At 34.3% G+C, this 135,689-nt stretch overlaps 15 protein-coding genes, 1 long non-coding RNA gene, 1 other non-coding gene and 6 pseudogenes across 23 annotated transcripts; 12 read left to right on the top strand and 11 right to left on the bottom strand.

Moving 5' to 3' along the window:
- The first annotated feature begins 4,878 nt into the window (after positions 1 to 4,878).
- On the top strand, positions 4,879 to 9,977 carry LOC120183647 (homeobox-leucine zipper protein ATHB-8-like). 2 transcript variants are annotated; one of them, XM_039188315.1, is made up of 19 exons: positions 4,879 to 5,339; positions 5,429 to 5,651; positions 5,752 to 5,911; positions 6,012 to 6,112; positions 6,222 to 6,312; positions 6,607 to 6,702; positions 6,791 to 6,904; positions 7,007 to 7,090; positions 7,172 to 7,327; positions 7,416 to 7,490; positions 7,592 to 7,698; positions 7,771 to 7,963; positions 8,046 to 8,234; positions 8,334 to 8,411; positions 8,526 to 8,660; positions 8,744 to 9,087; positions 9,199 to 9,298; positions 9,435 to 9,584; positions 9,749 to 9,895. In XM_039188315.1, exons 2-19 carry the CDS (start codon positions 5,437 to 5,439, stop codon positions 9,893 to 9,895), a joined length of 2,535 nt encoding a protein of 844 aa, XP_039044246.1. In that variant the 5' UTR covers positions 4,879 to 5,339; positions 5,429 to 5,436. The 2 variants fall into 2 exon arrangements, with proteins under 2 accessions (XP_039044246.1, XP_039044247.1); XM_039188316.1 differs by lacking the exon at positions 4,879 to 5,339 and having other exon boundaries at positions 5,437 to 5,651; positions 9,749 to 9,977.
- A 4,141-nt stretch (positions 9,978 to 14,118) lies between these two features.
- LOC120183627 lies at positions 14,119 to 14,816 on the top strand. The gene has a single exon (XM_039188301.1). The coding sequence runs from the start codon at positions 14,151 to 14,153 to the stop codon at positions 14,706 to 14,708; it is 558 nt and encodes a 185-aa protein (XP_039044232.1). The 5' UTR covers positions 14,119 to 14,150; the 3' UTR covers positions 14,709 to 14,816.
- Positions 14,817 to 17,340: 2,524 nt separating this feature from the next.
- Positions 17,341 to 19,993, bottom strand: LOC120183634 (protein SAWADEE HOMEODOMAIN HOMOLOG 1-like). Its single transcript, XM_039188307.1, has 9 exons — positions 19,760 to 19,993; positions 19,274 to 19,359; positions 19,151 to 19,196; positions 18,878 to 19,016; positions 18,407 to 18,473; positions 18,182 to 18,233; positions 17,932 to 18,075; positions 17,726 to 17,845; positions 17,341 to 17,618 (listed from the first exon to the last, which is right to left on the bottom strand). The coding sequence occupies exons 1-9, from the start codon at positions 19,820 to 19,822 to the stop codon at positions 17,556 to 17,558; spliced, it is 780 nt and encodes a 259-aa protein (XP_039044238.1). The 5' UTR covers positions 19,823 to 19,993; the 3' UTR covers positions 17,341 to 17,555.
- A 4,373-nt stretch (positions 19,994 to 24,366) lies between these two features.
- Positions 24,367 to 25,446, top strand: LOC120183577 (histidine-containing phosphotransfer protein 4-like). The gene is made up of 6 exons (XM_039188253.1): positions 24,367 to 24,466; positions 24,626 to 24,756; positions 24,838 to 24,906; positions 25,000 to 25,071; positions 25,233 to 25,305; positions 25,411 to 25,446. Exons 1-6 carry the CDS (start codon positions 24,407 to 24,409, stop codon positions 25,444 to 25,446), a joined length of 441 nt encoding a protein of 146 aa, XP_039044184.1. The 5' UTR covers positions 24,367 to 24,406.
- Positions 25,447 to 26,677: 1,231 nt separating this feature from the next.
- Positions 26,678 to 28,073, top strand: LOC120183615 (mitochondrial import inner membrane translocase subunit TIM17-2-like). 3 transcript variants are annotated; one of them, XM_039188291.1, is made up of 2 exons: positions 26,678 to 26,757; positions 27,110 to 28,073. In XM_039188291.1, the coding sequence occupies exon 2, from the start codon at positions 27,145 to 27,147 to the stop codon at positions 27,853 to 27,855; it is 711 nt and encodes a 236-aa protein (XP_039044222.1). In that variant the 5' UTR covers positions 26,678 to 26,757; positions 27,110 to 27,144; the 3' UTR covers positions 27,856 to 28,073. The 3 variants fall into 3 exon arrangements, with proteins under 3 accessions (XP_039044222.1, XP_039044221.1, XP_039044223.1); XM_039188290.1 differs by having other exon boundaries at positions 26,714 to 26,757; positions 27,091 to 28,073; XM_039188292.1 differs by having other exon boundaries at positions 26,717 to 26,757; positions 27,124 to 28,073.
- Positions 28,074 to 30,519: 2,446 nt separating this feature from the next.
- LOC120183616 (oleosin G-like) lies at positions 30,520 to 31,033 on the top strand. Its single transcript, XM_039188293.1, has one exon. It carries the CDS (start codon positions 30,562 to 30,564, stop codon positions 31,021 to 31,023), a length of 462 nt encoding a protein of 153 aa, XP_039044224.1. The 5' UTR covers positions 30,520 to 30,561; the 3' UTR covers positions 31,024 to 31,033.
- Positions 31,034 to 31,762: 729 nt separating this feature from the next.
- LOC120183614 lies at positions 31,763 to 43,626 on the bottom strand. 2 transcript variants are annotated; one of them, XM_039188288.1, is made up of 22 exons: positions 42,604 to 43,626; positions 41,639 to 41,754; positions 41,062 to 41,270; positions 40,611 to 40,730; positions 40,053 to 40,181; positions 39,844 to 39,969; positions 39,190 to 39,245; positions 38,971 to 39,070; positions 38,767 to 38,884; positions 38,051 to 38,260; positions 37,181 to 37,514; positions 36,256 to 36,349; positions 35,760 to 35,868; positions 35,336 to 35,607; positions 35,064 to 35,191; positions 34,686 to 34,920; positions 33,786 to 33,974; positions 33,408 to 33,697; positions 32,897 to 33,110; positions 32,560 to 32,802; positions 32,158 to 32,249; positions 31,763 to 32,066 (listed from the first exon to the last, which is right to left on the bottom strand). In XM_039188288.1, exons 1-22 carry the CDS (start codon positions 43,425 to 43,427, stop codon positions 31,919 to 31,921), a joined length of 4,356 nt encoding a protein of 1,451 aa, XP_039044219.1. In that variant the 5' UTR covers positions 43,428 to 43,626; the 3' UTR covers positions 31,763 to 31,918. The 2 variants fall into 2 exon arrangements, with proteins under 2 accessions (XP_039044219.1, XP_039044220.1); XM_039188289.1 differs by having other exon boundaries at positions 31,768 to 32,066; positions 41,639 to 41,759; positions 42,604 to 42,734.
- Positions 43,627 to 49,535: 5,909 nt separating this feature from the next.
- LOC120183597 (RNA polymerase sigma factor sigC-like) lies at positions 49,536 to 53,551 on the bottom strand. 2 transcript variants are annotated; one of them, XM_039188274.1, is made up of 8 exons: positions 53,529 to 53,551; positions 53,316 to 53,409; positions 52,164 to 52,321; positions 51,477 to 52,049; positions 51,156 to 51,386; positions 50,856 to 50,996; positions 50,543 to 50,743; positions 49,536 to 50,054 (listed from the first exon to the last, which is right to left on the bottom strand). In XM_039188274.1, the coding sequence occupies exons 2-8, from the start codon at positions 53,401 to 53,403 to the stop codon at positions 49,773 to 49,775; spliced, it is 1,674 nt and encodes a 557-aa protein (XP_039044205.1). In that variant the 5' UTR covers positions 53,404 to 53,409; positions 53,529 to 53,551; the 3' UTR covers positions 49,536 to 49,772. The 2 variants fall into 2 exon arrangements, with proteins under 2 accessions (XP_039044205.1, XP_039044206.1); XM_039188275.1 differs by lacking the exon at positions 53,529 to 53,551 and having other exon boundaries at positions 51,477 to 52,051; positions 52,169 to 52,321; positions 53,316 to 53,496.
- A 4,966-nt stretch (positions 53,552 to 58,517) lies between these two features.
- Positions 58,518 to 60,929, top strand: LOC120183599 (annotated as a pseudogene).
- A 1,042-nt stretch (positions 60,930 to 61,971) lies between these two features.
- On the bottom strand, positions 61,972 to 65,065 carry LOC120183598 (vacuolar-processing enzyme-like). The gene is made up of 9 exons (XM_039188276.1): positions 64,808 to 65,065; positions 64,431 to 64,595; positions 64,191 to 64,347; positions 63,990 to 64,075; positions 63,696 to 63,895; positions 63,337 to 63,385; positions 62,889 to 63,098; positions 62,492 to 62,698; positions 61,972 to 62,411 (listed from the first exon to the last, which is right to left on the bottom strand). Exons 1-9 carry the CDS (start codon positions 65,048 to 65,050, stop codon positions 62,229 to 62,231), a joined length of 1,500 nt encoding a protein of 499 aa, XP_039044207.1. The 5' UTR covers positions 65,051 to 65,065; the 3' UTR covers positions 61,972 to 62,228.
- An 11,475-nt stretch (positions 65,066 to 76,540) lies between these two features.
- LOC120183600 lies at positions 76,541 to 80,393 on the bottom strand (annotated as a pseudogene).
- A 603-nt stretch (positions 80,394 to 80,996) lies between these two features.
- Positions 80,997 to 83,589, top strand: LOC120183602 (PITH domain-containing protein 1-like). The gene is made up of 9 exons (XM_039188277.1): positions 80,997 to 81,156; positions 81,354 to 81,434; positions 81,689 to 81,738; positions 82,141 to 82,218; positions 82,501 to 82,558; positions 82,641 to 82,690; positions 82,883 to 82,991; positions 83,086 to 83,147; positions 83,418 to 83,589. Exons 1-9 carry the CDS (start codon positions 81,073 to 81,075, stop codon positions 83,458 to 83,460), a joined length of 615 nt encoding a protein of 204 aa, XP_039044208.1. The 5' UTR covers positions 80,997 to 81,072; the 3' UTR covers positions 83,461 to 83,589.
- A 5,079-nt stretch (positions 83,590 to 88,668) lies between these two features.
- LOC120183603 (uncharacterized protein C6G9.01c-like) lies at positions 88,669 to 89,581 on the top strand. Of its 2 annotated transcripts, none has more exons than XM_039188278.1 (2): positions 88,669 to 88,776; positions 89,064 to 89,581. In XM_039188278.1, the coding sequence occupies exon 2, from the start codon at positions 89,067 to 89,069 to the stop codon at positions 89,463 to 89,465; it is 399 nt and encodes a 132-aa protein (XP_039044209.1). In that variant the 5' UTR covers positions 88,669 to 88,776; positions 89,064 to 89,066; the 3' UTR covers positions 89,466 to 89,581. The 2 variants fall into 2 exon arrangements, with proteins under 2 accessions (XP_039044209.1, XP_039044210.1); XM_039188279.1 differs by having other exon boundaries at positions 89,059 to 89,581.
- On the top strand, positions 88,847 to 88,930 carry LOC120183676. The gene has a single exon (XR_005521958.1). It is a non-coding gene; the product is annotated as a small nucleolar RNA R38 (small nucleolar RNA).
- A 563-nt stretch (positions 89,582 to 90,144) lies between the features above and the next one.
- Positions 90,145 to 92,462, bottom strand: LOC120183623. Its single transcript, XR_005521955.1, has 3 exons — positions 92,376 to 92,462; positions 91,391 to 91,591; positions 90,145 to 90,369 (listed from the first exon to the last, which is right to left on the bottom strand). It is a non-coding gene; the product is annotated as an uncharacterized LOC120183623 (long non-coding RNA).
- A 2,916-nt stretch (positions 92,463 to 95,378) lies between these two features.
- On the top strand, positions 95,379 to 97,973 carry LOC120183673 (annotated as a pseudogene).
- Positions 97,974 to 98,438: 465 nt separating this feature from the next.
- On the bottom strand, positions 98,439 to 102,908 carry LOC120183672 (far upstream element-binding protein 1-like). Its single transcript, XM_039188336.1, has 6 exons — positions 102,537 to 102,908; positions 101,863 to 102,146; positions 101,670 to 101,759; positions 101,523 to 101,594; positions 101,227 to 101,343; positions 98,439 to 99,744 (listed from the first exon to the last, which is right to left on the bottom strand). Exons 1-6 carry the CDS (start codon positions 102,850 to 102,852, stop codon positions 98,686 to 98,688), a joined length of 1,938 nt encoding a protein of 645 aa, XP_039044267.1. The 5' UTR covers positions 102,853 to 102,908; the 3' UTR covers positions 98,439 to 98,685.
- Positions 102,909 to 104,128: 1,220 nt separating this feature from the next.
- LOC120183576 lies at positions 104,129 to 105,468 on the top strand (annotated as a pseudogene).
- A 1,920-nt stretch (positions 105,469 to 107,388) lies between these two features.
- On the top strand, positions 107,389 to 110,642 carry LOC120183671 (MDIS1-interacting receptor like kinase 2-like). The gene is made up of 3 exons (XM_039188335.1): positions 107,389 to 107,561; positions 108,277 to 110,012; positions 110,135 to 110,642. The coding sequence occupies exons 2-3, from the start codon at positions 108,302 to 108,304 to the stop codon at positions 110,533 to 110,535; spliced, it is 2,112 nt and encodes a 703-aa protein (XP_039044266.1). The 5' UTR covers positions 107,389 to 107,561; positions 108,277 to 108,301; the 3' UTR covers positions 110,536 to 110,642.
- A 4,418-nt stretch (positions 110,643 to 115,060) lies between these two features.
- On the bottom strand, positions 115,061 to 117,942 carry LOC120183575 (annotated as a pseudogene).
- An 814-nt stretch (positions 117,943 to 118,756) lies between these two features.
- On the bottom strand, positions 118,757 to 125,535 carry LOC120183589 (annotated as a pseudogene).
- A 3,077-nt stretch (positions 125,536 to 128,612) lies between these two features.
- On the bottom strand, positions 128,613 to 131,715 carry LOC120183650 (probable beta-1,3-galactosyltransferase 12). Its single transcript, XM_039188318.1, has 7 exons — positions 131,222 to 131,715; positions 130,993 to 131,145; positions 130,807 to 130,889; positions 130,631 to 130,730; positions 130,434 to 130,547; positions 129,578 to 129,720; positions 128,613 to 129,015 (listed from the first exon to the last, which is right to left on the bottom strand). The coding sequence occupies exons 1-7, from the start codon at positions 131,659 to 131,661 to the stop codon at positions 128,927 to 128,929; spliced, it is 1,122 nt and encodes a 373-aa protein (XP_039044249.1). The 5' UTR covers positions 131,662 to 131,715; the 3' UTR covers positions 128,613 to 128,926.
- An 836-nt stretch (positions 131,716 to 132,551) lies between these two features.
- Positions 132,552 to 135,151, bottom strand: LOC120183649 (zinc transporter 4, chloroplastic-like). The gene is made up of 4 exons (XM_039188317.1): positions 134,965 to 135,151; positions 134,825 to 134,882; positions 133,865 to 134,607; positions 132,552 to 133,090 (listed from the first exon to the last, which is right to left on the bottom strand). The coding sequence occupies exons 1-4, from the start codon at positions 134,977 to 134,979 to the stop codon at positions 132,635 to 132,637; spliced, it is 1,272 nt and encodes a 423-aa protein (XP_039044248.1). The 5' UTR covers positions 134,980 to 135,151; the 3' UTR covers positions 132,552 to 132,634.
- Positions 135,152 to 135,689: the final 538 nt, after the last annotated feature.

Below are 135,689 nucleotides of genomic sequence, written 5' to 3'. Positions count from 1 at the left end.
TGCTTCGTTGCCGAGTTTATAAAGGCTTTTATTAAATTATTACTACAGAGCAAGGGACATGAATCTACCATACATACTTGGACCACACGCTGGTTCTTGTCTACTTGTTTGTTGATTGTAGCACTTGGTAGAATCATATGAATCCCATTATGGGAACTCTATTTAATTGTATATTTTAATTTATTTGTATTGATTGCCATGTTTTTTTATTATATCGGTTTTATTACAATATTTGAATCCTCTAAATCTTAGGGTGGCCGTCCTACAGGAGGAACGGGGGTGTAGGAAAAAAGATATAGAATGTTGAAGGAATGAGAGTCTGACTTAAGATTAAAAAATAGTAGGGAAGGAGCGGAACAAAAAATGTTAAAAATATAATATTTTCGATTGAGTGTAATCGAAAAATACTAAGAATTTAAAATATTAACTTTTCTTAACATTTTTAGTTGCACACATTTTTCATGATATTTTTTATTGAAAATTTGATGATAGTGTTTAAGGGGTTAACTTGAAACTTTTAAAAAATAAATATTTAAATTAAATTTTTAAAAAATAGTGAGCCCAATTTACATTTTCTTTTAAAAAATGGTCTAATTAAATTTTTGGAAAACTTGAGAGCTTAATGAGAAATTTTAAAAAATATGGGAGAGTTTTAATTAAAATCATTTTAAAATTTTAAACCTTAATATGATTTTCTAATAATTTTATGGGGGCCAAATTATATTTTTGAAAATTTTAAGGCTTTAAAATTTCAAATTTATGGGTATGAACCTCACTACGTTCGTCTTTAAGTAAGCAATTTGATATAGCTTAAACAATGTTTCAGGTTCGAGTCTTTATGTATGTAGAAAAATTTCACGAGAAGATTCACCAATCAAAACTAAATGTACGACCTAAATCGTTCTACATTAGTTAGGGTAAAACATTTAAAATTAGAGGACAACCAATAAATAAATGCACACAATCAACCCTATATATAAATAATTAGACAACTTTTTGACCATTTTCCTCAAGCTCAGTGCAATATTTTGTATAATTAGCTGATCTTTATTCGCATATGTAATGGGATAAGGGGGAGGTAGGATAGTAGGTTGTCCCCAACGTCAGGTTAAAACAGCTTCCGTAGGAGACCTCGAATTATGAAATATCTTCCGTGAGACTCAATCCATGACCCAAAATTAAAAACTTTATGCTCTACCAACTAAGTTGGAGGGCCATTTCTCAGTACAATATTTTGTGTATTCATTATTCAACAACTTGAGAAATTAATTCCATTTTGTATTGGAAAAATTTCTGAAACCGCTCACCGCACGTGAATTATGCTCTCCTTTTAGCGGCGCGTGAGGATGGGGGATAAATGGTTAAAGAAATAGGGTACACCTGGGGGGCCTAGTAAGGAGCACGTTGTAAAGCGAACGAGAGGCTTCACGCGTGCGGGGGCCACACATCGTATCTCCCTCGTGTGGACCACAACCTCGGATACGGTCCGCTGCCGTCAACCTCACGTTGCCACAGCTTGTCGGACACCTGTCATTCAGTTATTTGCTACGCCTTGTATTTTTTAAACATTTTTAAAATAAATTTTAAACTTTTAAGTGGTGATTTATTTATTAAAAAATTAACTAAATTTATTTATTATGCGATTCGAGTATTATTTTTATTCTTTAAACTTAAGTTTCAGGATTAATACTTTATATTTTCAAATTTTAAGATATACAATCTAGATTTTAAGTTGAAAATATAATTTATGTAGTTAAATTCTTTTTTCAATAAATTAAGGTTGATTATAAGATGATAGTTGTTCTAAAGATTTTTAAAAAATTAATAGTAAAAGTCAATCATTCTTACAATCTATAGTGCTCGAACTTAAAACATTTAGAGATAACAATGATATTATTTAAGTTTGTTGACCCTATTCCCATATGTAATGGGGTAAGGAGGAGGTAAATAATAGGTTGCCCCCAATGCCAGGTTGAGAGCAACTTTCGTGGGAGACATTCGACAGTCAGAATTATGAATTGTCCACCGTGGGACTCGATCCCACGACCATAAGGTTAAGAGCCTTACGCTCCTACCAACTGAGCTGGACGGGCAACTGCTCTCAACCTGACGTTGGGGTCAGCCTACTACCTTACTCCTCTCACCCCATTACATATGGGAATAGGGTCAGCTAATGATATTATTTAAGTTTGATATTTGATATCATATTTTAACCAACTGTTAGGATAATATAAAAGAAATACATATGGGGAGAGACTAGTTATTTAGAATAAAATTGAGGTAGTTTTTATAATTTATTGTATGTTTAATACTTTAATAATTTGATTATCATTCCAGTTTGGATTGATTTTTGGTTATGGGTTAGCTTGAATTGGCATATTATATGGATTTGGTCCTATTTTGTCTAAGTTAGGGGTGTACAAATTCGATATTTAATCCGAATCGATTAAAAAATTTAGATATTCAAAAATTTCATATACTTAAACTAATTATTCATATCCGATTTGAAAAAAATCGGATATCTAAATTTCTAGATCGGATATTTGAATCCGAATATAAAATTTAATTTGAGAAAAATAATTTTATATTTTGTGATTTAATATAACTTATTCGATACCTCTACTATATATAATTACTCACATATAATAAATAATTAAATATCTTAATTTTTAGTGGCATAGAGCTTTAATAGGGTAGTGAGTTACTCATTTATTGGGCTAAAGGGTATTTAAAATCTAAAAAATTATTTCCCTCAGATTTTTAAATAATCTAAAATTAAAATTTATCTGATCCATATATGATATGATTATTCAAAAAAATTAATATATGATCTAAATTATCATAAAAAAATTGAATATTCAAAATTTCGAATCAAATACCGGATTAGTTCCATTGGATCGGATTTTTTTCTCACCGAATTCTGAGCTCTTCCTCGTACTGCCAACCAAACAGCTACATGCTCATTAAAGACAGTGCACTAGGTTGAAAAACTTGGGAAGAATACAAACTAGGTTAATGTTTTTAGTGCAGTTTGAGACTGCTAATAATTTGTAGTTTTTGAGTTATTGTTCTGTATGATGAAAATAATAATAATAATATTTAATTTTTGAATTAGGTAAAATAATTCAAATAAAATAGAAATAATAATAATAAAAAAAAAATGAGAGCGGACCCATGTTTGATTATTATGTCGCAACGTAAGGGAGGCCGCATGCAAATTCCTTCATAATTTGTTTGTTATCAAACGTCAACCCATACATTCAATTCTTCTTTCTGTAGATTTCATACTACGAGTTTTGGACTGTTTTAGGCTATTTATAATCACAGTTAAATCACATTTTATAAATCTTGATATATTCTTCTAAATTAAAGTACTGATATGTAAAAAACTGGCTTTTTTATTAGAAAATTATTTTTTTAATTTATTATAAAAGTAAACATCGTCCAAAATTATATAAAAAAATGATCTTAAATGGTCCACGTAGGAATACTTTTTTTTTTTTTTTAAGAAAGCGAGATTGGACTTAGACTTTTATAAAACGCGAGATCCATCGACATGGAATAATTTAGATGCGAGAAAAGCACGAAACTCGCTTTGTGCAAAACGTGAGCTCTTTAAACACCTTTTGCATAACCCATGTATTACTTACATGGACCATTTGGCGGTTACTTTTTAAAATAATATTGGTTGAGGTTCATTTTAATAAAATAATAAAAAATATTAATTTTAAAATAATAAAAATTATAATATGAAACACAAAATATTGTTCAAACTAGAGTTAATTGTATCATATATTTCTAAACTACGACTCTCATTTTAAATTAATCCTTAAACTCTTAAACATTTTAATTTTATCCTAAAAACTGTAACTCTCATTTTAAATTAGTCTTTCAATTTTTGAACATTCAACTTTCAACCCCAAACTATGAATCACATTCTAAATTGGCCCCTAAACTTTTAGATCTTTCAATTTCATCCTCAAATTCATCCAAATTTGTAATCCATTTCAACCATAGTTTAACCTAGTTTTTTTCTCAAACATACAATAATATAGTTTGCCTAATAATTTTATTAACAAGAGATGCAAGTAGTATATACGAATAATTTAGGATAAAATTGAAGTATTCAAAAAGTTTGAGGACCAATTTAGAATTAAGAACACAACCTGGGGATGAAAATGAAATGTTCAAAAGTTTGAGGACTAATTCAAAATGATAATCATAATTATAGATAAAATTAAAATATTTCAAAGTTTAAGGATCAATTTACAATAAGAGTCCTAGATTAAAGCCGTGTGATGCAATTAACTCTTAAAATTATCCCCTAAACTATGAATCACATTCTAAATTGGCCCCTAAACTTTTAGATCTTTCAATTTCATCCTCAAATTCATCCAAATTTGTAATCCATTTCAACCATAGTTTAACCTAGTTTTTTTCTCTTTCAAACATACAATAATATAGCTTGCCTAATAATTTTATTAACAAGAGATGCAAGTAGTATATACGAATAATTTAGAATAAAATTGAAATATTCAAAAAGTTTGAGGACCAATTTAGAATTAAGAACACAACCTGGGGATGAAAATGAAATGTTCAAAAGTTTGAGAACTAATTCAAAATGATAATCATAATTATAGATAAAATTAAAATATTTCAAAGTTTAAGGATCAATTTACAATAAGAGTCCTAGATTAAAGTCGTGTGATGCAATTAACTCTTAAATTATCCCATTCGTTATGAATATTTATAGTATTAAATTCATATTAATAGATGAATAGATTAGGTAATCATAATTATGAAGAAAATATGAAATTAGTTTTAGTTTGCAAGGGCAGAAGTAGGAGGAAAAAGAGCCGAGGAAGCTTAAAACGGCAAAAGTTTTAAAAAAGGACAGGGAAACAGAGAAAGGAGGGGTAAAAATTGAGAGAAATAGAACAGTGTTATGATTACGATGTGAAAAACAAGCCAAAGTCTGATATTCTGTATGGTATTAAGGAGTCACTCTTCTTTTAAAGTTTCAGTTTTTTTCCTTTTTCAACAGCCACCATTTTCACCCACTTCACAATCAATCCCTCTCTGTTCTCTGTTTCTCTCCTCCATTTTCCCCCTTAAAAACAAAACAAAGAAAACCCAACATCATATGCTAAAGATCACTTCCCAGACAGCCAACGGAAACAGCTGCTTTTGATATTTTTTGGGAACATGTTTCAGAGGTTTCGTCATACAAAGATCCTCCTCCATTTCTAAAGAGTACCCAAAGTTCAGATTTTGGATGGCTTTTTTGAGGTCTCGCTGTTGATCTTTGTGTTCTCGAAGTTTCCCCAAGGAGTGAAACGGTATAAATAAACTTATCCCATTGCGTTCATGAAATGAACGCTTTGATGTATGTATGTATTAATGTATGTCGTGTTTTGATGGTATATAGAAGCGACGATGGCGGTGAGCTCAGCCTGCAAAGATGGGATCAAGATAGCAATGGACAACGGGAAGTATGTGCGGTACACGCCCGAGCAAGTCGAAGCATTGGAACGGCTCTACCATGAGTGCCCCAAGCCAAGCTCTATGCGTCGCCAACAGCTGATTCGTGAGTGCCCCATCCTCTCCAACATCGAGCCTAAACAGATCAAAGTTTGGTTCCAGAATCGCAGGTCCATAAAGCCCCAAACTTTTTATTCTTCTTCTTCATATTTATTTCATCATATTTTCATTTGGTTGCTGACTTTGGGATATTTGAATCGTGTTTAACAGATGCAGAGAGAAACAAAGGAAAGAGGCTTCACGCCTCCAAGCTGTGAACAGGAAGCTGACTGCTATGAATAAGTTGTTAATGGAGGAGAATGATAGGCTACAAAAGCAAGTTTCACACCTTGTTTATGAGAACGGCTATTTTCGCCAACAAACTCAAAATGTTAGTAAAGTAAAGCCTTTGATTTGCTTTGAACCCTTTCCTTTTAAGCCTTTGATTTGCTTTGAAAATTGACGTTTAGCCCTTTCCTTGTGTGTTGCAGGAGACCCTAGCCACCACAGATACAAGCAGTGACTCAGTGGTGATAAGTGGTCAACACCAAATTACTCCTCACCATCGTCCAAGGGATGCCAGTCCTGCAGGGTTAGTGGGAAATTGTTGTGTCCCTTTCTTTCCCGTTTCTCTATGAAATTCAAGCCCTTAAAATTTGTTTGTTACTGTATTGCTTATGTGCTTTTTGTATGGTTTCTAGACTTTTGTCCATTGCAGAGGAAACTTTAACGGAGTTTCTCTCAAAGGCAACTGGAACTGCTGTGGAGTGGGTCCAAATGCCTGGGATGAAGGTTACTGCTCTCCTGTCTTTATCTTTCTTTTCTAATATTAAACCATACTCCACTATACTTTATCATTATCGATAATGTCGATTATAAAGTGCATTACCTTGCTAATCTTCTAAGCAAAACTCAAACCCTTGTTATTGTCAATTTGTGGGACAGCTCCATTACCCTACTTTCCCTATTGGTTACTAATATTTATTTAATAAAGTAATTAACTAAGTAATGCTAATTGATTTTACTAATCCAATATGAAATATGAATATGCTAATTAACCAAAGTAGTCTTCATTTACCTATGCAGCCTGGTCCGGATTCCATTGGAATCGTTGCTATTTCTCATGGTTGCACTGGAGTGGCAGCTCGTGCATGCGGACTTGTGGGACTAGATCCTACAAGAGTAAGTTTGTTTTTTGCTTTTGGGTGAGAGTACATTTTTCGGTTCATATTTGGTTGAATTGACTGGTGATTATTTGTCCCACCTGTAGGTTGCTGAAATCCTAAAAGATCGGCCCTCATGGTACCGTGATTGCCGAACTGTGGATGTTATAAACGCGTTGTCCACTGCAAATGGTGGAACCATTGAACTGCTTTATATGCAGGTAGATTACAATTTTTCTTCCTTTTAATTTGCAACTGAAGATTTCGATTAATGGTGCAATAGCTCATGGTAAAAGTTTGGAATTTCGGTTCTCTTCTTTTAGCTTTACGCACCTACAACATTGGCGCCAGCTCGTGACTTCTGGTTGCTGCGCTACACATCTGTTCTGGAGGATGGTAGCCTTGTGGTATGTTTCCCCTCGAGCTTCCATAATTTCATTTTTCCTTTGCCGATAGCCCGATCATTATAATTAAGCTATGATGCTTAGGTATGTGAAAGATCACTTAACAACACTCAAAATGGTCTGAGTATGCCGCCGGCAGTAAATTTTGTGAGAGCAGAATTGCTACCTAGTGGTTACCTGATTAGACCTTGTGAAGGGGGTGGATCCATCATTCACATAGTTGATCACATGGACTTGGAGGTATAAATCACATTGCTTTCCCTTGTGAAACACAGAAAATTTTATTGCACTGAGGTAACGGTTTCAAATGTCTTCTTTCTCCACGTAGCCGTTGAGTGTTCCTGAAGTGTTGCGGCCGCTTTACGAGTCCTCTACTTTACTCGCTCAGAAGACAACAATGGCGGTAAGACTATTCGTTGCATTGCAGCTATACTTTGAGTGTAGAGTTGGGTGCTAAACCAAGACATTAAAATGTCTCATGGTATGACTTCGTCATTTGCACAGGCTTTCCGTCATCTGAGGCAGATTTCTCAGGAAATATCTCAGCCGAATGATACAGGTTGGGGGAGAAGACCTGCAGCTCTACGTGCACTTGGTCAGAAATTGAGCAAGTACGTTCGTTCATCCCTGCATTAGTAGATAGATTCTTAATTGATGATAGTCTGACATATTCTATTGTCCAGGGGATTTAATGAGGCTGTTAATGGGTTTACCGATGAAGGATGGTCGATGTTGGAAAGCGACGGTGTTGATGATGTTACCCTCCTTGTGAACTCATCTCCTGGCAAGATGATGGATGTGAACTTTTCTTATAGTAGCGGATCACCTTCTATGGGCAATGGGTTCTTTTGTGCCAAAGCATCCATGTTATTACAGGTCAGTTTCTAGATGTGTCGAAAGTATGTTCATTACATCAGATCTATGGATATTAAACCTCTTATTTTTATTCTACGTGTAGAATGTACCTCCAGCAATACTTCTCAGATTCTTGCGAGAACATCGATCAGAATGGGCAGACAGTGGTATTGATGCTTACTCTGCTGCTGCTGCTGTCAAAGCCGGACCGTGTAGCTTTTCTGTGCCTCGAGGAGGAAGTTTCGGGGGTCAAGTCATTATTCCATTGGCTCACACGATAGAGCATGAAGAGGTGAGTAATTAGATACCGAATTTCGATGCTTACAAAATAATCTTTGCCATCAATTAGCAAAATGTATCCTAAATATTGCTCACTTTTTTGTTGTTGTAGTTCATGGAAGTTGTTAAGCTTGAAAACATGGGCCACTATCAGGACATGATCATGCCAAGTGATATTTTCTTCTTGCAGGTACTTAAGTTTTTACCAACAATCATTCAGCTGATGTTATTTTACTACGCGGGCCGGTATTTTGTTGTCATTTTATTGTTGATTTATGATTTCTTTGTTGTATGAATCTCTCAGCTTTGTAGTGGAGTGGATGAGAATGCGGTCAGCTCTTGTGCTGAACTCATCTTTGCTCCCATTGATGGCTCGTTCTCTGAGGATGCTCCTATTATCGCTTCCGGTTTCCGCATCATTCCTCTTGATTCCAGACTGGTGCGTGTTGTAAGACTCCGTGCTTGATTATCTTTTGTTTTTGTTTTAGTTCCTTACTAAATGAATACATATATCTGATGTAGGATGCATCCAGTCCAAATCGTACACTCGATCTTGCTTCTACTCTTGAAGTTGGGGCTGCCGGAAACCGAGCAACTGGTGATAGTTCTAGTCGTTGCGGGAGCACGAAATCTGTGCTGACAATTGCATTCCAGTTTGTGTACGAGATCCACCTTCAAGAAAACGTGGCGATCATGGCTCGACAATACGTCCGTAGTATCATTGCCTCGGTTCAAAGGGTGGCATTAGCACTCTCTCCTTCCTTCTTAGGTTCTCAATCTGGCTTAGGATCTCAATCTGGCTTAGGATCACTCCCTGGTACTCCTGAAGCACAAACGATCGCTCGCTGGATTTGTCAAAGCTATAGGTTTGTTCGTCAATTCCCCGGAAATCTGGATAAAATGCTTTGTTGTTAACATCGTTTACGCTGTTCGGATTTGTATTGACCGATATTTGCGGGTCGTTTATCTCTTGACAGGTGCTATATGGGGTCAGAGCTGCTCAAACATGAAGTAAGTGAATCCATTCTGAAAATGCTTTGGCATCACACGGATGCAATTCTGTGCTGCTCTTTGAAGGTATTTACTGTTTTCTTTGGGTCGAGTTATATGTTAGACTTGTCCGGGGAGTTGTCTTCTCGGTAACACGAGCTACTAGTCTCCCTCTGCCTAGTCGCTATCGTGCCATAACTGATGCTCGGTAATATATACGCAGGCACTACCGGTTTTCACATTCGCAAATCAAGCCGGACTAGACATGCTCGAAACAACATTGGTGTCACTCCAGGACATCACTTTGGAGAAGATCTTCGACGAGAACGGACGGAAAACCCTATTCACGGAGTTTCCACGAGTAATGCAACAGGTATGGTACAACAATTAGAGCTAAGTTGCAGTGCTACGGGACATTAAACTCGCGGCCGAATTATGAGCGCAACAAATAACAATCGAATGCGTTCGATATCCGAAACTTCTAAAGGAAACAGAAGCAAAACATATGACTGATTCATCTGTGCTGTATGTTTGCAGGGGTTTATGTGCCTTGAAGGTGGTATCTGCTCATCGAGCATGGCGAGGCCGGTATCCTACGAGAGAGCCGTGGCTTGGAAAGTGTTGAATGATGAAGAAAACGCTCACTGTGTCTGCTTCATGTTCATCAACTGGTCTTTTGTATGAAAATCCAAAGAGAACATAGGGTTTAGATATGAAGATGGATTAGATTTGAAGCTCCAAGTTCATTCTGTACTCGTTTGTAGGTCCGAGAAACCTTTCAAGTGATATGATACTGTCACAAGGATGTCGAATCATATGGTACCAATTTCGGTTAAATTTGAATTGATTTCGATCCGAATTCATTTAAAGTTTGTACTTGAAATTAATCCGAACCTAAATTTTATTATATTATTAATGCAATTCTTGAAACCAATTTATTATTAATGCAATTCTAGAAATCAATTTATTATATTATTTAACAAAATTTTATCTTAGTATTTAGTTCGATTAAAAGTATGCTAGTCTTGTTTTAAAAAAATATCAACATTATAATATTAGGTTTCGTTCAGTCGAGTTGAGTTTAAAGTAAAAAATCTCTGATTTATCCTCAGAAAATAGTATAATTATTTCTTATATATTTAAATATTATTATAATAATACTCTGTTCTTTATATTTTTTAATCAGAGTTTTATTTTATATGATAAAAATAAATAATAAATAAATAAATAAATATATATATATATATATATATATATATATATATATATATATATAAAGATCAGATCCACTCCGAATTTTTACCTAAAAATGAATCGAGTTTTGGGTGGAGTCTCCCTAAACCTAGATTGAATTCGAATCTAATTTGAGTCGACCAAAAACACGTTTCGATCCGACTCATGTCAAACCCTTCTCACAAGTGACATGTGTAAGCAATATGATCCTATAACTACAACTTGGAACAATTAGTACAATGCACAAAACAACCAATACTCAAAATTCAAGCTTAAAATAAAAAATTAGTCTTAACGAAACTTATATATATATATATATATGGGTTAGGATCCATTTCCATTTACACAATGCAAAACTCTTTAGTTTTACAGTGATTTAGGATCGCTGAATGAGTAAAAATAGATGGCTGGGATTGACTCATTTTTTTCCAATAAATATATTTATATTTCATACTTTTAATCTCAACCATTTATTTTCACTCGTCCAACAGTCTTAGATCTGTGTAAAACTAAAAAAAAAAAATTGTGTAAGAGGATCATGCCCCATATACATATATATTCGCTTAGATGAGGGAAAATCAAATGGTGAGATTAATAGTAAAAAATAAGAAGATGTTCACTAAAAAAATAATGAGTTAATCTCAATCTTTGATTTCTCCTCATCCAACGATCCTAAAAAATGTAAAACTAAAAGAGTTTTAACAGTGTAAGTGGATAGTATATATATATATGAGTTATGATTCACTTACACAACGTAAAACTCTTTTAGTTTTACATAGATATAGGAGTACCGTTGGATGAGAAAAATAGATGGCTGAGATTGAATCCTTTTTTCTAGTAAATATCTTCACATTTACTACTTTTAATCTCAGCCATCTGTTTTCACTCATCTAACGATTTTAAATCTATGTAAAACTAAAAGAGTTTTACATTGTGTAAGATTATATATATGAAAACCAGAATAAATCTAAACATAATCTATATAAAATAAGACTTTAGCTTGTAATCATAAAGTATTCAAAGCAAAATAAATTAAAACCCCATCGATTCAAACCTTAGATTTAAAATGATTTTAGAAATTATAAATTTATGTAAGAAAAATACACACTACAAAGTAACATCCTCACCAAAATAAAGCAGCCATTATCAAGATCCACCCTAACTTAATGATGATGATAGAGAATGTACATGGATAAAACAGGCATGCTTGTATACAATCCTCTGCTATAGTTTGTTCATAATCCATCAATTTTCTTCATTTGTTGACTTCTTTTCTCCTCCAACCAACAGCTGGTTCTCCCACTCGGAAGGGAGCATTATTAATCTGTTAATTCTCATCACTAATTAAATCAGGCCATAGGGTGTAATCATTATGGAACCCAATAATTAATAAAATAAATAAAAGATAAAGAAATTCTTTGAAATATATGTATTTTTAAATTGCACTCCACTGTGTAATGTAATGGATAAAGTGGGATTACGCCTTACTTTAACACTAATTTTAATACTTAACGGATCGTCGATATTTTTTCTTTTTTCCAACACTTTCCCACCATATCAGTCGGTCCATGGAATTAGCTTTCAATCTTTGCTTCTTCTTTTTTTACCCTCTCGAACTTATCTTAAAACGCACACCTAATTTTCAAACTATGGAACACTTCAATTGTATTATTTTTTATTCGAACCAGATGGCCGGTCGAACATCTAATGCTATATTCGAATAACGAAATCGTAACTAGGTTAATCAGAAGGTTGGATATACATTTACCATGCATTTTAAGCTCATAACTAGGTGTTTAGGGACTATTTTGATCAAATCAGAAGACATATAGGCTAGGGAAAGAATATAAGCAAAGTGCATGCACCAAAGAAGTTTTAGCAAATTTTTTATTAGATTATGTAGTCTAAATAAGTTAAGTTATAACATTAACATGATTAGAATTAACTATAGATAAATTTATAAATAATTCTCAAATAACCTTTTGATGATAAAATTTTAAGATTTGAATTACAAATTTATCTCGAGATTTGAGTTGGAGTTTAGATTTATAAATAATTTTGTAATATAATTTCTAATTATTAAATTTTAAATATGAAAAACATATCAAACTCATTTTTTATTTAAAATCTTGCATTAATTACAATTTAGAATATATATCCCTAGAGACCTCAATGGTTAAGGGAAAATTGTTATCCCTAAAGATCTCGAGTTAAAACACGACGTTTGCAAGGATGTTTGAGTGCTCATTCTCAAATGATTGAAAGTATTTCAAGCAGATACTAAATTGTAATCATCTCATATTAATAATATGTATGCATGTATAATATAGGCTTAAATATAAAATAAGTGCCTAAATTATATCGTTTTTCACGAATAGGTACCTACAGTTATTTTTGACTCATTTTGGTATCTAACATTACAAAAGTTATCATTTTAGGTACCCGGCTGTCAACGACGTTAATTTCTTCCTTTAAATGACACATGTCACACTCAGGTGATTTTAAAATAATTAAAAAAATAAAAATATTATATTTATAAAAAAAATATTTTTCTAAAATTAAAAAAAAATCTCCAAATCTTAACCTTAACTCTAATTCCATCTCCAAATCTTAACCTTAACTCTAATTCCACCTCTGTTTCCGGCCATGGCCACTGTCTTCGACACCTCTCTTATTATCTTCGTAGTTGTACGACGTCTGCCTTCCTGTGGAGTCGTCGTTGCCTTTGCGATGGTCGTCGTTTGTCGCATTCGTTGGAGATGATTTCGTTGTTTTTATGGTGATTGTTCGTCGGGGAACAAGACTTCGATAGAGGCGTGGCCAAGTGAAAGTCTAATCGACAACAACGGTGGCGACGAGATGCGGCAGGCATGGTTATAAGGACTATATTTTTTGTTTTTAAAGTTTTTGGGAGGTTTTTAAGATTTTTGAAAGTTTGGGATTTTTTAAATATACTTTAAGTTTTTTTAAATAAAATTTTAAAAATTACCAGAGCTTGACACGTGTTATTTAACTGAGAAAATTAACGTCGTTGACGTCCCAGTCACCTAAAATGGTAATGTTTGTAACATTAGACACTGAGATGAGTAAAAAAAATACTTTAGGCACCTATTCGTGAAAATCAGTATAATTTAAACACTTATTTTATATTTAAGCCTAAACTATATTCAATTATAAATCAATTATTAGATTTAGCTTGGTGATTTAGGTTCTCTTATGCTTCCCCATAAATCTAAGTTTGAGTCCTCACTTGGCATCCGTTACCCAGAAGATACCAACAAATATCATCTTAGCGTAAATTTCCATGTAAACAATATGATTACAGGTAAGATTCTGATCATCATTCCCCTCTCATTGGCATCCATGATGGTGAAATGATAAGTAAAAAAACAGCACACACCCAGTTGGTCAATTCTATCCAAATCAAACCCTCTTTCAGTAGTGGAAGAAAAATAAAAAGGAAAAACAAAACACTTTTAAATAAAATATTCCAAACTCTCAAGGTTGAAGACAAAGAAACATAATTATACACAAGAAAACCAATACAAAAGCAAAGGTAGAGTAATCATAACACACAGCACCGAAACAAACAACACTCGTCAACTTTTCTTCAATAAATATTAACCCTAATCTATGATCTCTCCTCCTATATTCTTCTCCAACAACAAAGAGAGAGGGGGGGGGAACCCTAAATTTGCCTTTAGATATGGAGCCAAGCCCACCCTTTATCACCAAGAAGCTATCTAACATGATACGTAAAGGCTTCTCAAAGGGCAAGCTCGTGCTTGACGAACTTCATTTCTTAATGAAACGCGGGAAGGTCGTGGGAAAAGAAGCTTTAAACGAAGCTTCGTTGAGTTGCCGGTCGAGAGACGTGCACCTTTCGTTCGTGTCGCCGATGGAGTACGAGTTCAGTTGCCGGACTAGTCCGTCGCATCAACCCTACGTCCCCTTGCATCGTCGAAAGCAAAAATCGGGGCGTTACCGGTACTATGCCGCACGGTCTCGAACACTGGACGGTGTCGGTTTCGGAGGGTGTAGAGATGCGGGCGACTACGAGTCGCCGTTGCCGAAGGCGTTAGCGATACCGAAGGGAAGGAGAGGCAAGAAGATTAGTAGGGAGTCGCCATTGGTGGTGTTAAAGGATGATGATGATGAGTACCGTGTAGACGAAGCGGCTGAGGAGTTTATTCAAAGTTTTTACACGCAATTAAGGTTGCAAAAATGGTTGGCTGTCATGGATGCAGCAGATTACTATGGCTAAAAATTTTCTGTACTTCGTTTGAAAGTTTATATGTTGAGGTTTGATCTTTAGGGGGAAGAAGAAGCATCAAATATGTAAGATATATATATATATATATAACATTTCAGTAGGGTTTTTTAAGGTCAAATTGTACAAAAGGACACTATCTTGTGTATTTTTTCGAATTTAGTGTCTCCACTATAATTTGATATTTTGAAATGTGTTTTTTCAGGTCTGAAATCAATTTTCTTTTTGTTAATTTTGTGAGATAGTTTAGTATGATATTTTTAAAACATATCAAATGTTGATGTGCCTCGAATTTGTTAAGAAGAGTCTTGGGGGTTCACAATCAAGGGTATATCATAGGGATGGACATGGGTCAGATTTCAGTCAATATGATCTGACCCAAAAATTATACACCCTCCACTCGACCTGTATTTTCGAGATAAAACATGAATCCAACCCGACCTGAAATAATATATTTATAATTTTTTTTTCAATAAAAAATAGGGATCTAATTGAAAAAATAATATATAGAAAGGTCTTATTGCAATTATACCTAAATATATAAGGTAAATTTATATTTTTTTTTGGGTTGGGTGGGACATTTTTCACCATAAACCCGAATCTGACCCGACCATAATCTCTAGAAAAACCAACTCGACCAGACCCAAATTAAAAAAAAAATCCGACCTGATCGGATCGGGTCGGGTTCCAATCCTGTGCCCATCCCTAGTATATCACACAAGTCAGATATTGTTCAAATACTCGGAGGTAGGGCTGTAAATGAGATAAGACAGATTGTGAGCTACTTGAGATCGACTCGATCAAAGCTCGATAAATACTCGACTCGAGAGCCAAAACAAGCTACTTGATACTCGACTCGAAAAACTCGTGAGAAACTCAAAAATATAATATATTAAGGTTTTATTTTTAAAAAATCAATGTATTAGTATTTATTAACATTTATGTGTTGTTGTTTTTTAAATTACATTATAAAATTTTCATGTATTTAAGATTCAGGTTCGAGTTTGAGCTTCAATCGAATTAATTTTAAGATTTTTTCATTTAGAGGTTTTACGAGCTTTAATTCATGGTTTCGAGTTCGAATCGAGCTTGAAAGTTTTAGGTTCTTGAGTTTTCAAGCCGAGTCGAACTCCATTTTAGAGTTTTCGAGTTGAGTCGAGCTTAGCAATACTCAAGTTTGACTCGGCTCGTTTACAGCCCTACTCGGAGGAGCTTTCACTCCATGATCAGGATGGATCGAGAGGGGGCATGCTCTCTTGAAAATTTAAAATTACCATATATTTTAAATTTTTTCTATGTATTATTTATTAAAAATTTGTTTTCGCCCCTGAAATTTTACAAGTTCAAGTTCGTTTCCTAACATAAAATCCTACATTTGTCCCTGTACACGATCGTCCTCGGGGAACGGTCGATAATATTGCAGACTTCTGTAGAAAAAATGGACTCGAGATACATCTTGGCATTTTTAGATGCAAGTGAACAAATATTATATAAATTTTATCTTTTTTAATCACACTATCGTATGTTTTAAATTGAACTATTAGACAAAATTAACGAAAATAAATTAACCTCATGGGTCATGGATGAAAATATGTTTATATGGAGTAATAAAAAGGCTAAATTAAAAAAAAATACACAATATAAGAACTACAAATGAAATTTGACCAATTTTAACCACAACTGTTCTTTCGTTATTATTATTATTATTATTATTTGAATTAATCATCGACATCCGATCTCTTGACCAACTAATTCAGATCGGGTACTACAGAGGCAAGGGCAACCCTCCCAACCTAGTTTGCTCCATTCGCAAACGTTAGTATTCGAACCTCCGACCTTGCTTAAGGGACCTAGTACCTCATCCCACTAGTTCAGCTGATTGTTTGTTTGATATTTTTTTAAAAGGACTCGGATTTGGCTTTTGAAGAGAGAGGACAAATGCCTGCTTTTTCGGTGTATTATGCACAGAAATTAGGTTGGGTGATGAATATGGAAACAAGCGATGCTGTCGCGTAAAGAATATATTCTCAGTTTGATTTTAATATATATATGATAATCCTTATCGTATAGATGTTGTAATTAAAAATCATGCAAATATACGCACCCCATTACGTACCAATATAATAATATGTCGAACTTTACCCTTCAATTAAATTATCAATTGAATTGAAAAACAATTCCCAAACCACAGATGTCACACTTAAATTTGACACGAAGATTCGAATAACTTAAATTTGACTCGAAAATTCGAACCGTTTCGAATGTCATATTCGAGTCTCACAAGGGAACCATGCAAAAAAAATTGAGTTGAAAGTGAAAAGAATCAAGTAAAAGAAATCATTTTCTAGTCGATCGGTTGAACTGATAGTTTGATATATTTGGCATACCCTTCTTCCTACATAACCCCTTTCTTCCCATGTTACCTTTGGAATTTTAAGTTCTGTCAACCTTCAACGGATTCTCTCCTCAACGCCCTCTCAGGTTAGAGTTACGAATTTCGATCGAACACATCTATTATTGTATGCAGTTCCGTTGTGAGACCGAAACCAAAACTTAAACGAATATAATTTAAACTTAAATTATTTACAAAACCACAAATGTAGGAACAACATAGACAAAAAGGGACCTTAAACGAAGCCCGACAAACATCAGAAATATCCCTCAAGACTCGAAATTAGTATATATGCATACATATAGATCGATAGATAGGTCGTTCTACGATGCATATCAGCTATAGATATTGACAAATTTGTAATTCTCTTGTTCAGAAAACTGCAATGAATGAACTCACTCGGAGAATAATGCGACTGTGATCGGAAGATAAGCTCAGATTCAAAAGCATCATGCAAGCAATCTGATTTGTTGGCCTTGAATTTTAAACAGTCTCCTCAATCGAACTCTCTCCTAAAAGGCAAGGTAAAGATGAGAACGGTCGGTATAATCAGCTTAAGAGGAAATAAATTTCTGGTATTTTGGTTAAAAAAGCATATGCTGTGAGACACAATGCTTGCCTCGAACCCGTCATGATCGTATCTGATCAAAAAGATACATCTGCAACCCCTTATGTCATGTGTTTTCCTTTCGATCTCTATGACATGAACATCATGGTAGATTAATTGATCCCTTTTCTCCTAAAAAACAAGAGAGAGACAAGAAAATTAAGCAACAACTTGGTGCAAGATTATTCGAGAAATTTTGGAAGTGCATTTATACTTACCTGCAAGCATAATACAAGATCTCCGACCGCCAACTTATTGCATTCGGAATGTTCAAACGGGATGGATCGCAGTCGTACTGCGTTTTTTACATTAACCCATTCATCCTCATCAGCCCCAAATCCAATAAATCTAGCAAGAACTTCCTACAACAGAGGATATGCTTTATCAAACAACTTGTAAATCATTGTATTCGCTGATGACATGCATCAGTATATACAGCGGATGCAACAGTAGGACCTAGTTACTTACAGCTTCACCAGAACCGAGATGTCGTTGTGTGAGAAACGTATCAACATCATACCTGAACATTAAAATCAACTTATTACAAATATAAGCTTGGTTTAGAAAATATAATTGCCCATGACATAACAGAATAAACACATGTCAATCCACATTTTCTATAAGTAGAGATGAGGATAACAACCGAGAAACGTAGACGGTTTCCGTTGAATTAGTTTAGATTCATGTGCTTACCACGCTCCATCTTTAGATGACTTCGCCTCGAACTGTAGTTCCGAGATATCACGGATCTTTTCTCCCACTTTTGAAATCACTCCAACATACAGGGGAAAAATTAGTCTCCAGAACATAGATCTAAAGGGATGGTGGTTAACTTACATATTGCATTTTCACAGAAAAAGTCGAAATGACGAAGAAACCCGTGTTAAATTAGATACTCTCGGTCTATACTAGTAGAAGTAAAATAAGAACCAGGATAGTGAAGGCCAGTCCACCTCTTTCACCCTGTTGCTTAAAGAGAGACAAAGAATCGATTTTGTTCAAACAATTAGTTTATTTAACTTCACGTTCAAAAACAAGAATGGAGAAACATTTCCTCAATGCTTGTAGGACTTCCAAGTTTTTATGAAATGGGGTAACAAATTGAGAATCTGAAACTTCGCCAATTTTGAACATTTCGATTTTTGAATTCCCGAAAAGACAAACCTTTGAGAAACTGAGAAATTTGAGGTCCATTGTCCAGAGAGCAAGTTTCGGCAATCCTGTACTCGGTTTTGGATGTACCGGCCAAGGAACGAACCTTAGACGTGCTTTCTTTCTGTCTAGCTAAGAACCAACTTCGTACCTGAGAATTAATAATGGAAATTGTGGATCAATAGGAGAGGTCTTAACCCGTTAACCGTTACACCATAACCATATTTTAAGGACAAAAGGAGAAAATAGGTAAAGCTAAAATGGAAGGAGCAGATAAAGAAAGACCTCGATCCATTTAATACTAGGTTTGCCAGTACGATAAGCGGATGAACTGCAGAGACAATATGCATCATCTAAGTCCAAGATAATTCATTGAGGATCGGGGAATATACATGAAATGCAACTAACCTGAAATTTCTAGCAATTTTTCGACAAAACTCCTTAGTCTGCAGTACATCTCTTGGTTCCGTTAACAATTTCTCCAACTTCTTGATCTGTACATAAATATATAATTTTAATACATATGCACGAAGCATCATTCAATGAATCAGAACTATGACATACTAAATCCAGAATCAAGACAACAACTCTAACTTCACATGTTCATGAATTACAAATAGACATCAACACGCAAACAAAAGCTAATCAGAAGCATAAATATGGACAATACATATACTTGTATAGAAAGCTTTCTTTTTTGCTTACATTGGGAAATATCCATATACATACATACATACATATCTATGTGTGTTTGTATATATGTATACATGTAAACATGGCACCATTTGTTCCAGACCTCACAATCTGAAGCTCAATTTCTTAACAAATGGTGAAACTGATAGCTACCCAGATAAAGAAATGCAGTTTAAAAACAGAAAAGAAAGAAATTTTCACCTCAGCTTTGGTAAATCCAGACAAGACTGCTCTCTGCCTCTGTCTCGGTCGTGGACGATCCATCAAACAATACGAAATAGCGGGTGTTTTCCCTCTCTTTTCAAACAGAAGCTGTAAATTTTGAAATCTTCCTACTATAAATTGGTGGATGCAACTGGTAAATGATCTAGGGATTAAGGAAGGTTATGTATAAGATGGAGAACCCTAAAGTCTTGTGAAGTTTCAGTGGCCGCGAATGGCCATTTAAAATATTTTTAAAAATTATTTTCTTGTGTTTAAATGATGTTATGTAATTTATTTTTTATTGGTTGATAATTTTTTTAAATTTTTTATAAACATCAAATACAATGAATAATGTTATTTATTAAAAAATAATAATAATAATTTTAAAATATTAAAATAATTTATTTAATATTATTTATGTTAATATTACTATTAAAATATTATATCTACAATTTTATAAGTAAAAAAATTATGATTATTATATTTTATTTAAATAAAATTATTATAAATTATATTAATTACTTATTAAAATGAGAATAATATATTATTGATTATATTAATTAATTATTAAAATAATAATATTATTAAAATATTAAAAAAATATAATAATAAAATAAGAATATTATATTCTATTTTAAAGATTATATATTAAATATTCAACAATTCAACGATATTAATTTTATGAAATTAATAAATAATATTAATTTTATTAATAATTTATTATATATTATTAAAACAAAATTATAATATTATATATTATAATATGATTATAACAATAAAATATAATATTATATTTTTAAAATTATAAATAGGTATAATTTAACAATTAATATTTTTTATTAAAATTGTATAATAATAATAATAATAATAATTTGAGTGTTTATGCTTCAAATTGAAAAGTTCATAAAATGATTTAAGAAAATCAAATGGTAAGTAATTTCCTAGAAAATGCAAACGAAAAAATGAATTATATTAATCATCTGTTTTCCGTCGACCAAACACTAGAAAATGAGAAAAATATTTTCTAGAAAATCAATTACAGGAAAACAAACATACCATGAGTTTTGGATTCAATTAATAGAGCTAATGCAATATACAGCTTTAAACTATGACATTTATTCTAATTAGTCCTTAAACATTTGAATTAGGGCTATAAATGAATTAAGTTAAGTTCAAGTATTGGTAAATTCGGCTCTACTCTAATAGTTTAAAGCGGAGCTTAATTTAACTTGAAGACAACAAGCTTACATTTGTTAAACTCGACTATAACTTAAAATCAAAATTTGAAGTGCTACTCATGCTCGGAAAAACTTTAACTTAAAACATCCTCTTACTTAGCTTGATTGAAGCTCAAGCTCAAACTTAACATAAACTTTAATTACATGAAAATCTTATGTTACACTAAAAAAATAATATTATTAATTATTGGACTGCTAAAATTGGTCTAGTTTTGGGTCATTTAAATTGGACTTATTTTGCATTTGTAATGGACCTGGAAAAAAATAAAATAAGTTCATATTTAACTTTTAATATTATATATATTCATTTAGTAACTCTATTATGACAACCTAAAACAAAATACATCCAAAATTGCAATTACTTTAAACCCATATGTACGTAATTACACAGTAATCATTAAAAATATAATATAATAATAAGACCCCTACAAAAATATAATAATACTAGTGATAAGCTATCACTGTCAATTAAAATCTATGATTAATAATTTAAGAGGAGCAAACCCCCCATTGAAGCCCGGACAAAATGCAGTGTCTACACCCTACTTTTGGCATAGTATTGGTTTTGCATATCTGAAAGCTAAGTGTTTATCATCCACTGAGGTCTCTCTATCATTAGTGAGGTTTTCAACTTCTGCAGGGTCGTTATGAGATGTAGTTCTGCTATGCGGTGGAGAAACTTAAGGTTAATGTGCGACAAGTTTTAACCTAAAATGTTATTCTGTCTACTTCAAAAAGTTATACAATTAATAATAATTTCAGTTGTAATCGAAAATGTTACATTACGGTGAGTTTTAGCCTAAAATGTTATCATGTCTACTCTAAAAAGTTACACAATCGATAATAATTTAATGATTTCTCATGAAGAACATAATATTATTAGTTTCAACCTAAAATGTTACCTAGTTTACTCTAACGTTACTTTTGGATGATTCATCATCGCCCACCATTTTTTTTTGAGTATATGCCCATTGAAATGTTCTAAATGAGTGAAAAGGTTACTTTTTTTTTGGAGGACCATAAATTGTTTGATGGAGTTTCCTCTACTCTCCTTTCCAGACAGGTGCTACTTATATCCCTTATTGTTCTTTAAAGGTGGGGATTTATTGTTTTTTTTTTCCAAGACAATTTTATTTGTATAAGCCACCATGAGCCTATTTAAGCCTTAAACTCTTTCATTATTGTCATTCGAGTAGGAACAAGCATCATTCTTCTATAACCTGTCCTTGCATTTAGTGCTTATTGTGTCCATGGGGAGATTCTGATCAGCGTGGGAGCCAGTGGTAGAAAACGAATATCGATCCTTGTAGTGAAAGTCAAAATCAGCAATTCATATTCTCATCAACTCTACGTGTCCTCAGCCTTTTCTTCAACGAAGGTGAAGATGTGATGAGGCATCTGTAAAAGGCCATTCGAGGGAGACTGGGATGCCGATGACCTTGTAAAATCCTCTTCTAACTCTTTCTCTTCCACTCTCTTTAATGGGTGGCAAAGGAATAAAGAAGACATTCTTATCAACTCTTCCTTTAACTTTAGGCTGACAGTTACACGGGAGGGACGGACAGAGATACCAGACAAGCGACAAGGACCACCGTCTACTCTTTGTTAAGGTAATGTTCTCATTCCAATCAATAACATAATCTTGGTCTTTCCATTTCCCTGTTTTTGTCTCCTCATGAATCATGACCTTATTTTTGTAACTTTTGTAAACATACTGCAGCCTGCATAGGTTTCTGGGTCAACTTCGATTAATCTTTTTTAATCTCAGTAACTTTTGTAAAGGACATCCTATCCGAAAATTTAGATATAAGATTTTTTTGAGATTAGATATAGATTGTGATTTTAGTGATTTGAATTTTCGAATCGAATAATATCTGATATCTAATAATGCATACTACCAACGGCCATATACGATTTTTCTTATACAGATATAGTACAAAATCAAAATGTAATGTGATCAAGAAGACAAGAACTTCTTTTAGCAAAATAAAAACCTGAATGTATATACTAATTTGATAATCATTTGACATGTGGATATTTTCATTTGATTCTCCCTTTTGTCGATTTTACCTAATTATTCTTTCTTTTTCTCTTGCATGAGGGTGGGGATGGATTAAAGGAATCAAAAGAAATAGTTGTCCTTACAAATTTTAGGCTTAAAAAAAATAACTGCCTAAAGATCGAAAAATAATTTTGTGCCTACAGAATTTTTCGTTAAAAACAGGTGTTTAAAGTTTTTTCCGTTACATTTTTAGGTGTTTACTGTTAAAAAAATTCGTTAAGTGACACGTGTCATATCTATATTTTTCTAATTTTTAAAAATAAAATATTTTTTTAAAATTTGGATGTGGCACATGTCATTTAACGATAGACACCTAAAAATATAACGGAGAAAACTTTAGACACTTATTTTTAGCGAAAAAATCTTTAGACACCAAAAATTAATTTTGAGTATAATTTAGACACTTATTTTTATATTAAACCAAAATTTTAAAGTCTATATATTTTTATACGACTTTTTATGCAAATATAGTACAAAATATAATACGTCTATTTCATCAAGAACTTCTTCTTTTTGCAAAATAAAAATCTAAATGGATATACTAATTTGATAATCATAATCATTTGACACGTAGACATTTTCATTTGATTCTCCTTCTGTCGATGAAATTATTAGATGCTCGCAGTTCACTACGTCATCCGTGGTCCCAAACAATAACATTTGTTCACATAATTTTTTTTCTAAGATAAATAAAAAATGGGTAGTTATTTGAAAGTTATTCTAAAACTTATGACTGTCATTCATTGAGACCATGGATGACATGATAAACCGAATCTATGAAATAATTTCTCATTTTGTTAGTTTTACCCAATTATTCTTCCTTTTTCTCTTGCATGAGGGTAGGGATAGATCAAATGAATCACATGAAATAATTGTGCCGAAAATTTTTAAATTTTCATACGATTTTTTATACAAATATGGTACAAAATGTAATTCGTCTATTTCATCAATAACTTCTTCTTTTAGCAAATAAAGTTCTGAAAGGATATACTAATTTGATAATCGTTTGACACGTATACATTTTCATTTGATTCTCCCTTTCTCTCTTGCATGAAGATAAGGATGGATCAAAGGAATCAAATGAAATAATTGTCTTTAAAAAATTTAAGATTTTCATAAATTTTAGACATTTTTTGTTTTTTTTTTCTAGTGATAATATATTTTTATTCTCTAAAACCCTCTTTAGCTTATCCCACTTAAAATTTTATAAACTTTAACATAAATTTATACGTTGATTTCTAATATAACCGCATACTATAAATACAGGGCGTGGCCATGGCATGAAGCTGCCGATTACTGGTCATCGAAGAATTTCGCCCACTTCCTTTACAAAGAAAAGCAAGGATGGATAGGAATGGCTTACAACACCAAGTTGACTGTATGAGAAGGTCCCTCTTCGATCAGGTTTCTCTCTTTTCCCTCTATTGTTGATGATATCCCGACCCGAAAATAATATATTATCATGTGTTCGAGACTGTTCGACGAGTAACATTTTATGGACTTCTCTCGAAAGAGTCGGGAGATCTCTCGACGTATTGAAAATGAATGAAGCATTATTTGTAGGGTTATCTTGACGAGCCATTCATCCAGCTGGAGGAGTTGCAGGATGATGCCAACCCCAATTTCGTACAAGAAATTGTCACACTGTTCTACACCGATTCGGCAAGGTTGATTCAGAACATCGAGCATGCACTGTAAGGGGAAACATCATATATAGATTCTCATTTTAAGCATCAATGTGTCATGAATATATTAATCCATAAATGCACATGCAGGAGCACTAGGCCTATTGACTTTAATAAGCTGGATGACTACATGCATCAGTTCAAGGGAAGCAGCTCTAGGTAAACTGTTGGATACTAAAGAAACCGTGAATTGATATACTGTCTTGTTTATCTGACTTACTTGGTTTTATATTTTTTGTAATTTTCGTGAAGCATTGGAGCAAAGAGGGTGATGAATGAATGCTCCGTTTTCAGAGAACACTGCAGCGCTGAAAATGCAGAAGGGTAATTCTCTTGTCTACTTTTTGTTTCATCAGCTACTCCTTGTTACGAAATCGAAAAGATAATTACGAGCAAACAAACAAGATCGTAAATTTTTACGAAGATAACTCGTGATCTACCCGTAATAGGGAGACTAAAGTGAACTCAATGTCTTGATGTCATAGATGCATGAGGAGTTTTCAACAGGTGAAGCAAGAGTACGTGGCCTTGAGGAGGAAGCTGGAAGATTATCTTCAGGTCTTACATTTCTGATCCATTCAATTTCTATTATATTATCATAAATTGTAATTAAGTAGCACTAACATTTGTATAAATCGTTGCTTTGTCTTGGGTTTGATTCAGATGGAGAAACAAGCTGCTGTTTCTCGAACACCATGACCTGCATGCCCTATCGATGGATATATATATATATATATACACAATATTAGTTCATTACTATATTTGGAAAAAACAAGGATATATGTAGTAATTGACGTAGTTATGTCTCTTTGAATAACTAAACTTTTCAGTAATAGTAACAATAGCATCCTCTACTTTCTTTCTCCTGCAACTTATGGTCGAATTTTTAAATTCTGATATAAATATAATACTAATACTAATATATAAACATATTTAACTTTGTAAAATATAAATTATTGTCATCTTAAAATTTATGTAATGGTCGAAGAATAAAGTGAAGGAAAGAGAGAAATAATGCAAATTGTTTTTTTTCCCTTCCGGTTCCACGTCTCGATTAATCTGGACTAATTCGGGTCGCACACCTGATTTTGGTGAACGAGTCTCACAGCCTAGATTTTCTGCATATACAAGGATTTAAACTCGAGACCTACTTAAACCATATTAAGCGACTTACCTCTCGCACTCGAAATAATGTAAATTGCTAACTTAATGAAAAGTCCGAAATAACAATTGTATAACAATTATGTGTATTTCATGTTATTTATAAAAAAAATAGTATTATGTTAATAAGAAATACACGTAGATTTTCATAATAATTATCATGTTAATATATTGAAATTTTAATATTATTTATAAAATAGTTTCTCATTTTTATAAAAAGTTGAAAGCTAACTTAATTCGAAAATATAATAACGAGGACCAAAGTTATCATTTCAGATTTTACTAATGATAAAATTAATTATAAATATTTATTATATGTGTATTTATTGTGATTAGAACTGTATATAGTATAAAATTTTAATATATTTTATTATTAAAATTTGATATTCATTAAAATTAGAATTATACATTTGTTTTTTATATAAAAATAAATATTTTTTATTGATCGATTAATTTAGATTAAATATTTCAAGATAATAGAGTTCTAAATTCTTTATATCAATAAATATTATACACTTTTGTAAAAAAAAACTATTATACACTATATATCAATTAATAATATAAATTTATTTTATTATTCATAAAAATTTCTTAAAATAAAATAAAATAAAATAGGCCGAGAAGCCTCTAAAAACTAAACACCGAGTCCAACTCAAAGGCAAATTCGTGGAGCCCATTCATAAATGATCATTAAGAAACGAACCCAACCCAATGCTCAACGGCAATTCCTTTGCTTTACCAAGTAGGGTTAGTTGATTGCCTTGCTTTTCCTTTTCGTTTGTTTTTACGTGAATTAATCCCCTCATTTCTTGTCGAGACCTCCAAGTTCTCTGGCAGATCGCCGCCGAGGTAAAAGAGAGAAATCGATAGTTTCGTTCATGCAAAACTATAAATTTTTCCTAGGGTTTTATCTGTTCTTCCTTTGTTTCCTAATGTTTCAGCTTCGATCGTTTTTTTTGAAAAAAAATTACAATTTTTCTTATACGTGAATTTTTGAATTTTTGCGAAACTATACCTGATACTAGCTGTTGGTGATCTTTTATATTAATCTCTCTTTGGAATTTTTGAATCTATTAAGTTGTCTCCCTATGTTGATTTTGTTTGGTTTGATAGTGTGTTAGCTTGTTGCAATTAAACTAGGTTAGCAGTTTATTTTGATTGATGTTTTGGTGAATTTCATAGTGAATTTTGAACCTTGTAGGTTGTTTTGATTAGAAAGGTACTATATTGTGAACCATGGGGACCCCTGAAACTTCACGGGAGCCATGCCCCGATAGAATTCTCGATGATATCGGTGGTGCTTTTGGTATGGGTGCTGTTGGAGGTGCAGCCTTTCACTTCTTGAAAGGCACATATAACTCCCCGAGTGGTGCTCGGTTGACCGGAGGAACTCAAGCGGTGCGGATGAATGCCCCTCGTGTCGGTGGTAGTTTCGCTGTTTGGGGTGGCCTGTTTTCCACCTTCGATTGCACAATGGTGTACGTCCGGCAGAAAGAGGATCCATGGAACTCCATTATAGCCGGTGCCGCGACTGGAGGGTTTCTTTCGATGCGTCAAGGATTCGGTGCTGCTTCCAGATCAGCAATTTTCGGTGGTGTCTTGCTTGCTCTGATCGAAGGAGCTGGTATCATGTTGAATAAAGTTCTCAGCCAACCGCAGATGCCCGTCATGATTGACGAGCCAGCACCCAACGTAGCCGGAATACCCGGATATCCAATGGGACAACTTCCAAACCAAGCCCCTGCATCGATTGATAGTTTTAGACACAGCTCAGCGCCTCCACCACCTCCACCACCATCATCATCGGCCTCGTCTAATTCTTCCTCTTCATGGTTCGGAGGACTTTTGGGTGGAAAGAAGCAGGAAACAACTACTGGTAGCGGAAGTAAAACCGAGGTTTTGGAGAGCTTCGATGCACCTCCTGTGCCATCATTCGAATACAAATAAGGTGGTTCCTTTCCCATTTTGTCACGGTTACGGTTAGCATCGATCCTGCATTTTTCCCGGTACTTTCGAAGCGTCTCGACTTATTAAGCTTTCGTTTCATCATTAAATTAAATCAATAGCTGCTATTACATTCTTATTGTTGTTTTCCTATTGCAAGATACATGCTTATAGTGATGTTTTCTCAGCAGTCAAATAAAACCCCAATGTTGTGGCATCTATATAGTTGATGTCATGGTGAAATTTTGCTTGTGTATATATATCATTGTATTTCGTGCTATATGCCGTATTAGCATTCCTCATAGAACAATTATTGGAGGAGATTAGAGTATTAAAATGTCGAACATTTAAATAATTTTTTTTTTAATTTAGTGCAAATTTCGTGAAAACCATCTGGAAGAAAAAAATGTAATGAAAACGATTTGACATTATATTGTCACAAGTAATAATGGATAACGTACAGTAATTAATCAACCAATATGGTTGAGGAAATTGACAATTTTATAGGAAAAATTAGAAAAACGTTCGGTAAACTACACGTTTAGTATTTAAATTATCAGTTTTAGTTTGTTTTATTACTTAAACTTTCAACTTTTTTAAAAGGTATAATGTAATAAAATACTCCTAACATTTGGCAGTATTGTCAAATTTATGCTTATTGTTTTTTATTATTTTTGGAACATTTGACCTTTTAATGTTTCATTTTGGGTCAAAAAAACACCCTCGTTAGATGAAAATCGTTAGTCAATTAATGGCCAACGCATGAAGATGATAAGATAAGCTTAAATAACATCGCACGCTGACGTGGTAGTGTCACATGTGCAAAGATGCTGACATGGTATTTGCCACGTCAGTAAAAATTAATTATATTAATTTTTAAATAATTTCCGACCAATATTGTCATCGTTTCATTGGTTTAAATATGAAATTGGAAAATTTACGTGGGTATCTAACCCAAATTTCAAAGGTTAAACCTTTTCACGCTACCACCAGGCAAAGTCTAAAACTTGGTTATCATTTGCAAGATTTAATATTTATCCCATGTATTATCTGACACATTTCATCAAGCACTTCCCTTCATTGTATTTTTCAACCCATCCTCAACATTTCCTAACTGAGTATAACCAGAAATCGAAGAATTCCCCAAAGTTATATATATGCATTTAACAACGCTCTTGCTTCCTCAATGCTCCCACATTTTATATGTGCATTCAACAACGAATTCCCCAAAGTTATATCCGATTCAAAGCCATGTTAAACCCTTTCTCTCTTCTTATATTTTCCATCAAACGCTGTATTACAGTTGAAGCAGCCTGGTCTCAAACACCATGAGAGGAACATCAACGTTATAGGTTATTGTTCAAACCCTTTTATAACATCTGTTACCGTTAGTAAACAGTGTTAAAAGTTATAGGTTATTGTTCAAGTGTCCGTTGAACCCATCGACCAATCCACTTCAACCAATCCACCCGATGGACGGTTCCAGTTACATGGAAGTAGCATATAAGTAGCACACATGTATATATAGGATTAGTTATTGGATTGTTGTCGTTTGATTTGCAGCGTATCACCGAGAAACAGAACAAGGTGGTCAATTTGTAACGAAGGTTATGGTTTAAAGATGAAAGTAGAGTGTTCAAAGGTTTATAGACCAATTTACATAATCTAGGGACGAAATAAGAATATTAAAACATTTTAGGACTTATTTAAAATGTCATAATTTAAGAGAATTGATTGGAATTTTTATGATGGACTAAATTTATGGCAGATTTGAATTCATGTTGATTGAATTAGGCTTTCAAGTTGAAGTCTATCATCCCATGTTTTCTTCTTTGGTGTAAGGAACAGGCAAACTGCTGACGAGGATAATCACTAGACGTTCATATTCTTCATGTTGAAGCTGGGCATCCTTCTTCACATGCCACGCCACAAGTATATCTCGGTACAGAATTTTATGTTTAAAGAGATTAAATTAAATTTATAAAATTAAAAAAATTAAATTTATAAGATTTTAAAGGAACAATAATAAATTTTTAATAAAAAATATATAAAAAATTTAAAATATATAATTATTTTTAATATTTCGTGCCCGGACCAAAATCGGTTACGACACTTACCTTGCCGGTTTATTACAGGCAACAGAGATACTTGCCTTAAGCGGCACATACAACTATTCCGTTTATGGGTAAATATTCAGCTCAAGTACCAAATCTCACCTCTGTATTACAAGCTTGGTCCTTATCTGAAACAGTATCTAAATAAGAATTTTATCTAATATTTAACAAAAATATCTGTTTATAATGACATTTCAATTAAAACAATTTAAAAAAGGAATTGCCTCAAAATGCCTTTACGAGGAAGCCGTTACTGAAACTAGTCCCATGCCCCAAGGTCAAGACCCATAGCAGCAGCCTTATAGAAAGCACGTGTCACCTCCTCGTGAACCCACAACCATGCAGAGCACCTCAAACCAACACGCGCAAACCTTAGAGGAAGCAGAAACATATTTTGATACCCTCACCTCTTCACGCACCACGAGAACCCCTCCACCGTCCGCCACGTACCCCCCTCCTCGATCTCCCAGCTCCTTATATCACCGCCATCACCCTCCCAACGTCCCACTACTTCCCTCTAGTCCTCGCTCTTTCTAATAATCAGCTTCTTCCTCTTCTTCATCATTATCAAACAGAATCAGAGCCGTCCATCATCATGTCGATCAACGATCAAAACATGCCGATGACCCAGAAGCTCTACGAGTCGGCTCCGTCTTCTCGTCAAGTGGCCAAGTTCTTGACCGCCTCCACATTGGGTGTAACACTGCTATTCTTGTCCGCCTTAACCTTGACAGGTACGGTGATTGCCTTGATCATGGCGACGCCGTTAATCGTTATCTTCAGCCCTGTTCTCGTCCCGGCTGGGATAACGATATTCTTGCTCATAAGTGGCTTCTTGTTTTCCGGTGGGTGTGCAGTGGCGGCGATAACGGCGTTATCGTGGATGTACTTTTACGTGCAAGGGAAACATCCGTTGGGAGCTGATCAGCTTGATTACGCGAGGAATAAGCTTGCAAGCACTGCTAGAGATATGACCGAGAAAGCCAAGGAATATGGACAGTACGTGCAGCATAAAGCTCAGGAGGTTACACATGGCCAAGGATATCAGAGTTTATAAAAAAAGGGAAGTGTGGGATTTTAGGGTTTATGAATCTCTGTTGGGTTGACGTCTTGTGTTTTGTTGGTGTTGGTAGGTTTATGCTTTTGTAATTTGGAGCTGTAAATCTCTCGTTTCCCCTTCTTTTTAATAAGAATTCCCTTTTGGTCAACGGCTTAATCTAATGGTGGAAATGCTGGGATGTTGTGTTATTAGTTATCAGTTCTGTCGTATAGGTTGATGAACGATGGTTTTGGAAAATAGCCAAATAGGGTCTCTCTTAAAAGCTATCAGAAATAAGGGTTTGGGTTTGACTCTCTTCATAAGAGGAAGGGCAAGAGGAAGGGAGAGAATAACAAAAGAACTAGAGAGGCTTCACCTCATAAAATGATGTATTTAATACCCCAAATGGAGAGACTTTATGAAAAAAGACGCACACTTGTATATATCCTTAAGAATTACCAAGAGTGACCAGCTGCTCCGCCACCTTTTCCCACCCAGACCTCAGCGGAGACGTGTATACCTTGATTTTATCATCTTAAAATTTAAATTTCCTTCAATTAATTACTGATTTTATTACCTTAAAATCTATTTTTTTCCGATTATTTATTTATTTTAATGTGGTGTTTATTTTGAAAATTTTCGTATTAGTCTTAAAATGTATTTAAAACGTTTTTTGTGCCAACCCCAAATCTTTTATTTACATTGCAGCTCCCAAAATTAATACGAAAGAGCTCTTGAGAAATTGGAACTACAACAATGATTTGCCATCTTCACACTTTACCCTTTTTTAAACCCTCTATTTCTAGTTTCTACTTGTGTCAAGGAACCACTTGTTACTCTAAAAATTAGATACAGAAAACCAAACAGTAAATGACTCAACAGAAGAGCCTTGTTAATGCTATATATCTAACATTCATCTATGCCAAAATACCTCAAAATCATCACTATACAATGACCGGTCTTTAATCTCTAGATTCGCAACATGCCAGTTTATAAGTTGTGATTGGAAAAGCTTACACAATACCAGTCCGGCCGGGAAAATCCACCATTCACTTTCATCCCTGCATCCAAAACCATCCCATATTAACAAAAGAAAAATAATGGTCATCATACTGTAATTTCACTTGCGCCCAGAACGCCTGTTTGCCTTACATGTTAAAACTCCATAGCTGAAGGCTCGGGATCTTTTTGCTTGATGACAACTGCCTGCTATAGTGAATATACCCACAAAGAAATACAACACCCTGGTGCCAAGATGAGAAGAAGATGATTATCATTCAGACCAGGACAGTTCACCACTTTATCGTACTCCAAGAAACTCGTAATGAAAGGAGAAGAAATTTTAAGAGAAAAGATAACTCGTCTTCCCATCAAATAGTAGTGATCGATGAATAAATTTTCTCATGTTTGAGGGCGGGGGATAAAGGCTATTTAGATTCACAATTGCTAGCTCTTTCGCAAGTAAAATTACGTCTGAAATTAATGCATTACTAGTTGAACTGTAGAAAGATGTTTACAAGTAAAATGAAAATAAAAAGTTAAAGAGGAACTTACAACATTAATCAAGGATGTTAAATTCCACAAAGCATAAAAACGTGCAAGACCTGCAGATCGCCTTGTTCCATGACTGAATAAAGCATTTATGCCAGCAGGAAAAGGAAGGAGGAGACCAAGAGGTAAAACAGACAAAACTAGAAAGACATCCACCAACGATATTGAATATAACTGGAGGAACGTAAGCAACACTAAGCTAAAATCTCCTAAAAGTAGCATTGACATCACTAAACCAACAAGATCCTGCATACATAGACAGAGTGTTAAAATGAAACATATAAATTTGTACATAACTACAAGTAAACATTAATATAATTAGTAAATTCATGCGAATTACCTGCTGACCAACAGGTTTAGTGTTTTGGACTATGAAAGAGAGAAGATAAAAGATATCTCTCTTCTCTTCAAGCTTATCTAAGCTGTTAGAATCTATAAGCCCGTTGTAACTCCTCTTCTGTCTTGCAAAGCCTTCACTGCTTCGGTGACCTTGGGTCAATAGCACATTTTCTCTTGGATAACCAGATTGATTTGACACGTATCCGATATTGACACTGCAGGAAATAAATTAACCAACCAAAGTTAAACTCCATATAAGCAAGCATCAAATGATTCCATCAAATGCATACAAATAATAAAAACTCTGCAATTTGGATTTCTTTCAATAAGATCTTACAAGGGCAACAACTCTTTTTAACTTCAGTTCCTACACCTTCTGCCTAATGCTTCCCACTTTCCCCACTCAATAACTGCTCAAGATATGCCAATTGACTTCCATACCGAACTACCGGTCACATGGAATTTAATGTCTAAAGCTCAGACAAAAAATGACACACATCTACATATTTTACCTGGAAAGTGGCTCAGTTTTGACCCCACCATTGGTATTTTCCAAGGACATAGGTTCATTTTCCTCTTCAATAGAGTACACCAAAAGTCCATACTGCCGATAACCCCCAGGTGCAGCCTGAAACCAGGCAAGATCAATGCGTACACCATGGATTCTCAAAGCAGGATTAGCATGTGTTTCAAGCCATTGAATGACAGGCTTAAATGTTACTCTCAGCCATCCACGGCGAACCAGGCGTAATTGTGCATTCAAACCAGCCACCAGCCGATACCAAGTAGTAGGGGCCACCAGCTGTAAGAGGTACAACAATTAACAGAAATTCATTATAACCAAAATTTTGAAGATATACCCACTAAATGGCTACAATATAACAACTAACCTGGCTCATAAGACTGGTAAGAATGTTATCAATCTGAAGCGAAAATGGAGCCATATAGCTTCCGTCACCTCCAAAAATTATAACCATAGGAAACCTTTGAGGGAGGCGAGGAGGAAGGTCTGTTCTTTTTTCATCTCCACCAAGGAAGAAATCAACATAGGCCAGCATTAAATCAGAAGTTGCAGAGACCTTCAGCAACAGAAAACCACAATTACAAGTTTGAAGCTATAGACAAGAAATATGTTTTAACAACACTTGGTTCAAGATTTAAGAAACTGTTCAAAACAGTATATGTATAATTTATGCATAAATCAGAAGATGTTTATAAACTGAAAGCCCAGTTTTCAAGTGTTCTTGTTACTTCCACTCATAAGCAACTATACAGACAGATATATCAGTAGCTCTACTGATGACGTGCTTTGGTCTTGGAGTAAGCATTTTCACCTCCAAGAACAAAGCATCCGTCTATCATGTAAACGAGTCATTTAATCACTCCTCTAAATTTTGTGTGTTTAATTTTTTTATTTATAAATAACCTAATAATTTCTTGGGCATGTTTGAAACATAAATTGAACAGAATATTTTAAATCTCCAGAATTGATGAGAACTTAGGATGGTATTGGTACATGATAATATGATATTAATAGGAAGAATGTTACTGTAATTCCAAGAAATACAGATAATAACAAGAGCACCGAATGTTCTACAATCAAACTAGAGAGAGTTTGGAAAATAAAAGGCATCCATCTTAGTTTTCAGACATGTCAATATCGTTGGTTTACAAAAGGAAATGATAAAGAAGGAAGCAAAGACGGCTAAAACAACCATGAGATTTGCTGAGAGAAGTAAACCAAAAGAAAGAAGCTAAACAAATGAAATAAAGAGTAAGCACATAGAAACCTTAATCCCCTCATAGAGAGCCCGTGAACGGCACGAACGTAAGCAAGCATGGTCATATTCTGATCGTACAAACTCACGTAATCGTTGCAATCTCATTCTTCGGCGCCATTGCTGCCATGACAAAGCAAGGGGATAAGCAAGAATAGAAAGAATTGTGTAAATGGCACCTTCCCACCACTGGTAAGCAGCAATTGCATTAATCTCATCCACAAATGTATTGTATGCACCCTCGTATCTGCAAGATTAAGGAAATCAAGTCAGTATGCAACAATAATAATTAAATAATAAATATTGATAAAATCCAGTATGCAGCACAATCAAAGATTGCATATTGCTGAATGGGAAGCAACTGAACAGAAAACTCAGCAATATACTCACACAGTCTCTTTTATTTCTTCTGGAGGAGTACAAGGTAGATGCCAAGGTTCACTGAAAGTATTAGGACCTATGAAATACATTCTGTGTACATGGCTCTGTGACTCTTCGACTCTGTTTGTTTCTAGGACCTGATAGGAGATAAAAGGCATAATTAAAGTAAACATCAAGGGAATGATAACCTAACGAGGGGGGAATACATCGTTAAGAACAAAAATATCAGCATATTAGGCCAAGAATTCTATGAAATAATACAAAGAAAGCTTGTATACAACCTCATTTAATGATTCCAAGAATGGGAAAGAATGATCTCTCTGAGAGCCATGCTGAGTATGAGCCGAACCAGGTAATTCCTCAACCCCAACAAATTTCATTCGTGCAACACTAAGCACCAGTGCTAAGAGGATGAGAAGTCCCAAAAGTAAAAAACCAAATAACCAAGGTCCTCCAAATGTGTACATTAACTCTTCAAGAGCTGTGAAACAGTGTGGCATGTGATATATGTCTGAAACGCAGTCATAAGGACAGGGGGTTTCGGCAACACCACCTGTGAAGGGAGAAGGAGCTTTTGAATTGATATATGCTAAATAAAAACAGGAAGAAAAAAAACTTGGACTAAAAGAATCTAATAACTGCATGTATAAGAGCAGTATGTTATTCGAATAAAATCTGCATGACACTGACAACAAGCAAGTGTACCTCGAACAGCAGCATAAATGGCACGATGGGGAAGCTCTGAAGCAGGGCAAGGACGACAGAGAGAACTATCAGATCCACTAACATTCTTGTAAGTACCAACAGGACACTCCTGTAGAAACAGAAAGTTAACTTCAACTGCGTAAAGTATTACTGGTTTCATCAGATCAAAAGGGAAAAAATGGATATACTAGTAGAAAGAGGGGAAAGGTAGACTTGCTCCAACCAATTTGGACTAGCAGACAACATTATCCAAAGAAAGTAAATTTTGTCCAAAAAATCCATTGGCCATAAAGGCGGCCACAATTGGATTGGATAGATTTTTTCAAATTTAAACTTGAAAAGTGAAAGCAGTTCATTTGATGTAGAATGTTAATTCGATTATTAAACATTTTAAAGTTCCATGTGCTTAAGATGAAATTATAGCTTCAACAACAAATTTCCAATCCAAATGAAAAGATCTGAAAATTTTCAAAATGCAACAGAATTGCCAACTTACCGTACAAAATGTCCCATACAGCCCCTTTGGACAAGCTTTACCGGTCACAGTTCCATCTTCTCCACCACCACTCTCATCTCTGTCTAATCCTCCCCTGTACAAGTCAGTCAAAACATCACCATGATATCTAGAGGATAAACTCCATAAACAAGTGTCTATAGCAAGCATAAAGTCATTAACATGAAGTAGAAGTCGTTCGTTTTAGCAGTGACTGCACTGCCAGTAACAGAGAGCTTGTTTAACAATTTTTTTTATTAAATCTGTTCCATTGAAATATAGGTCCAGCTAGGCGCTTCAATGCAACAACAAAATATTGGGATGGACTACTAACTAATGCAACCAAAATGCCAACGTAAATTCATAAACTTAACAGCTTTTTCTCTTTCATAGCACCAAAAAGTGATAGTATTACGGATAAGTAATTTAAGTCTGCCACAGAAGTCCAAAAGCAAATCCTATACAATCATATTTGCAATTTAAGGATTCAATCTACAATGTTCTGAAAAGTATAAAGCAAGGCATACGAATCACTTCATGAGTTGTATAACAGTAACTACATATAAAACCATTGCATTTCTAACATATCCATAAAACATTCCCCATGAAATAATATTTGGGAATGGATACTTCGTGATCAATATATGCCCATGCTTTGGATTAATTTTTATATTTTTCTTTTTATAGGTTTAATTTTTCTATTTGCTAATGCCCTCAACAGAACAAAAAGGAAGAAGTTAAAATCAGGTTACAAGTTCTGGGTTGAGAAGCTTGTTAGCATTAATCATAAAGCATCATTTTATGGACATACACCACCTGGGGCATTGATTGACCAATATATCACGGACATAGAAATGTTATCAAACATTTTGGACCATTAGTAACTTAATATACGAAAGAAGAAAAAAATATCACATTAGAAACAAACCTAGCATAGATGCTTCCATTCACACTAGCAATTGGCTGGTAAACATCTCCAGTGGGGATGTCTGACCAATGAAAATGAATCCTTCCACCTCCTCCACCACTGCCTTTGGAACTACCATAGCCTCCAACGCTTGAAAGAATAGCAGATTTGCCAAGAGTCAATGTATGAAGAAACAAAAGAACTGTACCACCAGAGCCACCCCCTGGAGCTATGCTTGAACCACTAGAAACAGAATACCCTCCGTGCCAGATTGTTTCTCCATAGCTTTCTCCATCAGCCTTCACAGCACCCTCAACAGACAAACTTGGCAAAGGATGCTCCATGGAACCCATTACTGTTCAGACATAACATCTCATTAACATTTAAGACAAACTTAATAAAAGCAGTAGCTGTTACTGATATTTACGACCACAAACTGTTTCTAATCTAATGGTTGAGAATCATAACATTTGAATTCTTGTATCTCATCCATTGTTAAAACATTTTCCCTCCCCCTACCCATCCTTCCTAAAAACGAAGTGTGGGAGCCTAAGACCAATCAACTCAAACATGCTCCTTTTTGACATGTAAAGAAAAGTAAACCTTTTTCAACATTTCGTAATGTAAACCAAAAGCTAAATAATTAAAATACACCAATCTTAAGAGATGATGGGAAAAAGTTCGTATGTCAGTAATTGCATATCAACCAACTAGTTGCGGTAAATTCTCGTTGCCCAGCATGATCAGTAAAATGTCACCTAGTCATATAAACATTTCAGATGAGACAGATACCAAAATTAAACAGCACTAAGACAACCCTTGCTAAATGTGAAAAAAAAAGAGTCATAAATATAACAATATATTCCCACAAAAAGAATGCAAACAACTTACCTATAACACCACCACCAGCAGTCGAATTAGCCGAGTTCTCATTTCCACTTCCACTACCAATTTCACAGGGCAACTCTGAATTCCCGTATGAAATACCACCCTCAACACAACTACCATTATAACATGCAAAACCCCCTTTACCACCATGGCCGCCGCCACTACCAATACCATTGTCTAAAAAATTTCCTCTACCAACACCACCTATGCATCCTGTACAAGAACAAAAAGAAGTCCATCCAGTTATGACTTTTAACAAGTGTCCCACTCATCTTTCTTTACTTTTCTTCAAGACAAATAAGAGATGCTAAAATGGTATAAAAGACCACTTTCTTTGGTGGAGTTGATTTTCTACATGGACATGCATGTTTGTAGATATATCATATATTTTTTTTTATAGGAATCGGAGGCCTCGTTAAAAATCCCCTTCATAATTACTAGAAAACCAAAGGCATTCCAGTAAAAAGCAGAAGGGGGAAAAGAGCACTTGGATTTTATTAAAATATAAAGGAACATTACAAAATGCTTAGTACAACAGATTGTTTATCCCAACCAAAAATCTTAACCACTACAACAGAAAGCACCCAAATCCTAGAAGGAAATTCTCAATTATCTAATTCCTACCTTAGCTAATGCATCTGCTTCTAAGTTTTAGATATATCATATATATTATGAGAATGTGAATAAAATATAACCTAAAACACAATGGATAAACATACCCATTCCAGATGCACTAATTACTCCAGACGACTGCACGGATACAGATCTCGCCCAATGGAAATGAACAACAGATCCCTTGATAAGACCTTCAACAGTGATCTCCTCAACTCGGCATATCTAAAATTAAACTAAATAAACTGTTAAATAAGAAGAAACAAACATATTTCTTAGACTATTACTGCACGACTATACTGAATAAACACCTGGAGAGTAAAAGGTAGAGATGAATTCACATTGCAATCCTCAGGTGGATGAAGTAGTTCAATGGGGCAATCTTGGCGCCCACAATAAAGCCTAGGAGTACTGCCAAACGCAAAAAGAGGAACATTGAGTCAACATAACAGTTCAAATCTCTTATTAGAAAATGATAATAAGGGTGCAAATCCAGATACAAGGGTGAAGCAATCAAAACCAGAACTTACACAACACCAGGTGATGCACTCTCTAGGGGACCACGTAAAACAGATCCAGGTCCAACCTTCATTGAAACAGATTATTATTATTAATCCATTAATAATAAGAGAGAATAGAGACAGTCTCCCAGCATACAGTACTAAATCCTGCAGCGAGACCTAGTGTTTTTGAACTGTCATTTTAATTCTTCCCCGCAAGATGAATATGGCAACAAGGAAAATCAACAACAGAACTAAGAATCATGAGAAAAATTTACAATGATCTATACCATCCTCCATGTAAAGTGAAACAACCCAAAAGTCAAACTCATACTCCATTCAAAGAGGGCCCATAAGAAAATTTTATACTTTGCTTAACTTTGTAAAGCACGGGAAATAAAAAAAAATCATTTTCCTTACTAAAACCGAAGGAGCAAATGGATTAAAATGGAATAGGAAACTTTAGACAGAGCGGTAAAACATAACGGGTTACTTGTAGAAACTATAGTGATATCCTTATTGCCCAAAACTGGCATTCAACCATTAAAAGTTGACATTGTCGCTAAGCTTGGCCTCCAAACCGATATGTTCTCATAATATAAAATCAGATATTCATAGGCCAAAAGAATTTATGAACTTTTGAACTAAAAACAACAATGAATTATCGCAAAAAAAATCACTTACATGAATACTATAAAACAGTGATAGGACCAGACGTTGCGCCTGAATCTCATCTCCAGGTCCAGATAAATTCAATAAACCTTGTCCGTGTACTCCCAGATTTGCATTTGAATGAATGACTGATGATTCCTGGGTAAGGGAAAGGAGCTTGTCAAGAATTATTACATTCTGAGAAACATGTAACATTGATAGAGAGGGAGTATATTAAACACCTTGAGAACAACTAAATTACTAGACTCAAGCCATGAAGTTGCAACAGTTGTGTCTTCACCACCATCCATTAACATTTTGGAATTCAACATTAAGAATATTTTCACAGTCATGCGTAAAGCCCCATAGACCTGATATCAGTCAAACAGAGAGGTTACAAAATAAAGACCATAGACCTGATATCAGAAACATATTATAAATGGGGAAAAAAGAAAACTAGGGCAGAATGGTCAAGTAAAGCAGAAAAAAGCAGAAAGCATTTGGGATAGATTATATATTTATCATCCCGTTAGAAATCATCCTGCTGCTTCAATAAGGATATTTCAGAACTCAGAGACATGTTAGCAGACCTAAAATGTGCCAGATGAGGAAATATATGATAACAAAGATACAACATATGGATAAAACTTCAATTAAAATAAAATCAGCTACTATGTAATCTGTTTTCTGAACAGTAAACAACTTAGCAATGTGACTATGACAAGAATTTAAGACGACAAATGAAATAGTAACTATAATGATACATATCGTTCAAGGCCGTAAGAAGATGAGTCCATCACCTGGATTGTAGAATAACTCATTAACAGTTCTTCTGCCAATAGTTCAAACTCTGAAGACGCATAATGTGCTAGCCCAAAGCTCAACACCCCCCCACTCAGAAGGCTTATCTGCCCCTGCACCTATATAGGATGCAAACACTTAAATTAACTTCCTCATGCCAAATCTAATTTTATCTCAGTAAACTTTACAAGCATAATCATAAAATAAGTAATACAGGAAGTGCAAGAAATGGTAACTACACCTATAAAGGAGGGAGAAACTTAAAGAGACAACTTCAAATTTATAGGCGCACACACAATTTAATATTAGCTCAGCGGTAAAAGAAAAAATAAAACATAAAAAACACTTTGAAGGATCCAAACCAATAATCATGAGTGTTGGCCGTTTGCATTGCATGATATCAACATTTCTTAAAATCTTAACAAGAGCAAAAACTTAAAATTCTCAAACCTGAACCCGACTCCAAAGCAAAGGAACAGAAGCTCTGGCATTATTTTCAATATAGACATTAGTCCAAAGTGGCTGGTAAGGAAATTCTAGAAGAAGAGTATCTGTATCAGTTGACATATTATGATTGTTAACAGTAAGGCTTCGGGGAACAGCATCATAAAGGGTTCCAGCAGCACCAGAATTATCTGGGCAGCCACGACTAACTCCTCCTGAAGTTAGAAAACAAACAAAAAATATTAAACGATGAAATCAAAAAGCTCTCAACGGTAAATTTATTTTCCAAGCTTATCATCCAACAATAGTTCATTTACTACGAAATTTATTCATTTATCTCACACCTTCAGAAGGCATCCCTCTAGCTCAAAAACACTATAATCATAAAAAACTGCCTTAAACTGCACTAAAATATCTAGTGAATCTTTTGAAAATTGTTTCTTTTAGCAACAAGAAAGTAATCAAGTAATCACAAAACCATGACAATAAAAAAGTCTTAATTTCTTAATCTTTATAATCACTGAGCTTCTTTCCATGGTCAATCATAATAAAAGAGAAAAAAACAAAAAAGGAAAAGGCTTACCATGCACGTATATTTTTGGTTCATCGTGCCTGCTGAACACATTGACTGAAACTCTTCCACCACCCCCGCCACCAAAACCATTACCTCCACATGCACTTAACCTTCCACTTCCAGTCCTGCTCTTCACAGAACAACGGATACTTTGACATTAAAATTTAAAACCCCTAAATATACTGAGGTAAGCTAATGACATTTAACCCACAGATAACTAAGAGAAAGAAGGTGATTAGCTACACGTAAAGAAATTTATTTTCAAAACTGCAGCCATTGAAGCAAAAGAATAGGTCAGTACTATGCATAAGCAGTCACATGTTTCACTAACCCAGGTATGAACTTACATGGCCTAACAAGTACATAACAAAAATGCTAACAACTAATGGAGAGAGCTTCAAGCTCTCCACATCGACTTAATTGGAGGTGCAATTCAAAATCTGAAAGTAGTCATATCCACCGTTATTACATGTTTGCAATCAACAGTACGTAGTAAATTCAGTGAAGTAAAAGAATTGTTTAAAAGCAAATAAAAGTGGACCCAAGGTGTGTTTTATCAATATCCATTACTCTGGCCCGTATGAATGATAGGATAAAGAATACAGCCCCTATGAAGTTTCATCAGAGAAGTCCATTCCATCATCACAATGGGCTAACCACCCTAGTTGGACTTTCATCACTAAGTAGCTATTAAATCATTGTCTAGAACGCAAAGAAATTCGATGCTTTCAATAAGAAATTAACACGTTAGGATTAACAATATTTTACACTTCAAACCTTAGCCAAAACCACATAGAAGCCTATTAAGTATCAAATGTCCGCTACCTGGTACTCATTATATTTATTCCCGACATTTCTCATTTCTGTCTTTCACTTGCCAAACAAAGAAAACGAGATAACCACCAACTTTGGGAACTAAATAAGCCAAATAAACACAAAACGAAACGATAAAATAAACAAGAGAGAAACATTACATTTTACGAGATTTAATATAGATGCTACCACCTGATCCACCGCCTCCCTTAGTCCCTCCATCACCCCCATCAGCCAACAATCTGCCATTCACCTCCAACAACTCTTTCATCTCTATTCTTACCGAGCCACCACCTCCACCTCCGTAATCCTCTTCATTACTCGTTGTCCCTCCCTTACTTCCATAACTGGATGGCTCCTGCAATGATGACCACGAATAAGCATCTCCACCCCATACATCATCCGGCCGTTTCCCATCGTCTAACAAGCAACACGCGCCGCGTCCTCCATGACCTCCCCCCGCTCCATCCACTCCCCGAGGTGTCCCACTAGTCTGTAGCGGTGGGTCCCCCGCCAATCCCGTAGTGTTCACGGCCGAGCCATTGAAAAAACTAGCGTTATAAGCCGCGAGCTGGAAAGTACCAGTTACTACAGTCGAATTTTCGCCCAAGGAAAAGTTTCCGCTGATGTTAACGGTTATTGAACATCCCAAAATGGGGCAATGGAATCTAACTCCTGGGAGGATGTAGAAATTACCTTCTCCCACTATATACACGTCACGAGTAAGATTCAAATCGTCCACAATCTGGCACGTCGAATCCAGAGAACCTACCCCTCCGAGATCATCAGTGCAAGATACCGACGGTGCGTGAGGAGGAGGCGGAGGCGGTGCCGGAGGAGAGTAGTCATGATAGAACAAGAGACCATCGGAACCCGAATCAATTATCGAAAAATCCGATTCGAGAGACGAAGGAGAAGCCAAGACGAAGACGGTGCAGGAGAGGAAGACAGAGAGCGGGAGAAAACGAGAGTGAAATCGAGCCATTTACGGCTGGTGCAAGTCATTAGAATGGAGGGTTAAGATTAAGCTTTAGAGTAAACTTCTCGATTCGGAGACACAACAGAACAATAACCATCGAAACAACCATGAAAAACGAATCACAAAACTAATTTCTACATAAATCTCGATTAAATCCAAAATCGTATGGAATTTAGAAAGAAAAAAATGGAAACACTATAAATTACGGTTTCTCTGACGCTCTGCAACAACAGAAGGTTGTTCGTAGAGAGAGAAAGAAAGTGGGCTTTTCACGGAGAGAAAAGCAGGGGAGAGCGCGCTTTATTACGAGCCGAAGGAGGCAAGGGGAAAGCTAAGGAACGTTACGGCTTAGGTGAGCTTGGTTACTTCTGGAATCATGAAAGGGTTAATTGCACCAACCCATGCCTAAAGTTTTTAAAATAGATCCTAAACTTCTAAAAAAATTAAATATATTTTCAAGTAAGGGTGAACGTTCGATCGAGTCAGTCGAGTTAAAAAAATTTGAGTTATTTGAGTTTACGAGTCATATTTTACAACTCGGAGTTGACTTTAAAAAATTTTAGTCTAGTCAAGTCAAATTTTCGAGTTTATTTTTAAATTTAATTATCAATATTTATAATATTATAATATTATAATATTTCAATTTAAATAATTTTTTATGATCATATACAATACATATATATAACAATTCATTCATGTGTGATTTTTGATTAAAAAAATACAATACATATATATATTTATTTCATATGTGATATACATATATCATACAGAATTGAGTGACTCGACACAAACTTGAAAATTAATCTACTAATTACTAAAAAATTTGAATTATTCGAGTTGTATTTTATAAATTTAAACTTAATTTTTTTCCGATTCGAGTCGAATTTATGAAATTACAACTCAAAGTCATTTCTAGTCGAGTTTTTTTGAATTGTGTCGAAAAAAATCGATTTTTCGAGTCGATATTTTCTCACCCCTATTTTCAAGGCATAAAGAGAAAATCATTGCCTAAGGTTTATACAAATTATTATTTTACACCATATTTTTTTGAACATTTTACCTGCTTAGTTTTTTTTTGTCAAAACATACATTGTTAAATAAAAACAGTTAATTGATTGTTGATGTAATATTTTTATATGTATCTAATTCTTGACATGACACATGCATCTTCATCATTTTTTGTGATATTATATATTTCATTTTATCATTTTAGATGACGTGATATATATTATATCATCAATTGAATATATGTATAAAAGTCACGTCAATAATATGAGTTAATTATTAATTAATTAACGATTTTTATTTAACAGAGTTTATTTTGATAAAAAAATTAAAACAAAATTTTAATAATTATGATTATATTCTCGATGTGTCTATTTATAACAAATTTTTTATTTCTCATCCCTAGAAGAATATCATTAACTCCTTAAATGGCTTAAAAACCCGACATTCATAACTCAACTATGATGGCATGAATGATGTGAAATATATTTAAAACACACTTAAGATAAAATAAACATACCTGATTTATCACAAGGTTTTAGAATTCAGGGATTAATTTAGAGTTTAAATCATATCTCAAGGGTATTTAATGCAAATAATCAGTTTTAAACTGTCAATGTATCATAAGACGTGGACGGGTGCAATCGTGTTTGGCAAAAGATAGGATGTCGTTGAATTTTTCCCTAATGGACTTCAAACTTTTGTTGAAGAGTCCGTTCAACGTGCCACTGGCATTTGCATGGTTTTCACAACCAAATCAGTTAGTGAATTGGTCATGTTATCGATTCACTAGTTCAATCGGTTGAATTGGTCTGATCGGTCAGAAGAACCGAACGACGTCATAATTATTTAAAAAATTAAATAAAAATACCAAAAATATTTAATAAAAAATAATTTTTTATATCACAAGTCATATTCAAAGCAAGTCATCACATATATAAGTTAAAAACCATAAAATCAAGTGAAACAAAATGATTCGAATTAACTACAACATAATATTTCAGGTAAAACATATTAAATAATAAATATAATTATATAACTATAATTAAAAAATAAATTTGGGGTTAAAAAAATCATAACAAAATGATATTGTTTGGTTTAATTTTTTTTTTAAAAACAATCTCACATGGCTAAGAAACATAGAAGAGCATCCCAAAAGTCTAAAGAGTAAAAATATGAGAACAAAACAATCTCACATTGCTAAGAAACATAGAGTTGCATCACAACTAACTTCTATAAATTATAAATGTAATTTGACATTAAAAAACATGGAGCCTTTTGGTGAACATTGAGTGAACTATTCTTTCACTTCAATCAAGCTCGAATTTTAGGCTTCAATCGAGCTTCTAATTTTTTTTTGAGTCAAGCCTTTTTGAGTTCAAGTTTCAATATTATATATTTCGAGTTTGAGTTGAACTTGATAATTTTTAGCTTGTGAGTTTGAGTTGAGTTGAGCTTATTTTTAAAGTTTTCAAGTTCGAGTCGAGCTCAGCAATACTCGAGTTCGACTTGGCTCGTTTAACAAACGACGTTGTTTGGTTTATTTTTATTTTAAAAAAAAAACAAAAATCCCGATTTTCCCTCGTTTTCCCAGTTTTTTCCGGTTTTCAGCCAGTCTGGTTCGAACGGTTCAGCGATTCTGACCGGTTCACTAATAGCGATTCAACCGATTTAGATTGAACCGGTCGGTCTAATCCGGTTTTCAAATCAGAGGGTATTTGGCAAAGGAAGCGATGATTAAAACGACGGCGTAAAACTTGCTTACTCGAGGATTTAATTAAGTAGCATTTTATAAAAATCCCCTTCAAGCCGGAATGTCTTAGCCGTCTTAATATACGGTTAAGGAAAGACGTTGTCGAATATATTATTATTTTTTTAATATTTTTGATAAAACTCTATCAAAACATTATTTTTTCTACAGAAAATGTTAATATTTGACGTTACCTAAAACATTATTTTTTTACCGAAAATGTTAATATTGAGTTTTACAAAAAATTAATTAACAAAAATAATATTTTCGGCAAAAATAATAATATTTTATATAACACTTTAAGAAAAATATTAAAAATAATAATAATATTTTCAATAGAAATTTTTCTTAATCGAATATTAAGGTTACCGTAGAGAAGCCAGGCTAGGGATGGCAACGGGTCGGGTTCGGGCCGGGTATTGGTCCCCCCGTCCCCGTCCCCGTTTAAAAAACTCGTACCCGTCCCCGCTTAAAAAACCGTGGAGATTTAAACGGGGATCCACATCAGATAATCGGGGAAAACCGCGGGGAAACGGGTATCTCTATTTAGCATAAACGGTTATTTAAACAGGTATCGGGCAGGGTATCGTGGCGGGGATTACTAAACTCGTCCGCGTTTAACATAAACGATTTTTCCTTGTCCCCGCATCCGATTAACATAAACAATTTTTTCTCATCCCGTTTATTTCAATTTTTGATTTTTCCCGTCGGTACGGTTTTTCTTTTTCCATCCCTAAGCCAGGCCTTAATTAAATACTAAATCTCAGTAGGAGTGATGTTTACGGGCGAGTAGGTGAGGGGGGGGGGGAATAGAGTTTTGGAGGCAAATACGCATCAAGCAAAAAGCGGAGAAAAATGGGATTTGATTGAATTACCCGCATGGTATCTGAGCATTGTGGGTGATTGGACCAGCACAAGCGGGCGGTTACCGTGATTTATTATTACTATTTTACTTAGCAAAATGGGAAAGACACGTGTAGTAATTCAAGCCTAGTGAAAACATCACCGTAGCAAAGAGGTGGGAAATTTTCGACCGTCCAATCTTTTTAATGAAAATATTTTTCAATATTTGATAATTATAATTAGTTTTTCAAATATAATTTATTTTCTTAATACCTTTATATTTTCTATAAAATATTTTACTATCTGATTTTAGATAAAATATTTTCTTAATTTTTTACTTCAAATTATAAACACTCAAAAAATATTATTTTTATTTAATATTAATATAATATTTGAGTATCATTTTAACGAAAATGTAAATTATTAAAATAGTTATTACATATAATATAATTTTAATAAAATTATATTAATATATACTCAGTTATATTATAATATATATTATATTATATTTTTAATTTAATAATGTATAATACATTATTAATATAGTTAATATTATCTTTTTTAAATATAATATTATTAAATTATTAATTTATACATTTAATATTAATATAATATTATGTTACTAAAATACTAATAATTAAAATTAGGAGTGTTCATACGGTTAATTCGGCCACTGATCGAACCTAATTACCATTAACTGAATTAGTCTAATTCTTTTTATTTAATAGTTAATCAAACCGTTTTTTAATATTAATTGAATCAAACTTTATTCAATTTATGTAAATCATTTTCTATAAAATTAATTATAGTGTATCGAATAATTAGTGAAAATGGTTTGCATAATATCATCAAAACACAATAAAATAGTTTTGGAAATTATTTTGTAAAAAAGTGTAATTCATTCTACATGAAACAGTTTTCAAATAATTTATTTTACGTAAATTATTTGACAAAATAACTAATTACAATCTATCAAACATAATTAATATTATTAAATTTCAAATTTTATTATTTCTTAATTTTAAGTACGATACAGTTATATATATATATATATATATATATATATATATATATATATTAAAAAACAAAATATTATCTAATCTATTTATTAAGTTAATGTTTGATTTTTTTAATTTGACAAAGATAAAACGATTGAAGGTAATTTTTTTTTTGAGAAATATCATTAATAAACCTTCGCAAGGTACGTAGTATTTTGAAGTTAAGCCCATTCAAAGTCGGATTAAACAAGGTCAGCCTATTATGAACATAAATGAGACGAGATAGATCGTGATTTATTCGTGATCGAATCAGTCAAAGTTCGATAAATATTTTATTTGAATGGACTTTACTCGAGCTTGACTCAAACTTTTAACGAGTCGAAACGAGTTACTTGATACTCGACTCGAAAAGTTCATGAACGAAAATATAATATATTAATATTTTATTTTAAAAAAATAAATTATTAATAATATTAACATTTATGTGTTGCTTAAAAAAATACAGTATAAGATTTCAATGTATTTAAAATACAAGGTCGAGTTTGAGTTCGAGTCTTCAATCGAGTTAAGTTTAAGATTTTTTTTCATTTCGAGTTTTTATGGGCTTCAATTCATGGTTTCAAATTTGAATCGAGCTTGAAAAATTTAGACTCGCAAGTTTTCAATTCGAGTCGAATTTTATTTTAGAGTTTTTAAGTCGAGTCGAGCCAGAATCAAACTCGGCATTTACAACCCTAATTAACAGGGGACACGTGGGCACATAAAAAAATCAAACGATTGTCCAATAATTTACTTACAAAACGCCAAGAATTGCATAGTTGAAACGTGGATTTGGATGATTTAATGATATGAAAAGCTTCATCTTCACAGAGTTTAAACCACACAGATTGCAGAGGTCAAGAAGTTTCGTCGATTTATTGAGTTTATTTGTTCCTCTAATTATAGTTTCCGTAATCGATGTATTAACTTAGCCATCACTTCCTTCTGGAAGAAGGAATTTGTTGTTTTACTTTAAATTATTGATTTTTACGAATTTATTACATCTAAATATTGAATCAGTTTAACAATAAATCCCAAATTTAATAATATGCGAGGAATAATTTATGTCAATTTAAAGTAGATAATTTTTTTTTCTCAGTTTTTGTTAAAAAAATGCAATTTAATGTTTGTCACCACCGTTGTTTTTCGTCGATTTCGGCTAATCTCAACATCCATAAGCCACGTCGTCATCACCATTCAAACCACCATGTAATTCCGCTCAAAACCCATCGTCACCATCGCTCCATCGGTGCTCCTATGGTGTTCCACGATTGGTAATGGGTTGAAATGAAATATTTTAATTTGTTTAGAGTTTTTTTTTATAATTTCATTAAATTTTGGGATTCTTTTGTAAATAAATTAAGTTTTTTAATTTTTAATTTTCTTAATTAAAAAATAATATTTTTATTAACGTTAGACACCAATTTTAGGGGAAAATTCTTTAGACCCCAAATCATTTTTGAGGTAAAGTTTAGTAACTTATTCTTACATTAAGCCTTTCAAATATACAAAATGCACTTTCAAGGTAATTTACCAAGCTGCCCAAAAGAAGCAACAACGTCGATTTTCTTTTTGCCTTTGCCAGCTTCTTCAAGAGAGTGATTCATCCCCCCAGCAAAATCATCTGTCATAGCTTCGAGAATGGAAGTCGTATTATCGGGCTCGAAACACTCCGAAAATGGACAACAACGGAGTTATCTTGGACTGCAAGTGAAGCTATAAATCCAAATAATGGCTTAAATTTCTGCAGGTTTCTTTATCCTTCAACTTTGTCATTGCTTTCATCTCTATCCTTCTTATCCACTCTTTGCTCACATGAAAAAGCCTTCCGATCTCCTCGAGTGACTTTGGGGGAGAGCCCTTGAGCCCGTAACGTAGAACCATCACTTGCCTCTCTCTTTTTTCCAAACCATTCAAAAGATCATGAAGATCTTCCTTCATGTGCTGCCTCATCACAGTTTTTTCCGGGTTCCGTATTGACATGTCTGGGATAAATTCCTGCATTATCATATGCCCACACGTTTTTTCAATCGAAGCATCTTCATCGATGCCCTATCAACCTTGCATGAAAGAACAAGAATGCATATGCAAATAACAGGATGTGATATAACGGAAAGTCCTCCAAACCGATCATCTAACGCTTTATGAGAACGCGGGGGGAGAGGAAAAAGAAAAAGATGTTCTTGCCTCACATCGTTTAATTATAGAATGTATGAGTGCATATTAGATTCAACGATATTGAAACAACTTTCATAGCAACACTAGAGGGTTTTCCACCATTTCCATCACCTGCATATAATTCTTGCCATTATCAACGAGACCAGTGTAAGAGTTGAGATCTGACCTAAGTAATTGGAAAAGAGGGACTCCAGGGATATCAATGAAATGAACTCTTTATCCATAAAACTGACTGAACTTCAATGTCTGGCTCTTAAAATGCAGGGGAGGAAAAAGATGACAATGAACAGAAAGAAATGATGACATACCAAATATTTTGCATTGATACAATCTCCGATTTTCTGGTCAATTGAACCAACAACTCTGAAGCATTTATCAGCCGACCTGATTTTTGACAAAGAAAGACCTGTCATCTTGGCTATTTCATCCTCTTCTGGGTATTTCCCATGGCTTTGGCTAAGGGCTTTCCGAGCTTTTTGTATCTGTCCTATTGCCCTGCTTAATGTGCACTAGAAAGAAAGAAAGAAGAACGGGAGAATAACAGATTGGTCAAGCTCCAGCTTTCATTACCATGTTATTTGCGTGAAGAAATAATATACCAAAGATGAGAAAGCTACATACAGGAACTTGGATCCCTCTAGCATGCCGTGCCACCATTCTCGAAATTGATTTCCTTATCCAGTACTGTATATAGGTAGCAAATTTGTATCCCCTTGTGTAGTCAAACCTTTCTGCACCTTGTAGGACTCCTATACTTCCTGCCTGTCAGAAACAACAAAATAAACTTGAACGATCTGTCAGGTAGATAACAAACTAAAGAAAGATATTCGGCTAATCATGGAATGAATTATTGCACTGTTGGAATAGCTACAGCAAGTATAGTATGTAAGCAACCAAACAAATTGAAGAAGTCAGACCGACCTGGATTAAATCTTCATGGGCTATTCCCAGACCCCTATAGTTCCTTGCAAAGTAGAGGACTAAGGAGCGTGTACTCCTTAGTAGCTCATCCCTGCAGTACCAACCATAATGCAAATTATGTTGCAGTACCTTCGCAGTAAGTTTGGCTGCTTCTGCCCAGCAACTCAAGCTCACAGCTCTCCCAGTTTCCTCTTCCATAGTTGTTTTAATCCTCTCCAAGTTTGCAACCACCTGCTTGGGAAAGCATAGACCGGTCAAAGGTTAGCTTAAAATGCCTGTGACAAAAGAATATGCATTCCATAAACTAACTTTTACGACAACCTTAACTCCCTTTGATATTTCTACTTCATTTCTAGCAATTGTCGATAATCTCTTCCTAGTGTCTGACATTCTTTTCGGAGAAGAAACTTTGGGCTTCTGAAAGTGTCCGCGTAGGGTGTTGGAAGGCAGTGATTGTGTGGAAATTGTATTGTTTTCTGCTGCTTTTTCTCTTCTCTTCTTTTTTTGTTTCTTTTTTATAGAACAAACAATTCTTTTATCCTTTTCACTGTCCACCAAGCCGTTCATATCACACACTCCACAAACAGAAGCAACATCAGATAGGTCGAACATGTTCAGAGGTCTATGAGTCCTAGACAAATAGTTATTAAATAAATTTAGAGCTCCAAGCCTTCCTAGTTGAAGTAGAATTTCCCTCTCCAATCTCAACATATCTGAATCAACAAGCATCTCCTCTAAAACGTTGAGATTTTCCATTAGCACACCATAATGTGATGTATTGCATATTTGCAGGCCCGTGCACAAGGAAGATTTGTTCCCTCCGATTGGTTCATTAGATTCACCGATCATAACATGCGAACAACTCTGTGACCGTGATCCCTTGTCAATCTTTATCTGGAAAAGAACAAAGACCAGAATAATACAAGATATTTGACTGTGCAACATTATGAAATGGACCATAAAGTGTTGTGCAACTTATTAGATATAATTTGATATTCTCCCACACACCTTCTCTTCAACTTCCAAGCAACCATTTTCTATTGTTTGCAGAGCTACGGATGAAGCGCATGCTTTTGGAGGACCTTTCGATAAAATCACACCTTCATCAGATGTTACAGAGGGAGAAGACAGTCTAGCTGAGTTAAAAGAAGCCTCCTTCCCTCTTACTGTGTTAAAGCAAAACCAATGGAAGTGAATAAAAACCAAGGAAAGAAATAGAAGGTTCGATAACAACCCAAAGACAAGCACTTGGTATAGAATAACTTAGATAAGACTGGTGATGAAAACTGGAATTCAATTGCATGGACTCCATAGTAAAAGCTACGACCTTGAATGGATTATAGTTTAATAGAGAAGTAACCAACTTCTAATTTGAAGTTAATGTTAGGTTTAAGATATGCTGCCAGTCGCTATACTTGAATGAAATTTTAGATCTAGCACATGTACATTTTTTTATTAATCTAGAGTAATTACAAGGCAATATTTGATCAAAGATAACTCAAATTATTTGACATTGAACTCACATTTACATTCCTGGTGCTCAAACCCAGAACCTTAAGAAATAACAACAATTTCTTTACCACCGAGGCAGTGGGGATGCACTAAGCCCCCATAGGGACCAAATGCATCCCATTATTTTGGAAAAATGTTTAAATTTAGCTTAATGTGTTAAGAAAAAAAGAAAAAAATTACAATTTTTGCTACCCATTATTTTTAAGAAAAGAAAATAAAAATTTTGGTCCCTCATTCTTAAATTTCTGGATCCGCCACTACACCGAGGTCGCTTGGTTCATGCTAGTAAGTATAAGGCCTTTTAGTTTTGGACTTAAAGATGCTAATACAATTGTTAACACCATTATCAACTCAGAAAGCATAAGTAGTAAGCATATCTGATGGTAAGCAAATTTTGACAGAAAATACTAACGTGGTAACAATTTAGATTATAATTTTCAATCGAAAAAGAGATTTCACTAATAATTTTGGCAAGCACACCTCGATCTCAGCTTAACACTAAAAAAATGCAGCAACACAAATTCAACTTGGTAGTCAACTAACAGTTACACAATCACCTCAATCTAACCGAACCGAGAAATTCTAAAAGCTTATTTAACTTCTTTTTGAAGTAGAGCAAAAAAGATAAGTGGAATCGAAAGAACTCACCGGAAGAAGAAGGGAGCTTAGAAGGTGAATTGGCAAGGAAATGAGAGGGAACCGGGAAAACACCTTTGAGATTCATCCTGAAACACATTGATTCCTAGATTGCAAAGCCAAAGTGTCCATCAGATCTTCATGAAGTTGGCACGGTTTATAAAGGTCGATCGCCAAAATATAAATAAATGTGTGTAAAATTTTCTATCATCTGTGTTGCTTCACCTGAACCACGGGTTCTTCATCTCCAAAAACTCGTGTCAATGACAGCTTCAGCCTTTTTTGTCTGATGACGAAAGTTACCCAAAGCACTTTTACCTGGATTTGGGTCTGTTTTAGGCGAACTCCTGCGTCCGGGCTCGTCTGCAAGAATTGGGCTTTGTTTATTCTCCTCGACAACTTACGATTGACATGATTATGTATTGAAATCCAACTAAATCGGGAAAATCTAAGTAATAAAAACTTAATTTAAGATTAAAAAATGAAGAGCACAATAGAAAAAAATGATAAAAATCATAAAATTTTAGGTTGAGAATAAACAAAATGTTACATTATTTCTAATATTTTCGGTTGAATCTAAAATATTATATTATTCGTAATATTTTTTGTTCAAAATAACAAAAATTATTACATATTTCGTAACATTTTAAGTTCAATCGAAAATGTTAGTAAAAGGATAACATTTTATGTTGCGTCTAACTTATAACGTTGTGCTTTTTATCATGTTTTTTGTTGCATCCATTTTCATCAAATTTTAATCTTAAATTAAGTTATCGTTCGCAGAACTACAAATTAAATCGATGTAAAATTTTTAGTTTTTAGGCGACTTTGTTTTTTCTAAAAATGGAAAAAATTAGTAAAATAAATGAAAAAAAAAGATAAATAATTAAAAAAAAAGGTATATAACTGTTTATATTATAATTTTCAACCCTGGGATTATACTCACCAAAGCTTCGTGGCTTCGTGCTATGCCACCCGGGCATTTTCTCCATTTTAATCCCCATATTATATCATTTTCTCCATTTTAATCCCCATAACAAAACTTGATACGTTTCATAAATTTAAATTTATGTACATGAGGACGAAGGTAAGATAAAACTTCATGGATAAATAATTATAAATAATAAAATAAAGATCATAGTCTCATTATAAATAATTGATTAATCCATAAACTTCAGAGTAAAGTACATAAATGGTCCCCGACTATAGGATATTGCTTTATTAAGCCTTTCAATTATTAAAAATTACAAAATAGTCTTTCGATTATAGAGTGTTGCGTTGTTGAGTTCATCGACTATCAAAAGTTACAAGAATATCACACGGTTATTCATTATGTTCCAAACTCGTCCTTTTTCATTAAAAAAGTTAGCGATTGTCTAAATTGGACGTTAACATGATGACTGTGATGTGATATTCATTTGAGATTTTGACATCAGATTTTATCATATCACAGTCAAAAAGTTAACGTCCAGCTTAGAATACCATCAATTTTAATAGAAAATAATAAGTTTGAGAACATAATGAATAGTCAGGTGATCATTTTGTAACTTTTGATAGTCAATAGACTCAACAAAGTAACATTTTATAGTCGAAGAATAATTTTATAACCTTTAATAGTCGATAGACTTACTAAAACAATACCTTATAATCAATGGATCATTCATATACTTTTCCTTAAATTTTATTTTATTTCAATTTAGTCCTTAAATTATTAATGTATATCCATTAATCTATGATTCAAAAATCTGAATACAATGATTCAATTTTATGCACTTCATTAATGTAACAAGCTGATTTTTTTTAAATGTAGCAAGCTATTACTAAATGGCAAAATTTTTCTTTCATTTTCATTTTTAAGTATTTAAATAATTCACATCAATAATAAAGTTTCACGTTATAATTTTATGAAATATATATTCAATTGATGTATATTAATAATTTATATATTAAATTAAATATTTTAATAATTCTTAAATTAAAATAAAAGTCATAATCTAAATTTGAAGGTATCTAGCGTGGCGGTGAGAATTTAACCTGAATCAGACAAATTTTGATTTGACTCTGTCGCATCCGTCTTTCGGGTGGACCCGAAATTGGGCTTCAACGTGAATAATTGGGTTAGAGTCGCCACCGATCAAAAAACAATTAGGTGGATTGGACATCATCTTACCTGATCTGCGTTTTATCATAAATGTCGGGCTCGAGAGTCGGTTACAGTCAATGAAGGATTAACGCCATTGAACCGCCCTTTCGGTACCAATTAATTTGTCGGTTATCTTTAATTGCAAAAATTAAAATTAAAATTTATAAACCCAATTCAAATTTCTTACCTTTGATTGGTTGAAATTACTTCTGGAAAATAAAAAATGTTAGATGGTAAAAAAATATCAAGTAAAAATTAATTAATTAATAAAAAAATAAAAAAAGGATGTCAAAATTTAAAAAATATATATATTGAAAGAAAGACAAAACAAAAGGAGAAAATGTTAAATTTCTGAGAAAATAATAATAAATAAATAAAATAATAGAAATGATAATACTAATAAAATAGATAAAATATAAAAGAAGTGAGGAAAAAAGAACAAGGTTAATATTCGAAATTAAAATGTTAGGAAGATAAAATAAAAATAAATAAATAAATGGACCAAAATGAATTAAACTGGACTTTGTGGACATAAATTAATACTAAAAAAGAACTGTAAAAAACAAAATTAGAGGGTTAATTCACAAAGTATAAACATTGACTAAATTGAACGAATTGAGAATCCAGAGGTAAAATTACAAACGGTGACCAGATTGAAATGCGATTCAAACTAGCAGAGACGACGAAGAGAATTTAAAAATCCTTTAATTGCAAAGAGGCCCTAGTATATAAATACCCAAAAACACTATTTCCCCTTTATTTCTCACATTTCTTCCCAAAATTCTTCTCCCCTTAAAGGGAGAAGCTCTCAAACTCTCTCCCTTCCCCGATGTTCGGCTATCATCCGGTGGCTACCCCGTCGTGCCGATCGCCGCTCCAATCGCCATCGTCGGGGTCGATAAAAACCCGAACACACCAAAATGATCCTATAAAGCCCCTCGACCTAACCCCGAGCACCGATCAAACAAAAACGCCCTTAAACGGCGTAGATCTAGGTTTTAAACCCTCGACTTATACCTTTCTTCGCGGAAAACGTTTGTTTCCCCGACGTTCTTGTGTATGTGTTTTGCTTCTTGGCTGATGTTTGTGTTGTGTTTTCTTACTGTTGGTTTTGTTGTTGTTTCGTGGGTTCTGTTTTTCGATGACTCTATGTTTACTGTGTTGTGTCTCTCTGTGTTGGCTATTGGGTTTCAATCTTTGTTGTATTTTGGGTTCGATGATGTGATGTTGGTGTTATGTTATCAGCGTTGTTGTTGTCCACTGTTGGCCTCACCGGGGTTTTTATAGTCCCGATTTTGGTTGTTTGGCTCCCGAAATATGGGCGTTCGTGGCCATTGTGATACCGGTCATCCCGGGATGGGTCAGTCTCGGGATATCGGCCGACCATTTCAGTGTTGGCACTGTTGATTGTTTGGGCACATGATCGTCATGTGTGTTGCTTTGCGACGCTTGGCTAAGTTGGACTGCATTAGACCCCATTCGAACCTTTGGGCTGGTTCAGGACCGCTCCACCAAATTGGACTACATTGGACCTGGAAAATAAACTAAACAGAAATTAATAAAAATAAAATAAATAATAAATAAATAACAATAATAATATTATTATATAAAAGTATTGTCAAAAACTATAATATATATTTTTAAAAATGTTTTTAAACTATATAATATATATATTTTCAAAAATGTTTTAAACTATATATTATATATATTTTTAAAAATGTTTTAAAAACGTTTTGAAAGTTATATATAATTTTTTCAAAATGGTTTCAAAACTTTATATTATATGAGTTTTCAAAATGATTTTAAAACTATATATTATATAAGTTTTCAAAATGATTTTAAAAATTATATATTATATATATTTTCTAGAATGTTTTAAAAACTATATATTATATAGTTTTAAAAAATGTCTTAAAAATTATATATTATATAAATATTTTTAAAAACAATTTACAAATTATAATATATATATATATATATATATGGACGAAAACGAGTGTCTACAGACTCTATCTGATAGAGTAGGATTTTGTTTAAAAAAATCATGTTCGAATTCGATCGAGTCGTTTTTTAATGAGCAAGGCCGAGTCGGGTGAAAAAAATTCTTACCCAACCCGACTTTAAGATAATAATGTAATTTTTGAAAATATATATATTTTAATTAAGTCTTTTTTTTATTGGGTTAGGTCGGATCTGAATCGGGTATATGATATTTATTTTTTAGTCAGATCAAATCAAGTGGATGTTATAAATTTTTTTGTTCAGATTGAATTTGAGTGGAAGATATAATTTATTATACTGAGAAAAAAACTTTTGTGTTGAAATGGCCTCAAGAGAAAAAATGTTATTTCTTAATGAAGTTCATATTTCGTCGATCGAGTTGACAACGGTAAATTTAATTTGTTTTATTTCATTTTAGTTTTGACAAAATTAAAGTATTAATGATAATTATTTATGTAATTGTATTAAATAATTTATTTTCAAATTGTAGCGAGAAGAACGAATTATTCGTCATCAAGGAATGACGAATGAAGAGCTAAATGAGTGGATGTTGATATATTTTTCACAATCCAAATTATATGGAGCGACGTTTCTTCGCGGATTTAAGGTTATGCCGGCATGACGAGTTCCATGGGGACTGTTCAATTTACCGTAGATCCCAAATTAAATGTTTGGGTGCCCTAATAGGCCAAATTATTTTCTTGGGTGCCCTAATGGGCCAATTTGGCCCCATTTCGTTCCTAAACAGTGTTTTCACATATGAAGCAAGCAAGCCCACCCAGCTTACCTATAACAAATGCCCAACGCCACAACCTCCCCACATCTCTCTCACTTTACATGGTAATGTTTCACTCAGTATCTTCTACTTAAAACTAGCTTTTCACTTTGATTTTAGCTTTAGATTGTTTGCTAACAATGCTGTTTATCGTGCATTCTTTTGCTTTGAGCTCTTGACTTTCAGTTTGCAGCTTTATATGTGTTCTTCCATCATTATTTCTCTTGCTAAAAAGAGCCGCATTTTTTAAACTTGGTTAGATATTAGAAACCCCCATTTTGGACCTTTTCACTGAATTACTCCTTTTGGGGGTCTAAAATTCAATAGCTTTTAGTTCACTGCTTTGGGGTTTTGGATCTGAACCCAGAAATTCGGATTCTAGTGTTTGGGATTGTCTTGAGAGATGCAAACGAGATCTGGGTCGGTTGGGTCATTAGAGGAAGGCAAGGAACCTGTTGTTACAACCAGAGCAACTCAATTCAAGACTCCACCATTAAGGGTACTTCAATTGTTCGGGTTGTATCTTGCTATCTGTATTGCCTTTTCCATCATTAGTATATACACAATCCAGCATTTTGGAATCTAGAGTGTGATAACAACGGTCAAGTCGAATTTCGTCACTTGCGACGAAAAACCGGATAATAGTTTGGATCGTTGGAGGAAACCTCCCTCGAATTTGCTTCATTCGATGAGTGATAAAGAGTTATTTTGGAGGGCATCGTTCGCTCCTCGAATAAAGAAGTATCCGTTCCGTAGAGTTCCCAAGATTGCTTTCATGTTCTTGACAAAGGGACCATTGCCACTTTCACCTCTTTGGGAGAGGTTTTTAATGGCCATGAAGGCCGTTATTCTGTCTATGTTCATTCACTGCCATCGTTCAAGGCCGAGTTTCCACCATCTTCCTTGTTTTACGGGAGACATATCCCGAGTCAGGTATGCTATTCGAATCTCCATTTTATATTATATGGTTTCTATATGTTCTTTTACATGCTTATGTGCGAGATGGCGAATTATCGTCTTCAATATTGCTCTTAGCATGCTTGGATGTCTTCTGGAAATATTGTTGTGCAGGTGTTCCCTTACTGTTGAAGAGGTTTTAGCATGTAGGATACCCCGACTTCATAAACGTCTTAGACACGCACACTCGCACACTAACGTTTACCCCGAAGTCTGAGTAACATAGATTACCATGCCTAGTTGCTTAGACTTGGTTTTTGAAGGTTAGACTTGGGACCATTGCCATATCACTTTGAAGAAAAATAAAAGCATTAGGATGTTAGTTTGTGCCTCTCCTTATATCCAGTTCCGGTTCTAATCGGTTCTTGGTTGCCTTGATGGTTGTGATTTTGCTGTTCTATTAATGTTGTCTTTGCAAATGAAGGGATTTTTCTCACATGCATGTATGCATACCACTAGTTCATTGCAAAAAGTCACGAATTATGGTCACGAATATTTACGAACATGCATTTGATTGCGTTCAAACTGTATGTATCATTAGCTTCGCTTGGTGTCATCATTTAATCCGGACTGAAACTTGCACATTTTGAGATCTTCCATTTACACCTATGTGGATCTGTTTGGTGCTTCAAACGGTGACATTGGTTTACCAACCTCATCTAATAGCACACCCTGTTACTGTTGCTTGTTGAAAACGGATACGATGTCAATTCGGAACTAATTACGTGTAGCATCAGCCTTCAGGGTGTCAATAATTGTATGGTTTAGAGGCCTTTACGTAATTACGTTGTACACCGAGGTTTTGCTTTGGGAACAGATAGCTACATAATGTGTTAGTAACTTGTATGAGAATTTATTGTGATTGATTTTCCCGCAAGAAATCTCATACCGATAAAGGATTGCATGAAACGGTTGTGTCATGTCATCATATGTCCCTTTTAAATTATGCCATGTAAGAATTAAATAATAGTGATAGTTATGTGTTTGGTACCTCTACAGGTATATGAGTGGGGAAAGATGAGTATGTGTGATGCCGAGAGACGGCTCATTGCCAATGCCTTGCTCGACATATCGAATGAATGATTTATCCTCCTATCCGAATCTTGCATTCCCTTACACAACTTCAGTGTCATCTACCAGTACATAAAGAAATCCTAATACAGCTTTGTCGATTCATTTGATGAACCTGGGCCAGTTGCTCGAGGGAGGTACAACGAGAGTTTGGCTCCGGAGGTGGCTCTCACCCAATGGCACAAAGGTTCCCAGTGGTTCGAGATCAATCAAAGGATTGCGATCAACGTAGTGGAAGACATTAAATATTACCCAAAGTTCGAACGGTTTTGTCGACCAGAATGCTATGTCGACGAGCATTATTTCCCGACCATGTTAACGATTCAAGCACCGACTCTGTTGGCAAATTGAAGCATCACGTGGGTAGACTGGTCGAGGAGTGGTGCTCACCCGGCAACTTTCGGAAGCGCAGACGTTAGTGAAGAGTTCTTTACATGAATACAGGTATAACAATCAACCATCTTCTGTTTGTTTCCTTTTCGCCAGAAAATTTGCACCCAACGCTTTGGAGCCATTGTTAGGGACCCAAGGTTTTCGGATTCTAATGGCGGTCCGAGTGATCGGAATCTCTTATCTTTTACTAATACAAAACTACTCAACCCGGAAAAGAATGTACATAAAATCATGATCAACAAAATTTACTCACGTTATTAAAAAGAAAAAACTGCTGTTCTTTTTCTTTCTGTGTACCATTACAATGGGGAGGGGATGTCACTAGCCAACTTTGAATCCTAATCCGTAGGTGCCCACAGAAAGGCCTTAACCTCTGTCCCAAAAGATTGTTGGAAGATTGTAACTTAAATTCAAATAAAGGATTGGGAAATTTTACGTTTTGAAAAGGCAAAATGATAGCTTTGTATATTTATAAAATTATATCGTTAAATATGTATTAATCTCAACTGTGATTTAACCTATATATTAGTTTTATTAAATATATATCAAAATCTTAAATTGACTTGGTTGTAAAGCTTTTAGTTTTTGGGAAAATCATGTATTTAGTACTTGAACTATCATTTTTTGTCTGTTTTAATATTTAATAATATTTAAACTTTTAAAATTTTTAAAACTATAAGTATAGTTTTTGTTTCATTATAGTTACCCACCATTAAAAACTTTAGTTTTTGTTTCATTTTAGTACTATGTTCAAAAGTTAACGTTAAGTTTTGAATTTTTTTGAAAGTTTAGGTACTAAAACTAATAGTTTAGATACTAAACACGTTAAGTTTTTAGCAGCGGGGTACTAAAATGAAATAAAAACTAAATGATAGGTATGATTTTGAAAAAAAATAAAAGTTTAGGTACTAAAACAGATCAAAACTGATAGTTTATGAACTAAATGCATAATTTACCCTTAGTTTTTCTTTTAAACGATGTCGTATTTGTGACATTTACGTCGACAATCGTCAGTTACGTCATTGTGTCGTTACTGAGTTAACGATCCAGAAACAAAAGTTAAAGTTAATGTTATGATTAAAACAATTTAAAGTTTAGTGATATGAACAACAAACCATCTAGAATTCAATAGTATTGACATAATTTACCTTTATAATTAAAATATTTTAACATTTAGAAATGTAAAAGAAATTCAATAATAAAATGATATTTTTTTCCTCCGACTAGGTTTAGGGGTATTTTAGCAAGGTATGTGGTAATACTTTCCAACGTATTAACTCGATTCATACTATTTTATAAAAAAATGACATTTACAATAAATATTATCCTTTTTCATTGATTATAGGTAATTGCATCATACATAATTTATATACAAACAATACTACTTCTCATGGAACATATCCTAACCATATTTACATAAATTAAGGAGTCTGGTATGGACTTGCTCCTAATCATCATTTTAGAAATAAGCAATCACATGAACAATCATAGAAATGCAGCTTCGTAAAATAAGAAATCACGATGCGAAAATACAAACATAATCCAAGCTTTGGCTGATAATATCTGCCCGATTCCGCTGCTAGGTTCAAGCACTGAACCCTTTCTGAACAGAGCTCCAACGACCGGTAGGAATGCTAGCACAAGCTTGTGCCGATGCCTCGGCCATCTGTTCCGTCTGAATTCCGGCATTGCAGATGTTTGCAAGGGATCGCATGTGTTTCATCCCGTACTGGGCTAGGGATCCGCAATGTGTCTCGAAAGTTCTCACCTGTTTACATGAATGGCGCGTTGTTTTAAAGTAGCAAGAGGAAAGGAAGTTAAGAGAGACTGAGAATCGAGAATATTCACCGTTTTCTTAAGGCATTTCCAGTCGTCGACGAGTGGTTGGCCAGCTGGTCGAACGGCGCTCAAAACTTCCAGTCCTCTTTCGATGCCGATTAAGAGTTTGCCGATGAGCTTCACACTGTTGTCTATATGCATTCTATGAGACATGGCTTCAACAAACTCCTTCTGGGCTTCAACCTTCCGAGCAGAGCCCTCGGGTGCCCTGCGATACTGCAAAGTAGATTCGAGAGAAAGCTCCAAGTCAGATGGGTTCTAAAACTAGCATAGTGGCAGCTTTCAAATCTATAAAACAACTGTTAATATCTTACAATCATTCCGAACGAGAACATCTTAAAGAAAGAGATGCAAAAATCAGGGCATGTGTTTAATGTAATATCTCGAGAAGAAATAAGACACAAACCTTGTGCCAAAAATGGACAAGATCAGCATCACGCTGATTAACAGCTTTTGCAGGTGGTTGCAACGAGTTCTCGTCGACGAAGGTGAAGTTATCGTTAAAAGGATTTGTACCCAAGTATGCAAAGAGACTTTCCTTGCTAAGCCCTACATCACCATATTGCATGACATGAGAGCCATAGTAAGAATTGACATTGAGAGTCCTCTTTTTCACCTGCAAAAAGGTCCGCAAAATGAGATTGCAAGGCAAATATCAACAATAGAAGTATAAGGTTTCTATGACACTATATTTCTGAACAAATGAATCATTGGTGCTTGAAATTGATGTCAAAAGAATTTAGGCCTCTCGCTTTTTTGGATATATGTTCATATTTCTTAGATCTAAACAGTAATCGATAACTACCATATAAAAGAAAAGAGTTGATGCAAAAACACGTTGTAAAAAGTCTTACAACTTCATATTGCTGGTGCAAATTCTCTGTCTTCAAATTATGCACGTCACTGCTCAACAGAAACACTGTATTAGGATTCACACATAGGGATGAAATTCAACAGAAATAAAACAAAAGTTGATTCCTCAGTTTTAAAAGATATCTACTGTAGTCTTAGATCACACTTAAGAATCAAATTTCCATGTATAATACCCACTTTGCAGCCAATAAACAAACTGAAGTTGATTTATTTAAAACTTGCTTAAATCTTGGAGAAAACAGATCCAGACAATCAGCTTCAACTTTGAAATACTTGCGGATCCAATAATGCCATGGATAAACGAAAAGGACTTGAATGATGAACATGCTTGAATACAGACCTGTCCTCCATCCAAGCGATACTGTACAAATCTCCCAAGCAGGTGTCATATTCTGGGGGAGGACTAGGGTAGTCTCCGGGACAATAGGTTCCCCAACTACTCTCTTCCGCATTTGATGCTGTAGTGGCATAGATATTCAAACCCTCAGGAAGGAGACCCTCAAAGATACTTCCTGACTCACAAGCTTCAAGGTAGAATACCTGCAGAGTTACACGTAGACATGAAATTAAGAACGGCAAAAAGTCGATAAGAAATCGCATTCAGAAATAGATAATTATCAAAACATTGATTTACCAAGCTTTTATAGGTCCCCAAAGCATGCTTTTTCTTTAAAACATCAATCAAGTCATCGGCATAAAGATAAGGAAAGGTAGGCATCCCTGTATTAACACATGTAATCATTAGCAGCTTTAGAAACAAGCATCAAATTGCAAGCCGAAAATCATACTAGAATCAGAGCAAGTAACGGAACGAAGCTATTTCGATAATACTAACCAAGAATACCGGGACCCCCATGGTCAGTGTAGTATATGAAGATATGATCATTAGGGCCACTATCTACAACCTTCCCACTACCCCCGGTGATCGCAGATTTGTTTCCGAGGATAGCGGAAAAAAAGTTGTTAACATTGACATCTTCACCGGTATAATCCTACAGAACAACAACAATTAGGCAACGATCATAATCAGAAAATGAAAATCGGCAACAATTTCTACAAGAAAAACAAAACAAACCTTTGGAACTCCCTTATAAACATCACTTCCCTGAGGATGGTTAATTATAACGCCAGGCCTAGGATTTTGTACATTGAAAGCTATATCATCGTACATAAAGACGATAATATTTTCCTCTTTCAAACCACCGCTCCTTAGGATTTGATAAGCATGACAAACATCAGCCTGAAACAATTATCAATAAATAAAAAAAATTAAGACCGATCAAACAATCAATAAATTCACATTTAAATCACAAATTAAATTAAAAACTCTGTTGACAAATTATCTCTTATGAATTCGAGTGCAGGTTGACGATCATATACATGTATGTATGTATGTTCAAAAATCATGTAAACGGTGAAAAAATAGTTAAAATTCAGCGAAACTTTTCTGACCTGATGCCTGTAGTTCCAATATCCATTAGATCCAGCAATCAAGATGGCCCATTTGGTGCCACCAACCTCATCATCTTCGCTCCCGTGGAAGAAACTCGAAACATCCGACGGTAACCGTAAAACGTCCCCGATGGAATATCTACCGGCGGAGACGATTCCGGAGATCGATAACAGGAGAAGGATTACACCGGTGACTATATTGGTCATTCTTTTTGGCCAACTAAAGATACTCTGGAACTTCATGGCTTTGCAGCTAAGTTATATAAATTCGGATATTGCGGAGCTATTGGCGGACCCCGGGAGCTACTTTAATTGGTGGAAAAGCTTGTGATTGCATTTGGTACGTTGATGATGGGACCCGTAAAATCTAACGGTTGTGATACGATCTATGAAATATGAGTGGTGGCCCACTTGATTTTCGTGGGACCCCCCGAAGTTGAATTATCAATTACGCAATTGCTATTTGCTACTGATTTACTTTCCCTATTCGTTTTCGAGGCTGGAAACCCGTCTACATTCAAATTCATATAGGGTACAATTAGGGATGGTATATGACCCGAATCTGAGGGTTTCTGACTTAACATGACCCGATACGATTGAGTTTTTTTTTTAATTCAGTTCGGGTCCGGTCGAGTTTTTTAAATGTGTTGTTTGGATCGGGTTTCAGTTTAGGGTGAAAAATAGTCGATCCGATCCAGACTGAAAAAATTTCAATTTTATATTATATATTTATGAATAATTATAATAATATACCATCTATATATTATTTTTTTCAATTAAATCACTGTTTTTATTTAATAAAAATAATATTTTTTATTATTGCAGGTCGGGTCGAGTTCAAATTTTATCTCAAAAAGTCGGTTCAAGTTCGGGTTGTGTGAAGAGTATATATTTTTTTGGTCGGGTCGGGTCGAGTGAAGAGTATATATTTTTTGGGTCGGGTTAGATCGAGTGAATGATGTAAAATTTTCGGGTCGGATCGGATCGGATAGACCAAAAACCCAACCCATGCCCATCCCTAGGTAAAATACTATCCTCGACATTTATCATCTTTATTTTCTTTTCATTTTCGTCAATTTTATGCTTGAAAAAAAATAACAAATTTATTTTGTTTGAATAGAATCATTTTATATATGACACTAATAATTTTTAAAAATTGAAAATGTAAAAAATAATTTTAGAGGCATTATACATTTAAAACACTTTTTAGAACATAAAAAACAACTTTTCTGGTGTATGTATTTTGTATATAACATATTTTAGGAACAAATTTATGTCTGCGAGAAAAAATGTTTAGAAATTTGGGATAAATCCCTTTTTGATACTGCTTGAAAAAACAAAATGTAATACTTAATACTTACTTTGAGAATAAATAATAGTAGCAAAATCTCGATTATAAATAAGGATGGGTGTGAGATTTCAATCCAACGAGTTTCAACTTGACATGGTTTTATAGCTTTTATTTTTTAAAAGAAAAAATTTGAGTTAAAGTCGAGTCGGTTTTAGAGGATAAGACCAAGTAGGATTTGAGTTTAGAGTGGAAAAACCCGAATCAACTCTAGATGACAGTGTAATTCAATTAAATCTTTATTTTTGAAATGATCATCCAACTCAGTTGGTAGAGCACAAGGTTCTTAACCTTGAGGTCGTGGGATCAAGTCACATGGAGGGGATTTTATAATTCGGAGGTCTCCTACGGAAGTTGCTCTCAACCTAGTATTGGGGGCAGCCTACTATCTTACATCCCCCTAAAGTTCACCCTTCCCCTCCCCGTAGTAGGATTAGAATTATATTTAAAATTTATCTATAAAACATTATATTTGTAGTAAATGACCTATTTTAAGTATTTAATAGTTTTTTTAAAAGAAAAATAAAATGGTATGGTCAATGTAAATTTAAGTAAATAATTAAAATATCTTATGTCCCAGTCCCACCGGCCGTCCCTTATCTTGAAAAGTGTGGTGTGGGTTAGTATTTGAATTGACTGAATCTGTTGGAATCTTATCACAATTAAGAGTGGTCGACAGAATATGAATCTCCAGTTCACACTCTTCTTCCTCATTTCATTTTCACGAAAAGAAGGGATGATTTGTACAGGAGCAAGCGATGAGTTGTATTTGTATTTTTGGTGGACTAAAATCATATTTCAAAACTACTTAATTAAATGTTTTTAAACATATTTTTTCATATTTTTTATGAATAATAAATTTTAAATAATAAAAAAAATCAAAGTTAAAAAAATGATTATAAAAAATTAATAATGGACCGTTTAAGTGGGACGAAGGGAGTATTCAAAATAATTTTGAAGGAAAATTATATAGTATGATTTAATATTCTAGGTAAGCGTTTATTACTTTCTTTTGAATTATATAAGTATAACTCCATGAATGGGTAATTTTAAATACAATCCACAAGTTTATAAGATTTAAATTAGGTAAATTATGCGTTTAGTACTTACATTATTAATTTTGATCCGTTTCAGTATTACACTTTTATTTTATTTTTCAAAAACATATCAAAAGTTTAGTTTTTATTTCATTTTAATATTTATCGTTAAAAACTTTAATTTTTATTTCATTTTAGTATCTCGTTCATAATTTAATACCATGATATTTCGATCTTACATAGCTTTGTTTAAATGATGTAGGTTTTGATTTTTTTTTTAAATTATATGTATAACATGTAAATGTAATAATATTTGAAACAAAGATAATACTATTTAATATTTGAATATAAGCGATCAATAAATAAAGTATTAGTTTTTCTGATTTAGCATGAGTATTGAATTTGAATTCAATGAATTTTCACTTGGTTCAATTTTATAGGGTTGTTTAAAAAAAACGAGTTCGGATTGGATTGAGTTTTTAAAAGATAAAGTCAAATCATGCTCATATTTAAGATAAAAAAAATTGATTCAAGGATTACAATATAATTATCCCTTTTATATATATATATAAAAGATCTTTTTAGTTGCCCTCCCGGTTTTAGGCTTCTCCCTGATTAATCCAAGTCGACCCGTCACATCTGATTTTAGTGAAATGAGTCTCTTAACTCCTAATTTTCTACATACACAATGACTTGAACTCAAGACATGCTTAAGTAATATCCATTTGTTTATCATTTGAATCAACCATATATATATATATATATAATATTGATTGAATTATAAAAATAATATAAAAAACTTTTTTTTATAAATACTAATTTTAAAATATAATTGTTTTAACCGAATATAATAAAACTCAATTATAATTATATAAATATTAGTATAAAATATTATTTTAATGTAAATATAGGCACCAAGTGGCATTGAAAATATCAAGACAGGGAGGCAAGTTGTTGCGTTGAATCTTTTGGAATCGTATTAAATGAATGGTGACATAAAGTAGAATCTCTTGCCCGCACTCTTCTCCCACTTTTAATTTTCCTCTGTGGGATATTGACGTCATCAATGACATTTTATCAATATTATTGGTGAAATTTAACTATAGCGTTGGGGTCACGACAATGATATTGAACCAAAAAACATATAATATGATTTAACGTTGACCGTTAAAGTGGTTATACTTTTAAAGATTTAAGCATAAATCAAACAATCTCGAAAAATTGTTATTACATTTTGATGTTTCAGATCCGAGCATTAGGATTGACAAAGATATAAGTTTTATTATTAAATAATTAAGAATTATATTTAAATATATATTACTTTATACTTATTCTAAAGAGATTTGATGAAAACTTCTAATTCTTTTTAGAGATCTAATCGATATGTTTTGAAAATAAGAGATTTAATTAAATTTAAGTGTGGGGCCAAATAAAATATAGAAAAAAAATATAAATATGAATAACTTTAGGTATGATCCAATAATGATCAAATTTAAGTGAGATATAAATATGAATAAAATCGATATATAATTTACGTTAAATAAAATTTAAACGTTAATATTCAAGTGATTATTATTAATTTTCAATTATGTATGTGTTGAATTAATTTGAAGAAAAAAAAGTTATTGAGGATATCATTGTCAAGTAACCATATTTGGGTTGTTTTTTCCTAAGACAATCTTGAATGAAATTTCATGGTGGGACAAAGGGGAGTTTCCTTGATAATAGTTCCAAAAGAAGGTTCATTTTCATGCCTAGCTTTACAAAGAAGTTATCTAATAAAGCACTTTGTTGATGGCATTACATTTCAGGGTATCTTATTGTCAAAAAAAAAAGTTTGAGGGTATCCAATGGAAGTTTTTGGATTTTATCAACAATATATGTGCTTATCTTATCAGGTAGTTTGATTGATGGCATAATTTCATTTATAATATATGATCAAAATATCCACCAATTTTATATAATTAAGGAGGACGACCAATTAATTTAAGCCTCGTCGGGCAAGAAACTTGGATGTCGCTAGTTTTGGAGGAAGAGACAAACCACCGTACAATCATCCACTTTCGAAGACGGAAACTTCCTCTTCCACGAGGCAGTGGCCACCTCCACCACCGTCCTTGCCGCTTCATGCTCACTTTTTGCCTCCATCAATATGGATGCAACTCCGTCGTTGTTCAGCACATCCCATACATCAAGGCAGGGCATCCTATTGAATTCAGATTTTGGTATGGAGTTTGTGTAAAGGGATATTTAGCGATAAAGTTCGTAAAATATTATGTTAATCGGATCGAATTAAAAGTTTACAAAAATTTGAAGGATAATAGTATGGGGTTAGAAATATTATATTTATATTTTTAATCAGTAGAATTTAATATGGATCGGTGGAAGTAAGTGGATTTTCAATGTTAAAGTGGAATAGTGGAATTTAAGTAACTAAATTGAAATTTTGGAAAATTAAAAGGGCAAAGATGAAAATCAATAAATATGATTTTTTATATTTATTTAATGTTATGAGAATGGTGATAGAAGCATGGAAAAATGATAGATATTTTGATTCATTAAGGGTAAAAATAACTTTTGGACTAAAATGAATTTTAAAGGGTTTTAAATATTTTTAAAAAGAGTTTTTTGTTTAGAAAAGTCGAGAATTTTCTTCATCTTCTTCTCTAAAACGTGGGTCTCCATAGCCAAGGAGAGCAAGCTTTATTTTTCATTTTTAGCCATTTTATTAGGTTTTTGGACTAAAGTGTGAAATAGAAAATTTACCTACATCAATTTCTCTACAAGTTGGTATAAATATTTCATGTTTGGTGTGGTGATTTCATGAAAACGGTGGTTGAAGGGGAAGTTGAGATTGGATGAAATAAAGTTAGATTATGATGTTAGAGATGTAGAATCATTTCCAAGCAATTAAAATTGATTGAAAACATTTAGAATTGCATGAAGTAGTAATCAGCCATGGTTGAGGTTCAAGAAGAACTGTTGATTTTGGTTTGTTTTTGATACGGAAATGATTGAAATTGCATGGAAATGTTGTTAGCAGTTAGAACTCGTGCTTAAATCAAAGTACAAAATCTTGCTACCATAATTTATACATATTCGACCAAAGAGAGAAAAAAATTTAGAGAAAAATATGTAAAAAATTCTTAAGGGTTTAGAATGGATAAAAGAATGATTCTACATGTTTTGGAAAGTTGTTTGGATCAATTTGGAACACTGCCAAGTTATAGGGACCTTCTCGTAAACTTTGAGGAATTGAAGGATTAAGATGTAAAAGGTTGAATGTTGACGTGCTATGCTGAAAACTAATGTTAGAAAATTCAATTGGATCATTTTGGAAGGTTGTATAAGTTTAGGGAACAAATTGTAAATGTTGGAGAATTTGGGATTTAATTGGTAAATATGTAAATGTTGAGGTACTAGTTTGAAAAATATTGTTAGACTGTTAAACATGATGATTTATATGGAATTAAGTGAGTAGCAAGGGATCATTTCGGATGTTTTTGAAGTATTGGGATAAATTTTAAATAAAGGTTTATTGGTGGGCTAATTTATCATTGTGGGATAAATTAGAATTGACTAAGTGAAAGAAATTAATATCGAATATGTATTATCGTATTTTTAGAATTTTTATACGAATGTGAGCTTATTATGTTAGTAAAAGTACTAATGTAAGTTTGAAATTTTATGTCGAATAAATGATTTTCGAATAGATTGTGATCGAAATCGAGATCAAAGCAAGCAAAAAGGAAAGGACAAAGTTTGAGAGTGGAAACGATATAATAAGTAAAACACACTAGTGAGACATCAGATGAGTGCATCTTACTTATTTTAAATATGATATGAGGACGGCTTGCGATGAACCAACATCAAATGTTTTACAATGAAAATGATTTAATTTTATGATATAAAATTTTCTACTCACCTGCTAAATAGATTTTAAATGATTTTTAGATATGAAGTACCCAATACATTTTATATGAATTTAATTACATGGTATATGAATGTTTTTTAGTACGAACTGACCAATGCATAGATTTTATGAGAATTTTCTATATTCGTATATATGGTTTTTTCATATAAAACGGTAAATGATTTTAAATAAAAGTCTAGTGTATGTGACCTGAGAGTTAGTGGTACAATTGGCTTGCCATGAGATGGAGTGTTATTGATCAATCATGCAAAGGTACATTCGTGTACAACATAGTTATCAGATACATTTATGCATTTAGGATTCAAAGAAACAATGTTTACAGTTACAGTTACAGAGGTACACTCGTTCTCATGTTTATACAGTTACAGGCTTCAATCGAGTTAAGTTTAAGATTTTTTTTTCTTCATTTTGAGCCTTTTCGAGCTGCTCACGAGCTTCAGTTCTGAATTTCGAGTTCGAGTCGAGCTTTAAAATTTTAAGCTCGCGAGTTTTCGAGTCGAGTCGAGTCGAACTCATCAATACTCGAGCTCGTCTCGATTCATTTACACGACTGGTTAACAGTGTTACACAAGTATTTCAATTTAACGAATCTTTTGGAATCTCATCACAATTAATAGTGGTAGTGAGATTATGAATCTCTAGCTCACACTCTTCTTCCGCATTTCATTTTCACTAAAAGAAGAGATGATTGATACGCAAGCAAGCAATGACCTGTATTTTGTATTATTGGTGAACTAAAGTTAGGGATGGCGAGTTTTTTCCGCCCTTCAAACATACCAATCTGACCTGAATTCATTTTTTTTAAATTAACCCTATCGAATCTGGTCGGATTTAAACCGTTGAATAATGTTATTGTAAGATGTAAGATGTTCAATATTCTAGATAAGTGTTTATTACTTTATTTTGAATTATATAAGTATAATTTACATAAATGGGTAATTTTAAATACAATCCACAAGTTTTAAGATTTAAACTAAATGTAAACTTATATAAAGTTTACATGTGGTTTACCTATGATGGAACTCAAATATGTCGGGGGGGACGTACATGGAGTTAGGTGGACACCCATCTTTGAAATATTATTTTTTATTAGTTATTAGTTTTATTGATTGTGCTCATCTTTAAATTTTGTTTCTGTTTATATTATACAAAAGATTCTTATTATTAATATATACGTGTCAACGTAAAAAAATATTTCTAGATTTATCACTGAATATCATCACTTAAAACCATGATATTTCGATCTTAGCTTCAATGATGTATGTTTTGAATATTTTTTAATTATAGGTATAATATGTAAATGTAAAAGTTAATATTTGAAACAAAGTTAATACTATTTAATATTTGAATATAAGTGGTCAATGAAGTATTAGTTAATATTTGAATATAAGAATATTTTATTATGGATGAGTACCAAATTTGGATTTGAGGAAGTTTGATTCGGTTCAATTTGATAAGGTTATTTAAAAAAAATGAGTTCAAATCAAATTGAGTTTTTAAAGGATAAAGTCAAATCAAATGAGATTCATATTTAAGGTAAAAGAATTTGATCCAAATATTAAAATATAATTATCCCTTATATATATATAAGAATATTGATTTAAATATAAAATTAATATAGAAAACATTTTTTATAATTGATATTTTTTTTATAGAAATCACTAATTTTATTTAAAATAGGAAATACTTCAAATTATAATGAAGATTTACAATCATAATCGTAAATTAAGCCTTTAATCATTGAAACAAAATATCAACTTAATATTATATAAAGATCATAAAAGGAAAGATTAAAATATAACCAAAAAACTCGAACAAAGATAGATACAAACAGATATGATCACATTGCCAAACGAACCACAAAATAGGATCAAGCTATTGAAAGACCGTTGACAAATCGTAAATCAGACTCGAACGACGTAAAAAGCTATCCACGAACGCATAACATGTATCTAAATCTATTATGATGGTCCAAAGCAGATAATATATGTAGAACTAATATTTTGATATAACAAATAAGGGCAAAATGTTTTTGGACTAAATTTAACTTATTGAAAGTTTTCATCAAAATAATTCAAAGTCCAATCAAAACATTAAAATGAGTATTTTGACCAATATTTTCGAAACTTCTACAATAGTTTCGAAACTTTCCAAGATAGTTTCTCGAAAAGTTTCGATACTTTCCAAGATAGTTTCTCGAAAAGTTTCGATACTTTCCAATAGTTCTGAAACTATCTCAAGAGTTTCAAAACTTTCATTAAAGTTTCGATACTTTGGGTTCAACGATCATATTTTTCCAACTGCCCTTTCGAAGAGTTTCGAAATTTCCCCAAAGTTTCGAAATTTTGTGTGCAAAAAGTCTTCCAACGCTCCAAACCTTCTCAAACATCTAGAAACGGCTAGTAAATCATTCCAACATATAAAAACAAGTTGAGGATACTTGAAGAAGGAGACCAACACCTATCCAAGCAATTAAACACAAGAGAAAAGTTTTTCATTCTTTATTTCTCTTTCTCTTGTAAATATTTGTGTTTTTGTGAGATTTAATTTGTAAACACCTTCCTTTTTAGAGGTTTTCTTGTTTACAATTATTTTCCTTTATAAAGAGGTTTTGGTTCTAGCTAATCCTTTTTTTAAAAGCTATGGAGTTTGTAAATGTTATATCTTTATCCTTGAAAAAGAAATAACAAATTAGCGGATTTGTTCGAAAATCCTAAGTGAGGAGCTTAGGTAGTGGATGTAGACTTCATTAAGGAAGTTGAACCACTATAAATCATTGTGCAAATTTTTATATCTTTAACTCCTTACTCCCTAAATTTCAAAAAGCCAATTCACCCTCTCTTGGCATATTTCGGTTGATCGAACAAGCTTCATCGAGCCCAACAATATAACAGATAAACGTCATCTTGATCATTCGTAACGACGTCAAATCAACCCTTAGGAAAAGAGAAGTGAAAACAACGACCAAACGACCAAAAAATCCAAAAAGATGAAAAAATGTGTCATACAAGTAGACTTATTGAAACTAAAAAAATGGCTTGATATACAAAATAAATAACAATAAAGAATACTGACAGTCAACAACCTATATTAAAATTGGTGTTGCCGCTGATCAACAAATATGAAAAGAAAAAGGAATGAACGAATTTACCAATGAGAGAAAACTAGGAGAAAAAAATGATAAAGTTGTATTGATTCTAAATGATATATTTTTCGACAGAAAGCCGCTAGTTTTATTAAATATATAAAATATCCATAATTATAATGAAGATTTACAAGTATAACGTACACGTAAATAAAATTATAATTAGAATATTTTCCTATAACCATTGACACAAAAACTAGCCATCTAAATCATACAATGACCAAATAAGGAAAATGTTAAAAAAACTAACCAAAAAGCTTGAACAAAATAAATATACGAAAAAATCTGACTGCATATACAAACGAACCACAAAAGGGGATGAAGCTATTGAAGGACACCGAAAAATCATAAATCAAAGTCAAGTGATATGAAAAAACTATCAACGAATGCAAATCATGTATCCAAACCAATATGAGGGTCCAAAGCAGGGAACATCATCATGATAACAAATAAGCGACATCTTAATCAGTCGTGACGATGTCAAATCAAACCCTGAGAAAAAAAGATAAACTAATACTAAGGGAAAAAATCATAAGCTACCAAAAGGCAGAGAAAAATACGTCACAAAGGTAAAGATAAACATGCCATAAAGGCAGAGAAACATGTCACAATGACATAATTATTCTTATTAAAAATTAAAAATTGAAAAAGAAAAAAGATAACCAACGGGCGACAACCAGCATTAAAATCGGTGCCGCCGTCGGTTAAACAAAATTAAAGAAGAAAAAAATTGAATCGATCAGTAAAATTGACAAAAGTTGTAAAGAAGAAAAAAAGAGAAGAGATAAGAGGAAGAAGAAAGCGGCTAACCTAAATGATATTTTTAATATATAATTGTTTTAATTGAATAAAATAAAATTCAATTATAATTATATAAATATTAATATAAGAGGGTTATAATCCACTTATACAATGTAAAACTCTTTAGTTTTACACAGATGTAAGATCGTTGGATGAGTGAAAATAGATGAGTATATTTAATCCTTTTTTTCTAGTAAATATCTTCACATTTTTTACTTTTAATCTCAACCATATGTTTTTATTCATCCAACAATCTTAAATATATGTAAAATTAAAAAAAAAATTATATTGCGTAATAAAATTTTATCTCAGCATAAAATATTATTTTAATAAAAAATATAGTTACCAAGTGGCATTGAAAATATCAAGACATAAAATCAAAGCAAGAGTATTTTAGGTCGTAGTCCAATCTGTCCACCCGTTATCTTGAAAAGGCAGGCAAGTGGTTGCGTTGAATCTTTTGGGAATCGTATTAAATGAATGGTGACATAAAGGAGGAATCTCTTGCCCACACTCTTCTTCCACCTCTAATTTTCCTCTGTGGGATATTGACGTCAGCAATGACATTGTACCAATATTATTGGTGAAATTAAACTATAGCGTTGATGTTAAAGCTTTAGAGATTTAATCAACTTGTTTTGAAAATAAAAATGGTTGTTCCTTGTTCCCATATGTAATGTGATAAGGGGAGGTAAGAGAGTAGGCTGCCCCCAACACCAGGTTGAGAGCAATTTCCGTAGAAGACCTCCGAATTATGAGATGCCCTCCGTGGGACTGGATCCCACGACCTCAAGGTTAAGAACCTTGTGCTCTACCAACTGAACTGGATAGTCATCTCCTTGTTTTGAAAATAAGAGGTTTAATTAAAATTAAGTGTGGGTCCAAAATACAATATTGAAAAAAATATAAATACGAATAACTCTGGGTATGATCCAATAATGATCAAATTTAAGTGAGATATAAATAAGAATAGAATTGATATAAAGTTTACGTTAGATAAAATTTAAACGCTAATATTCAAGTAAGTGATTAATATTAATTCAAATTATGTATATGTTGAATTAATTTGAAAAAATTGTTGAGGATATCGTTTTCAAGTAACCATATTTGTTTTTCTTTTACAAGACAAACTTGAATGAAAAATCATGGTGGGACAAAGGGGAGTTTCCCTGATAATAATTCCAAAAAAAAATCATGGTGGGACAAACTTGAATGAAATTTCATGGTGGGACAAAGGGGAGGATATCATTCTCAAGTAAACATATTTGGTCCATTTTCATGCCTTGCTTAATAAAGAGGTTATCAAACGAAGCACTTTGTTGATGGCATGAAATTTCAGGGTATCTTATTGTCAAAAAAAAAAGTTTGAGGGTATCCAATGGAAGTTTTTGGATTTTATCAACAATATATGTGCTTATCTAATCAAGTAGTTGATTGATGGCATAATTTCATTTATAATATATGATCAAAATATCCACCAATTTTATATAACTAAGGAGGTCGACCAACAAATTTAGGCCTCCTCCGGCAAGAAACTTGGATGCTGCTTGTTTCGGAGGAAGAGACAAACCGCCGTACAATCATCCACTTTCGAAGAAGGAAACTTCCTCATTCACGAGGCGGTGGCCGCCTCCACCACCGTCCTTGCTGCTTCACGCTCACTTTTTGTCTCTATCACTACGGATGCAACTTGGTCGTTGTTCAGCACATCCCATACCTAAGAGTTGCAAAAAAATACGAACGTTTTTACTCTATTATCGTATATTCATTATTAAAAAGGTTAATTCCACCCAATGAGTTCAAGTTACAGCGTATATTTTAAATTAGTACCTAAACCTTAAAATATTTTAATTAAACTCTCAAAATATTAATACCATATTAATCAAGTCCATTTGTCAACTAGCCAAGGGGTTAAACCCTCAAAATATTGAAAACACGTGGATCAACTTGTAAACATGTGTGTTCTTATTGAACAAACAACTTGAATCTAACATGCATAGCATGATAACAGGTCGGGTTGGGTATTTGGTCAACCTGAACAGACTCAAAAAATATATACCCTTCACCGAATCCGACCCAACCCAAAAATATATATCCTTCACCTGACTTGATTTGACCTGAAAATATATACTCTCCACTTGACTCTGATACGACCCAAATTTTAGAGTATAAATCCGATCCGACCTAATCCGGTACAAAATAATGACTTAATTTAAAAAAAATCAATAGATAGATAGGGTATTATAGCAACTATCCATAAATTTATTTGAAGAAATTACACTATTACCCTAGGTCGGGTCAGAGTTTTTCACCCTTCACTCGAACCCAACCTGACCCGACCTCACTCTTTTAAAAAATCGGATCCGACCCGACTTTGTTAAAAAAACAAGAATCTAATCTTATCAGATCGGATCGGGTTGAAATCTGTTTCGGGTTAAACTGCCATCTCACTCACATGTTAATTATTATTAAATTTCACTTAAATTGGTGGGCTTAAGAGTTACCCTATCAGATGCGAGGACAATGAAGTGTATCATTTGGGGTCAAGTGGCCATAGGAGACGTCAGGGACTTCAATGATCCCATGGTTCTTGAGTCGGAGGTCCCCAAAAGCTCGAGACATGGCTAAGCCAGGATAATCCTCATGGGACAGCCACACTCGCTGGATATGTGGTTCTTCCTTCAACGCAAGCACCCTGCCCTTGCAATTCCTTATCCTCTGATTCACCTGCATCCAGTACAATTATTCAACAAACCACTTTTATATGTATCATAAACTCGTAGGGATGAGTATAGCGTAAAATTTTGAAAGGATAGAATTGTGTTTAGGTGTTTTGAGTGAATAATTTTTCATTCGACATAACTTTTGGAGATCTATACATAACTAATCAATTACATTTTTCATATAAAATAAACTATTTATTGATTGAGATATCTTGTAGGGCAAAGATATATTCAGTCAAATATATCTTTCGGAAGACACAATTGACAAGACACTTATTTATGTGACAAAAATAAATGTTATTTTTATAAATAAGCTGATATATTTATACAAGAGGGTGTTAACTTGTATGTATATATATATATATATAATCAGTTTAATGAATTAATATTTAGGGCTCGAATCATGGGACTTACTGGGTAAACCTGGCTTGAGATCAGTTGTTAATTGAACACCCTTGATCCCATTCTCAGTCATTGTTCCCAGCACAACCCTTGAATCGCCAAGATTCGCGATAACAAGATCTTCACCCTATTGGATGGAAGAAGAAAACATAATTAATAGACCAACACTCGTATAATTTGCAAAACCAACTCAAGAACATCTAACAAAAACAACGTATCTTAAAAATGAGGGCGGATGCAGTTCCATTTATTTACAACACTTTTCGGCTTAAAGATATTTGGAATGAAATCAGACCTAAAGGACAGAAAGTAACATGGCATAAGCTCATCTGGGTTTCCATGCATATTCTGAAACATTCATTAATTGTGTGGATGGCTTTACAAGACAGATTACCAACTAGAGACTGCTTACAACAAATGGGAATTAACACTAATTCTGCTTGTGTAATCTGTAACAGTTTTCAAGATACAAGAAACCACCTATTTTCCGAGTGTGCTCTAGCAGCTTGCTTATGGAATTCTGTCTTGAATCTGAATGGAATGAATCCTACGAACTTGACTTGGGAGGAACAGGTTACTACAACAATCAATTCATGGAAAGGAAAGTCTCTTCTCACATTCATTCTAAAAATTGCTTGGTCTACTTTTATTTATACTGTTTGGCAAGAAAGGAATCAGCGTATCTTCCAGAAACGATCAAGACATGCTGAAATTTTACTTACTGAAATCATTGATGCTGTTCGGTTTAGTCTTAGGGGGGAAAACTTCAATAGACTTGATTGTACTAATCTAATCATTTGTAATGCTTGGGGCTTATAGTTCTTCCAATCACTGTTTTTTGTATAGTTGTGCATAGTGTTCTTTTGTTGTTTGGTTGATTGGATTGAAACCCTTGCCTGTCTAATGACGACAACAGCGGTTGTTCCACTGGTGGCGCAGTCCAAATTCCTTGTACAACACCTAGAACGCACCGGCGCAAGCCTGAGAAAATCCTTGCTCGGTGCGGTTCCACCGTCCTTTCCCGCCGTTGTCTTGAGCTTTGCTAGAGCAATCTTTTGGCTTAGCAATAGTGATGGCAGTCGATATCTCACCATGTTGTTCACTATATGACTGTTCTTTCCATGACCATCGAAAACACCACAAAATGCTCCACCTTCAATTCCGTAGTCCTTCAAAAACAAAATATCGTGTTTTAGTCCCTCTACTAAGCAGAATTTTGGGGTTTAATCACTCTAATTTTGCATGACTTAGCCCCTTTACTTTTATAATGTTTCTATTATGTACAAATCGATAACCCCTTCTACTCTAATTTGGCATGATTCGATAATTTATTTGTATAATGTTATGAATAGATCCAAATTAATGAAATTGTTAATTGCTGCTATAAGACTGATAACGTCGAATTTATTCAAAACAGCTTTGAGCATTAGATTAATATGTATTTTTTATAGACCGAACATAATTGATAAATCTTCATGTGACCTTGAAGATATGATTGAAAAATCATTGGCGGATTCAAAAATATTTTTTAGGTGGGCACACATATGTTAACAACATAAAATATTTAAATGGATTGGTACAAATAAAATTTCATGTGGGCACCGTTCGTAAAATAAGTAACTAATCGAAGAAAAATCAGATTTCAACGTAGGCACTATCAGTAAAATAAGTAACTAATCGAAGAAAATTAAGAAAAACAATACACATAAATTCACATAATCACTTTCACGATAACAATTAGGGTAAATTATACAAATGGTCCCCGATTATAGGATAGTGTTTAATTTGGTGAGTCCCTTGACTATTAAAAAATACATAATGGTCACTCAACTATTCATTATATTCCAAACTCATCATTTTCTGTTAAAAAATGACTACAGTCTGAGCTGAACGTTATTCTATTGACTGTGATATGATAAAATCTGATCCCATAATCTCAAACGACTATCATATAAGTAGGGCAAAAAATAAAAATAAAGGAGTAGCAACGGCAAACCTGATAAAGGATGGCAGCATCCTGGTCAAGTCCTTTGGATCCTTGTTTAGAGTAAAGAGATCCAAGTCTTTGAATCCCAAAAGAACCAATGTTTTCAGGCAAGTAGACAACATTTTCAAGGCTATAATGTTCTTCAGCTTCATCATGAATCTCTGAAGAAGCAACGGATATGCAGATTCCCATATCCAAAGACTTAGTGAAAAATGGTGTCTTCAAAGTAATAATAATTACTAATATATGGCAAGTAGACAACATCGAGCCCCTCTCCTTGTACCACACAATTGCAGAATGAGTGACGAAAAGGAGCATTCATGAAACAGATGATCCCTACTTTCAACCCCCACACCACACAACAGGCGCTGAACATCAGCACTTACTTCCATCCGTAGTAATCTGTCTTTAGTTGGAAACCTCCCAAGATGGCCATCCATCCTTGAATATATAAGTCAAACGAAGCTCTGACCAAAACCACCTAGCCTAAACCTTACTCAAATCCCCAGCCCTGAAAAACAAAAGAAGAACCTTTCTTAATTTCAGTAACTTTCTGAAAATTAACTATAGTTGTAATTCTCATTTCAAATTGATCTTTAAGTTTTTGAATATTTCAATTCCATCCCGAAATTCATTTCTATGTTATAACTATCATCCCTTTAAACTTTTGAATGTTTAAGTTCTGCATATGTGATCCAGGACATATGCACTGCTCTTGCTCGTTCGTTAACAAACAATACGGTGTCGTTTGGAAAGGATGGAAGGAAACGGTGCGTATTCGGCACGTTTTTTAGTTTCTCTTTTTCTCGAGTGTTCGTCGTATTATTCCTTTTGTGTTCTTAAGCTTCTTTGCTTGTTTGGCTGCTAAAGCGGGAAGATCAGGCGAAAATGGCGTGTACTCATGACCACAGCTGCGAAGATCACGATTGTTCTTCTAATTGGTCTCTTTACAAGCACATTGACCTCTCTAAGGTTCGTCCTCTCTCTCTCTCTCTCTCTCTCTCTCTCTCTCTCTCTCATTTTTTTAATTTTTTTTGTTGGAATATTTTTGAAATTTCTGCTGATTCATCACTGATTTCTGTTATCACTAATTGATTTTTTTAATTTCCATATTTAAATGAATTGCCATATTTGATTCTTTTTTTTCTTGGAAATTTTGTTGCGCTTAGGTTACTGCTTTGAATGAGGCTAATCCAGGAAGTGTCAAATCGGTGTTTAAAGCTTGGGAGGAACGATTAAATTCTACCGGGGTATTTTTTAATTAATTTACTTATGTATATATATGTTATTTATTGCATCTACCCCTTTTCTTTGTATGAAACTAGTGAATAAATTCTTGTATATATGTGAATTTATTTGAATATATGAACGTGAGTTTGATCGTTTCTGCAGTTTCATTTTTGTGCTGGCATCCTTGTGGAAAAACTCATTTTGTATTATGCATTTAGATTTCTGTCATTTCATTGGTATGTGATGGCTTAATAAGGATTATGAACTGTGACAGGAACACTTGGAAAGCAACGAGGGTGATCCTGAGTTACTTGTATACATACCGTGAGTGATTTCTTTTAGTTCTTTCAGTACCTTTTATTGTATTAATCTGCAGTTTACTTTGAAGTTCTTGTCCTACTTCCATGGATTTACTAACCATCGTCTACATCTGTGGTTTTAAAGTTACAAGTGTCCATCTTGAACATTAGAGACGATGAATCTATAATTTGCGTTTTATTGCTAATTATTGTATATTATATTTATCCTCATGCCTCACCTCTCTGGCATTCACTGTTTGCTCATTTATGTTTGAAATGTGTATTTTGATTCAAGTGATCTAGTATATTGGTTCATTTACAAAATTGTTGAACGAATCTCGATAATTGCTCTTTTTCTTGGTTTGGAGCTCAGTACATTTTAGAAGTTCTTGTCGTTTCTCACGTGGCGTTTGATTTATTCTGATAGATTTACATCAGATGTTAAGATCAAGAGTATATCAATTGTTGGTGGTGCAGATGGAACAAGTCCTTCCAAGTTGAGAGTGTAATTTCCTATGACTAACCAAATATTTTTTTACTTCTTAAATGGTTAATTTTTTGCCAGCCCTTAGCAATGAATATTGATATTTCAAAATTGATTGAATTTTTTTTCCTTTTAACTGCTTCTCCATTGAAGATGTTGTTGATATCTGTACCTGATAGGCTGATACTTGTAAAGGACATAAGATTTTAGTTGTTTGAAAGGGATTTCTCTTCCCCTACTACTTAATCCCTATGGCTTTATCCTAGTAATATTTATGTTTTTTTTTTTTACATTTTTTATTAGATTTATCAATCGAGAAGGGATTGATTTCTCCGATGCCCAAAGCATGCAACCTGTTCAGGTATTGTTCATCTCGCAGTGCCATGGAATATTCTGTTAAATTCAACAAATTTTACCTTTAATCGATTACATTTTTCTTGAAGGAGTGGGATTTGGTTGAAAATCTGCACGGAGTGTTAGAATACCAGACAAGGTAGGTACTTAACACCGTTATGATCCATTTTTGAGCAGTTAACTTGCTCACTTATTGTGCATGAAGACCGGTCCACTTGGCACTGACAAAGTTAAGTTATTTCTAATAACAGACTTAAATGAAACTAGCAGAGTTCCGTTTTCATTCTCCCTGTTTTCTATTTCCTAATGTCCCATTAACATGCATATTTAGGTACTCAAAATTTCAGAGCGTGGCAAATATTACATTGCATTTCCCCGAGAGTTTTGGTGGTGACACAACCCAAATTCACTACATTGGTTTTAAAGGTGAAGCCACACAGGTACTTTAATCCCCTCTATAGCTCTGATTTATCGATGACATTGATTCCTCCTGCTTGACCCCATGCTGATATATTTCTCGGATACCATTGACAGTTGAAAAGAGATGTTGTTGCAACGATTGTTTATGAAATCACACCCAATCCTTCTGATCACAAGTAAGTTTTTGCTTTGCTAAATCGCATCATGTATTTGGATTGATGTTGACATGAGCGATTGAGTTATTCTGGTAATTGTAGACATGTCTGTCTAGATGTTTTAAACATTACTCATGCCTTGATTGGTAGGCAACATATCAATAGCCGACGTAGATATGTGTGTGTATATATATAGAAACAAGACTTTCCAAGTTCATGATGTTCATAGTACATCAGCTCGGTTTTATAACGGAAATGTTCTATTTATGAGAATCGATTATATTGGTGCAGGACCCGGGCCGAAACTGGTGGAGGACTGTCCCATGTGGAATAAAGAATTTGTAATACCATCTGGGCTGGGGTTCTTCTTGTCAAGAATCTGGCCACTCCTTTTGAGCATCCTCCTATGGGAAAAAATTGGACAAATGATATATAGTTGATGGAGAACCCTCATCCCGTTACCTACTGGGTTGTTATGGTTCCAAAGATTTATGATTCATAGTTCATGCATATAATGTGCGAAGGCTGAATAGTTTTTAAGCCCACAACTGAGAAGTGTTGGATTTACGCTAGTTAGGAGTGAACAAGACTCGAAAAATCGTTTTTTTTTTTCCAATTTCGAGTTATTCAAATCAACTTAAAGACCAATTTGGTTTTCGAGTTCGAGTTGAAAATTTGAAATTTTTAGTTACTCGAAAAAACGAAAAATCTAAGTATTTTGATTGTTTTATGATTTAATATTTGGTTTCATTATTTTTCAATTTTTCTTTCATTTTAAATTATTTTTTACGAAATTTGAATCACATTTTCCTAAATCATCTTAGAATACTTTTGTACTTTCAATTCATTTTTTAATAACAATTTTCCTATTTTTTTAATTTAGTATCTCAATTTTTCACAACTTTCGTATTTCTGCCATTCATACTTTATTGTAAGTATGTTTTTTTTTTACCAAATTTGAATAAACCACAATAGAATACTTATGTATTTTCAGTTCTTACTTTTTTAAACTAAAAATGCACTCTCTTTTTTATTTAGTATCTTAACTTTGCATTTTACTCAATTTGGTCTTTTGACGACAATTGTTTATAAATTCTTTTTTCTCATTAATTTTTCTTTACTCCTTTATACTTTAATCAATATTTTTCTCTCAAAATATTTTCTTTGAAACATAATATTATGAATATATTTTATGATTTTAGGTTGTATTTGATATATTAAATAACATTATAACATGAAAATAATATATATATATATATATATATATATTATATGGTTAAAAAAATCGAAAAATTAGAATAAATCTTTGTCATAATACTACAAATAATTATAATAAAATTAATATAGAAACTCGAATAATTCAACTTGAATTTCTTAAACTTGATTCGAGTGTAAAAAATTTTAAGTTAAATTCGGATTGTAAAATACGATTCGTCAACTCGAATAACTCTAAATGTTTTAATTCGACTCAAACTTGATTAAATGCTCACCCTTAACTCCAGTGGCATTGCATTTACGTGATGAGTCATATATTTTAGGTGTTTCTTATTTTTACTACGTATGCGTAAAGTTTTATTCTTAAAGAACTAAAAGGCTCCCCATCTGTCCGTCTTGATATAAATATATCCATTTCTCATAACTCTCATTTTTGCCGTAGCATAATATATCCCTTTTATTATAATTTGTGTTTTTGCTTCATGAATTTTTAAAATTGGTCGGAACACAGACGTAAAAGAATCTATGAGATTAACATTAGCATCTTGGATCTTGGAGCTCGGCTCTGTACTTGTATCGCTTTCCGCAATCGAAGCATCCGTCGATAGTACATAGTACTTAAATCAAATTACACATAACATATAAATAGTTCTTGATAAATTGTTTTTATTATTGATTTATCAACATTTTGTATATACACATAAATAAATAGTCTTAAAATTACTTTTAATATAATCATGTATCAAATAAGAAATTAATCATATATTTAAATAAATATTTATCATTTTCTAACTTTTTCCTAAGCGTATCTAGAGCGCGAATTAAAACTTTAACTTGTAGAAAAATATCCTCCATACTTAGGACACTAGTTTCTTTGTATCGGGCATCTGAATTCTTTTTCATTAAAAAAATACAAAAATAAATAAAAATCAAAATAAATATATTAATACATAGGTAGAAAGAAAAAAAAAACCTCCCCAAACACGGTACATGATGTATTCGCTCATCTAACACTATTAAATAATAGGGATAATTTTTATTTATATACTAAGACCTCTTAAATCCAATGGTTGAGACACTACAAAATAGACAACTAGTATTTGAAAAGGTAGAATAAAATTCTATATGTTGTGCATCTTCTAGAGCATTGTAGATTAATCTACCTCTATTTGGGTGGAATCAACACAATCACAGGGTCTTCAACATTCATTTAGTCTGAAAAGGGTATAGAAGGATAAAAATATATAGCATAATGTCAAAAATTAACTTTTAACGTTGGATTGATAGTTACTTTAACCTTAATTTTGTAAACACTTTTTCCCAAACATATCTAGAGCATGCATTAGAAATTGAACTTGTAGAAAAGTATCGTACATACTTAAGACACTAGTTTCTTTGTAACGACTTCTGACTTCTTTTTCATTAAAAAATTATAAATATAAATATAAATTAAAATAAATATATTAAGGCATAGGTAGATAGAAAAAACCTCCCCATACAAGATATATAATGTACTCGCGCATCTACCAATATTAAATAATGAGAAAATAACCTCAGTGACCAAAAATATTAGATAATATACGATTTTGACTAATTTTTTTGGATTTGCGAAAATGACCAACAAAATCGTAATGCGATCTCTAATTCGCATTGCGATCTCCACTATCGCAAATTCGCGTTGCGATAGTCTACAGTTGTCGTTGCGATTTTCCAAATTCGTTGCGATAGTCTACAGTTGTTGTTGCGATAGTTTACAAATTCGTTGCGATAGTCTACAGTTGTCGTTGCGATTTTTCAAATTCGTTGCGAAAATTCGTTGTGATAGTTAAAAAAAAGATTTTGTTTCTTAAGAATTTTCTCTAAAAAGATAGTATCCGCGCGGACGTGTCGAAGACACGTACGACCACGACCACGACCCGAGACGAGACGAGACGGACGACGGCGACGGCGGCGCGCGAGAGTCCCCATTGTTCTCTATCACTTAACAAGGAAGTGGGAAAGCCAAGCCTTAAATACCATTCCCAATAGTGTTTCCAATACTATGTGAGATTGAGCATTACCAACACTTGTTTCCAATACAATGTGATTATTCAGGAAACAATTAATAATCATGCACCTTAAAACAACTGAATCATCAACCAATTGCATTAGTATTATACGATTAAATATGTCATAATTAAAAGTCAATCTACAATCAATCGCGATTATTGCAATTTTATGCAAAACATTCAAAAATAATATCACTATTTAAGGCTCAATCCCACATAGTATTGGGAACAAGTGTTGGTAATGCTCAAATCCCACATAGTATTGGAAATACTATTGGAAATGCAACGCGAATTTGCGATAGTGGAGATCGCAATGCGAATTAGAGATCGCATTGCGATTTTGTTGGTCATTTTCGTAAATCCAAAAAAATTGGTCAAAATCGTATATTATCTGAGATTTTTGGTCACTGAGGTTATTTTCTCTTAAATAATAGAGATGATATTTATTTATAGACTAAGACCTTCTACATCTAATGGTTAAGACACTATAAAATGGACAACTAAGATTTAAAAGGGTGGAATAAGGTTTTCTATGTTGTGCCTCTTTTAGAGCATGGTAGACTAATATACCTCTATTTGGGTGGAATCCACAGCATTAGAGGGTCTTCGACATTCATATATCCCAAAAGGGTCTAGAAGGTGATGTCTGATTAAAAATATATAGCATAATGTCAAAAACTATCTCTTAACCTTAATTTTTTAAGTACTTTAGCTCTCAACGTTTTATTTTGGATCAAAATAACCCCTTTTCGAATGAAAATCGTTGATTGACCAACAAACGAGGTTTGCCACTAATATGGCGTTGTAGCGTGTGCATAAATAATTGTATGACATGTCTAAAATTATGATGTGACATATATCATGTGTATATAAATAACGATGTGATAAAGGATTAAATGTTACGTGTGTATAATTATGATATGATATATGACACATTAATTAAAATATTATATTTGTTTTTATTAAATTAATTTTATCTAATAAAATTGTCGTGTCCTAAAGTTGTTATATTGTTTTTTTTTTTCATTTTGGGAGGGCCATTAATGTTACTAGAAGGAACCTTAGGCATGCCTCTTGTAGCACTGGCAACCTTATAGATGACTGCTGGAGCTGTGACCCTCATTGGTGGCAGAATCGACGAAGGCTAGCCGATTGTGCGATTGGGTTTGCAAAGAATGCCATCGGTGGAAGATATGGTAAACCATACATTGTCACCGATTCCAATAATGACGGATCTAAAAATATATTTTGAGAATCATATATTAATCATTAAAATATTTGCATAAAATGGAGATAAATAAAATTTTAGGATAGATAATAATAGTAAAATGAATAATTAATATAAAAAATTCAAATTTTAGAGTATACATGATACTTTGCATCTGTCACTGGATTCCAACTACGATGACCCTGTAAACCCAAAACTGAGGGAATACTAGTTCGTCCTACATTTCTTAATGCAAATAGTTGATGCACTAATTGGTAAAAAGAAAAAGAAAATATTTGTTAAGGTAATCAATTTTCTTGACGTCTTTTTTCAATTCAACGGGATTAAAATTGTTTAAAGAGGATACTTCCATTTCACATTTAAAGAAATTTTCTAAATAAATAATTAGCGTTGATACCTTTACATACGTGGTACTCGAAACCGAAACTTTAAGGGACAATAACAAATTCTTTATCCACTGAACTTATTGAATTCGTGCCAAATTCAAATGTTTGAAGAGTATAAATTAAACTTAATGATATAATCTATATTGGTGATAGGTATGAGACTTGGATTTAATGAGTTTTGACTCGAAACAATATGATTGGGTTCATTTTATAAATTCGGATTTGAGTCATAAAATTGAGTTTTTCGGAAGATAAAATTGGATGGGAGTTTAAGATGAAAAATATTTGACAAAAAAAAACAAGAATGTGATTATTTATTATATATTTAGAGATAATTGTAATAATACTATTCTCTCTCTCTATATATATTTCAATTAGGTACTTATTTTACAATATATATATATATATATATATATATATTTGTTAGATCGAGTAAAGATTTTCACTATAAAAATCGAATCAAATTTTAAATCGAATGAAATCTCTTTAAATCCAATCAGATAACGAGCGAAGAATATAATAATCAGATAAATTTAAATGGGCCAATATCCTGACCCAAAATAGCCCAAATAATAAGAAAAAGTTCGGTCCAAATCCAATTCCAAAACAAGTGGAGTATATATATAATCTTCTATAGTTAGGGTTTCACATAGAAGCAACATCTAAGCATCACCCTCATTCTCTTAAGCCAATACGTTCTTCTTTTGCAGAAATCCCAGTTCTTAATATTCTCTTAGATCTTCCTTCAGAGTTAACATTAGATTGATAGTAAGGTATTCCCATATAAGGGAATTGTTTTTCGTTGTTTAATCCCTTTATTTTGCAAAGATTGTTTCTAAAGAGTGTTGTGAATGATGAGAAATTAATATTATCACAGTTATCCCTGTCAGATTACTGGTGCTGATAATTTTGTTCTCTGACGCAACATTCTTATTAGTTTTCCTTTATAATGTATATATTCCAATTTGCTTTCCTTTTAATCTTGTGTTTTCTTTTTCGGATTTAATTCATCTTTTCCCGCTTTGAATTTTATTTTGTTTTTGTTTGGTTGCAAGTTCAGCTAATGGCGAAGAAGAAGAGGTCTTCTACTACGCCTTCGGAAATTCCAGAAAACAAACAAGAACCGGTCCCAGAGAAGAAGAATAAGAAGCAGTCTCCGGCTCCTAATAAGGCTGGTAACGAAATCGACGAGATTTTTGCAGGCATGAAAAGGAAGAAAACCGAGCCAAAATCCACGGAGAAACCAAACGGCGAAGAGAAATCTAAACCCAAATCGTCGAAGAAGAAAAGGAGCACAGAGAGTAAAGAAAACAGGGATGAAGGTTTCAGTGAATCTTCTTCTCGGCCTCGAAGGAAAACAGCCGATGGTTTTACAATCTACACCGAAGAAGAATTGGGTATTGGTAAATCTGATGCTGGGAACACACCGCTTTGCCCATTTGATTGTGACTGTTGTTTTTGATAATGCTATTTTGTGTTAATTCGAATCTTCCGAATTTCTGATTTTTCTAGGGTTTCGAGGTCTGATTGTTGTATTATAAGTCTTGATTTTTCTACATGGAATCCATTTTGGTACTTTAAATTTGAAGGTATTTACAAAATCAATTCATTTGAAGGACTAAATTTTAAAAAAATTCAATCGAATGGACTGCTTAAAGTATTCTTTTCATAATTCCACACATACATATTCTCAGCCCAAGTAGTATAACTTTAGCTTCTGGTATTAACTTCAGTTAAATTTCCATTTTTTCTTACTCGATGCTTTGTCGTTAAAAGATGCAAGGGAACTATGGATTTAGTACTAGACTTTTAATTTTTTTTTTTAAAATCATACCAATTTTTTAGATTTTAACCGTCTTGTTTTTAACGCAATTAATACCTAAACTACCAATTATAATATGTGTCAATACCTATATAAAATTTCATTATTTTCTTAAATTTAATGTTAAATTTTAAACATGGTACAAAAATAAAACTTTAATTATTGAAAAATTTAAAAGTTTAGGTATTAAATCAGATTAAAATTGATAATTTAGATGGCAAATGCATAATTTACCCAAGATACAAAGATATTTAAATATCACACCTGTATTTGGAATAAAGATCTTTGATTAATGCCAAGTAACTTATCATTCCTCTAAACATCTCTTTGCTATTAAACAGCCAAAGTGATCATTAAACAATTTATAAAAGATTTACGATTTCCACAATTTGAACAACTTCAAACAGAAATCTGATCATATACTCAAATCAAAGTGGCCTTCAATTCTTTGTTTCACCTTCACTTATTCTGTTATTCTTCTTGCTCTTGGTGAAGCAGAAGCATGAGCACCATGGGAGGGAGCCAAAACTTCTAGTTTCCTGTACTGATAGATTCAAATATTTGAAGAAACTGAGATATGTGAAGAACAAGACAAGATTTAGCTGCTTTAAACGTTAAGGAAATCATTGTGAAACCAAAGGATCCCTCCAATAGTCAAAGTAGCTGTGCTTTAGGCACAATGCAAAGGGTATATTGCTACTGCAAAACCACAGTGAAGACCATCAAATCTTTGACCTCGAAATAAAGACAATTATTTAACAACAATATAAAGGGGTTATTGTGTCATGAAACAACAGTGAATTTCATGGGTCTTCAACCGTTTGGTTTAATATTGGCTCCAAGCGGCAGTCGGGTTGCCATGGATAGGATAGGCACCCGCTGTTGACTCTGACAATGGAGCCGACATGCACAACAGCCTTTTCCTATTTTCAGAAACTGAAACACGGACTAAACTCGGTGCAATTGCATTATGAAAGATAATGAAGCAAGTAGTATTTTACCTTGATGGAAGATTATTTGCATGATGCCTTGATAGGCTTGGAAAAAGAAAATGACAACGTTAATTGCATATTTAGTAGCGAAATTTTCACAGATGTACCATATTATTGACAATTAGTCCTTCCAAAATCTCTGAGTAGGATTAAGGTTAAGCGCGTAATAATCATAAAATTGAATTCAAAAGCACTAGTTTATTTGTTTCTTTCGTGTATCACTCGTAGTTATATTTAGGGTAAATTACTTGTTTAGTATCTAAACTATTCGTTTTGTTCTGTTTTAGTACAAGCTTTCAATTTTTTTTCAAAATCATACTTAAAATTTAATTTTTATTTTATTTTAGTAACACCGTTCTAAACTTTAGTTTTTATTTCATTTTAGTACCCCTATTCAAAATTTAAGGTTAAGTTTTAAAAAGATTGAAAGTTAAATACTAAAACATATCAAAACTAATAGTCTAGGTACTAAATGCATAGTTTACCTTAAATTTACAACCTAAAACAAGGTGTTGTCACTCATCTTTTCATTTTATAACGGAGTCAACAATATTTCAACTTTAGAAACCATACCTTGACATATGCACCAACTCCATATCACATCATGAAGCTTCACATCTTGCTTATCCACTGTGTCATTGGCATCTAAAGCTTCAAAAACCATCCCTCCTTGCTATGTGCATAAATCAATATATCACACGAAAAACTCTAACCAAGGAAGGGATGGTTTTTGAAGACAGATAACAATGTTGTAAATAACAAAGTCTTCAATACCTATAACATGAAACAAGTAACCAAATGAATATAATACATAAATATTACATATTTATAACTTTTAATACCTCGATTTAGCTACATTAAATTTGAAGGAAACCATTTTAGAAATCAAAGGATCCCTCCAATCGTGTAAGTAGCTATACTTTAGGCACAATGCAAAAGGTGGATTGCTATTGCAAAGCAGCAAACACCCGTGTCTGACTCTATGCCTCTTTTAAGTCTAAACCAAGGATTTAAATAGCGATCCACGACTATGATAGCGGCCGTTATAAAGTGGTAGTGGTTTCCTTCAACGACAATTATTGTATGATCGCGAAACCCACAATCATCTTAATAGTATCAACTATGTCCATAATTGCAACCAATTTGAATCCATGCTTTAAACACTCAATCAAATCTCGTAATTTGAGAGAGAAAAAAGGCAATTAATTAACAAAATATAAACGGGATATTGTGTCATGAAACAACAGTGAATTTTAATGGGTCTTCAACCGTTTGGGCTTAATATTGGTTCCATGCGGCAGTCAGATCGCCATGGATCGGCACCTGCTGATGACTCTGATAATGGAGCCAATCTACACATCACTCTTTTACAATTTTCAAACACTAAAACACAGCCTAAACATGGTACAATTGCATTGTGAATCAACTTAGAAAAACGGGTTTCGATTTTAATTGTGAAACAAGTGAAGGAGAAGGATCTACAGTGTCTAACAATCATTAACTTAGACGACACCAAATGATAAGATTACGAAAAATAATAAAGCCTGGCGTATTTTACCTCGATGGAAGATTATTTGTATGTGAAGCAATCTCATGAATTGCTTATGAATCTATAAGATAAGAAGATGAGGCGAGGGATTGAGCTGCAGAGCAGACAGAATGTTGGCTTCTGACGCCAAAACTTGCTTTATATGGTGGTTCCTCCAAAAACCCTAAAAACACTGTGTGTAATTACCTAAATAGACGGGGATTCAAACCTACGTTCGTTCTATATTTAAGATAGACTACTTTTAGTTACCTTTATTTTCTCCTCAGAGATGTGACACACAGATTATAATCAAATATAAAATATTATTTTGTTGAGTCTCTTGACTATTAAAAGTATAAAATGGGTTTCAGATTATTCATTATCATTATTTTTCGTTAAAAAATAAACATATTTTGAGTTAAATGTTAATCTATTGACTGTGATGTGATAAAACTTGATCACAGAATCTCGACTACTATATCCTAATCATCATGTTATCGTCCAACCTAAAAACCGTCGATTTTTAATGAAAAAGTATGAGTTTGAAACATAATGAAAAATTATATGACCATTTTATAACTTTTAATAATCAAGAGACTCAACAAAACACCATTCTACAACTAAGTAATCATTTTATAATTTTTTAATAATCGATAAACTAAATAAACAATATCTTATAGTCGACGGACGTTAATAATGATTAACCCGATGATTGAAAGGAGTAAAAAGTGAGTTAGAATGAACGTTAATAATGATTAGCGAGTCGAAATTTTTTAATAATATATAAATACCAAATTTTATTTGACATAAATTATTAATTAGATATATCAATGTGACAAAAAAGTTTATCGAATAATTTCTCATTATTTAGGTATAATTTACTTTGATTATAGTAAAAGTCTTGGTCCTATACCCTTATATTAGGACCTAAAATAATTAATTGATTTTAAATACATTTATTTATCATTTAATGTGTGATTAATGGTCATCAATTCATAGGTAGCTATTGAAATAATAAATTTACTTTTCACTAATTTTAGTGAACTGATTAGTGATAAACTAATTCAGTTAGATAATTTTTCATTATTTTTATGATTTAATTTGAAAGCTAAGAATTAAATATTTTACTTATTTTAAATTGGTTTTGTTTTTATTTAAATTTTTACACATATTTTAAATTAAAATTTGGGTTAATTTTTCTTTATATCGTCATAAATTTTTTATTACTAATTTAATAAGTAAATTGTTTTTGTTTTAATACTTACCTAACGAAACATAACATTTATGTTTTAATTTTTTTTGTTACCCTTCAGTTTTAAGGTTTTGATTTGATTAATTTGGACCGACTCGGGTCGTACACCTAATTTTGGTGGATGAGTCTCTCAACTGAGATTTTTTTTTGTACACAAAGACTCAAACATAAAATATTACTTAAACGATATGAAACTGCTTACCAACTCTCGTTAAGCTAAACACACTGAAAAGCTGCTTAAACATACTGAAAAGATCGAAGAGAAATAATAGAAATATAAAGATAGTGGAGGAACGGCTGAGGGAGATGGCGAAAAGAAAAGAAAAATAAATAATAAATAAATAAATATTGAAATATTAGTTAAAAGTCTAAAGATTAAAATAAAATATAAAAATTAAAAGTTAAATATATTATTATTATGAGTGTAAATAAATAAAACGTTCGATAAACTATTTGTGATCTTTTTATATAATATTCGTTTATTAAGTTAAATAAATGAGCATGAATAATTTTTTATATTCATTTAATAAAAAAACGAACATGAATTGAGGTATTTTTGATTCGTCTATTGTCACAAACAAACTCGTTTACTCGATTCTCCTTTTCCTTTTTTTTTTGCATTTTAAATATAAGTGAAGATACAGAGTAAATCACATATAAGATAAATTTTAGAGTTTAAAATTATAAAGTCTAAGAAAATTAAGACAAATTTTCTTGGTTTGCAAATAAAAGACTCGCCTACCATCAAACAAACCTTAAGGGTGTGTTTGGTCGGGAGAATATGAGATTCCCATGGGAATGGAATACACATTCCCCCGTTTGGTTGGCCGAGAATGTAATTCCCGGTAATCTTACATTGCCAATAGTGGATTTTTTGAGGTATATTACCGGGAATGTCATTACCAACATTTCTTTAGGTATTGTTGGATTACCGGTGTTTTGGACTAAAATGCCCTTAAAAAAATTTCTTTCAAAAATATCTTTATTCTGTTATTGAATAATAAAAATATATAATTAAAATTTTATATGAAGTTCAGGGGTTAAAATAAAATTTTACCATTTCATTAAACTTTTTTATATTTTCAATTTTATAAAAAAATTATATAAATTTTATAAATTTAAATTTTTTAAAGAAAATATATAAATATTTTCTAACTTGTTAAAAAAATATATATAATAAGGACAATTGGTCAAATATACATTCCAATAATCTTTTATTACTTTAACCAAACACGGTAATCTTACATTCCTGTTAAACCAACCAAACACAAAATACAACATTCCCCGGTAATCTTTTATTCCCACTGGTAATCTTACATTCTATGAACCAAACGCACCCTAAATGAATATGTTCGTGAATGTTAAATGAACAAATACAAATATTTCAGAAAATACTGATATAAGAATAAATTTAAAATAAACAATTTAAAAAATAAATAAATAAATAAACATTAACACGACTTTATTATTCCAAATTCGATTCATTTTAACATTATGTTAATTTTATATTCATATATTACCGCCTTAATTCTCAAAGGGAAGCATTTATGGAGGTTTAAGGACCCTCTTGAACTTTGTAAATGAAAAAATGCATTAGTACCACGTTTAATCTTTGGGAGCCAACGCAGTTTTCCTTTGATTTTCCAATTTTTCATAAACAATTTTCGCCATTTTCTTCTTAACTAACCCCATAGAAAATCTCTCGCAAATTCACCTAAAACCCAGATTCCAACTTCTTTTATTCCTAGTCCAATTAGAAAACGATTATTCATATCAAAATCATGGTGGCAGCATCATTATCCGGAGTTCTTTCACACACCAAACTTCCTGGTTCCAGTCTCTCCAATTCTGATGTTAGATTTCTGAGGTGATCCTTTTGTTTTCTTTAAGCTTTTATTGAAAGGTTAGTGCTTTATGAGCTTTTAGATTCTAATAATTTGTCTAGATTGTTCTGAGTTTTTGTTTTTGTGGATCAAAGATGAAAAAAAAATTCTTGGATTTGTTGATTTCTTTCTCTTGCTTTCCTTTTTCTTTTCAGCTCGGTTCCTCGAGGCGGACACGTAGCGTCTTTCGCACGTCTTTCCTCTAATGGATTCAATAGTGCTGATAAACCTTCATCTAAAGTCTGTGATCTCAAATTCTTGCTGGAATACCCAAAATCATGCCGGTCTCAAGGGACACTTTATCAGTGATGATCTAATTCAGGCGAGAAACATGAATTCACAAGCAAATTGCGGTGTTGGTGTTTGCACGTCGGATGAAAATGTGGCTCATCACGCGCATGACATTGATGAGAAAATTGGGGTTCTTCTTTTGAATCTTGTAGGGCCAGAGACTCTTCAAGATGTTCAGCCTTTTCGGTATAACTTGTTTGCAGATCCTGTATGTTGGTTTACTTGCTCTACTTTCGTGTATTTCATATGACCATTTGTTGGTTCTGAGTTTCAATGGCATAGAGGTGCTGATATTGTTTCTGTATGCAGGATTTCAACGACTGTTGGTGAAGTTAATATTGGTTCTTCGGGCACCCAAAAGTAAAGAAGGGTATGCTGCCATAGGTGGTGGCTCACCTTTGCGTAAAATAACCAGCGAACAGGTAAAACCCAATCCCTTGATTGTAGAAATTGGCTTGTTGCTTTGTTCTGAGCTAGTGTTGTGTTGGTGAACAAGTATACTTTTGTATGGATAAATTGTGCTTTGTGGGAACTGGTTGGTGTATTTATAGATTAAATAATTTGTTGCAGGCGAATGCTATTCGAATGGCTTTGGAGGCAAAGAACGTAAACGCAAATGTATATGTTGGAATGTGATATTGGTATCTGTTCACAGAGGGAGCAATCGAGCAGGTTGGTCTCTTGGTAACCAAACAATTTTGCACGAGTTTTGAACTTTGTATTGTGATACTATATCAATTATCCATAGAGTGAGCTCTTGCTGTTTCGCTTTAGGTGATATCGAGAGTTATCATGAAGTTGATCAAATCCATACACGAGGATATAGCAAATGAGTAGAAAAGAAAGAAGCCTTCTAAGCTTTTGAATAACTTCATACCTCATTATATTTCGGAATTCTCCTTATAGCGTTGGACAGTTATCTTCAAATTGCATTCAGAATTTATACCTATGAGAGCATTTATTATGCGCAGCAGATTAAGCAGGACAGGATAACAAAGCTTGTTGTGCTACCACTATATCCTCAGTTCTCCATTTCCACAACTGGGTCAAGCACCAGAGTTCTTCAGGATATTTTCAGGTTGGCTTTGATCATTTGTATCATATCTCCACTCGACATCATCCATCAATGTTCCCCTTTGTAAATGGCTTAAATACAAGTTATGCTTCAGGAAAGATGCATATTTATTAGGACTACCTGTTTCTATTATCCTCTCTTGGTACCAACGGCGAGGTTATATCAGCTCCATGGCTGACTTGATTAAGGAAGAGTTGGAGAAATTTGCCGAGACTGAAGAGGTTTGTTTGCTTACTGTATAGACTAGTATGTAATCTTCTATGCAGTCATGAATTAGAATTTGTGATGTAGAATTGTGGCCCTTATTTGCCGAGGAACCTGGTAGGTCATGATATTCTTTAGTGCCCATGGGGTGCCTGTTAGTTGTGTCGAGGATGCCGGAGATCCCTACAAAGACCAAATGGAGGAATGTATCTACTTAATTATGCAGGAGCTGATAGCCAGGGGAATTGCAAATGATCATACCCTTGCCTACCAGGTTGGTTTTAGAACCAATTTTCGGCTCACTCATAAAATAATAATTGTTATTCCCAACTTCTTTGAGCTTTTCTTTCAGAGTCGTGTTGGGCCTGTGCAATGGATGAAGCCCTACACTGATGAAGTTCTTGTCGAGTTCGACCAGAGAGGTGTGAAGAGTCGTCTAGCTGTTCCCATAAGGTACATGGGGTTTTACCATGCATGCTTTCAACTATTAGATTATGTAGCCGAAATTAATTCCACTTCCATCTCAATTCCAGCTTTGTTAGTGAGCACATAGAGACTCTCGAAGAGATCGACATGTAATATAAACACTTAGCTCTTGAATCTGGCATCGAGAATTGGGGTCGTGTTCCTGCTCTTGGTTGCACCTCTTCCTTCATCACAGATCTGGCTGATGCCGTAGTTGAAGCTCTACCATCCACAAAAGCTTTGTCAGCATCACAGGAAGACGATGAAGAATCCGAGCATGACCCAGTGAAATACCTAGTTAAACTGTTCTTCGGTTCGATCTTGGCTTTCTTTCTTATACTTGCACGGTTGCACCAAGGGGGTACATGCATTTAGGAATCATTTCTAAATGAAAGAGATCATAAGAAGGCTTTTTTTTTTATATATTCTAATTGCGTTGGTGGCGACAGAGGACATGAGTTAGCTAAATGTGAATTTAATTAGTATAGGATTTTTATTATTATTTAAATGATAATAATAAATATTTTATAATAGTGTTCTAAAAATGAGCATAATTAAAAATCATAATATTAACAAAAAAGTTTTAACACTTCAACTATAATTATATTTTTACAAATTTTATTAAAAATTATTTATATTTGATATTGTCGCCCACACGTCAAGCTCCTATTCAATTCATTATATAATTGGACTAAAAAAAAATTAGATGTCAAATTGAACCTTAAAGTCAAGTACATATTGAGTAAAAGAAAAATTAGACACCAAACTGCATCTTGAAATCAAGTTAAAGTACCAAAATGTATATTGCAAAACGTATATTTACTCTATTTGAACATGCCTGGTATAAGCTTTGAATCCTGACCCATTAGGCTCCTTCTTGGCGTCAATTATGGTATAAAATACATCTAAAATAAAGTCACTTCTCATAACAAGCATGTTTAGTCCTTGCATTTAAACCAAAACCAAAAGTATAAAGCAACACAAACAAACCAATCCAACACCATTTGCAGCATCTAATTATTTAACTAAAAGCAATTAAAAACGACGCTATCATTGTCCTAAAACCACTGCAAAACTAGCTTTGATTTAACTGCAATATAATAAACCATTTTGCATCAAGTAACAAATCCAAAATTATAAAGTTGCGTTCAAACTCACCTCCAACCCAAATCAACTTTGGGGCGATGCCTTGGCAGTTCCGCCTTGTTCAACAGTCTTAGACGCTGGTGCTGATTCATAAGTTCCATTTGCATTCCCGCTTGCATTGTCATCAGCAGGATATGCTTGAGGCTGTGTGTAATTGCCACCGTAAGAGGCGTTATAAGGTGCTCCATAACCAGGCTGGCTGGCTGGCGCTGCTCCATAGGCTGGGGCTCCATATCCAGACTGAGCAGATGCAGCACCATAACTTGATGGTTGACCATAAGCAGAAGATGGTGGCTGTGAGGGATATCCTGGCTGGCCATAACTTCCTGGGGTGCTAGGCGACTGTTGAGTCTGCCCATACACAGGGGGATTGGCTAAAGGTTTCTGTGTTTGTGGTGGTCCATATGCAGCTCCATAACCAGACTGAGCTGGTGGATGATTACCATAGGCAGTTTGGGAAGTTGGAGGCACCCCGTAACCAGATTGAGTACCTCCTTGTTGGCCCATTACGGACGGCTGCGCAGATGAAGGTGCCTGACCTGAATCCCCTTGTGTAGGATTCGTTGCATTACCGTAGCTCGGTGCAGAACCATAACTTTGTTGGTTATCATATGGTGATGGCTGCCCATAACCTGATTGTGGAGCCCCATGGTATCCTCCATAGCCATCCTGAGAATAACCTTGTCCAGGTTGCATATAGCTAGAAACTGGAGGTTGACTGTAATTATAACCACTGTTATTGGCTTGAGTTGCTGAATCACCTGGGGCTTGCTGCTGCTGTGAAGAAGGCTGTTGGTTATAGTAATCATAACCACTTGCAGCAGAAGTTTGCTGGTTTGGTGGTACGGATGACTGGTCCCAACCAGAGGCATATCCACCAGATGATGGTTGGGAAGGATAGCCCCCATAAGGAGGCTGCGACATGTTATACTGCGATGGTGGGCCAGGATATGCCCCAGGTTGCATATAACCATAACCGGGTTGCTGCATTTGAGGAGCCCCTTGACCCCAACTTGAGGGTGGTCGTGCTTGATAACCTTGCTGTGGATATCCTCCAGCCATTGTTGGATTTCTCATACGGTTCTGCGAAAAAAAGCATTTCCTCAAATAACCAAGGTGGACTTTCCATCAATGGTGGCACATAAACACATACAGCATAATAGAATATGCATCTATATACAACAGGCATATATACAAATATCTAAACAGCAAGAATCAATATCAACATAAAACAACAAAAATAAGCAAAATATGTCCAGTGGAATGGATTTGTACTACAGCATAATCTATGAAGAGTATGATGCCCACATACCGTATGGTCGGAGGGATTATTGAGTTTACTCCAGCAGAAGCCCATCATTTCCCTATTTGAAGTGAATGGATGCAAAAAACAAGAAAAAGAACCCAACAAATACTAATAGAAGCTTTTACACCATAACGAACTATGAACCTCATTGCCGTATACAGGCAAGAAACTCACAGATAAAACTTCATATATCATCTATCCAATAACCCAACTGACGCATTGTAACAAATAGAAGTATCAAGCAAGGAATAGCAACCTAGAAAGATCAATCAACATTATAAATCATATACATACTTTTATAATGATTATCTGCATTTAGACAAGATAGTTGACTTGTGGTCACACTCAATTTATGTTAGGATGTGACAACATGAACAATCATTTCCTCCTTTAATGGTGAATAAACTTCAATATTTTTACCAAAACTTCCAGAAAAATAAAGGATAATAACCATCATTCTTACAAAGTAGAGGACCTGCTCATCCTCCATTTGGTCATTTGACCCCTACAACAATTTCTCAACCAGCTGTCATAGCAACAAGGGACGCCACCAAAAAGGGTCTGCAACTCTCAAGATTTTACAAGCAGAACAAAGGGAAGAGAAATATATGATAATATAAAATCCAATCTATATCTCAAAAAGACTGGATATTACAATGGAATTGCAGAAGCAACTCTAGGAGAATTATTCAACAAAACACTTGAAGACAGTAAAATCTGCTTGTGCAAAATCATTTTCTTCCTCAACAGGTATACAGATGTATAAGAAAATTTTAAAACATGATAAAACGAAGGGGGTAGTTTTAGAATATTGGCCAGAAAAATGATAGAAGGTTGTAATACGATAATATATATTTAGGAAATATTAATAAAGGATAAGTAGCAATTTGACCCCCTACTTAACCTGTAAAAGAAAACTGGTTTTGCTATGCAATTAAAAATATAAGGAATATCTATACAAAATCCTGAACAATGAAATCTCTTGACCTATGTTAAAGACTCAATATAAGTGAAATTTCAATGACCCTATAATTATTAAATGTTGTAAAGACTGGCCTAAAGATCACAATATATCAACATTCAAAGACGACTTAAACACAATAAGAATAGTTCAGAATAGAATTAAAGGAATCTACAGCAGTAGGCAACTAGGCATACATGTAAATGGTACAAACAAGCACACGTGATTCATGTAAAAGAGGAACACATAATTTACATCGAGGAAAAGCATTCCTCCCAACATCCATATCCAAACATACCTCACTTATGACCTCATCAACCAATTCTCTTGCATTTTTAATCTGTTCACTTGTCCCATCTATGTGCAATGTCCTTTCTGTTGATGTATCACCTGGGGGCAGGTGCAATGGTATCACCTGCTCAAATTAAGAGGTACATCAGTCACAAACTGTACTTTAAAGTGTAACTAAGACAAGACCCAAATGAGCAATGTATAGTGAACAAATTTATTAGCCTGTTAAAAAATAGCTGATATAAAATGGTGATGTGTCTAGTTCCCGAAAACATCAAATATAAATGACACCAAGATTCAAACCTGAATGCGAGCTCCAGTTCTAGCTTGCATGCTTTTAATTGTTTCACCACCTTTACCAATCACCAGACCAACCTGAGATCACGCATGCATTAATATTATATTCAAACAAAAACAATGAAGTTGAGAGATACCATTACACTGCTATACCTTGTTACTCTGAATCTTCATTTCAAAATGTTCACTTCCGGCCTGTCCTGTCATTCGTCGAGAAACCATGCCAGAACCCCCTGCTTCAGCCTTGACAAAATATTAAAGGGTATAAATCATATTGCTCATATTCTTCACAACAGCAATACATCAATTTCACATAAATAATTTTAAAAAAATCAGGATGAAGTACCTCGGCAAGAACATCATTTATCAGCTGCTCTGCCTTTGCTATTTGTTCAGCGGTACCCACGAGCTCTACAGGCCTAGTCATGGAATTAGGGTCTGCATCAGTATCTCTTTGGACCTGAATCTTTGCCCCAGATTGTAGTTGAAGATATTTGATGGTTTCTCCAGCTTTCCCAATTATAACACCAACCCTATTTTGAGGAATGTCAATCTTTTTGCTACTACCGTGGTAGCTGCCATAAGAAACCGGTATGGCTGAAGGAGCAGAGCTTGATGGAGGTTTTATATCTGTATAACATCAAATTTTAATTTCATTGTGCTTTGAATTGACTTTTAAAAAACCATATCTAAACTATAAGCAGCATATGCAAACAGCAGCACTCAGAAGCTATTTTATAATATTGAAAGTTTGAAGCTGTAAACACAAAATCCTAGAAGCAACAATTTCCTGAGAGATTAACAAGGGTTTTATGTTTTATATAATATCAACACCTTTTAATTTCATAAGCTATGCGTCGACTTTCAAAAATCATATCCAAAGTATAAGTATCGTTCACTGAGCAGAAGTCAAAAGCTATATTTAATATTGCTAAAAGCGCTAAACTCCAACCACAAAATCCTAGATGCAACAATCTCCTTAAAGAATGAAACTTCCATTATTATAAAAAGAAACTATACCACAAGGAGCGGAGCTATATCCCTTCTCGTAATCAAAGCCACCGCCAGATCCGTCTTCGACACGAGCGCGCTTCGGCTCAGCGCCAACAGAGGCAACGGAGGCAGTAAGGCGAGCGGCAATTTCCTGAGCTCGCTGCTTGGCCATCTCGATGCCGTCGAGCGGTGGCGGAACGCTGTTGTAGGAAGGAGGAGCCGAATTAGGGGAGGAGAAGCCTGTAGGCCTCCTACCGACGGAAGAAGGTGGTAATTCATCGTCGTATTTACGCTTGTTGCTGCCGGCATCGAGACCTGAAGAGTACTGTGCTTCGTCCGCCATTTTCTGTTCTGCGAGAGAGAAACCCTAGAGAAAGGAAAGGGAGAATATTTGTTTAGTAAAACATTATTATTTTATGTTTTTATATATGTCCTTGATTGATTGGCTGTGAGCTGGATTTTTCCTTTTAGGTTTGTGTTTTTCCGATTAATAAGGTAAAATGTATTTTTTAAAATAAAGGCTTAATATAAAAATAAAATTTTAAATTACGTTTAAAATTTATTTTTGATGTCTAATTTTTTTTTATTAAAAATATGTCTCTAATGTTTTTCCGTTATATTTTTAAGTGTCTACCGTTAAAATACTCTGTCACGTTTAGATTTTTCTAAAAAAAATTAAATAATATATTCAAAAAACATATAAACGTGACACGTATCACTTAAGTTTTTCTAAACGATAAACACTTAAAAGTATAACAGAGAAAACGTTGAACACCTATATTTAAAGAAAATTTCTTTAGGCATCAAAAATTAACTTTAAATATAGTTTAAATATTTTTTTTTACACTAAACCTTAAATAAAATACTTTAATGTAATTTAATTTATGACCACTTAATTATGAGATAATTTTAGTTTGATTATTGATCTTTTAATTTTATTAATAAAATTACTTAATCATTTAAAAAATAAAATATACATATGATCCCCTTCTTAGAAGTGTTACTTCGTTTGACTTTCGATTATTAAAAGTTATAAGTTAGTCCATTAACTATATAACAATATTTTATTGAGTCTCCGACTATTAAAAGTTACAAAATTGTGATTCAACCTTTTATATATTCTAAATTCGTCTTTTTTGTTAAAAGATTAACAATCATCTAAACTTGGCATTAACTTATTAATTAAAATATGATAAAAATCATATTTGACACTGTAATTATTTTCAAGTACTAGCACAATGATATAATATAAAAAAATTCGATCAACAAAATATAGTTCAAACGCAATATCCATAACCTAAAAAAAAAAAATTGTGTCAACCGAAAACTTTTAATTATCTAATCTTGAGATAATTGAATCTTATTTATTAATATTTGAAAATTTTCAGTATTTGTTGAATGATTGATGTAGAACATAACCCCCGACCAACTTTCGCGGTTTAGCGAGGGGTTTTAGTGCACTCGAAGCAGAGGAAAAGAGATTAGAGCGGGGGATGAAACTGGCGACTTTAATTAGTCACATTAATTTCAAGTTTCGGTTGCTTCCACATGCAATAATTTTTCTAAATTGTTTGTTTGTTTTTGCAGAAATAGTTTTGGTAAAATTTTCGCGGAAATAGATAGAATTGGCGTTGCAACGCTCAATCAATCTCCAGTATTGGATTTCTCTTGTAAAACAGAGTAAAATGAAGCCCCTTTGTTCAAACTTGCTTAAGATGCCTTCCCGGGTATGTATGTTCAGACTTTCCTCTATGTTTTTTTTAATAGAAGTGCAAATTCAACTTTCAAGTTACTGTTTGTTAGCTAATGCAGAATCCAATTTCCATAAGAAATGGGGTAAGAGCATATGGGATGGTGGAAAAATTTGGGAAAAGATTTATGGGACCAGAGCTAAGTGACGATGATGATGACTAGTCATCAGTGAAAAAGGGTCAGGTTGATGATTCCTATCACTTTGATCCTGACGAGCGACGCGAATGGAGAGCCAATATTAGGAAGGTTATAAATAAGCACCCCCGAAATTCAGGAGGAGATTGACCCTGTTGATAAGTTGAACAAGATGCAAAAGCTCCTGGCCGATTATCCATTGGTTGTCGATGAGGATTGATCCGGATTGGCCAGAAGATGCCGATGGCTGGGGTTTCAACCTGGGTCAATTCTTTGATAAGATCACTATCAAGAATAACAAGAAGGAAAACGATGATGATGGTTGATAGTGAGAAGGAAATAGTGTGGCAAGATGATGACTATATTGTCCGATTAAAGATATTAAGACTGCTCAATGGGAAGATACTGTGTTCAAGGACATTAGTCTGTTAATCATTCTCTTACATAACCGCTACAAAAGGTTAATTTTTCCTTTTCAGCAGTTAATATACTAGCATAATTACTATTGCAGTATGTTATCATCTCCTTTAAAGATATGTATAATCCGCAGGCCAAAATAAAATGAAAGAGTTCGGGATGAGCTGACGAAAGCTGTGCATATCATATGGAAACGCAGGCTTCCTTCACCGAGAGTATGATATCTATACTGCTGTTTTTGACATGGATGCATTTCTTCCAATCATTGGTCCTAATTTGTATTTCCTCGTATCAGTGTGTGGCAGTTGATGCTGTAGTAGAGGATGATCTGGTCTCTGCTCTAAACGTGTAGTGCTTTCCCCAAATAATATTCACTAAAGCTGGGAAAATTTTATACCGTGAGCGAGGTACTTGCTTAACTTAGCAGTAACAAATAACAATCTTGGTCTTGGTTTCTTGCCTCTGTTTCCTTATTGACCATATGAACTTGTAATCTGCTGTTTGTTCAGCTATTCGAACGGCTGATGAGTTGTCAAAAATGATGGCTTTCTTTTATTATGATGCTGCTAAGCCATCTTGGTTAGATTGCAGCGGGAACGGACAGGAGAGGATCCCAACAGTTGTCATCGAGAGACAAAACAACCTTTATAGCTAGCTACCTGCAGTTGTCTTAAACTTTGTTATGAGATTTTCGTCGTCCATGCGACCGAGATTATGTAGTAAATGGTTGTTATTGTAGTAATGTAAATGATAAAATAGGTTGAGCCGTGTTATTCTAACCTTCTTTGTTCCAAATTCAATGTAGCTTGAATTCAATTCACTTTGAAGTTCTAAAACTCGTCCATTTAAATCACCTCATTGCAGCTCTAGTAAAATTATTTTTGATCCCCAAGATAATGTTATTATGCTGGGTGTATGTATTCAACTCAACGTTTCCTTTTGGGTGAATGATAGATCTCCATAAAGAGCATGTCTTAGACTTGTTAATTTGTTATAAAAATAAGAGTCGTGTTTTCATCGATCTTGTTCCGACCGAGTATGAAACGATTTTTTCAGGAACCGTCAAGTTGGAATCAACCGTCAGCATCAAGCTCAAACTTGTTAATTTGTTATAAATATTGAAGTTCTATATTACAGAGAAATGTAGTTTCAGACCAATTTTAACTTTCATTAGATCGACAAACCTCAACAACCGGGGTAGAAAATCCAGCTTGCATCTCAAATGAGCACAAGTTTTAAAAATAAGACTTGATAAAATTCAGCCGAATTCGGAGCCTCGAATTTCTTCATGTAATCTTTAAATCTTACAACAGTAGCTTTAACCTGGCAATGGAAACCCAACACCAGCCCTTAGAAGGTCACTGGAGCCATTGATAGAACCTATAGTGAACTTCAGGGTCATAATATCGTTCCATTCTCTCTAATGGCAAGTTGATTGCTATAAATCCTTTTTTTATCCTTCTATTTTCGACATTACTAAAAATGTTCACTTTCGCCAGTGGTTTTTTCGCTTGGGATTTAGCATGTAAAAATATTTCAGTTGATTATTTATTTTCTGTTCAAGGGTTCCATTGTGAATACAAGCAGTTGGTGATCGACTTCACAACTGTCCCCAGGGACTATTAAATACTTCAATGGAAAAAAGTCGGATATGAAGCAGCAGCCCCCAATAATTCTTTATTCACTATCATATTCCCTGCAACTAGTCTACCTTTAGCATCTTTCTTCATAAAAGTGAGGTTTCATTATCATGTGGCTATAAGCAATTGAATGAAGGTCCGGAAATAAACATCCAGAACTAATGATTGGGTTGACTTGAACAGTCCTAGGTTAAATCTTGTATTAGGCATGTGGTTGAGGGGTGGCCTTGAGAATCATAATCTTGTATGTGGCTTTTGTTGAAAGTAAAACATTGCTGACCTCTAATGTGAACCAAGAAATATGATTAGCTGTTGAGAGTTGCCCGCTTTCATTAATGTCTCTTATCCACCTCTAAAGATAAATGGAGAAACTAGAGAGTTGTCATCTTCAACAACGCTTTTTTCCTATGGCCGCCATTATCAATCTTCATGACATGCAACCATATATGATCTATATTGAACTTCAGGTTAAGTGATTACACCTTTGTTCGTTCTTCTTATTTTACCCGTTCGTTATGTGCTTCACCTTTCTTGCTATAAATGCTATCGGCTTTCTCATACTGACACCCACTTCATTTAAACCTATCATTTAACGTGTGAAACAGGTAATCAGTTTCCGGCTTAAATTTAAACCCCAATAAACAAGGTGCTTACCTGCAGGCTGCGTGCTTGAAATGTCAAAAGTGTATAGTAAAGTATGTTGGCTATAAATGTAATACATATTCTTCATTCTTAATCATATTCCCAGCAACTAGTTTCCCTTTATAGTTTGAGTGTAACCAATACATCCCCTTTCAATTTTAAGCCATGATACCTTTTACCAACAACTTAACATCTTTATCATTCAGGGTCTTCTTCTTTAGCCTGCTGCTGCTGCTGCTTTCTTCTTGCCATGTCTTTGCTTCTGTTTCTGCCATTTCTGGAGATGAATCATCAGCAGGACAGAAGGAAGGTGATGCTCTTCTAAAATGGAAGACCAGTCTTGATGATCAAAGTCAATCTTTCCTCTCTTCTTGGAATGGAAATGGCCCTTGTGACTGGATCGGGATCATTTGTGACAAGTCTACAAGTGTCAGCCATTTGAACCTTTCAAGTTCTGGTTTGAAAGGTACACTCCATGGTTTTAACTTCTCTTCTTTGCACAAACTTACTGTTCTTGATCTAAGCTCCAATCATCTTAGTGGAAACATTCCATCAGATGTTGGTAAGCTATCGAGATTAACATACCTCGACTTGTCTTCCAATCATCTTTCTGGCGAAGTTCCCGTTTCTATTGGAAACTTGACAAACCTTCACTTTCTCTACTTATGCATAAACAAGCTCTCTCGTTCTATACCTCAACAAATTGGAATGTTGAAGTCCTTAAATGAACTTGACCTCTCTGAAAATGATTTCATCGGTTGTCTTCCTGCCTCTATTGGAAACTTAGCCTACTTATCTTATCTTGACCTTTCTAGCAATAAAATTTCGGGGTCGATACCGAAAGAAATCGAAAACTTAGCCAACTTATCTTATCTTAGCCTTTTTAACAATAACATTTCAGGGTCCATACCGGAAGAAATTGGAATGTTAGGTTCACTCCAAGAGCTTTATTTGCACAATAATAGTCTTATTGGTGAAATTCCTACTTCTATAGTAAACTTGACAGACCTGCTCTTTCTTCACTTATTCAAAAACAAACTCTCCGGTTCTATACCTCAGCAAATTGGAATGCTGAAGTCTCTGAATGAACTTCACCTTGCTGAAAATAATCTGGTCGGTTCTCTACCTCGATCAATTGGAATGTTACGTTCCCTTGTTAAATTAAAGCTGTGTGGCAACAGTCTTACTGGTTTCATTCCTGCAGAGATGAACAATCTTACAAATTTGAAATTATTTGAAATCAGTCAAAACTACTTGACTGGCCATTTACCACAACAGGTGTGCCATGGTGGAGTACTTGAAAATTTTACTGCAGATAACAACTATTTCACAGGTCCACTCCCTAAGAGCTTGAAGAACTGTACCAGCTTGTACAGACTTCGGCTTGAACACAACCAACTCACAGGAAATATATCTGAAGATTTAGGTATATTATACCTGAACTTGAATTATCTTGATCTGAGTGGTAATAAATTGATTGGGGAGCTATCATCAGAATGGGGTCAATGTCACAATCTAACAAGTCTAAGGCTCTCGAACAATAATATATCCGGTGAGATACCTTCAGAACTTGGAAAGGCGACTCAGCTACGAGTATGCGATCTTTCTTCGAATCATCTAACCGGGGACATTCCAAAGGAACTGGGACAGCTGACATTCTTGTTCAACCTCACGCTGAATGATAATCATCTGTCGGGCAGTATTCCTCCGGAACTCGAAATGTTGTCTGCACTTGCCGGTCTTAACTTGGCTGCAAACAACTTAAATGGCTCCATTCCACGATGGTTGAGAAAGTTCAAGACACTCTTGGAAATAAATCTGAGTGCCAATGGATTCAGTGGAAGAATTCCTTATGAGGTTGGTAGCTTTTCTTTTCTTGAAGTTCTTGATCTCAGTAACAATTTGTTGATCGGTAAAATACCGGAGCAAGTTGGGAACTTGAAATCTTTAGAAAAGCTGAACCTCTCTCACAATAAGCTCTTCGGTCGCATTCCCTCAACTTTTGATGGTATGTTAAGCTTAACATCTGTTGATATATCCTACAATCAGTTGGAGGGTCCTCTTCCACACATCAAGGCCTTTCGAGAGGCTTCATTCGAGGCCTTAGTAAACAACAAAGGCTTTTGCGGAAATATCACAGGTTTGGAATCATGTTCATCAAATTTAAACCATAATGTTGATCAGAAGAACAAAAGTATAATTGTGAGTGCAACTTTAGTCCCTATTTCTTTCACACTTCTACTTGTATCCATTGTCTATGGGATTCTTTATTTTTCACAACGAAGAGAGAAGCATACCGAGAACTCGCCACAGGTTGTAGTAAGTGATAATCTGTTTGCAGTTTGCAACTATGATGGGAAAATGATGTATGAAAACATTGTTGAAGCAACCGAAGAATTCGACTCCAAATACTGCATTGGGGTGGGGGGATATGGAAGCGTTTACAAGGCACAATTGTCTAATGGTCAAATGGTTGCTGTGAAAAGGCTTCACCAACTTTCAGAAGATGGGCTGGCAGATCGAAAAGCATTTAACAGCGAGATTCAGGCCTTGACCGAAATACGCCATCGGAATATTCTAAAGCTTCATGGTTTCTGTTCCCATCCCCGACACTCGCTTTTGGTATACGAGTTCTTGGAAGGGGGAAGCCTGGAGAAGATACTAAAGAGTGATGAGAAAGCTACGGAATTTGATTGGAAGAAGAGGGTAAATGTTGTTAAAGGCTTGGCAAATGCAGTGTCGTATATGCACCATGACTGCTCCCCTCCCATAGTCCATCGGGACATTTCAAGCAACAATATTCTGCTCGATTCAGATTATGTGGCTCACGTTGCAGACTTCGGCGCTGCTAGGATTCTAAAGCCTGACTCATCCAATTGGACCCCATTTGAAGGCACTTTTGGTTACTCGGCTCCAGGTATTTTTTTTCATTCTTTCCATTTTTTTAATACTATAATTGTTTTGAATTTGGATGAAGTAAATTGTTGAACACAATATGAAGTCATAAACGTGTACTTGAGCATGCCTATTCTTTTGTAGAGCTTGCTTATACCATGCAAGTCAATGAAAAATGCGATGTGTTTAGCTTTGGAGCGGTGACACTGGAAACACTTATGGGAAGGCATCCAGGAGATCTTATATCTTTCATTTCATCATCGTTCTCTTCACTCTCTCCATCATGCTCATCGTCATCAGCCTTGGGTCATGTATTACTGAAAGATCTGTTAGACCAGCGACTTCCATCTCCGAGGAGACAAACAGCAGCAGAACTGGTCTCCATTGTAAAAGTAGCATCACATTGCTTACATGCCAGTCCGCAATCTAGACCGAGTATGCAGCAAGTTTCTCAGGAGCTGTCTGATCGGAATCCACCTTCACTGGTGCTGTTTCACACAATAACATTAAGCCAATTGCTTGATTCCAGCAGTTATACATCTTAAAGGCTACACATGGAGTTACTCCCTTTTTATCTTGATGCCTATTCTGATTCTGCATTTCCTTTATTTCCATGTTCTAATCACTTGTTCCATTTAGCTTGTATAATTTCAAGCTCATTTTTTGGGCCTGCTGTGTACAGAATGCTTTCCAAAGTTTAAAGGGCAAGTCTCAGCTGGTTTTGTGTGAATCACCGAATGCATCGATCAAAAATTAGAAAGAGACAAACTCATTTGTGTGATTGCGACTCGAAGTTTATTTGATACAAATAAAGTAAATAGAAACGGCAACCACAATGTTTAATACAAAAGGATCACGAAGATGACAATTCGTGACTTAGTTTAAAAACTAAATCCCTTACTTTTCCAATTTAAAAATCCCAATTCAATTTAGGTACAGTTGTTCTAGTGGACATTGCATTCAAAATCAGTAAATCAATGGGTGTAGAGTAAAATGGAAATTTTAATGTTCAAACTGCTGCACAGTTGTTCAGTCTTGTTTTACCTATTTGTTCAAACTGCAGGTAAATCTATCATATAAAGTGTGAAACAGGTGAGCAGTAATCTGTTTATTTTGCATGGAATGCATATGCTCTGTGATTGGTGGAGGAAATATAAAGACCATAAAACCTTGCTTGCTGCTTCATCATGACCGGATTCCCATTATCACTTCCCAATTTCTAAACCAAGTGTAACATAGAATATTCAGGGTCATAATTTCGTTCCAGTTGTCTTTAATGGTTGCACAGGATGGTGAAACACATGCTCTGACCTGGTAGCCTCGAATTCAACAATGTATCGGTGATTTGGACTAATAAGCAAGTCGAATCTTGGTGATTGAGGACTGGTCTCAGGTATTTTATATGTCTCGTGTTGAATTACTTTCTCCTCAGGTTTCTGATCATTGCATAGGTGCTTCGGAGTCGAATATGGAACGTGCTTCATCTTTTAATCCTTTTCGACTATTAAATTTTTGGACTAAACATTCAGATTTTCTGAGATCAGTTGAAAACTCGGGGAAGAAGCCAGTTGAGGGAAGCCCTATACTTTGGTTATTTCAGAAAATGAAAAGGCTGAAGGTGATCTTGAAGAAGTTAAATAAAGAATTGCCATGGCGATATTTCATTCAAAGTCAAAGATGCTTTGAAGGAATTATAGGGTTTACAGAGAATTGTTTGATGTTGAAGAGATAACACCAGAGTTCTGAATAATGGAGGAGGGGAAAGGCTCGAGTCTAGGGAGGATTTGATTGCTGAAATTGTAGGTTATTACAAGAAGCTGCTGAGAACAGAAGATCATAATGCTTTGGTGTCACCAGTTCAGCTGTTAAGAAAACTTTTATTTGTCAGCTTGATAGTGGAGGAGCAAAACCAGCTGATTAAACCCATTTTTTCAAGGTAGTCTGGGTTTAATTCTACTGCTGTGATTTTGGTTCCCAAGAAAAATAAATAAATCCAGTGAGCATGATGGACTATAGGCCAATTTCTCGTTTAATTCATTGTTTCCAATGTTTGGTTATGACTGGATTGTTTGTAAACTTTAGGAGTGTGTCAAGGGGCGGTCTTGGGTATTAAAAACCTTTCTTCCAAGTGATATAAAAGCATTGGTGACATTAAGGTTTTCAATTGTGACTATAAACAGATGGATGCAGGTCCGGAAACGAATACCAAAGGTTAGTCAACACCCTTGTTCACGAAATGCTCCACATGATGGAATATAATCTTTACAGAAATCCAGATTGGTGATCGACTTCGACTGTGTCAAGGGCTAAGACAATTATTGAATGGAAAAAGCAGGATATGGAGTGTGTCCAGGAGCAGTCACCCCCATAAATTTCTACCCCAATGAACACGGTGCGACCTGGTTGGCAGCATGCTTGAAATGTCAAAAGAGTATGGAAAAGTAGGTTGGCTATAAATGTAATACTTGTTCACCATTCTTAATCATATTCCCAGCAACTAGTTTCCCTTTATAGTTTGAGTGTAACCAATACTTCCCCTTTCAATTTTAAGCCATGATACCTTTTACCGACAAGTTAAGATCTTCATCATTCGAGGTCTTCTTTACCCTGCTGCTGCTTTCCTCTTGCCGTGTCTTTGCTTCAGTTTCTGCCATTTCTGGAGATGTATCACCAGTGGGACAGAGGGAAGCCGATGCTCTTCTAAAATGGAAGGCAAGTCTTGATGATCAAATCCAATTTTTCCTCTCTTCTTGGGACGGAAATGGCCCCTGTAACTGGACCGGGATCATTTGTGACAAGTCTACAAGTGTCAGCCATTAAAACCTTTCAAGTTCCTATTTGAAAGGTACGCATAATGGTTTTAACTTCTCTACTTTTCACAAACTCAGTGTTGTTGATCTAAGCTACAATCATCTCAGAGTTTTCGGTTGGATGCTAAGATTTTCAATTGTGGCTTTACACAGTTGGACGTTGATCCGAAACTAATATCAAAGGCTAGTCAGTCCACGAAAACAAAACGATGACATCTCAATATTTCGTCAAATAAATCCAAAACTAACAATTGTTGGGTGTTAGAGTTTGATCAGAACTCGATTGGACTCAATTAATGAAGATTCAAATTAAGAAGAAATTGAAGAAAGTCGGAAATCTGATTTGATTGAAAGTAAGAAACATATGTTGATTAATAGTAGGAAACTCTATTCGACTAGATTTGCAAGTTTTAGTCCACAGTAGGAAACATATGTTGATTAATAGTATGATCCGAACTCGATTGGACTCAAGTTTTAGTCGGATTCTTCGAACCAACGCTGGTTCGTTATCGTGGTATTGGTTCATGAGCAGGTGGATAGCTTCAGCACAGTCCATCTCCGCTACGATACGTCTCACTCCATAGTTCCAAGCTAGTTGAAGACCGTCAAGAAGAGCCCAGAGCTCAGCATGGAGGACTGAACAATGCCCGATGTTGCGAATATAGCCGGCAACCCAATCGCCTTTATGGTTGCTTCTTGGCCACCACCAGCAGCTTCTTTTGAAAACGGCTCCGTCCGAGTTAAGCTTGAACACAACATCCTCGGGAGGTTGACATGTCTTCGAGTTCTTGTAGCAATCTCCCGTGCCCAAGCTTGAGGAGCTTAAATTATAGTACATTGATTAATAATGTGATACATGAATTAATAGTAAAATTAATACAAAATTCATATAGTATTGTCAATAACTTTCCCTTTTTATCTAAACTTTTTTATTAATCTAAATGTGATTATAAAGTAATTTATGTTCGAAATACTCTCAACTTATTTAATAATAAACGCTCAAATACCTTTGACATACGATATATTCAAATCTTGAACCTCTATAGATAATAATCATCCCTTTAACAATTGAGGTAACTTAATTCGAGTTTTGCACTAACCTTAAATCCTTAATCATCAAGATGTAAGAATATTTTCATTCAAAAAAAAAAAGAATATTCTTTCATTAAAAAAAAGAATATTCTTTCAGATATATGGTTAATTATCTTCAATTAGTTAGTATAATGACCCTACCGATAATCTAAGTTAAAAATAGTTAATTGCATAAAATGACTATAATTATGCCTTTAGTATCTAAACTATTACTTTTAATCCGTTTTAGTACTTAAACTTATAATTTTTTAAAATCATACTTAATGTTTAGTTTTTGCTTTATTTTAGTACTTATCGTTAAAATATTATCGCGTTTAGTACCTAAACTCAGTTTTGGCCTGTTTTAGTACCTAAACTTTTCATTTTTCTAAAATTTAACATTAAATTTTTAACGACAGAGTAATGAAATGAAACAAAAACTAAACTTTAGTTATAGTTTTGAAAAAATTGAAAATTTAATTACTAAAACTGTCCAAAACCAATAATTTAAATACTAAACACATAATTTATCTCATTTTGATTTAGTGGCGGAGGCGCAATCCTCCCATCTACCATTTGATTAATCTTTGAGAGAGTCTAAGGAGAGACAATCTAATTTAAGACAAATGAAAGACGACCGAAAATAATCCTTGCAAGACTGTATGTTTTATTAGAAAATAATCCATGCATCCATCACATACATGATCTAGATTCGGTTTTGTTAGAAAATAATCCATGCAAGACTGTATGTTTTATTACACGTTGGATTTAACCAGTCAGTACAATAGGTATACACACGTGACTAAAATATGGGAATTCGAGGAAATGCATAATCAGAAAAGGAAAGAAGATATCGACGACCACTTGGTCCAATGAGATGAGACACTAGATTCTTTGAGCAAGGTCGGTGATTCGAATCCTAACGTTTGCATACGGAGCAAACTAGGTTGGAAGGATTGTCTCGCGACCCCAATGCAGTATTTGGAGTCAAATTCTTTGGTTGCTTCATCAATGATAGGGACTACAGATGTTAAGCTTAACATACCTTCAAAAGTTGAGGGAATAAAACCGAAGAGCTTATTGTGAGAGAGGGTCAGCTTTTGTAAAGATTTCAATTTCCCAACTTGCTTCCTATAGAAACAAGAATTTCACCATGAAGATAAGAGGGGAGTAATTCCATATGTAGCCTTCAGGATGTATAACTGCTGGAGTCGAGCAGTCGGCTTAATGTTGTTGTGTGAAACAGCCCCAGTGAAAGCAGATTACGAACCGATAGCTCCTGAGAAACTTGCTGCATTCTCGGTCGAGATTGAGACTGGCATGTAAGCATTGTGATGCTACTTTCACAATAGAGACCACTTCCGCTGCTGTTTGTCTCCTCGGAGATGGAAGCCGCTGGTCTAACAGATCTTTAACTAGTAAACCGCCGAAGGATGATGATGATGAGCTTGATGGAGAGAGTGAAGAGAACGATGACGAAATGAAAGATATATCAGATCTCCAGGATGCCTTCCCATAAGAATTTCCAATGTCACAGCTCCAAAGCTGAACACATCGCATTTGTCATTGACTTGCATGGTATACGCAAGCTCTACAAAAGAATAGGCATGCTTAGTACACGTTTATGACTTCAAATTGTGTTCAACAATTTGCTTCATCTAAATTCAGAACAATTACAGGCTTACAGCATAAAAGATGCAAAGAATGAGAAAAACATACCTGGAGCAGATTAACCAAAAGTGCCTTCAAAAGGGGTCCAATTGGATGAGTCAGGCTTTAGAAGCCTAGCAGCACCGAAGTCTGCAACGTGAGCCACATAGTCTGAATCGAGCAGAATATTCTTGATTGAAATGTCCCGATGGACTATGGGAGGGGAGCAGTCATGGTGCATATATGACACAGCATTTGCCAAGCCTTTAACAACATTTACCCTCTTCTTCCAATCAAATTCCGTCGCTTGTTCATCACTCTTTAGTATCTTTTCCAGGCTTCCCACTTCCAAGAACTCGTATACCAAAAGTGAGTGTCGGGGATGGGAACAGAAACCATGAAGATTCAGGATATTCTTTAGTATTTTTAGTATCTTTAGTATTTTGGTCAAGGCCCGAATCTCGCTGTTAAAAGCTTTTTGATCAATCACCCCATCTTCTGGAAGTGGGTGAAGTTTTTTTCACGGCAACCATTTGACCATTAGGCAGTTGTGCCTTGTAAACGCTTCCGTATCCCCCTACTCCAATGCAGTATTTGGAGTCAAATTCTTCAGTTGCTTCGACGATGTTTTCGTACCCCATTTTTCTATTAAAGTTGAAAACTGCAAACATATCATCACTTACTACATCCTGTGGCGTGTTCTCGGTATGCTTTTCTTTTCGTTTTAACGAAGAAAGAATCCCAAAAACATATCATCACAGTTGCACTCACAATTTTACTCTTCTTTTCCTATCAGCATTATGGTTTAAATTTGAGGAACATGAATCCAAACCAGTTATATTTCCGCACAAGCCTTTGTTGTTTATGAAAGCCTCGAATGAAGCCTCTCGAAAGGCCTTGTTGTGTGGAAGAGGATCCTCCAACTGATTGTGGGATATATCAACAGATGTTAAGCTTAACATACCATCAAAAGTTGAGGGAATAAAACCGAAGAGCTTATTATGAGAGAGGTTCATCTTTTCTAAAGATTTCAAGTTCCCAATTTTCTCCGGTATTTTACCAATCAACAAATTGTGACTGAGATCAAGAGCTTCAAGAAAAGAAAAGCTACCAACCTCAAAAGGAATTCTTCCACTGAATCTATTGGCACTCAGATTTAGTTCCAAGAGTTTCTTGAACTTGCTCAACCATCGTGGAATGGAGCCATTAAGTTGTTTGCAGCCAAGTTAAGACCAGCAAGAGCTGACAACATTTCGATTTCTGGAGGAATAATGCCGACAAATGATTATCATTCAGCGTAAGGTTGAACAAGAATTTCAGCTGTCCCAGTTCCTTTAGAATGCCCCCACTTAGATGATTTGAAGAAAGATCACATACCCGTAGCTGAGTTGCTTTTCCAAGTTCTGAGGGTATCTCACCTGATATATTATTGTTCGAGAGCCTTAGAAATGTTAGATTGTGGCACTGACCCAATTTTGATGATAGCTCACCAACCAATTTATTATCACTCAGATCAAGATAATTCAGGTTGGGGTATATGCCTAAATCTTCAGATACATTCCCTGTGAGTTGGTTGTGTTCAAGCCGAACTCTGTATAAGCTGGTACAGTTCTTCAAGCTCTCGGGGATTGGACCTGTGAAATAGTTTTCATATGCAGTAAAATTTTCAAGTACTCCACCAAGGCACACGTGTTGTGGTAAACGGCCAGTCAAGTAGTTCTCACCGAGATGAAATGATTTCAGATTTGTAAGATTGTTCATCTCTGCTGGAATGGAACCACTGACTGTTTTTAAACAGCCTTAAGGTAACAAGAGAACCTAGCATCCCAATTTCTTTTGGTATGGACCCCGAAATTTTATTGCCAGAAAGACAAATATCAGATAAATCGGTTGAATTTCCAATAGATGCAGGGAGAAAATCGACCATATTATTTTCAGAGAGGTGACGTCCATTCAAGGACTTCAACATTCCAGTTTGCTGAGGTACAGAACCAGAGAGTCCATTTTTGTATAAGAAAGAGCAGGTCTGTCATGTTTCCTATAGAAGCAGGAATTTCACCGGAAAGATGATTGGAAGACAAGTCGAGGTATGTTAATCCCGATAGCTTACCAACATCTGATGGAATGGTTCCACTGAGATGATTGGAGCTTAGATCAAGAACAGTAAGTTTGGGGAAAGAAGAGAAGTTAAAACCATGTAGTGTAGCTTTCAAACCGGAACTCAAGGTTTAAATGGCTTGTTGCTAGGAATATGATTAAGAATGGTGAACAAGTATTACATTTATAGCTAACTTACTTTTCTATACTCTTTAGACATTTCAAGCATGCAGCCAACCAGGTCGCACCGTGTCCATTGGGGTTGAAATTTATGGGGGTGACCTTTCTGGCTTCCTGCTCCATATCCTGCTTTTTCCATTCCATTATTGTCTTAGGACGGTCGAAATCAATCACCAGCCCAATTGTCTACGATATTAATGTTTCTCATCTTTTCTTCAAACAACAGTCGATACTGAACCCTAAACGTGTAGATGAACACAATGTTGGATAAACTATTCGTATAACGTTCATTTATTAAATTAAATAAACAAGGACAAATTTTTTATATTTGTTTAATAAACGAATGAACACGAACAAAATTGTGTTCGGGTCATTTATGTTCACAAACAAACTCGTTTATAAGATTATTTATTTGTTTTTTTTTTTTAGTTTTTCACATTTTAAATATTGATGAAGGTAGAGACTAAATTGAATATAAGATGAACTTTGAGGTTCAAACTGTAAAGTCTAAAGAACTTAAGGACTATATTAAAAGGACAAAAAATATATATATTAATCAAAAAGTAATTTAGGTACTTACAGTTAATCCCATGGGACCATGATATTACTCGTTTCCCTTCATTTTTCACTTCTTTTTTCAAGTTACAATCAAAATACCATCAAAACCATCCTTGAATTCAAATAAAATTACATGAAACCAAAATAAATTTAGAACTAATTCACGCCTAATGTGTTTAAATATTTAAATCTAAGACCTCAACAGTTCTGAAATTTACTCCTTACTATTAATAAGATTAACGAGACGGGATAATTAACATATTATTCTTTAAATATTCGATGAATAAAAAGATGCATGTATTTATTTTCCTTTTTTCTTTGTTTTTATCCTTTTTGGCAACTTTCTTACACTTGACAAAGGCCCTCTACCTATTCATGATACTAGAAAACACAGATTATAAAGTGGTATCCTCCATTTTGCTTTACTTTAAAGAGGATTGGATCCACTCTATCTTTAGGATTGGGTAAATGTGCTGATCCCCCACTTCGAATGAGCCAACACTTTCCCCGGCTACTAACTCTTAACTTTCTTTGCACTTTAAACAATTTTTTTTTTAAATTCCGGATGCCTCGATCTTCGACCGAGGAAAACGGCTAATCGTGTACTTATTACACATCAAACACTGTACCTTATCATTCTGTAACTTGATTTGTTCCGTTTTGCCTTTCGACGTACAGATGTTGAAGTCGCCGTAGGCGGAACATGAGCTCTGCAAATGATGGTCGTAGATGTGGCTCCCTGGCAAAGGAAACGGGAACAAAGAGGATTAATGCAAAATTTTCAACATTGCAGACCATTAACAACAATGAGCTCATTATAATCATCATTGTTGGTACTATACATGGAATGACGAGGAATGATAACTGTACAAGCTGACTACGACAGCTATCGGGAGGTTCGTTAAAGCTACGGCATTTTGACTTGATGCATGCAAAACACTACCATCTTTTCAGATGCTTATATGGTTGCCCAAGAAACTAGACCAATTGAATATTCAAAAAAAAAACTTAGTTGGAAGGAAAGATCCATGAAAATGATTTTATAATCTTTCTCGTTATATAGAAAAAAATGAGACATGAATAGCATCAAACTCACGTTTGCCAACAATCACGAATGATCTGTGCAACCATCAGATCAATGTCTTCGGGGATTTCTAGGCGCTTATTTTGGAATCCAACAGCTCCGACAACTTGCATTGGATTCAAACCTTTCCAGGGAATGCATAGAGTAACCAATTCCCATAATATCACCCCGAAACTGTACACATCACATCTGCAGCCAAGCCAGTTTATTCGTATAAGAAACATAATAGATACATCAAAGAGTAAAAACATTCTATTTCACAATTAAAGTGACTTACTTCTCATTGGTCGGCTGATTCCTTAAAATTTCCGGTGCCATCCATTCAGGCTGTGCAGTTCAACAACAAACTTTTACTTCAAGAAAAGAAAAGGATATGATGGATTTGGAGAAACAAGAAAGTAAGACAAAACAAAAAAATGAACATCGAGGATTATCATTTTGTAATATTACCGTTCCAGCAGTAGACTTTGAGGATAGGAAAGTATGATACTTCATGCGTGACAACCCAAAATCACAGACCTGAACAGAGAAGCAAATCGGGGGAAAAAATTGAAAGGCACCTTTCAGTAGAAAATAAAGCAATCTGTTAAAGTTGCTTAAATATACTACAAGCAAAATCAAGATGCTTGGACAGAAAGTAGTTTTGAGATAAGAACCTTTACGACCCAGTTCTTGTCAACAAGGAGGTTTGGTGTTTTCAAATCTCGGTGAATTATAGTAGGATTGCTTGTGTGCAAATAATTCATTCCTTTTGCCTGCAAACGACAAAAAAGCTCCACTTTAACTATTTGAAAACACATGAAGGGAGAAGCGTGGAAGGAAGAGGGAGGGTGGGGAAAGTAATTTATGCTCTAGTGGTTCCTACCACATCAAGAGCCATTCGCATTCTTCTTTTCTCATTGAGTTGAGTATTGGATCGATGCAGCAGCTTATACAAACTTCCCCTGCATAACGAGGGTGGGGCAAGAAGAAATTAAGACAGAATGACCAACCTTGTCATTTTAAAATAATCAATTTCTCTATAGAAACCAGATCAACGATAGAGAGGTTCAGAAATTTATCTGAATATAAATGAAAACTCAGAACTAGAGAAGGATTCATCGTTTTCATACACAGAAAAACACAAGATGCAAGCACCAAGTACCATACATTGCAGTAAATGTATCAAAAACCTGGCATAAGGACAAAACATGGACAACATTCTTATCGGGACAGACTACAGGGTACAAGAATTAAGATTATTTTCAGGATTCATCCTTTAAAACTAGAAGGAAACCAACATGAAGTTCAAAATGGCAGCTACAATCTACATATCCCGTGACAAATGAAAAAGAATGCAAACAAGGTTCATTTACTAATTACGAAAGATATGAGTAAGAATAGAACTATTTGGCTTGTACAAAGAAAATCAACCTGGGAAGAAACTCTGTCAGTATAGAGAAATTAGGGGAATGGGTAACAGCTCCCATGAAAAGAACGACATTTGGATGCCTCAACCTTAACATGATTTCAACCTGCACAAGGTAATCAAATACAGATGATTGACAAAACCTTTCAGTTACACAAAATTTGAGCCGACAAACATGAGAAGAAAGAAACATGTATAAGAAGTAACTTCCTGGGCTCACTTCACATTTAAATTGAACCAATGCATCACCAGAGAAGTCTTGATCCAAAAACTTCTTCACAGCAACCTCCTGAAGGGAAAGGAAAGACAATTAGACACAAACATTCATAATGTAAACAACATTATAAGACATTAAAGAGAGGCTTGGAAAAAACCATATAAAGCAACCAATAAAATAATTATTTAAAAGAAACTGCTGCCAATCTCTTCGTAGACTTGCTACAGCAGTAAGAGATTGTTGAGTTTTACTGATTTCCTATTACAGAAAATGGCATAAACAATGCCAATGTCATGACTCGGTGAAAGAAACCTAAGGAAATTTTGGCATGTAGCAGTAGCACTGGTATTGTGGTAACCATAACATCTAGTAGTATGCTACCACTAAAAGTTCCATGAAATAAAATTAGAAGCAAATGTGACTCACAGTGCCATTCCAATCTGCTCGGTAGACCTCACCATATGATCCTGCAAGGCAAGAATTCACTTACTATGGAAGTGCGCACTGGTAGAGAACAATCAAGTCGTATTCAAGCAACTACTACATTCAATTGTAGATCCAATTAAACATGAATATAAAGAACTCAAACAGCTAAGCTAGCTTCTCTTCTTAAATCAATAGTACCAAAAAGTAGGCATAACCTATTTCACAAACATAATTTGCAGCTACCCAATCCAGAAGACTTGCACCATCCTGTTCAGATAGAATATGAACCATACTGGATTGGCCTCTAGAAGTATGCTAAACCGAATGCCAGTGTAGGAAGAGATACGATATACTGATAAAAGATAGGATAAGCTGAGATTAGAGAGTAGGATGCACTGTCAAACAATTAATAGATCTTTTGCTGATTACATTCAGCTTTTCACATCCCGCCAGAATTTGTTTAATTGGATTACAAGCTGTATCACATTAATAATCAAAAAATGTCACCCAGAACTAGAATAAATAATGGAAAGCAGAGCGACGGACATGTATTAAAATGAACAAGATTTATTGTGCTATTATGAAACCTTACCAATACCAATGCGTTCACCAAATTGAAGATTCTCCCATGGAATTTCCCATTCTGAAGCTTCTTTTAGCATAGGGGAAATCTTCTCACTGCACCCATTGCTAGCCAGAAGCAAATCACTATCTGTGGTTTCAATCAATTCCAATGCAGATTCTTTATTGACACCAGTACCAGAAAAGTCCTCTGTATTAATTTCTCATCAATGGCCAAGACATTTTCTGGCAGTATTTGGCAAAAACCATTAGCAGAGAAGGAAGACTTACGAACTTGTATCCAATCATCAGCTGAATTACCAAGAAGAAATCTCTCATTTGAAGCATCAGATGTAACATTAGCATTTATCGCATTAGTTTCTAACTCCTTTCGGTGCTTAGTCATTTGCTTTAGCCTCATATTGGAATTAATATTTTCTGAAGCCTCTATTACAGTGGATACAAGACAGTGCTCATTGCTTAACAAATTTGAATTACAGCTAGCAGCATCTACATTTGTCCCTTTCACTACTTGTTTCGGCATACTTTGTTCACTAAGATCCTGAGAACTAATATCCATGAACAAATCTGGAGGAGGTGATGCACCACTCTCCAACAAAACTGCATGCAATTTCTGAGCAAACTCCGGGCCCTTTGCTGCGCTAATAACATACTTTGAAACATTTTTAACTTTTCTCTTTTGCGCTGGTGAAGGTTTTTCATGAATGTCAGAAAAGCCATCACTATGGTTAGGTGCTGAGGGAAGAAGCTTCCCAAACTCCTGCTCAGATCTCTCGGCAACATCTCTTCTGGCAAGGTCCATCCCATCTTCATTTGTCTGACAGCTTGCAAATTCTGCTGCCCTCGTGACACCAATTTTAATTCCCATATTTAGAGCAGCTGAAACTGCCAAATTTTCAATTTCTTTGTCAAGTACCAAACACGAACCTTGAGAGGCTTCATTAAAGCCCCTTACATCCAGTGCAGACTTTAGGAGCTGACAGCTAGGTACTTCAGCAGGAATTAGTGTTCCAGGAGCACCCATCAGATCAATAATATATTCACTGCATTATTTCAGATAATTGTACATCATCAAAACTTGTTCCAACACAAAATAAAAAATTTCACATTGGCCAGAAAACAAAACTGCATAAAGCAGATGACAGGTTGGCACTAAAAAGGATATATATAAAGACTTATGTGCATTTAGCATAAAGGGGGGGGAATATAAACTAAGAATGGGGGAGAACAATTTTTTTTAACTAGTAATCTTGTATGGCAACACGTTGAGGAAATAATTCAAGAAAAAAGACCCCAATGTGCACAAATTCTAGAAATGCAGAGTATAGTTACTAAAATCTTAGAAGAATTTCTAGATTTCAGCAGGAGGAACCTACCTTCCATTGTTGATTCTAACCAAGTTCACAGTTCCATCGTCTGTACCGGTGTAATAGCTCCCTTTGACGAGCATGCATGGAAGATTAATTCTATCAGCTAGAACCTAAAAGCAGAAGCAGGATACAATTTCTCTTAAAAATGATCCAGACACATTCATCACTAATAAAGGGTAAAATGTCAAAAGTGGCAGGATATTCTGACTAGCTAAAAGGAAAACACAATCCTGTCATAGGCTAATTTTAACATTACGGAAATAAGTTGATTTAAAACCTTAAACAGCAGGGCTCTGTGGCGTGAAAGTCCAACATCAAGTCTTCCCAATGGAAGAATGATACTGTTAAGAGAATTCCGTAACTCATAACTTCTCAAGTTCCACATTCTCAGCATTTCTTCAGCATCAGCTACTGGACCGCCCATTCTGTAAACAACTATTTCTGAAATTTTCTGAATCAAGTCACTCAAAACCAGGCCATGGCCTAAAGCTCGGGACTGCACATATATATTATACACTCTTTTCTCAAGCTCTTGCAATTCAGGATCAAGCAACCGGTTAACCAATATTGCTTCATAATCAACCTTTTCTGACACTGATACTGCTTGAAGATCAACCAAAGATGGCATCTTTCCTTCCAGACCAAGCGTTGAGGCAATGCCATACACATCATAAAATCCATCCACAATTTTTTCATTATAGTTTACAACATTGTAGTTCTGAAAATAGCACACAAATATGAATAAGTTTCCATTTTAAAAAGAAAAGGGAAAAAACCAATTAATTGGTCCTGACATTTGTCTCACTGAAGACATGAACAGGAACCTTTCGGCCTGTACAGCTAATCCAACTGAAGAAAACCATAATAAAAACTAACATCTACTAGTATTCATATCCATATCAGCATTTCCTAAAAAATATTCTAACAAAATAATTAAACCAGAAAAATAAAGAAGAATCATAATAACAGGAAAGGAGACACTAATGTTCTCTACTAATGAAAAATATATCTCAAAGAAACATACATGTAAAGTTTATGGAAAGAAACCATAAGGAAAAAAAAAGTTACCCAATTAGCTACAATTAAAAAGGACACTCGCATTATATAGCAGAGCTTAAAGAAAAAAGGAAATTTTCAAATAATAGGAACACAAACCATAGCTGACAAGTGACCAGCAAAACTTCAAGTAGTAAAAAGATGAGCAATTATTGGATAAAATGAATAAAAACCAAAAAGGATGCACCAATGATATATTTAGCAAAACTTCAATTAATATAAGTAGCAAGATTAATGGAGCTTGACATGCAAATCAAAAATATTTGTAAACAGTAACAATAAAAATAAGTCTTGAACAATTGAGTTTCTTATCAGAATCAATCCAAGAAAAATGGAGAATACAAAAGGGAAATAAATAAACACACTATAAAATATGAAATGCGAGAAAGTCATATAAAAGGGGGGAAAGGCAGTTGGATAGTAAAACCGATTCAAACAAGAACTGCAATCCCGATAACCTATAAATGAATAAAATAACAATATATTTCAAATATATGTGTAACAAAAAATAATATATTACCCAATAACGAAGAGAGAATAACTCGATTAAAACGTTGGCTTCGGGCACGGGGCCGGCGAGGCTAATTCTTTTAGCAGCGTCGATCTGAGCCGTCTCGGGATCTGAGGCACTGATCGCCAAAGCCAATTGCATCTGAAACTCTTCTTCTAATAAATTAAAATCCCCCTCATCTCCAGCCTTTCGATCTCCCCCGACCAATTCAACGGCCCCGATCCTCCCCATTGTATCTGAACCAACCGAAGATGCCGAAGAAATAGAATACGTCGTAGTTCCTTGTCCCGTCACGGTCGGACTCCGACGCGGACTGGAGCTGATCACCGGCTGCGCCTCCGCCAATCGTTGATGCTCATTTAAACCACTTCCGATGTGGAGTTTCCGGAAGAGATGCTTCATTTTCGGCATCGATCATCAACGACGACGGTTTTCCGTTCGCCGTTTCTTCTTTCAATTTCTTTTTTTCTTCTTTAGACTTTTTTTTTTGAAATTTTATTTATTGTTTTTTTCTCGGTGTTTTCTATTTTTGTATTGAGTTTAATCTGCGGCCTTATCCTACGCCCACTAGTTTCAAAATATATTCGCTTAACCTGCGCACTCTTCTCCGCTAAGCTGCCCGTAATTGACATGACTTTTAAATTAACCGCTCACCCATTCCCTCCAATTCACCACACAAAATAATATTAATCAATCAATTAATTAATTGGATAAATTACAAATTTCATCACTGAATTTTACTCTCTCGTATTTTACTTACTGAACTTCAAAAGATTTTAATTTCCTCACATAACTTAATACATTGGATTTTTTTGTCATTGAACTTTTCAGTCTCTTCTATTTTGGTCACTCCGCAGTTAAATAGTTAAAAGGTGTTAAAAAAAGTCATTTTAAAAGAACAAAATTTTCACAAAAATGGTGTTATTTTGCATATATATAACAGCCCATTTAAAGTTTTAATTATTTAACCGTCAAGTCATAAAAAACCCAATGTATTAAGTTCATAGAGATAATTGAAAATATTTAAAGTACAATGAGTGAAACGGGAGAAAAAGTAAAGTTCAATTGCTAAAATTGTAATTTACCCAAATTAATTCTACTTCTTCCATTATTGGTACTATTCTTATATTTTAACCATGTTCCCTTAGGTGAAAGCAATCCCTTAACAGCTTATTATTTACACAAACCAATTTATCTCAGTGATTAAAGGAATCATTGTTGTTCCTAGAGGTTATAGGTTCGAGCACCAGGTATTGTGGATCAACGTGCTTGAGCGTTCATTGTCAAATGACTGAGAATATTTAGAACATATACTACTTTGTAATCACCTTAGTTTAATAAAAAAAATTGTTATTAGTATTTTAAAAAATAACCTTTTCTATTAGTGCTAATAACTTTTTGGTCGAATTGTCGTTTTAGTTTCACCGCCATGTTGAATTTTCAAATTTAACCTATTCTTTTAATTTAACATAATTTAATCCCTTAGTTTTTACAATGCATTAGTTAATACGAGAGGATTCAGGGAATGGAAGAACACTCTCTATACTACAACACATTGATCCCTTGGTCTTAAATATTAGACTAATGTATAAATTTATTGTTGATTGAATATGATATAGTAAATTGGTTTAAATTAAAATAAAGAGATTAATTCTTAAATTATAAAATAACAGAGGGATTAAAATTAAAATTCAACCTTAATGAACTGTAGTTCATTACGGAAGTCAAACCACAACTTTCCAAAATCATTGACTTCGATTTAAAGTTTTCAAAAGACTATGATTAGTTTATATATAATACTTTGTAAGGTCGAACCGACACTCATATCAATAATATTAATGTTCTATCGTTAATATAAAAAAACCTATAATTAACGCACAAAATTAATAATTTAAAATTTTTTATTAATACGATGTAAGTAAAAGGCAATATTTGTTCATAGATTATTCTCCATCATTTGACATTGAACATGCATACCCCTGATGTTCCTGGAGTTCGAATCCGGAACCTTAAAGAATAACAACAATTCTTTTACCATCGAGGTTGCTTGGTTCGTGTAAAATAGATAAATTCAAGCATACTAATAATTTTTAGGGTAAAGTATGCAAATGGTACCCCGATTATAAGGTGATGATTTGTTGAGTCTATTTACTATTGAAAATTATAAAATGATACCCGATTATAAGACATTGTTTCGTTGAGTCCCTCTCGACTATTCATATGTTCAAAACTTGTTATTTTTTTTTGGTTAAAAAATTCGACGGTTGTCTAAAATGGACTCTAACATGCTCACTGTGATATGATAAAATTTGATCATAAAATTTGATCATAAATTATTAGTTTTGGTCTGTTTCAGAATTTAAACTTTTAATTTTTTTCAAAAATCATACATAATGTTTAGCTTTCATTTCATTTTAGTACCCCGCCATTAAAAACTTAATGCATTGAGTACTTAGATTATCAGCTTTGACCCGTTTTAGTACCTAAACTTTCAAAAATAAATTCAAAATTTAACGTTGAATTTTGAACGAGGTACCAAAATGAAATAAAAACTAAACTTTAGGTATTATTTTGAAAAAAAATAAAAAGCTTAGGTATTAAAACGGATTAAAACTGATAGTTTAAATACCAAACGCGTAATTTACCCATATTTCTAAACCAGGCTGGACCTCACACGCATCTAAATTAGGTTTTCCGTCCATGCAAATCGCTAATAACGCTGAAATTTTCCTTTGCAAGGGATAAGGCCGCTTTTAGTCTGTAAACTTAGTGTTCTTTTTAATTTGTTCCTTGAATTTTTTGTGTCCACTTTGGTCCTTGAACTCGTGCCATTAAAATAACAAAAATTCCAAACTCAAGGATTAATATCAGCTTATTGTATTTGGGCTTCAAATGATTGAGATCCCAATCAACTAATATGGTGCGATAGTAATAATCTGAGCCCTCATATTATAGGGCTTTAAGGCCTACTGCCAGAGGAGGAGGAAGCAATGACAGCCATTCCGGCAGACGAGGAGTCAGACTCTGAAGCCTGCAATGTCTAACTCACAGCTTTCAGCGTCAACGCCATTGACGGTAAAGAATGGAAGCAGCGATGAAGGTAACAACTAAGTTACCGTCAATAACCGTGAAGTGCTGTAAGAGGAAGAGCTGCTTGTTATCTCCTTGTAGGACTATACAGTATCTATTCCAGTTTCTCTTCTTCGACAAAACCCTCATCTGAGAACTTGCTTTCATCGTCGGAGCTCGTTAAAAATACGCATAATTTCTAGGCAACATATCCTGAAGCTCAGTCTCCAGCGACTTCGATGCTTCTTTTCGCTTTAACATTATCATATTTTAGTTTTAGGTAAGCTAGATTAATAGTAATCAAACTATTACTTTTATATTTTGATATACTACACACATTAAGCCTTGAGAAGCCTCGTGAACAAGTATAAAAATCATAACTCAAGCTTGGGAAGCCTCGAGAACAAGTATAAATATCATTAAGAAAATGAATACGAACACACACACACACACATATATAAATATATAAATTTGAGCACCATGGGATGATATTTGTACCTTAAGAAACCCTATATGATAAAATGAATACAAAAACTACAATCTTATATCCACTCTCTTCAAGAAGTTAACTAGTCCATAACCCTCTCCTTTTCTCTAGTGCTTTCTATATATAGCACAACAATCCTGCATATTGTCCAATAGGACCTATGAATATGATGATGTACATATCATTATTTACCCCTATTTCTGATAGCTTCAATGCAGCACGTGGCAAAAGAATAGAATGCTTTAACTAGTTTACCGGTAAGAAGTAAGAACACAACATTTTTTGCATTCGGAGGTTGCTTTCTGAAACAACCCTACCTTGTGCAATTGAGATCCTGGCTAAATTCAAGCCAAAGAGGTATTATACATCATCGGGTGGCAATGTTGGGCTTTTGGAGCACATTCCGATCTTGTGAAGCTCCCTAAGTTTGGTAGCTGGATTGCATAAACCTGAAAAGCGACATCAGTTTATTCACCATAGAGATCAGACACAGATTATCATTAACAGATTTCACAAAGCTATATTTCATCATAAGGCATAGCTTAAGCATTAGCCAAAGAGCAAGCTATACACATAATACGCAACTCATCCAATAAATAGTGAATCTGATAACATCCAGTCTCAAAACTCTATAAATTTCAAAGCGCAAGGCCGCTTTACAATGACAATATGAAGGTAAAGAAGCAAAGACAGAATTCATGGCATCAGCGAGAAAATGAATGTGGAAATGTGCTTGAGGAACTAGATTTGTGCAATTGTGCAGATTTGAAACCTGGAAGGATACTAGCAGGAACTTAACACACTATGGTCTATGGGCAAATGCACAAATTCCAATTCCATTTACCGATGACTGTCAGACTCAGAGCTTTACTATGGAAGGAAAAGTAGACCAACACGGAACAGGCATATCTTTAAAATATCGATAACACATATGCAGTCTCAAGCATTTATCACATCCAAGCATCTCGTTAATATAGAGCATAACGGGGTTTATTATCATGGTTCTTTTACCTGAGCATCTTGGAATATCCCAGACTGCTATTGATGTAGGTGTACATCTAGGATCACATATTGCTCTGTTATCTTCATGATGCACGTTCATGGCTAGCATCCATGATCCAATGGTGACATCCTCATTGTTGAACATCCTCAAACTGAAAGGTTGAACACCTCATTTCATAAAAGCATAACTACGAGGGGTGGAGGAAAGGAGAGCGATTGAGAGGCTATAGAGAAGAGAAACAATGAGGATAAAAAACATACAAATAAAACCAATAACTTTGATATCGTATGTTATGGAGAGGTTATCAAAAATGAAGAAGCGGGATAATTAGAGCTATATGTGTTTGCAACATAACTAACTTTTTGATTCACTTTGCAGTAGCCTTGCCTACTTTCTTTAAATGAATGCCAATATCATTTATCCAAGAAAGAAAAGGTGATTAAGTCTGCAACTATGAGAATATATTTACTACAACCTATTGAAATGAATGACCGAAGTCTGATTTGATAATAAGAAGTTGCATTGTTTAACAGCTTGGTGATTCCCAATGAGTAGAAAAATAGGGCATAAATGAGCTACAAGCTCAAGGAAATGCATTCTTTTATATTAAAAACTCATTTTATCAAACTCGTCAATCATGATATTAGGTCAAAAAACAAATATCCAAGTTTCAAGACAAAATATGAGAAGGTTGCGACTTAAATGTCAGACACTGAATAGCAGCAACGATAATTATTTTAAGCAGAATTCAATCAGGTGCATAAAAACAACACGGAATTTATTCCATGGCCGACTCAATTGGAAGAATGATCATGATTCAAGAGTAAAAATAGCATTTGAGCCAAACTCAAAGCGAAGGCAAACCTGTTATTCCTAGCAGATGCCAATGAAGCCACCACCTCTGCAGAGAGAACATATATAGGACCATAAGCATGCAAGAAATACTCATTTCCAATCAGATGTCCTGATTTCTCATACCTGAAAATTTATACTAATAAATCCTCCAACAATTTTACATATTTCAGGGTAGAATATAAATCACAAAATGAAAATATTCGTACCATTTCAATTTAGGATCAGTTATCACAGGTCCCTTCTTCATGCACCCAATGTAAGTCATCTTCTCGCTTCGTTCCTTGGCAAGAAGAGTCGCAAGCCGATCTAATGAAAGTAAAACAAAAAAATTAACACCATATTCAACATGTAAACATTCGAAATCACACACTTTGGAATTTACCTGGACGCAAATAAAGGTCATCATCAGCTTTGACATAATAATCTGCTTCGAATAGCTTAAAAGCAGCCTTGAAGAATGCTAATCTGAGAGGGGCAAAAAGAAAAAGATTTACATTTACATGATGAAACAAGGCCATTGTTTACATTAATATGCTGGTGCTAAACATTAGCATATTGTTTTTCTTACGTTTTGTAAGGAAGCTTAAGATATTCTTCTTCAACATCTATCAACATGAAATCTCTATACGTTTCAATCTCTTTCTCAATCATTGCCATTTTCTTCGCATCTTTTGATTTCCCTATCACAAATCTGAAACCCAGACCGGTAGCTTCCTCCAGCCTTGATAAAAAAAAACGTCAATTGTTAAAATTTTGAAGAAACAAAAGAACCCGAATGGGGAAAATGTGAGTTATACCTCAAAAGGCCCTCTGGATCGGAAGGGAACCAGGTGCAACGAAGGGCATCTCGGCGGTCACCGGATTCGAACCCAGTTTGGATGCCGACGAACCCGAGAAGTTTGGGGCGATCAACCAAACCTTTGCTACTGTCATCGCCGAGCTTTGCGGAATCTGAGGAAGAGTAGAAGGCTCGGAAAGTGTCCTCCGATTTGCCACATCGGAAAACAGGTAAGGGTTGGTTGCGGCGGATGGTAGAGACGGCGAAGAGTGTGCCAGCGAGACCGATGAAGAGGCAGAGGAGTGAAAAGACAAGGAGAGGCAAGGGAGTTCGAGTCGAGGAAAATGAGTAAAAGGGCTTCGATGGCTTTAAGGGTTTGACGGAATAGAAGGAAGGGAGCGGAGCGCCGCCTGCGGAACCGCCGGATCCGGCGGGGGAGCGGTGGGAGAAAAGGGGCATTTTCGGTGAATTATGGGCCGAAGGATGTGAGAAAATACAGTAAATTGGTAACGAAGAAAAAGTTTTGGGTAAATTACAAATTTGGTAACTGAAATTTATACTCTTATGTACTTTGAATTTTTTAATTTATTCCTTGAACTTAATACTTTGTGTGTTTTTATCACTCGACCGTTAAATAATTAATGATATTAAAATGAATTATTATATAGATGTAAAATGACATCGTTTTGATGAAAAAAAATCTAAAATGGAGGAGAGTAAAATTCAGTGACAAAAAATACAAAGGGTATTAAGTTCAGTTAAAAAATTGAAAAATTTTAAAATTAAGTAAGCAAAATAAAAGACAGAATAAAGTTCAATGATAAAAATTTGAAATTTACCCCCAAATATTTTTAACAGGAGTTACTCACTGAGCTGAATAGTCGTGTACCCATGTAGGAGTAACACCAGTCACACACTGAGTTGAATAATTTTTGGTAGTTGCCGGTTGGCCTTTCTTTTTCTCACCCATTTTTGCACCCTTCACAGCTACACTAACAAGCAACAAACTTACACTTCTTTCGATCATTTAAAAAAAGGTATAATAACAACTCTAGCCCCTAATATTTATTCCTCTTGTTATTTTGACCCTAACTCCCCTTTTCCTCCCTTTAGCATTCAACCATAAAATTGGTCAAGTTCTTCTAATCACCATTTTACTATGTGTAAATCATGAATTTAATCTTTTCTAGTTTATTTTTCTTCAACTTCATACACATTACTGGGGGGGAAAGAGTTTGTAGCACAGATTGAACCGTCAATTCTTATTGAACATGGAGGTGAACTTTCACACTACAGATATAGAATTGCATCTTCTTTACAACAGTTTAGAAAATGTGTGGAGCTTGAAATGGACAAAGAAAAGGGTTTCATGGTTTGTTGTTGAATTCCAAAACAAAATGCACAAATGAAAGAACTATCCTGTAGTAAATTCTTAGGCCCAGATAGCAAGGGAAGCCATTAAACCAGCTCCTAGGAACAGCATGAAGTAAGATACTACTTGAAGTCTAAAATTGCAGCTCATCCTCTTACTCAGAAAATCAGCAGCAATTAGATCCACTAATGCCATGTAAACCAGGATGCCGGCCGATAAAGAGTCCAATATGCCTTCGGTAACCAGAGCTGCCGGGCTGTAAGGGTTGTAGAACGAAGCGGCGCCAATCCCGATGCCGATTCCGGCCGGGGTCGTCATGGCGAAAAAACATGCCATGATCGTGGCTGATAGGGTTTTGAATTGTGCTTGGGAGATGCAGCCTCCAAGGGCAAATCCTTCGAAGAATTGATGAAACGATAGTGCCGCAATTAGAGGTCTTATTGTGCATGGACTCTGGGAAACACCCAGTGATAGGCCTATGATGACCGAGTGTGAAACAATCCCAAGCTCCAAAATCTGCAAAATAACAGAAAAAGAGACATTACAACCAATCAAAACACTATTGTAAGGCATTGAATGGAACAATCTGTTACATACAAATTACATAACAAACCTAAATGCTTATCAATAATGGAAAAGTTAATCAGATGAACATCATTTTTCATGAGACACGGATGATTGATCAATCACAAAGGTGATGCTTAGAAAGATGTCAATAAACTTGAATGGCATCAGAGAAACAAAGGGCAAAATCTTTTCCTAAGCATCATTGCTCTGGTAGGGAATTAACAAATATATACATCGGCACATGAGACGAAAATCAACAGTGAATGAAAGGGTTAGTGAACAGTTCAACCTTAAGTCCTACTATAATATTAAAGACGCGTTTAGAAATTACTTTGCTATCAAAAATCCCAGTTTTCTCCGTTCATGATGCCATATGTGAACTCATGACTTTACTAGGTTCTTCCTGCTAGATCAATTGGAAAAATTCAAACTCATGATTTTACTTGAAAGACCTAGAGCTTTATCCTACTATACGAACCAATGCTGGATTACCAGAAAATTCTTGATTTAACATCACCATTCATTTTTTCCCAATGACAAGTTGACACCAAACCAATAAAGCAACCTCTAAATTCCAACACCTTTTGCTATTTGACCATCAAAACAATCGAGGGTCCACCATGGAAGCAAACGAATCGCACTGTGTTTGCTAAACTGTCTCACTCAAATGGAGTCATTGATGGCACTCCAAGACAATACGTTCAAGTCGAAGAAATAAATTACCTGGGATACCACGACGTGCCTAACGCTACTATCATCGTCCCCATGACCATGACCATGACCGTGTCCGTCACTATGTGCATTTTCATCATCATGATCATGTGGACGCGTCTTTAGCAATCCATCACATCCATCTTGTCCATGTGCATGACTATGCCTATGGTGTGCAGCATGCGCATGCATCCCCACGATGTGCATTCCCCCACCTTCTTCTTCCCCAAAAACCTTCCCTGTTGTTCCATCCTTATTATCCACAACTAGTACAATCCCGGTGTCTGAATCCGGATCCAACGATCCGACCCGAGCCTGCTCTCCAGTACTTGCTTTAGCAATACCTTGTTTCCTCTCGTAGTACTGAGTGCCCACAAAATCAACAAGCAGAGTGACTAGAGATGCGATCATGGCGAAGAAGCCAGGGAATGGGAATTTGGACCATGGGAATTTTGGCAAGCAAGGATCTGTCAGAGCTTCGGTACCACCGGCGAGCATGTGGACGAAGCCGGTGGCGAGGATCACCCCGGCCGCGAAGGCCTTTGCGGCGACGAAGAGACTACCGTCTGTACGGAGGAACTTACGGTGCTTTCCGATGAGTGGGATAGCGACGCCGACTACTCCGGCGAGAAGGATTGAGGCTATGGCTATGACCTTTAACTGCAACGCCGCTGGTTCATCGCGACAATTCTCTAGCTCAGAGGATTGGCAACTTGTGTTGCTCATTGAATCGGTTATTGTTTGCAAAAAGGATACTGTTTACTCAATCAAAGCGAAACAAATTCAAAAAAATAATCAAAACTGATGAAACTATTGGCATAATTGAACAATTTCGCAGCTAAATTGGGCTGAATTATGAAATCCCAGCACCCAAAAATCAATCATTTTTCGAAATTAAATCAATTCCCAATGTTTCCCACAGGCCAATAACATCATAAACGGAAAATAAAAGAAAAAAGTAACAGAATTAACCTCGGAAAAGAGTACTGTTTGATCCCAAACGATCAAGTCGGAGCAGCGGCAATATATCCTACAAAAAAACACCACGAATTAAGAAAACAACAAAAACCCAGAAACAATAACAACACAGATTTCAATCCCAAACAACTAACCTCGATGAAGAACATGAGAATAGAGAATCAAAAGCAAAGCAATAGGTGGGTTCAATTTAATCAGAAAGATGGATAGAAAGAGAAAGAAATAAACGCAAAAGGGTTCTCCTTTTCGTTACTGTTTAGAATGACGAATCAAAGTGGAGAAGATGGAGGAAGAATCTTGGAACAATACTTATACATATATGTATGTAAAGATTGTGAGAGAAGGAGATGTTTAAAGCGGTAGTTATAAATAGGGAAGCGGCAGCACCGTAGGAGGGATGGTAAGACAAACAGAAAATAAAGGGAATCATAATAAGGAGAGAGTGTCGACATTGTTTGACGAAAAGCAGAGGCTAGAGCAAGAGGTAGCGTCCAAAGCTGCAATCTTTTGTTAAAATATGAACTCTTATATGTCGACATTGTTTCTTCATTTTAGTTTCTCTCTCTCTCTCTCTCTCTCTCTCTCTCTCTCTCTCTCTCTCTCTCTCTCTCTCTCTCTTCCATGTTATCAAACAGTCTTTTCAGGTTTAATTCTGGACTTAGTGCCTTCATTATGATGAATTGTGAGGTTTCATCTTCTATTTTTATTTGGTCCTTTTGTTATTTGAACTAGGGGTTTTAAATCCAGGTATCCGGGTCCTCGGGTATTTGATTAGCCGGCCCGTGTCCCGGCCCATATATTGGAGTACCCAGTAATTGAGTATTTGAATTTCGCGGGCACCCAGAATTCAGGTAAACAA

The sequence above is a fragment of the Hibiscus syriacus genome, unplaced genomic scaffold (genome assembly GCF_006381635.1).
Source record: "Hibiscus syriacus cultivar Baekdansim isolate YM2019G1 unplaced genomic scaffold, ASM638163v2 tig00112800_pilon, whole genome shotgun sequence".
NCBI classification, from domain to species: domain Eukaryota; kingdom Viridiplantae; phylum Streptophyta; class Magnoliopsida; order Malvales; family Malvaceae; genus Hibiscus; species Hibiscus syriacus.
The sequence above is the reverse complement of the archived record's forward strand: the minus strand, read 5'-3'. Positions and strand labels throughout refer to the sequence as shown.

Coding starts and splice junctions, on each gene's coding strand:
- LOC120183647 (XM_039188316.1), top strand. CDS start 5,437: ATGGCGGTGAGCTCAGCCTGCAAAGATGGGATCAAGATAGCAATGGAC. Junction 5,652..5,751: donor GTTTGGTTCCAGAATCGCAG/GTCCATAAAGCC, acceptor CGTGTTTAACAG/ATGCAGAGAGAAACAAAGGA. Junction 8,412..8,525: donor GTGATATTTTCTTCTTGCAG/GTACTTAAGTTT, acceptor TGAATCTCTCAG/CTTTGTAGTGGAGTGGATGA.
- LOC120183627 (XM_039188301.1), top strand. CDS start 14,151: ATGGAGCCAAGCCCACCCTTTATCACCAAGAAGCTATCTAACATGATA.
- LOC120183634 (XM_039188307.1), bottom strand. CDS start 19,822: ATGGATCGTCCACGACCGAGACAGAGGCAGAGAGCAGTCTTGTCTGGA. Junction 18,076..18,181: donor ATCTCGGTTCTGGTGAAGCT/GTAAGTAACTAG, acceptor CCTCTGTTGTAG/GAAGTTCTTGCTAGATTTAT. Junction 17,846..17,931: donor ATCTTGTATTATGCTTGCAG/GTAAGTATAAAT, acceptor CTTGTTTTTTAG/GAGAAAAGGGATCAATTAAT.
- LOC120183577 (XM_039188253.1), top strand. CDS start 24,407: ATGGATAGGAATGGCTTACAACACCAAGTTGACTGTATGAGAAGGTCC. Junction 24,467..24,625: donor GAAGGTCCCTCTTCGATCAG/GTTTCTCTCTTT, acceptor CATTATTTGTAG/GGTTATCTTGACGAGCCATT. Junction 24,907..24,999: donor TTCAAGGGAAGCAGCTCTAG/GTAAACTGTTGG, acceptor ATTTTCGTGAAG/CATTGGAGCAAAGAGGGTGA.
- LOC120183615 (XM_039188291.1), top strand. CDS start 27,145: ATGGGGACCCCTGAAACTTCACGGGAGCCATGCCCCGATAGAATTCTC.
- LOC120183616 (XM_039188293.1), top strand. CDS start 30,562: ATGTCGATCAACGATCAAAACATGCCGATGACCCAGAAGCTCTACGAG.
- LOC120183614 (XM_039188288.1), bottom strand. CDS start 43,427: ATGGCTCGATTTCACTCTCGTTTTCTCCCGCTCTCTGTCTTCCTCTCC. Junction 40,731..41,061: donor TGCTTTGGAGTCGGGTTCAG/GTTTGAGAATTT, acceptor CATCCTATATAG/GTGCAGGGGCAGATAAGCCT. Junction 40,182..40,610: donor TGAGTTATTCTACAATCCAG/GTGATGGACTCA, acceptor GACTGATATCAG/GTCTATGGGGCTTTACGCAT.
- LOC120183597 (XM_039188274.1), bottom strand. CDS start 53,403: ATGTGTTTCAGGATGAATCTCAAAGGTGTTTTCCCGGTTCCCTCTCAT. Junction 52,322..53,315: donor TAAGCTCCCTTCTTCTTCCG/GTGAGTTCTTTC, acceptor GCTTTAACACAG/TAAGAGGGAAGGAGGCTTCT. Junction 50,997..51,155: donor CCCATGAAGATTTAATCCAG/GTCGGTCTGACT, acceptor TGTTTCTGACAG/GCAGGAAGTATAGGAGTCCT.
- LOC120183598 (XM_039188276.1), bottom strand. CDS start 65,050: ATGAAGTTCCAGAGTATCTTTAGTTGGCCAAAAAGAATGACCAATATA. Junction 63,099..63,336: donor TGCACCAGCAATATGAAGTT/GTAAGACTTTTT, acceptor ACCTTTTTGCAG/GTGAAAAAGAGGACTCTCAA. Junction 62,699..62,888: donor TTGTCCATTTTTGGCACAAG/GTTTGTGTCTTA, acceptor TCTACTTTGCAG/TATCGCAGGGCACCCGAGGG.
- LOC120183602 (XM_039188277.1), top strand. CDS start 81,073: ATGGCGTGTACTCATGACCACAGCTGCGAAGATCACGATTGTTCTTCT. Junction 81,157..81,353: donor AGCACATTGACCTCTCTAAG/GTTCGTCCTCTC, acceptor TGTTGCGCTTAG/GTTACTGCTTTGAATGAGGC. Junction 81,435..81,688: donor AACGATTAAATTCTACCGGG/GTATTTTTTAAT, acceptor GAACTGTGACAG/GAACACTTGGAAAGCAACGA.
- LOC120183603 (XM_039188278.1), top strand. CDS start 89,067: ATGGCGAAGAAGAAGAGGTCTTCTACTACGCCTTCGGAAATTCCAGAA.
- LOC120183672 (XM_039188336.1), bottom strand. CDS start 102,852: ATGGCGGACGAAGCACAGTACTCTTCAGGTCTCGATGCCGGCAGCAAC. Junction 101,760..101,862: donor TAAATGATGTTCTTGCCGAG/GTACTTCATCCT, acceptor TATTTTGTCAAG/GCTGAAGCAGGGGGTTCTGG. Junction 99,745..101,226: donor TTGATGAGGTCATAAGTGAG/GTATGTTTGGAT, acceptor TTTTTTTCGCAG/AACCGTATGAGAAATCCAAC.
- LOC120183671 (XM_039188335.1), top strand. CDS start 108,302: ATGAACAATCTTACAAATTTGAAATTATTTGAAATCAGTCAAAACTAC. Junction 110,013..110,134: donor TTTTGGTTACTCGGCTCCAG/GTATTTTTTTTC, acceptor ATTCTTTTGTAG/AGCTTGCTTATACCATGCAA.
- LOC120183650 (XM_039188318.1), bottom strand. CDS start 131,661: ATGCCCCTTTTCTCCCACCGCTCCCCCGCCGGATCCGGCGGTTCCGCA. Junction 130,890..130,992: donor CTTAAGCTTCCTTACAAAAC/GTAAGAAAAACA, acceptor TGCCCCTCTCAG/ATTAGCATTCTTCAAGGCTG. Junction 129,016..129,577: donor GGATATTCCAAGATGCTCAG/GTAAAAGAACCA, acceptor GTCGCTTTTCAG/GTTTATGCAATCCAGCTACC.
- LOC120183649 (XM_039188317.1), bottom strand. Junction 134,608..134,824: donor AAACAGTACTCTTTTCCGAG/GTTAATTCTGTT, acceptor TTGAGTAAACAG/TATCCTTTTTGCAAACAATA. Junction 133,091..133,864: donor GGCACGTCGTGGTATCCCAG/GTAATTTATTTC, acceptor GTTATTTTGCAG/ATTTTGGAGCTTGGGATTGT.